The sequence below is a fragment of the Felis catus genome, chromosome A3 (genome assembly GCF_018350175.1).
Source record: "Felis catus isolate Fca126 chromosome A3, F.catus_Fca126_mat1.0, whole genome shotgun sequence".
Classification (NCBI taxonomy): Eukaryota; Metazoa; Chordata; class Mammalia; order Carnivora; family Felidae; genus Felis; species Felis catus.
The window spans coordinates 102,707,754-102,851,932 of NC_058370.1; the positions used below are offsets into that span (position 1 = coordinate 102,707,754).

The 144,179-nt window shown below is 40.7% G+C and overlaps 3 protein-coding genes and 1 pseudogene across 10 annotated transcripts in view; 1 reads left to right on the forward strand and 3 right to left on the reverse strand.

The window, feature by feature from the left end:
* Positions 1–7,299: 7,299 nt before the first annotated feature.
* TTL (tubulin tyrosine ligase) lies at positions 7,300–46,879 on the reverse strand. Of its 2 annotated transcripts, XM_011281173.3 has the most exons (7): positions 46,544–46,876; positions 43,521–43,599; positions 32,283–32,515; positions 23,955–24,090; positions 22,759–23,028; positions 13,706–13,849; positions 7,300–10,776 (listed from the first exon to the last, which is right to left on the reverse strand). In XM_011281173.3, the coding sequence occupies exons 1-7, from the start codon at positions 46,698–46,700 to the stop codon at positions 10,662–10,664; spliced, it is 1,134 nt and encodes a 377-aa protein (XP_011279475.1). In that variant the 5' UTR covers positions 46,701–46,876; the 3' UTR covers positions 7,300–10,661. The 2 variants fall into 2 exon arrangements, with proteins under 2 accessions (XP_011279475.1, XP_019683140.1); XM_019827581.3 differs by lacking the exon at positions 13,706–13,849 and having other exon boundaries at positions 46,544–46,879.
* A 102-nt stretch (positions 46,880–46,981) lies between these two features.
* Positions 46,982–83,249, forward strand: LOC102901615. 6 transcript variants are annotated; one of them, XM_045054569.1, is made up of 11 exons: positions 46,982–47,377; positions 50,617–50,761; positions 51,943–52,031; positions 53,860–55,977; positions 56,573–56,896; positions 67,833–68,016; positions 69,514–72,801; positions 75,108–75,293; positions 77,855–78,027; positions 80,817–80,934; positions 82,508–83,249. In XM_045054569.1, exons 5-11 carry the CDS (start codon positions 56,691–56,693, stop codon positions 82,694–82,696), a joined length of 4,344 nt encoding a protein of 1,447 aa, XP_044910504.1. In that variant the 5' UTR covers positions 46,982–47,377; positions 50,617–50,761; positions 51,943–52,031; positions 53,860–55,977; positions 56,573–56,690; the 3' UTR covers positions 82,697–83,249. The 6 variants fall into 6 exon arrangements, with proteins under 6 accessions (XP_044910504.1, XP_044910502.1, XP_023107645.2 ...); XM_045054567.1 differs by having other exon boundaries at positions 56,591–56,896; XM_023251877.2 differs by lacking the exon at positions 53,860–55,977 and having other exon boundaries at positions 56,591–56,896.
* On the reverse strand, positions 51,343–52,046 carry LOC123384533 (annotated as a pseudogene).
* A 10,516-nt stretch (positions 83,250–93,765) lies between the features above and the next one.
* Positions 93,766–144,179, reverse strand: part of ZC3H6 (zinc finger CCCH-type containing 6) — a 69,724-nt gene continuing 19,310 nt past the window's right edge. The window contains exons 2-12 of one of the 2 annotated variants that reach the window (XM_003984258.6): positions 138,717–138,897; positions 131,105–131,227; positions 116,859–117,105; positions 114,404–114,537; positions 109,057–109,173; positions 108,109–108,220; positions 104,050–104,159; positions 102,913–103,166; positions 101,127–101,623; positions 100,333–100,566; positions 93,766–96,241 (exon numbers count right to left, since the gene is read on the reverse strand). In XM_003984258.6, the coding sequence (XP_003984307.2) occupies positions 94,773–96,241; positions 100,333–100,566; positions 101,127–101,623; positions 102,913–103,166; positions 104,050–104,159; positions 108,109–108,220; positions 109,057–109,173; positions 114,404–114,537; positions 116,859–117,105; positions 131,105–131,227; positions 138,717–138,897 (3,478 nt within the window). In that variant the 3' untranslated portion in view covers positions 93,766–94,772. Of the gene's footprint in view, positions 96,242–100,323; positions 100,567–101,126; positions 101,624–102,912; positions 103,167–104,049; positions 104,160–108,108; positions 108,221–109,056; positions 109,174–114,403; positions 114,538–116,858; positions 117,106–131,104; positions 131,228–138,716; positions 138,898–144,179 lie in introns of both variants that reach the window. The other variant, XM_019827582.3, reaches the window with a different exon arrangement.

Consider the following 144,179-nt stretch of genomic DNA (forward strand, 5'->3'; position numbering starts at 1 on the left):
AATCTGAGAAGGAACAAGAGGGAAGGGAAAGCACTCAACCGAGTGAGCCACCCAGGCACCCCTCCACCTCTTCATTCTTCAAAGTGGCAGGACAATGAATCCTGGGTATTGTGGTAAAAAATCCTGCAATACCATCACAATTAAGATAATGAATTAATCCACCTCCTAAAAATGTCCTCCTGCCCCTTGGGAATCCATCCCTCCTGTCCATTTCACCTTTACTTAGGTCAGCTGGTTGTTTTCATTCCTGTATCACTTTTAAGTTACCGTTTAGGGCACCTGCGTGGCTCAGTTGGTTGAGCATCCGACTTTGGCTTAAGTCACGATCTTGAAGTTTGTGAGTTCGAGCCCCGCATATGGCTCTGTGCTGACAGCTCAGAACCTGGAGCCTGCTTTGGATTCTGTGTCTCCCTCTCTCTCTGCCCCTTCCCCGCTCAGGCTCTGTCTCTCAAAAATGAATAAACGTTAAAAAAAAAAGTTTTGTTTTTTTTTAAGTTACCTTCTGTTTCTATGTTGACACCATTAAACCTACCAAGATGTGTGCAGCTGTAACCTAAGTTCTGTCTTCTCCCCCTTTACTATCTCTGCTCCTTTTAAGGAAAACTCTCCTTCATTTCCTCTCCCCTAGTCAAGGACTCCTAGAAGGCCAGAGAAGGAGGAGATTATTGCTGGGGCAACCATTTGCATCAGCATACAAATTTGCTGGAAAAGCTGTTACACAAAACAAAACAAAATAACTCACTGATCACTTGTCTCTCTTCAACTACCAAGTCTCTTTAGAATACAAGTTTTAAAAGGGTTGATCATCCTATCTCTCCACTGCTTTCAAGGATTATCCATGTTACAGCACTTCATTTCTTTCATGACTAAGAATCCATTGTATGGATGCATTACATTTTTAACACTTAGAATTCAACACTGAAGCTATCTGTTACTGGGCTTTTCTCTATGAAAAGATTTATTATTATTAATTCAATCTACTTGTTAGGTCTGTTCAGATTTTATCTTCTTGAGTCAGGTTCATCAGTTTTGTGTCTTTTTAGAAATGTGTGCATTTCATGTAGGTTATCTATTTGTTGGCATAAAATCATTCATAGATCCTCCTAATCCCTTTTTATCTATGCTTTAGGAATGTCTCCTTTTTGTTCCTTATTTTAGTAATCTGAGTTCATTATTTTTTTTTTTCCTCAGTCAGTCTAGCTAATGCTTTGTCAATTTTGTTGATCGTTTTGAAGGACCATCTTCAAAGTTTGTGCTTTTGGTCTCATCCATTTTCATTTGTTTTGAAAAGGTCGCATTTGTTTTTCTATTCTCTATATCATTTAATTCTACTCTCTTGGGGCGCCTGGGTGGCGCAGTCGGTTGAGCGTCCGACTTCAGCCAGGTCACGATCTCGCGGTCCGTGGGTTCGAGCCCCGCGTCAGGCTCTGGGCTGATGGCTCAGAGCCTGGAGCCTGTTTCCGATTCTGTGTCTCCCTCTCTCTCTGCCCCTCCCCCGTTCATGCTCTGTCTCTCTCTGTCCCAAAAATAAATAAACGTTGAAAAAAAAAATTTAATTCTACTCTCATCTTTATTATTGCTTTGTATTTAAACTCTTTCTAATTTCTTTTTCTTTTTCTAATTTCTTTAAAAAAAATTTTTTTTCAACGTTTATTTATTTTTGGGACAGAGAGAGACAGAGCATGAACGGGGGAGGGGCAGAGAGAGAGGGAGACACAGAATCGGAAACAGGCTCCAGGCTCTGAGCCATCAGCCCAGAGCCTGACGCGGGGCTCGAACCCACGGACCGCGAGATCGTGACCTGGCTGAAGTCGGACGCTCAACCGACTGCGCCACCCAGGCGCCCCACTTTTTCTAATTTCTTAAGGTAGAAGTTACTTTATTGAGAATTCCAAGCAGGTTCCACACCACCAGCTCAAGCCCCACTTAGGGCTCAACCTTACAAACTGTGAGATCATGACCTGAGCCGAAATCAAGAGTTGCACACCTAACCGACTGAGCCACCCAGGTCCCTAAGACATATTTTTTTTTTTTAATGTTTATTTATTTTTGATAGAGAGTGGAGTAGGGGCAGAAACAGAAGGGGACAGAGGCTCCAAATTGGGCTCTGTGTTGACAGCAGAGAGCCAGATGTGGAGCTTGAACTCACCAACTGTAAGATTATGACTTGAGCCAAAGTTGGACACTTAACGTACTGAGCCACCCAGGTGCCCCGATTTGAGATAATTTTTTTTAGTTTTATTTTTTTTTAATTTACATCCAAATTAGTTAGCATATAGTGCAACAACGATTTCAGGAGTAGATTCCTTAATGCCCCTTACCCATTTAGACCATCCCTCCTCCCACAACCCCTCCAGTAGCCTTCTGTTTGTTCTCCATGTTTAAGAGTCTCTTATGTTTTGTCCCCCTCCCTGTTTTTACATTATTTTTGCTTCCCTTCCCTATGTTCATCTGTTCTGTGTCTAAAAGTCCTCATATGAGTGAAGTCATATGATATTTGTCTTTCTCTGACAAATGCCCTCTCTAGCATAATACCCTCTAGTTCCATCCACGTAGTTGCAAATGGCAGGATTTCATTCTTTTTTATTGCCAAATAATACTCCATTGTGTATATATATATATATATATATATATATATATATATATATATACACCACCTCTTCTTTATCTATTCATCCATCGATGGACACTTGGGCTCTTTCCATACTTTGGCTATTGTTGATAGTGCTGCTATAAACATTTGGGTGCGTGTGCCCCTTCGAAACAGGATACCTGTATCCCTTGGATAAATGCCTAGTAGTACAATTGCTGGGTCATAGGGTAGTTCTATTTTTAATTTTTTGAGGAATGTCCATACTTTTTTCCAGAGTGGCTGCACCAGTTTGCATTCCCGCTAGCAATGCAGAAGAGATCCTCTTTTTCTGCATCCCGATTTGAGATATTTTTTAAATATGGTCATTAAAAAATATAAATCCCCCTTTAGGCATGACTTTAGCTGAGTTTCATAAGTATTAGTATGTTGTGTTTCCATTTTCATTTATCTCAAAGTACTTTTTAATTTTCCTTGTTACTTCTTTGATCCATGGTTACTTAGGACTGTTTTTAATTCCCACATATTTGTGATTTTTCCCAAATTTCTTTGTTAACGATTTCTAATTTTATTCCATTGTAGTCAGAGAACATATGTATTATTTCAGTAATTTTTATTTTTCTTAAAATTTTTCTTAAAAGCAATATCTACATCCAAAGTGTGACTCAAACCCATTACCCCAAGATCAAGAGTAGCACATTCCACTGACTGAGCCAGACAGGGCCCCTAATTTCAACAATTTTTTAATTTACTGAGGCTTTATGGTATACCATATGATTTATTCCAGAGAATGTTCCATGTGCACTTGAGAAGAATGTGTATTTTACTTTGTTGGGTGGAATTATCATCTATAGATATTTCTTAGATCTAGTTGGTTTACAGTGTTTTCTATTTCCTTGGTGATCTTCTGACTTGCTTTTCAGTTACTGAAAATGAGGGGCTGAAAATTCCAACTATTGTTGGAACTATTCCAACTATTCCAAATATTGTTGAACTATTTCTCTCTTCAATTCTGCCAGTTTTTGCTTCATGTTTCTTGGGGTTCTGTTGCTAGGTGCATATTTTTATAACTGTTATACCTGCTTGATGGATTGATCTCTTAACCATTATAAATGTCCTTCTTTGCCTGTAGTAACAATTTTTTTTCTTGAAGTCTATTTTGTCTAATATTACTATGGTCACTCAAGCTCTCTTTGAGCTACTATTTGCATAATTCCCATGCAAAAAACATAGTTCCCATATTTTTACTTTCACTTATTTGTATCTTTGCATCTAAACTGTGTCTCTTGTAGATAATATAAAGTTGGATTATGGTTGATTTGTTATTTATTTTGCCAGTCTCTGCTTTTTTGGTCGTAGTATTTAATCCATTTATATTTAATGAAATTACTGAGAAGGTAGGATTTATGTCTGTAATTTTGCTATTTGTTTTCTATATGCTCTATATCTACTTCCCCTATTTCTTCATTATTGCCTTTTTGTTAAATAGATATTTTCTAGGGTACGTTTTAGGTCCCTTGTCTCTTTTACTGTATATTTAAAGTTATTTTCTCAGTGGTTGATGTGTCTTGGTGTAGATCTCTTTGAGTCTGTCCCACTTAGAGTTTGTTGGACTTCTTGGATGCATTTAAAATTTTTTTTATTTATTTTTTATTTGAGAGAGAGAGAGCACATATATGAATGGGGGAGAGGGACAGAGTCTTAAGCAGGCTCCTCAGTCAGCATGGAGCCCAATGTGGGGCTTGATCCCATGACCCTGAGATCATGACCCAAGCCAAAATCAAGAGTTGGACACTTGGGGGGCACCTGGGTGGCTCAGTTGGTTAAGCATCCAACTTCAGCTCAGGTCATGATCTCATGGTTCATGAGTTTGAGCCCCATGTCAGGCCCTGTGCTGACAGCTCAGAGCCTGGATCCTATTTCAGATTCTGTGTCTCCCTCTCTCTCTGACCCTCCCCTGCCCACCTTTGTCTCTCTCTCAAAAATAAACATTTAAAAATTAAAAAAAAAAAAAAAGTTAGACACTCGGCTGACTGAGCCACCCAGGCGTTCATTCTTGGATGCATTTAATGTTTTTCATCAAAGTGGAAAGTTTTGGGCTGCAATTTCTTTCAATATGATTTCTGCCTCTTTCTCTCCTCTCTTCTAGGATTCTTGTTATATATATGTTGGTAAACATATACATATCTGGAGCACTGTTCATTTTTCTTCATTCTTTTCGTTCCTCAGACTGGATGATCTTGATTGATTTCAGAATCACTGATTCTTCCTTTTGCCAGCTCAAACCTGCCTTTGAACACCTCCACTGAATTTTTCATTTGCACTAATGTACTCTTTAATGTCAAAATTCCTACCAGGTTCTATTTAAAAAACAATTTGTATCTCTTTAATGATATTCTCTCTCTGCTGACACATCATTCTCATCATTCTTTCAGTTCTTTAAACATTTTAGATAGTCTTGTGTATAAGACCAATGCCTGGGCTTCCTCAGGGATGGTTTCTACTGATTGCCTTTTCCTTCCATGGGCCATACTTTTTTATTTCTTTGCATGCCCCATAATTCGGGTTGAATATCGGAAAATTTTAATAATATAATGGGGCAACTTTGGAAGCCAGATACTCTATCCTCTGCAGGGTTTATAGTTGCTGTTTATTCTTTAGAGTTTCCTGAAATAATTCTGTAAAGGCTATATTCTTTGATGTGTGGTCAGTGAAGTCTCTGCTGTTAGCTTAGTGGTTAACTAATGATTGACAGATTTCCTTAAACACTTGGACTAGTAACTCTCCCAGCCTTTGCCAAGGGGTTGTGTGTGTGTGTGTGTGTGTGTGTGTATTGGGCATGCCTTCATGCCCAGGAAGGCAGTTTACAGCTCTGCATTAATCCTTCCTGCTTCTGAAGATCCTCCTGGTCATATAAGCTGAGGCAATTTAGGTCTCCCCAGGCATGCACAGAGCCCTATACATGTGTGTGGCCTTCTATAGTCTTCAGAAACTTTTCACAACTTCCAATGGACATCTCATTCCTCACCTTTTCCTTCTAAGTTTTTTGGTTGGCTTGTTGTTCGTTCCAACTCGTGTAGTCTACTCAGGAAATTGAGGTGCTAAATAAACAATTGCTGCTGATTATTTTTAACAAACTCACCCAGGGAAAAGGTTGTTTACACTGGGCACACTTTGAGAAATGTCAAAGACAAGCCCTGAGATAAGGACTTAGATGGAACTGCCAGACAGGTCAAATAATGACAATTCACTGGGAAAGGGGCTTTGGAGGAGCTCCAACCCCACTCTGTACCCTCCCATGGTTGCTAAACTCCTGGGTTTCACCATGATTGTGGGGCTTTTCATTTCCAAGGCTACCATGGAGCTAGGAAAAGGGGGATGAAAATAGAGCAATTTAAAACATCACAAAACTTGCTGTTCTTACCAAAGTGCAACCATTTTTCTTTAATAAATATTTCTGGATTGTTGCAAACCTTTGGTTAACTTCCAGACAGTTTCTGCCAGTGTTCCCATTGCTTTCATGGAGAGACAATTTTCAGAGGACAGCAACACTCAATCTGCCTTTGGGGATGCTTTGGGGAAGACATCTTTAAAATATCACTGAACCTCTGGGGCTAATGGGATAACCCCATCTTCTTTAAGGAGAAGGGGCAGCTACTGACAGCAAGCAGGACCAGCCTCCAAGAGAAGTCCTCCACAAGCTTTGAACCTGTCCACTCTCAGGATCCTAAATAGTTTCCTGCTCCGGTCCATGTGTACTTGTCCCTGCACCCTGCCTGTGCAATCTACATGGTGTCTAGTGGGTATGTGTTATGTAGCATATCAGAAACTTGTTTGGAGTGCTTAACCAGCCAGGGTTTGCATTTATGGAAGGCCCTTTCTCTGTGTCAGAAGTGTGTTTATGGAGTGAAAGCAGCCATATATGGGAAAGATGTCCAGAGCATTCAGCCTCATCATGCATGAAGTCACAAGTTAACTATAGTTTACATAAATGACACTAACTGCCAGAGGTGTGCAAGACTTACCATATACCTGGCCTTAGTAAAGTCTTAGTAAAGACTTCATGGCCTTCTGGCTGATTGTAGAATCCTTTCAGAAAGCCCCTCTACCTCCTCCCTTCTCACAACCGTGGGACTCATCTGGCAATCTGCATCATGATTCAGACAATATACAAGACATGTAAGACATGGACTGGATTTGGGCTGTGGAAATTGTTCCAACGCTTCACCCTAGAAGAGCTCATTACACTTTCAAAAGACAATCTGTTGGCTTATGTATTCAGTAACACGCTGGGGTCAGCCAACAATGGCCACATCTGGCTTGTGTTTGTGTGTACTAAAAAAAAGAAATAAAAATAAAAATAATTTAAAAGTAGGCTCCATGACCAGCATGTAGCCCAATGCGGGGCTTGAACTCATGACCCCGAGATCAAGACCTGAGTTGAGATCGAGAGTCAGACACTTACCCATCTGAGCCACCCAGATGCCTCTGTTTTAAATTTTTAAAGAGTTGGTTAAAAAAAAAAAAAGAAGAAGAATATGCAACAAAGAACCTGTTTGGTTTGCAAAGCCTAGAATATTTACTAATCTGACCCTTTCCAAAAAAAGTCTGTCTACCTCTGAGTAACAAAGTCATGGATTCAAATAGCCAGTGCTCTCCTAGGACAGTCAACAACCACAATAAGATGATAGAACCCAAGGGCACAAAAATACTTGAAATATTACTTTACTTTAATGCTCTGGGAATTTTAAACATTCATAAAATCACCTTATTTTCAGAAGTCATTTCCTCTTAGGTACAGATCCTGTGTTCAGGATCAGAGACAAGTGTGTCACTGCATTTTTGCCACAGCAGCCACATGCTGCAGGAAACCTAACTCTGGCACCTTGTCTTCTCTAGTAGAGTCCCCCCCATGCCCACAACAGGGCTGGGTCCACACGTGCTGGACACAACCTTGGCTGTCAATGAAAACACCCTCTGGGAGCTTCACCGCTGCTTGCGGATTCCGTGGATCCCATACGTTTCCAGCACTGCTAAGTCTGAGATAATGATCCTGAGGCACTAGTTTGAAACATCAAGTCAGCTGGGAAGTATGCCGGCACCTGCTCCACTGTATCCTACAGACACGGAGGCACTTCAATGTTCTGGGTAAAATCGAGTTTAGGATTACGCCAGGAGTTAAGTGTGAGGGAAGGGGCTTTCCTCTCAAGCGTTAATAATCTTAACACATATTTAACAGATTTATAAATTCCTGTCTGTTTACATTTGTTGTCAGGGCTTCACAAACTGTGTGAGTAAATGAAAGCACGTTTGCGTTTACAAATGCTGGGACAGGAAGCAAAAAGAGAACGTGCTTAGACAGCAGTTGCCTGTATCAGGGCAACAACATGGTCGTTCTTAAAGGAATGCCTATCCTTCCAAAAGGAACTTTAAAAAAAAAAGTCCTAGGCCTTATCTGATTATTCTAAGGTAATAATGCATTTGTCTTTCCTTCTCAAGCAGTGGTTGAAGGCATCTCAGAGCATACTGATGCCTGACGTTTGGATTCGATTGGTCAGAGGTGGGAGAGAGGGGGAGGGTGTAGACACCAACATTTTTTAAAAGCTTCCCCAGTGAGTCCAGCATACCGTCAACACTGAGAACCTTGGTACTACAGGTTCTCGAGTCTTCCTAATTTCACCTGTCCTCACTAAACGCCCTTGAGGTAGTCCCTGGGTCAGGCAACAATTTCTTCCATGAGATAAGAAACTAAGGCACAGTGAGGTTAACGAGTTCATCTCACACTGTGCAGCTAAATGACACCACCAAGACTGGAATCATCTCCAAATAAAGAACACCTCCTCCCCCAGCAACTGGCGACATGTACTCGGACTGCACATATAAAGACTAACTGAAGAGCGAGGCATAACCATCTGTGCCAAGGATATCATGGAAGGGTATGGAACAGTTCGGAGGCAACCATCCCACTTGATTGAAAATAAATGCATAAAATAGATACTTATTTGAAACCATGTGAGGAATGAAGCAGAACCTTCTTTTTAAAGCCTTACTTCCCTCACGTATATGCTACTGATTTAAATTTCTTAGAAAATCCATCAAGATCCATGAACTTCCAACATCTATTCTTAGCTCTGTCACTGTAAGCGCTGGAAAACTCTCAAATGTCCCTTTAATTTGGGTCAAAAAGATTGTTACAAATCTGCGTTCACATGTGATAGCACTACAGAAACCTCCATGCTTTCCCCAAAACCAGTCCACAGAGACCTCCCAAGGACTCAGACACTTAGACTTTCTAGACACTAACCCAACAGTGCTGGGCCTCCAAGACTGACCTCCACCACTAACTGTTTTATTTTGCTCTGGATGCAAACCTCATTATCTGTTTCTGGGTAACCACCCGGGCTTTTGTCTTGTAATTCCAAATTCACAGAAAAGCTAAACCAGCTGGGTCCTTCTCCTTCACCCCGACATAATGCCATCACATCCTACACCCACTGCTGCATCTATGAAATATTCCTTTCTTCACTGTAAGCTCCCACATCTCATCATGTTTGAGGAGGCGTTGCTCTCTTTTCTCTTTTTAAAAGTCTCCCTGACTACAGAACTGTTGTCTGGTGACAAGTAGAAAGAATACTGGAGCACATATATACACGCAGGAAGAACACAGCATGTATTGGACAGGGGGCCTGCTGTGGTTCCCAGCACACTCTATGGAGGACCTGTTCAGTCAGCTCACACTGAACGCAAGTAGCATCTTGTTCTTCCCACTGGTAGTGATGCAGCCTCCTGAAAAATCTACAGAATATTTGATCCAGTAAATGGAAACTACACCTAATAGGACACATTTGTTGACCTATAAGATGCTCTGTGGAGCTCTGAAACCATGTCTTTCCCAGGCCAGACATACACCCGTTCGGAGCCTCACCCTGATGTCAAGAGGCAGAAGCAGAGAAAAGAACAAAACCCTGGAACAAAACCTCTTCCAGCTCCTGCAGGAGGTGCTTGGAGAGCAAGAAAATGGAGGAAAGCCACCTGGGTCTGGGGCAGTGCCACCTGGTGGCGGCGGTGGGGTGTGTGTGGAATTCTACTCTCCTGCCCCCTAGAGGGGTTTTTACAAAAGTCAAAACAGCAACAACAATAACAACAACAACAACAACAAAAAGAGAACAAAAGGGAACTTTGCAAAAGTGCATGTAGAGTTCTGGTTAAAACCAAGATAACTGAGAATCATCATATTTCAAAGATCCACCATACCCAACTATTAAGTAAAGCAAGACATCGTGTTTTTTTCTCTCTCATGCTTATTTGATGCTTATGTTGTGGCAAACTTGCTGTTTGGTTTCTAAAACATGCACAGAGCAGATCGAGAGCAGCATTTGCCGTTTTGGTGCCCAGCCCACAGCAACCCTGACAGGTGACTGACCAAACACCATCAGGAACGTGGTGAGGAAAACCCCCTTTGCCGCGAGGTGGCGCCTAGCACGGAACCAAGGACTGTTGGTGCATGCTTGTCCAGACTCCCACGGGCAGGGTGCTGTGGAGAGGGATGGGCGGGGAACACATCGGCCACCTCCCCGAAAGCTATCACATCCGATCCCTGTCCCAGACAAAAGGGTTGCAGCTGGGCATAGAGCTAAGGCACTAAGGCTGCAGCAGGTGGAAAGACACCAACCAAAGGTCCAACAGTCTCGATCCCCAGGGAGGAGAGGCGCTGCTCACAATGCTGCCTTAGGATAAAAATTGGATTTTTTTTTTTTTTTAAAGAACGAGAACATAAAATAATCAAGTCCCTGTCTTTTCCCCTTAGAAGAATATTGTACTCTCCCCTCAGAGAAGTTTGCCGCGGTTTTCACATCTCGACAGCAGTGCTGCGAGCGCCACCTGGGAACCCCTGAGCAACCACTCTTCGGGGAAGTCGCCTTTTTTCCTCATGCTCTCTCTTCGATCACGGCTTGGCCGGTTGCCTCTCTTTCTCCAGTTCTGGCTTGGGAACGAGCGATCCTGACCTTTCACCTTCCCCTGGAGCAGGAGCTCATGCTTCTTCTGAGGCAGCTCTGGGCGCCTCCCTGGGTCACAGCTTGATGAACGCGGCCGGCTGGACCTGCTGTGGCTCCACGTCTGGGGGCGGGAAGACACTGGATATGGCTATGTCCACGATGCCCTGGCACAGTTCTGCATAGAGCTTCCTGAAACGGGTTTTTAGAAATATCACTGAAGATGTTCATCAAAACGCACATGAAAAGTCATGATGTTTATCACCAGGACCTGCCCTAGATGTTCCATCTCGTGACCAAATTTATAAAACTGGTTTCCACCGTACATACGAATGCTGCACGAGGCATGGCATGAAGATAAAGCACCCCGTTAACAAACATTTCTAGAAGGTCTCAGGTGAACAAACAGCTCCTGCTCTCACCGGCAGGAAAGACGGGCAATTTTCAAGGGTAAGTCTTTCATCTGGCCTGTCTGCAGTGGGTATACTGCCCCCTCTCCGTGTGGCTGAGGAAACTCCAGGAAAGACAGCTAAGGAGTCACCCAGGAGTGACAGCTAAGCCAAGATCTGGAGAACGAGTGAAGTCAGACAAACAGTAGATGACGGGGGTGGGGGCTGAGTGGCTCAGTCAGTTAAGTGTCTGACTTCGGCTCAGGTCATGATCTTGCGGTTCACAAGCTCGAGGCCCGTGTTGAGCTCTGTGCTGACAGCTCAGAGCCCGGAGCCTGCTTTGGATTCTGTGTCTCTGCCTTACTCTCTGCCCCTTCCCTGCTCATGTTCTGTCTCTCTCTCAAAAATAAGTAAAAACATTTTTAAAAATTTAGAAAAGAGGATGGAGGAGAGGAGAGACAGACCCAAAAAGGCAGAAGGAGGCGGAAAACAGGGAAGGGGAGAGGAGAGAAAGAGAGAACATGTTGGGGGAGGGGGAAAAGAGGGGCGGCGCCCATGGAAGGAGCAGTGTGCACGGAGAGTGGGTTTTACAGGGGCAAGAGCAGAAGAGGACGTCCCTGTTGGAGGCTCTTGGCAAAAGCGTCCACGGTGATGGAGGATGACCTGTGGGAGAGCGAGGGCAGGGAAGGTGGATGGCAGGGGACTGCCAAGGCTGGAGGCCAAGCTGACAAGCCTCAAGCCAGAATCTGAGGGTAATGGAGAGAAGGAGGCCGGATCTGGGTCGGGATTCCAGCTTAGATTCTGTGCAGAGGGGAGGTGGTCATTCACGGGGACGGGAGAGCCTGGGGCAAGGGGTGCCTCTCGGACAGCCACAGACATCCTTGCAGGACGGTGGGCAGGCCGGTGCAGACACTGGTCTGGAACTTTGGCTGTGATGCAATTTGGTGGTTTTAAAATTATGAAGTTGAATAAGATCACGTTCAGAGAAAGCGTAATAGAGAAGACAAACAGCCAGGGCGATGAGGAACAGGGGGCCAATCTTGCCCACCCCTCCTCAGGCAAACCCTCCCGGTACAGAGTGTGCCTGAAGCCACAACAGAAGAGCGTCTCAGCAAGGTGTGAGCAGCTGCCTCAAACACTGCCGAGAGGCTCAGGGAAGTGCAGACAGAAAGGGGCCGCTGGACTTGGGCAACGTGGACTGGGCTGGGGACCTTAGAGCAGTTTCTATGGGATGGAGGGGACAGCATCCAGCCCAGAATGATCCACGGCATGCATGAGGGCAGAGGAAGAGGAGACGGCCTGAGCAGGCGCTGCTTTCTAGAAGTCTGGCTCTGACCCGAGTGGGGAGGAGGAGTCTCTGGAGCAGGACATGGCATCAGGGGAGGGCTCTTTTCTGACAGCTGTGGAAATCTGCTGTGCACCCACGTGCTGATGGGAACCACACCCTGAAGGGGGAGAAAGGATGATACTGTGAATGAGGAAGGCCAGGGACGTAGGACAGGAGTGGGGATAGGGCACGGAGCACGAGGGAGGACAGAACCTTTACTGCAAGGACAGGGGAAAACGGGCAGGCTGAGGTGGATCTGGTGAAGAGAAGATGTGAGCCAGCCTGCTCTCCCCCTTGCTTCAGTCTGCTCACCTCTCCTTCCTCCTTCCGACTCAGTTCCAAACACCACCCCTCAACAGCAGCCCTTTGCTCAATGATATTACCGTTCACATCCTTTACCACGGATAAAATGTCCCAGCTTGTAATCTGTATTTGTCTGGTCCTCTGTCATGCCCGCAGTCTCTCTAAGGGCAGGGTCTGCACCTCTGCTCATGACTGTGACTCAGGGCCCAGTACGGGGCCTGGCGAGTTGGGGGTACTAACGAGTACTGGTTGGCTGAAGGGAGTGCCGAACAAGACGAATCACACCCGCCATGTCACAGCCACTGAGCACGTGGCAAAGGCCTGGCTCCTAATGAAAGAGCTACTTGTGTGTTAATACTGCCCCTTGTAGGCTTGGGACTTTCTCCTAAACCTGTGGAGGAAGATCACCTCAGCTCCTCCAGGACATGGATATGGGGAACCACGGAGGGGTTTCGACCTGATGAAAGTGAATCTTTAGAAAAACCAGCAGCATATGAGGATAAGGTCCGTCTGACTTTCCCTTACATCTAAGGCCTCCATCATGCTTTTGAGGGCACATTCTGTTCATCTGTGCAACTCCCATAGCGCCTGGCATGGGGCATGGTTCCACTGGATGCTATGTCCCCCTTCTGAAGGCTCTCCCCTCCTCCCCTTGGTGCATGTGACACTCTTCTCTTGCATACCATTTCTAGCTCCACTGTGCCTACAATGCCTTCTCAGAACACTTCTTGCCCAGGGAGCCCCTCGATTTCTTGGTCATCACCGTCCCGGTCCACTCACAGGACCTGCTCCCTGAACCAGTCACACAAGAGGGTCTCCTCTGGCAGTTTTTTAGCTTTGTTGAAACTTTCATAGCAACTACTGCCCACTTGAGCACAGACTACTGCTCAACACACATGGGGGAATTAGGAAGGACTGACTCAGCAAAGCCCCCTGACCCCCGCCAGCCAGGGTCCGGCCAAAGGATATCCTCCCTGACAGCAGTTACATGGTCTACACTTGAACACTTTGGTAACGGGAACTCACTACCTTGCCAAGATAGGCTATTCCTACTGTGGAACCAACTTCCCATTTGTTAAAACGCAGTGGTGTTCAGGCTTACTGGGCACAAGCTGGGGCGCCGTTGACCTCAATGAGCCAGACCTTCAGCTCCTCGTCCACCATGAAGTCAAAGCCAAAGAGCTGGAAGCTCTGGTAAGGGAGGTGCCTGGTGCTGATGGCGGGCTCCACGCTCATGAGGCAGCTTCTGTGGGGCAGAGTGGGAGAGCTCACTGAGAACGGATTGGTTGAGGGAGAAGGAACACAGAAGACATACTTGGATGATTTTATATCAAAAGTGCTGATAAAAATCCACTTTGACTTAGTTTTTATTTTATTAAAAAATTTTTTAAATGTTTTATTTATTTTTGAGAGAGGAAGAGAAAGAGGGCGAGTGAGCAAGCAGGGCAGGGACAGAGAGAGAGGGAGACACAGAATCCAAAGCAGGCTCCAGGCTCTGAGCTATCAGCACAGAGCCTGACACAGGGCTCAAACTCACAAGCAGTGAGATCATGACCTGAGACGAAGTCGGACGCTTAACCAAATGAACCGCTCAGGTGCCGTGAGATTTTATTTTTAGGTAATCTCTACACCCAACACCCAGCTCGAACTCACAACCCAGAGATCAAGAGCTGCACACTCCACAGAGACAGTTGGGTGCCCCAATTCTCTCTTTTAAATTTGTTACCAACAGATTATTCAAGACAATACTACTTATCAAGCTATTTGTCAGAAAACTCTGCAGTCCTGTTCTTACAGGTAGGGGCTGCTTTCCTACCACAGCGCTGAGTCACCGTGGCCCGTGGATTCCTCCAACAGTAGGGCTGCTGCCATATTTGTTTGTAATAAATAAAACACTCCCACGCATTTTTGCCATATGAAAGAAATGGACTGCCATTTGGTGAAGGGCAGAATTTGCAGTGAAGCTGGCCTCATTCATTTCTTCCACTAGCTCCAGTTCTAATGCCAAATTATTACTAATTAAAAGAATTCATTTCTTTCACTGGCTCCAGTTCTAATTCTTTCACTAGCTCCAGTTCTAATGCCAAATTATTACTAATTAAAAGATTTAAATATTGAAATAGAAAATAGAATTATTATGAACACCACTACTGTTCAAAAAAATTGGGAAAAAACACAAACACAAAAAAGTTCAAAGTCAATCTCAGAAAATGAGTAAGTACATGAGATCTAAGGTCGGGGGGCTAAGGCCAAAATTTGGAACAAGTTTTTTTTTAACCTCTCTGGGCCAAGCTTTGATTTCTTTATCCATAAAGGAAGGGGTAAAAATAATACCTAGTCCTAGTGCTGGGATAGTTCAATGAAATAATTTATAAAGAACCTATGAATAATAAATCACTGTTTTCCAGAATAACCATCCCAGACAACCTATGCTATTTCTGTTTTATGAAGACCTTCCCTGATTTTTCCCTCAACTGAATGTTGGGGCAAAATATCTATTCTAGTAATAAAATATGTTATGACAACTCTAAGATTACCAGGAATGGCTTTCCTCCTACACAACTGTATGTTTAGAAGGAAAAATAAAGAAATTGGCTTCCATGTGACTGACTCCATAATGTATCTGTACAGGTAGTTTGTGACTAATGACATTAAAGAACTGGGACCTCTAAAAAAAAGAAAAGAAAAGAAAAGAAAAGAAAAGAAAAGAAAAGAAAAGAAAAGAAAGAACAAACGAACTGGGACCTCTGTGAACTTGGAGCCGGGGTCTTGCTCCCCCGACTTCCCTCCATCTCGACCCTCTCCAAGTGTCAACTTACTTTTTCTCCCCCTGAAAAGGAAAATATTTCTATGCATATATTTAAACCTTTAAATATAATTTTGGTCAGTTAGCCATTTAACAACCAACTGGAATAAAATTTTCTTCTCTCATTCATTTTTAACCTACACTGGTAAGGCACATACCACATTTTTTTCCGTATCTTTATCTCTACTATGAAAGAATACCCTTAACTTTTTTTTAAACATTTTTACACATGACATTTGTTTTATTTTTATTTTATTTTTTTCTTTCAGTTTATTTATTTATTTATTTATTTATTTATTTATTTATTTATTTTTAATTTTTTTTTTAACGTTTATTTATTTTTGAGACAGGGAGAGACAGCATGAATGGGGGAGGGTCAGAGAGAGAGGGAGACACAGAATGTGAAGCAGGCTCCAGGCTCTGAGCTGTCAGCACAGAGCCTGATGCGCGGCTCGAACTCACGGACCGCGAGATCATGACCTGAGCCGAAGTCGGATGCTTAACCGACTGAGCCACCCAGGCGCCCCGAGTTTATTTTTTTGAGAGAGAGCAAGCAGAGGAGGGACAAAGGGAGAGAGGGGGAGAGAGAATTTCAAGCAGGCTTTGTGCTGTTAGCACAGGCCAAGGTGGGGTCCAATGCCATGAACCATGAGATCATGACCTGAGCTGAAACCAAGAGTTGGACTATCAACCAACTGAGCCACCCAGGCGCCCCTTATTTTATTAAAAAAATTTTTTTAAACATTTTAATTCATTTTTGAGAGACAGGGACAGAGCGTGAGTCAGGGAAGGGCAGAGAGAGAGGGAAACACAGAATCCAAAGCAGGCTCCAGGCTCTGAGTGGTCAGCACAGAGCCTGATGCAGGGCTGGAACTCACGAATCACAAGATCATGATCTGAGCCAAAGTTGGACGCTTAACCAACTTAGCCACCCATGTACCCCAAATGTTTGTTTATTTTTGAGAGAGAAAGAGAGAGGGAAAGAGCGTGTGCACACGTGGACGCGCTTGCCCATGCGTGAGAGGGGGAGGGGTAGAGAGCAAGGGAGTCAGAAGACCCAAAGCGGACTCTGCACTGATAGCAGAGAGCCCTATGTGGGACTCACAAACCCACAAACCAAGAGATCATGACCTGAGCCAAAGCTGGACGCTTAAGTGTCTGAGCCACCCAGGCGCCCCTAACTTTTGTTTAATTAAAATATCCTTTCCAATATTATAATTAAGAAAACATTTAAATTTAATAGATGTTCATGATAGAAAGAAAGAAAGAAAGAAAGAAAGGGAAAGAAGGAAAGAAAAGAAAGAACCCCAACAAAGTGAAAGAAACATGCTCAAACAGATAAAGGAAAAACCGAGAGCCAGAAGCAAATCAAAATTAAGTATTTTTTTTAATTTGCTGGAAGCTCAAGATTAATAATTCACTTTAAAGAATTTTTTTCATCATTGGAGACTTTATACAGTACATCTTTTTTCAGCAGGAGTGGGAAGTTAGGGGGAGGCTAGCAGGGGGAAAAAAACCACACACATACATGCGTAAGAGCTGTTGGGAGCATTTATAGCACCAAAGTAGCAGCACTCTCTGAACTGTACAGAACAATGGGGGAGTGGTGATGGTGGTGGTGGTATAACAAATATCTAATAAATCTTTTGCCTAAAATAGGAAATCTTTCCTCAGCATACTTGATTTCTCTGGTGTCAGAATTCTAAGCACCTACAATCCCTGAAGGAATGGGACTCTATAATTATTCTGCCAGACTCTATAGTAGAATACATTAAGGAAAAAGTCTCAGTCATTGTGACAGGTGGTAATGACAGGACAGATAAGAGACCAACAGAACAGAATGGAGATCACACACATAAAGGATCACCTGATTTATAACAAAACCTCACCAAAATACAGTGAGGAAAGGTCAGCCTTATGCACAAATGGTCCTGGGTCAATGGGATACCCCATAGAGAAACATGACACTTGACATATAACAATTCAGGTAGATTATAGGTCTAAAATATAAAAGATAAAGACCAAGATGTCCATCGACTATAGAAGGGATAAATCATGTAATAATCACACAATGAAATATCACACAGCAGTAAAAAAGGTAAATTACTCCTATGCAACAATACAGATGAAACTCATAGGTATAATTGTGAAAAAAGTTGAACAGGAAACAGGAAATACAGTATAATTCCATTTACATAAAGTGTAAGAGTAAGCAAAAGGAGGGTAATAAAAGTCAGAAGAGTGGCTATCAGTGGCATGAAGTATATATTTTGAGGGAGTTCAAGAAAGTATTCTGAGGTGCTGTAAATATTTTATATCATGATTCGTGTAATGATTATCTGAGTATGCGTATAATTAGAAGTTCACCACACTGTACACTTAAGATGTATGGAATTTACCATACACATGTTATACCTCAACTTAAAAAAAATCTCTATTGGGGGCTCCTGGGTGGCTCAGTCGGTTAAGCATCCGACTTCGGCTCAGGTCACGATCTCGCGGTTCGTGAGTTCAAGCCCTGCGCCAGGCTCTGTGCTGATGGCTCAGAGCCTGGAGCCTGTTTCAGATTCTGTGTCTCCCTCTCTCTCTGACCCTCCCTCGTTCATGCTCTGTCTCTCTCTGTCTCAAAAATAAATAAACGTTAAAAAAATTAAAAAAAAATCTCTATTGGATTTAGTAAACTATAATAAATGAGTAATAGCACTAAAAAATTATTTGCAGGCATATCAAGAAACAGGACCGAGAGAAAAAACAGACAACAGAAGCAAACATGTAAGTCAGGGGTTGGCAAACTTTTTCTACAAAGGACCAGACAGTAACTATTTTAGATTTTGAAGGCTACAGAGAGTTTCTGCTACATATTCTTCTATTTCTAAAAAATCTTTCAAAAATGTAAAAACCACTTTTAGCTTATGGTTTATATGAAAACGGGCTTTAGGTTGGATTCGGCCCATAGGACATAGTTTGCTAACCTCTACTACAGGTAATTCAGATTTCAGACTAATCAAATGAAGATGTTAAAGAATCACTGTTAACATGTTCAAGACGATATAAGACAAGTGGGAAATTTCACAAGAGAACTATAATCTAAAAAGGGTCAAATGGAAATTCTAGAACCGGAAAGCACAATCCCTAAAATCAAGAGCTCAAGAGATGAGTTATCAACACATTGGCATTTTCCTTTTTCCTTTCTAAACAGGTTTCAATTGCTAAAGGAAGAGACCAAATGATACACAAAAACCATGGGAGAAATATGAGACAGTGAAAAGGATTGGTACCATGTAATTACAGTCCCAGAGGAAAGAAGAATGGGACAAAAGCCAAAAGGGAAAAGATGGCGGCCATGAATATTCCAAAACAAATAAAAGACCTGTAGCTGCAGATTCAAGAAGCACTATGACACGTAGGCAGCAATAAGTACAAAGACAAGTATACACAACTCACAGTAACACTTATAAAAATGGATGAAAATAAATCTTCAAAACAGAGAAATGACACAGAGCAAGCTAAAATTGTTGCTGACACCTCAAAGGAAGAGACAGAAGCCAGAAAGAGACAGAAGCCAGAGACAATGGCAAGCCATCTTCAAAGTGTTTAAAAAAAAAAAAAAAAAGATTTTGCTGATCTAGAAATCCATTTCCATAACATGTCTTTAAAAAATCTTTCCACGTCTTTTAAAAAAATAAAGAAAAAATAGATGCACCTGTGTGGCTCAGTTAAGCATCCAACTTCGGCTCAGCTCATGATCGCACAGTCCATGACTTTGAGACTGGCATCAGGCTCGGTGCTGAAAGCTCACAGCCTGGAGCCTGCTTTGCCTCTCTCTTCTGCCTCTCTCTGCCCCTCCCTCCCCCCTCTCTTTCTCTCAAAAAAATAAACAAACATTTAAACAAATCTTAAAGAAAAAAGAAATGTAGATAAATTATTAGATAAATAAAAAACCAAAATGATTCATCAGCAGCAGACTTTACTTAAAAAGGAATAAAAATGAGTTTTTTAAGAATTAGGAAACTGGGGGCGCCTGGGTGGCGCAGTCGGTTAAGCGTCCGACTTCAGCCAGGTCACGATCTCGCGGTCCGGGAGTTCGAGCCCCGCGTCAGGCTCTGGGCTGATGGCTCGGAGCCTGGAGCCTGTTTCCGATTCTGTGTCTCCCTCTCTCTCTGCCCCTCCCCCATTCATGCTCTGTCTCTCTCTGTCCCAAAAAAATAAATAAACGTTGAAAAGAAAATTAAAAAAAAAAAAAAAAAAAGAATTAGGAAACTGATGGGGCGCCTGGGTGGCTCAGTCAGTTGAGCATCCGACTTTGGCTCAGGTTATGATCTCACGGTTCGGGAGTTCGAGCCCTGCGTCGGGCTCTGTGCTGACAGCTCAGAACCTGGAGCCTGCTTCAGATTCTGTGTCCCCCTCTCTCCCCGCCCCACCCCTGCTTGTGCTCTGTCTCTCTCTGTCTTTCAAAAATGAATAAACATAAAAAAAAAAAAAAAAAGAGTTAGGAAACTGATCCTAGACAAAAGCTAGAAAATGCATGAAAGAAAAAAAAGCAACATAAAAGGTTAAAATGTATAGGAAAATCTAAATGACTATTAACTCTATAATAATAATGATGATGATAATGATGACGTCTTGTGAGTTTAAAATATAGGTGGCATTAATGACCACCACGTATCTACAATCCAATTCCTTTAGGATCCTTTCTCTGGTGCCTTCTGCTTCCCCTTCAGAGATAACCACTATTTTGAATTTTATGTTTTTCATTCCTTCAGTTCTCTATTTTAACCACACATGCACATTCCTCTAAATAACTTCAGTTTTGCTTTTCAATTTATATGAACAGAATCAACCTGTATGCATCTTGTATACACAGTTTATATTTTTTGTAATTTTTGCTTGACATTATGTTTGTGTAACAGCAGTGAAAATATCCTTCAGGAATAAGGTGAGACAAAGGCATTCTCAGATGACAGAAAATTAAAAGACGTTATTACCTACAGAACGAACTGCTCTAAAAGAAATGCTAAAGTCTAAAGGGAAATAATACCAGAGAGAAACTTAGAACTTCAGGACTGAAGGAAGAGAATAAAAAAAGGCAAATAAAAAAATATTTTTCTCTTTTTATATTTAAAGTGGGTTTCTTGTAGACAGCATACAATTTGGTCTTGTATTAAAAAAAAATCCAACCTAACAATCTGTCATACATATAATATATATATATGAATATTGGTAACAAAAATTATAACATTACGTGGTAGAGATTTTAATGTATGTAGATGTAATATATACAACAACTATAGAAGGGGAGAGTTAAGTGAACTATAAGGTTATAAGTTTTCTGCACTTTATTTGAAGTGATAAATTATTAACTCTAAGAAGGCTGTGAAATAAATATTAGGTATATAAATCATAATCCCTAGAGTAAACACTAAGAGAGAGGGAGAAAGATAGCCAAATACTCAACAGAAAAATTAAAATAATTTTTATTTAAAAATTCTAAGTAATTCTAAGTAAATTCAATAACTCTAAGTAAACTCAAATAATTTCTATTTAAAAAAAATTTTTTTAACATTTATTCAGTTTTGAGAGACAGGGAGACACAGAATCCGAAGCAGGCTTCAGGCTCTGAGCTGTCAGCACAGAGCCTGACGCAGGGTTCGAACTCACAAACCACGAGATCATGACCTGGGCCAAAAAGTCAGAGGCCCAACCAACTGAGCCACCGAGGCACTGCAGTAAATTCAAATAATTTTTTAAAAGGGAGGCAATGAGGGGCGCCTGGGTGGCGCAGTCGGTTAAGCGTCCGACTTCAGCCAGGTCACGATCTCACGGTCCGTGAGTTCGAGCCCCGCGTCGGGCTCTGGGCTGATGGCTCAGAGCCTGGAGCCTGTTTCCGATTCTGTGTCTCCCTCTCTCTCTGCCCCTCGCCCGTTCATGCTCTGTCTCTCTCTGTCCCAAAAATAAATAAACGTTGAAAAAAAATTAAAAAAAAAAAAAAGGGGGAGGCAATGGGAAAATGAAAAACAAAACCAAAAGGGGACAGATAATAAATAAAAAAATAGTACATATAAATCCAGCCAAGCCAATAATAATTAAATTCAAATGATAAAAACACACCAATTAGAAAGGTAGAGATTACCATATTGGCTATTTTGTTAAACAAAACAAAAACAAAACCTAACTATACACTGTCTACCAGAAGCCCACTTTAAATATAGAACGGAACAGAATAGGATAGAAGTAAAGGGATGGAGACATATCACTAATCAAAAAAAGCTGGAGTGGCTACATTAATTAATATCAGACAATGTACTTTAAAGTAAGAAATATTACCAGAGATAAAGACAGAAATTACATATGGATAAAGTGGTCAGTTGCCAAAAACAAAAAAGGTAACAACTCTAAATGTGTATGCACCTAAAACAGATCTTCAAAACATATAAAGCAAAACTGATAAAACTAAAGGAGACATAGATAAATCCAAAATTATACTTGGAGACTTCAATGTTTTCCCTTTCAATCATGAACAGAACAAGCAGAACAGAAATTCAGCAAGGATGTAAAAGACTTGAACAACACTAATCACTTTCACCTAATTCACATTTATAGGACACTCAGCCCAACTATAGCAGAATAAACGTTATTTTTAGTGCACATGGAACATTCACTAAAACTGGATCATATTGTGGGCCATGACACAAACTTTAACAAATTTTAAAGTATGTTCTCTGACCATGATGGAATTAAAATAAAAATCAGTAATAGAAAAATATGTGGAAAATCCCCAAATATTTGGAAGTTTAGCGAAAATTTCTAAGTAACACAAGTCAAAGATGAAATCACAAGGAAAACTAGAAAATATTTTAATAAAATGAAAATGAAAACACAACATAGCAAAACCTGGGGGATGTGTCAGTAAGTATTTAGAGGGAAAGTGACAGCATTAAATGCACTTAAAAAAGGTAATCTCTCAAATCAATGGTCTAACCTTTTGTGTTAAGGAAACTAGAAAACAAATTAAACCCCTCAAAAAAAGCAGAAGAAAGGAAACATTAAGGAGCATAAATCAAAGAAATAAAAAATAAAAACAATAGAGAAAATCAATAAAGCCAAAAGGTGACTTTTTAAAAAGATAACACTGATAGACCTCTAGCCAATAGAGGTAAAATAGAAGATACCAATATAAAGAGTGCAAACAGTGACATCATTACAGTTCCTACAGATACTGAAGGGATAATAAAGGAATATTACAAATAACTTTTGTCCTTAGAGAGCTTAAATGGAATAATTCCTTGAAAGGCACAAACTTTCCAAAGCTTCTTCAAGACACACAACCAAAAAAGATACAATTCAGTTACCTTATTATATGTTTAATTTGTAGCAAGATACTACTCTCCAGTGTAATGTTCAAAGCACTTATTAGGTACTTATTGAACTCCTCAAAGAACATTTCATTCCCTTCTTCGTACTTTCCATAGTTCTTTGAGTATTCCTTCTGAATGCAGTGATTGGTCAAATGGCAGGTTTTGTCTTGGAAATTATCAACATGATATGGTTCTGAAGCAGTCCGAAGCACACCCTCTTTGTAGAGGTAGATATTATACTGATGATCCACTAAGACCCAGCTTCTGCAAGTCAATGAGAACAATTTTATTCAAAGTTTCTCCACAGTATATATATCATCCCCATTCCTTACCTTTTTTGGAGGGATGTAGAGGAAGGAGGTAGATTCTAAAATTATATCAGGAAAGCCATAGCCAAGATAGCAGATTATGAATCTGCTATTAGCTAAGAGAGCAGATTATGACGTAAATGACAAGAAGACTTTGATCAGTTCAAAAGATACAGCATTTTAAAGAGATCCAGATGGGCTGGGTCCTAAGGTTTATCCATGAAACCTCCATTTGCCATGTTTGCTCTATTAGTAATCTTAAGAGGAAGACTGCTCACCCTGAAGCTGATCTGACACAGGACTGGTATTGAAGAAGAGCAAGTCATTACAAAGGCATCAAGAAGACAGAGTCCTCAATGAGGAAACGTCAGCAAGGCCACAGGAAGGCTGGGGACAGGGCTGTTTAAAGCACGATACAACCTCTTACTCTATGCCAGGCCCATTGCTCAGAAAGTTAAAATCCAAAAACCTAAGGTGTGTTTATGAAATTCTTAAAAAATAGGACACAAATAATGAAGTAAGAACATTATTATTTTGTTGTGTCTTAATTATGAGTTGTATGTACATCTCACAGCTTTGTCCATAAGCAAGCCCCATACATTTAGACTCTCTTCTTTGGAGCCACAAGTCATTTTGATTAAAGAAAACATACAAAAAAGAGAAATCCATAATTTTAGCAACATTTTCTACAAAGAAAAGAGAAATACTAAAGGAAAAACAGAAAATTAGGTACAGAACCTCAGTTCTATTAAGCTGTGCTCAATTTTGGCTACTTATGAAACATGGTCAAATACTTCCTTACATTCCATGTTACCCTCCTCATCACCCACCCCTGCATTTTTTTCACCTCAGTAACAAAAACTCCAGACACTGATGCATTACCGAATGTCAAATTTGCGGTGACCTGGCTCCAGAAGCAGAGGGTGCTCAAGGTATTTCTGGATCACATGCACCTGACCCTGGTTGTCAATGAAATCCAGAAGTTCTGAAGCCTCCGAGGAGATGAGGATGCCTTCACCTAACAGGGCAAAATTGTAACAGAAATCAGTCAAGTTCATCCCAAGAGTTAAAGCTCTCTACAAAGCCAGCGGGGAGATACTGGGAGAAAACTGGAAGGAGGCTTCTACTGGCCTGCTCACTCTTCCTCTTCCATCCCTTCAGGCCCCCAAGTCTCTCACACTCTCCCCTCTGCCCGTAAGGGCACCAGGGCTATCTACTTCCTTCTCCACATAGGACCATGAACACTAACTACTTTGACAGGCTCCAAGCATGAAATTTCCATTTTTACAGACATTCAAAACATCCAAGCATCCTAAATAAATGCCACTCTACTGTTGGTCACTAGCTACCATGATCAAAACTTTAATAAACCCACCTCTCACTCTACAGCTTATAGAAATATCCAGAAGGTTAGAGCATAAACACACTTGTACAAGTCAATTCCCTATAGCATTGTAATAGGAAAAATTATATACGTGTAAAGTGTCTATCAACATTAAATAAATGTCCTTTTCAACAGTTGTATTGAGATGCATATTACATACTATAAGATTTGCCCTTTTAATGTATACAATTCAATGGTTTTTCATATATCCAAGAGATTTGCAACCATCACTAACAATTTCAGAACATTTTCATCACCTCCCCCCAAAAACCTATGTCCATTAGCAGTCACTTCCCATTCCTTCCTTACCCTATTCTCTGACAACCACTAATATACTTGATGTCTCTATGGATTTGCTTAGTCTAGATGATTCATATAAATGGAATCATAAGATATGTGGCCTTTGTGTCTGGCTTCTTCACTTAGCATAATGTCTTCAAGATTCATCCATATTGTAACATGTACCAATACTTCATTCTTCCTTTCCAGGACTTGGTAATATTCCATTGTATGGATATAGCATTTTTGTTCATCCATTCATCAACTGATGGACATTTGAGTTTTTCCATTGTTGTCTGGTACTTATAAATAATGCTGTTATGAAGATCTTCATAGAAGTTTTTGTGTGGACATGGTTTCAATTCTTTCATGAATATACCTAGGAGTGAACAGTCAGGTCATATGGTAACTCTATGTTTAACTTTTTGAGAAACTGCCAAACTATTTTCCAAAACGTCCATGTCATTTTACATTCTCAATAGCAATATATGAGTATTTCAATTTTGTCACATCCTTGCCAACACTTTCTGTCTTCTTGATTATAGCCATCCTAGTGCGTATGAAGTGGTATCTCATTGCAGTTTTGATTTGCATTTCCCTAATGACTAACAACATTGAACGTGTTTTCATGCACTTATTGGCCATTTGTATATCTTCTTTGGAGAAATGTCTGTTTAGTTTCTTTGCTCTTTTGTTAATTAGGTTGTTTTTGTTTTTGTTTTTTTTTACTCTTATCCGAGTTCTTTACACATTCTGGATACGGGATATAGATCCACATTCTGGATCCATTATTGCACGGATCCCTCAGTGTTGTTACAACTACTTCCTTCCTCATAACACCCTCCTGACAACTACTAATCTGTTCTCCATTTCCATAATTTTGTCTTTTCAATAATTTTATATAAATACGATTATACAGTATGTGATCTCTGGGGATTGGTTTCTTTCATTCAGCATGATTCCCTGGAGATGCATCTAAGTTGCTGCATGTATCAATAGTTCATTCCCTTTTATTACTGAGTAATATTGCAAGGTATCAATTCACCACAGTTGGCTTAATCCTTCAGCTTTTTTTTTTTTTTTTTTTTTTTTAAATCATTCAGCTTCTGAAGGAATCTGAGTTGTTTCCAATTTGGGGCTATTACAAATAAAGCTGCTATGAACAATCATGTATAGATTTTTGCATGGATGTGAGTTTTTATTTTTCTTTCTCTTTCTCTCTCTTTCTTTCTTTCTTTAAGTAGGCTCCACACCCAATGTGGGGTTCAAACTCATGACCCTGAGATCAAGAGTCACACACTCCACCAAGTGAGCCAGGCAGGCACCCCAACTTTTAATTTTTCTGGGACAAATGCCCAAGTGTGTTCAATTGCTAGGTTATATGGTCGTTACAGGTTTAGTTTTACAAGAAATCGCCAAACTTTTTTCCATAGGGGCTGTACCATTTTACATTCCCACCAGCACTGTGTGATTGGTCTAGTTTCTCCTGACCCTTGCAGCATTTGCTGTCATTACCATTTATTTTAGTCATTTTAATAGGACTGTTGTGGTTTTAATTTGCATTTCCCTAATGGTTAATAATATTGAAAATCTTTTCATTTGTAATTTTTTATCTGCAGAGCCTTTCAACAGTATGCATTCTCATGTCTTTTGCCTAGTTTCTTTTATTTGTTTATTTTTTAAAAATTTATATCCAAATTAGTTAGCATATAGTGTATCAATGATTTCAGGAGTAGATTCCTTAGTGCCCTTCCCCATTTAGCCCATCCCCCCTCCCACAACCCCTCCAGTAACCCTCTGTTTGTTCTCCGTATTTATGAGTTTCTTCTGTTTTGTCCCCCTCCCTGTTTTTATATTATTTTTGTTTCCCTTCCCTTATGTTCATCTGTTTTGTCTCTTCAAGTCCTCATAGGAGTGAAGGCATATCATTTTTGTCTTTCTCTGACTAATTTCATTTAGCATAATACGCTCCAGTTCCATCCACGTAATCACAAATGGCAAGATTTCATTCTTTTTGATTGCTGAGTAATACTCCATTGTATATATATATACCACATCTTCTTTATCCATTCATCCATTGATAGACATTTGGGCTCTTTCCATACTTTGGCTATTGTTGATAGTGCTGCTATAAACCTGGGGGTGCATGTGTCCCTTCAAAACAGCACACCTGTATCCCATGGATAAATGTCTAGTAGTGCAATTGCTGGGTCGTAGGGTAGTCCTATTTTAGTTTTTTGAGGAATCTCCATACCGTTTTCCAGAGTGGCTGCACCAGCTTGCATTCCCACCAACAATGCAAAAGAAATCCTCTTTCTCTGCATCCTCACCAACATCTGTTGTTGCCTGAGTTGTTAATGTTAGCCATTCTGACAGGTGTAAGGTGGTATCTCATTGTGGTTTTGATTTGTATTTCCCTGATGATGAGTGATGTTGAGCATTTTTTCATGTGTCAGTTGGCCATCTGGATGTCTTCCTGGGGGAAGTGTCTATTCATGTCTTTTGCCCATTTCTTCACTGGATTCTTTGTTTTTTGGGTGTTTGATAACTTTTTTATAGATTTTGGATACTAACCCTTTATCTGATATGTCATTTGCAAATATCCTCTCCCATTCTGTCAGTTTCTTTCGCCTATTTTCTAATTGGATTCTTTTTATTTTTTTAACTGCTGAGTTTTAAAAGTCATTTATATACTCTAGATATATCCTTTGTCAGATATGTGGTTTGAAGATACCTTCTCCAAGCCTATAGCTTGTATTTTCATCCTCTTTAATAGGGCCTTCACAGAGCTAAACAACCTCAGTTTGTTGAGATTTAACTTATCAACTTTTACTTTTATGGTCATATATGTGATATCAAGATTAAGAACTCTTTGCCCAGCCCTATCTCCTATTTATTTTCCTGAAAAAAAATTTATAGTTCTATACTTTACATTTAAGTCCACAAATCCATTTTGCATTAGTTTTTGTGTAAGGTGTGAGGTTAAGGTGGAAGTTCATTGTTTTTTGTTTTAGGGATATCCATCTGCTCCAGCACCATTTGTTGAAAAGTCTATCCTTCCTCTATGGAACTGCTTTTGCACCTTTGTTAAAAATGAGGTGGGCTTGGGGCGTGGTTAAGCGTCCAACTTCAGCTCAGGTCATGATTTCATGGTTCGAGGGTTTGAGCCCCACATCAGGCTCTTTGATGACAGCTCAGAGCCTGGAGCCTGCTTTAGATTCTGTGTCTCTTCCCCTGCTCTCTGCCCCTCCTCCACTCATGCTCTGTCTCTCTGTCTCAAAAATAAATAAAACATTCCAAAAATGTTTTAAGTAAAAAATGAGGAGGGCATATATGTGGGGTTTATTTCTGAGTTCACTCTTCCACAGATTCATGTTTCTGTCCCCTCACCAATACCACAGTGTAGTGATTTCTGTAGCCATATAGTATGCTTTAATACCAGATACAATGACTCTTCCCATTCGATTCTTCTTTTTCAAAATCGTTTAAGCTACTATAAGGCTTGTGCTTTTCCATATGAATTTTAGAAGAAGCTTTATGTATACACAAAAACCTGGCTGAGGTCTTGATAGCAATCATAGTAATCATATTAAATCTACAGATCAATTTAGGGTGAACTGACATCTTACTATGTTGAACTTTGCAATCCATGAAGATGGTATATCTGTCCATTTATTTAGGTCCTTTTTGACCTCTTTCACAGTTGTTTTGTAATTTCTTTCTGTTTCATCTCCCTCAGGAACCATACTCAGATATCCTGGTTCCTCTTTATTTCCACTTGCCAGTTTTTTAGTATAGAACTTAGTCTCTTCTCTTCACTTCTTCTAAAATAGTTATCCTAAAACACCCCTTCCTACTAATGCCCTGAAACTGTATCACCTTTGATGCCTTGCTCTCCATAATCTGCTCACATTCCCTTCTATCTGTTCCAACTTTGTTTTCCTTATGTTATTCCTTATGTAAATTATTTCTTATTGAAAAAGGAATATACCTAATGCTGATAGGTGGGGAAAATAAAGGAAGAAGGTAGAAAGATACATTTTGATAACTTTAAAAACTATTATCATTGCAAAAAACATGGCATTAAAGTGAAATAGAAAAGTTACCTATAGTCTTACTTCCTAATTATTTTTATCTTTTAATATTACCTTCCTTTCCATAAGAGTAAAGACTGGCTCAATCACAGTGAACTCGCCTTAAACTGTCAATTTTTTTCACTTAATATTGTCAATACTTTCACTGTTTCTACATTAACATCACAATTACGTCAGTAGCTGAAAAAATATCCCATTGTGTGGATATAAAAAATTACACATTTATTTGCTGATTGTTGGACAGTGGGATTGTTTCTAAGTAACACTTTGCTATTACAGGTCACATAATAAATCACTCTTGTTTCTTTTAAAATATTTTCCTGAAGTTAAGTTTTCGGGAATGAGATTAGTGGGCCAAAGCCTATGCATTCTTTATGGCTCTTCCTCTGTATTATCTTATTACTTTTTCAAAAGTCTGTGTATCACCACTAAGAGGAAGCAGTTCATAACAAACTTTCAGCAACAGTATGACTGAAGGTTTTTATTTTATAGGTATAAAATGATACATAAAATCTACATTTATTTTGTAAGTGTTGGATACCAGTGTAGCATGTTTCCATGTTTCATTAACTGTATTTCTAATGTTATTTCTTTATATCCTCACTAACTAAACCTGGAGAAATTATGAAGAAACCCGGTAATTCTTTTTTTTTATTTATAAATTTTTTTTAACGTTTATTTATTTTTGAGACAGAGAGGTACAGAGCATGAACAGGGGAGGGGCAAAGAGAGAGGGAGACACAGAATTGGAAGCAGGCTCCAGGCTCCGAGCCATCAGCCCAGAGCCCGACGCGGGGCTCGAACTCACAGACCACGAGATCGTGACCTGAGCCAAAGTCGGACGCTCAACCGACTGAGCCACCCAGGCACCGATGGAATTCTTTAAAAAGTTTTAAGGTGATAGTCTTTTTTCTTCTTTGTTCTCATCTCAACTATTTATCTGGAAATAGATGCATCTCTAGCCTTCTACTACATTGGGTCCATGAGGGCAAGAGATCAGGTCTATTTTATCATCAATGTATCTCCAAACACTCATGACTTCATTCGTTTGTTCATTCATCACTCAATACAGATATTGAACTTTTGCTGGGTTCCAGGTGCTGCCTCGGCACCAGGGAGACAGCACTGAACACAGATGTGACAGGGACTGCCTGTACTTTAATAGGATCTGGGTCTGCTGTACTGTGTGTAGACTCTGGAGGGCGGCCAAGGGCAGGAGGACAGGGAGCAATGCTCCAGGTGAGTGGTGAAGGTGGCTACAATGCAAAATGTGTGATGGGGTGGTGAACAGGAGGTCTTCATACTGGATACAGTGTGAAGGTTGAGTCAACTATTCCCAGCATCTGATACATACTCAATATTTGTTTAACAAGAATATAAGACATTCATTCATCCTAATGGTTTAATTTTGTAGTTACCAAACAAAACAAATGCATACCACTTATCTCAACTTCTCAAGCAAAATTTCTTTGTTTGGCATTCTATTCTCTTTTTACCACTCTCTGATGCTGACCACGACTCCACGTCTTGTCTTGGTGAGGGTTCAGGTACCACCCAGGTAGGATCACTGCCATGACCTGACATGTCCTTCGCCAAAGGCCCTGCCTTACTCCTGGTTCTCACTCCAGCTAAGGCTCCATGATACAGGATATCCTTACAATGGCCATTATGACTCAAGCCCAAATCCACAGAAGGAGTATGGAGTACTGCAAATGTCTATTTCCTCTTCCAATTTCCCCATTTATCATTAGAACCAAGCTACTAGGATTGGTATTTGAAAAGAGGTCACAAGAGGGGAGAGAGAAGTAGGTGAGGTACCTGGCTCGTGGCAAGAGTCCAACTCTCCCACTTTCAGGAGATTCCAGGTGATGCCCTCCTGTCTCATGGTTGGTGGAAAAGAAGGTGAGGTCCACTGGACCGGGAATAGAAATGAATACCAATGGCCAGATGGTCTTCCAAGGCAATAAAAGAAGAATTAAGTTCAAAATGGAATGGTTTTAAAAGGAGCATATGATGGTAGCTACAGAGATAGACTGTGTTTATGTGTTCATTACATTGGGAACAGCCTGTATTTTGAGCCTGAGTCAATATTCTAAATCTCATTCCTTCTATGCATTCATTCAACACATATTTACTGAGTGCCTCTGGGGAGGGTACAGAGATGAACAAGACAGAATGTCTGTGTTTACATGGAGCTTATGGTAGGATAGAGGAGACGAGCAGATAAACAGATATGCAATATAGTGCTGGGGAGAGGTTAGTACAAGGATAAAAAAATAAAGCAAGGCAAAGGACAGAGAGCAATGGATATACAAGCTATTTTAGAAAAAAAAAAGGCTTCTCTGACAAGGTAACATTTGAGCTGAAAGAAATAGAAAATAATCGATAAGCACATTCAAGATACACAGACAAATTTAGAGTATTTGTAGGACTCTAGGCAGGCATGGTTATAGAACAGTGAACGAGGCAAAGAACAGAGATGGGACCAGAGATACAAGCAAATGTCAAATGGTGTCGGCTACCATCAGCAGTCTGGAGCTTATCTGAACTGCATTGGGAAGCCAGCTGGTCAGTCTTGAGCAGGGAGTAAAATGATTAGATTTGTGATTTTATTTATTTTTTTATTTTTTTTATTTTTTTTAATTTTTTTTTTAACGTTTATTTATTTTTGAGACAGAGAGAGACAGAGCATGAACGGGGGAGGGTCAGAGAGAGGGAGACACAGAATCCGAAACAGGCTCCAGGCTCTGAGCTGTCAGCACAGAGCCCGACGCGGGGCTCGAACCCATGGACCGCGAGATCATGACCTGAGCCGAAGTCGGACGCTTAACCGACTGAGCCACCCAGGCGCCCCTAGATTTGTGTTTTTAGATACCACTCTATCTTAGAGGAGAATTGGCTGGGAGCAGGCACAGCAGTTACACAGACCAGAGACAATAATAGTTTTAACTTCAAGTAAGAGCAGTAGAAATGGCAAGAAAAAGTCTAATTCAGAATGTGCTTTGAAGGTAGAGCTAACAAGACTTGCTGATGCATTAGGTATGGATTATAAAGAAAAGAGCAGTCAAGGAGGAATCCTAGGTTTGGGGCTTCGGAGACTAGGTGAGGAGTGGGATCACATACTATGTGGGAAGACTGAAAAGAGGGGCAGGCTGGGGTGGGTTCAGTTGGGCAGGAAACGAAGAGTTCTGTATCAGACATGTTACATTTGAAATGCCCTCCACACTGGATCTGGAGCGTAAAGGGAAATATTTTGGCTGGAGGTCTACGTTTAGAAGTCATCAGTACCTAGATAAATATTTAAAACTATGTAACTAGACATGGTCTCCACCCTTGAGCATTCAGATTAGAACAGTCATTCACCTAAAGATATCATTGAATTCTACTGCACAATAGAACAAAGCACATAGGAACCTACAGGAAAGAAAGAAGGGAACAGCAATGCCAACTCACCTTTGGCACCAGCTGATGACTTTGCAATCCAAACATTGCCTTCTCCCTCTTCCTTCTTTCTGTTGTAAGAAGCCAGGAAGAATTCCCTTTCATCTGTCCTTGAGCTATGGATCGGTGGGTGGATTCCATTCTGTGCTGGGGCAACTGGGGTCTTGAGATTAGTTGGGTAAATCACATAGGACTCTGGAAACCATGTGCAGGACTCAGCCAGGTCTGGGCTCGTCTTGATTAGCCTGACAGATGACAGAGGGTCAGTCTCCCTTCTTAGTACACCATGCCGCTCCATTCAGAAAAGCCAGTGCTTTCCCCCAGAGCTTGTCAGGAGGCAGGGCAACACCAGAGCCAGGAGCTGGTTTCTTTATCCCACTCTGCTCTTGGCCTCCCTGAGCAGACCCGTAAGACACTATTGGGCAGCACATAGCTACTACATAGCTATTGGGCAGGCATGTTCCAAATAGTTAAACAGGAGCTTAATGTCTAGAACTTTAGCTCCTTTTATTTGTTCACTTTAAAAGCAGTATTTAACTAGGTTATCTTTCACTTTTTTAAAGTTTATTTATTTATTTTGAGAGAGACAGAAACAGTGTGAGGGGGCGCCTGGGTGGCGCAGTCGGTTAAGCGTCCGACTTCAGCCAGGTCACGATCTCGCGGTCCGGGAGTTCGAGCCCCGCGTCGGGCTCTGGGCTGACGGCTCAGAGCCTGGAGCCTGTTTCCGGTTCTGTGTCTCCCTCTCTCTCTGCCCCTCCCCCGTTCATGCTCTGTCTCTCTCTGTCCCAAAAATAAATAAACGTTGAAAAAAAAAAAAAAAAAAAAGAAACAGTGTGAGTAGGGACGGGCAGGGAGGGAGAGAGAATCCCAAGCAGGCTCCACGCTGCCAGCACAAAGAGTGACACACGCTCAAACTCATGAAACCTCAAGATCATGACCTGAGTGGAAACCAAGAATCAGACGCTTAACTGAATGAGCCAAGAAGGCACCCTCAGAACTTCAGCTGTTTTTAAAATGCGTCTCTAGGGGTGCCTGGGTGGCGTAGTTGGTGAAGCGTCTGACTTCGGCTCAGGTCGTGATCTTACGGTCCGTGGGTTCGAGCCCCACGTCGGGCTCTGTGCTGACAGCTCAGAGCCTGGAGCCTGCTTCATTCTGTCTCCGTCTCTCTGCTCCTCCCCTGCTCACACTCTGTCTCTCTCTCAAAAATAAATAAACATACATACATACATACATACATAAATTAAAAAAACGCATCCCTAAGGAAACTGGAAGTAAGTCTGAAACCATACTTTTTCAACATTTACGTTGTGGTTAGGCTAAACTTATGCTAAAAAAACAAAGTAGAGAATTTAGGAAACTATATTCTAGTTTTTACTAGAAAAAATACTATCTTGGCCCAACTCTCTGAAGAACAAAGGCCACTGCTTAGGAATCTGAGTTATCCGGGGCACCTGGGTGGCTCAGTCAGTTAAGCATCCAACTTCAGCTCAGGTCATGATCTCACAGTTGTGTGGGTTCAAGCCCCGTGTCAGGCTCTGTGCTGACAGCTCAGAGCCTGAAGCCTGCTTTGGATTCTGTGTCTCCCCTCTCTGCCCTTCCCCTGCTCACGCTCTCTGTCTCTCAAAAATAAATAAAAATGTTAAAAAATATATTTAAAAAAGGAATCCAATTATCTATTTAGTTCATTGCTTGTTTTTAGCTCAACCTGGCTTCAATGACTATTAGAATAAAGGAGGAATCTATCTTTTTTTAATGTTTACTTATTTATTTTGAGAGAGAGAGAGAGAATAGGGGATGGGTGGGGGAGAGAGGGAAAGAGAGAGAATGAATATCCCTGACCTGGGGCTTGAACTCATGAATTGTGAGATCATGACCTGAGCCAAAATCCAAGAGTCAGACGCTTAACTGACTGAGCCACCCAGACACCCCAGAATAAAGGAGGCACAGGATAATGGGGCACAGGACTCCAGTGATCATAACTAAAAACACCTCCTGACCCCAAAACAACATACATGACAGAAGATAAAGTCAGGCCATGAGCAAGGCACTTAATAAACACAAGGGCTTACTAAGGGCCTCCCATTGCATTTACTCTCCAATCAGACCCCCAAAGGGGAAAGCACTAGCATCCCATTTCATAGATTAGGCACTGGGTCCAACCAAGAAGTAAATTTCCAAAGATCATAAAGGTAGTAAGAAATAGGTACTATGCAAGCTCCAAACTCCCAGTCCTCACTCGAAACTTACTCTTACTTCCCAGGAATCAGAGGCAGGAAGGAACCCTCACAAAGATCTGCAGGCCTTCCCTAAGGTGCACTCCCTTCACTATCTAGAACAGAACTATTAATGTTAAGCCTGTGTTAAGATCCACCGGCAAGGGGCACCTGGGTGGCTCAGTTGGTTAAGCATCCAACTTGATTTCAGCTCAGGTCATGACCTCATGGTTCGTGAGATCATGCCCCATGTCAGACTCTGTGCTGAGAGCACAGAGCATGCTTGGGATTCCCTCTCTCCTTCTCTCTCTCTCTGCCTCTCCCCTGCTCATACTGGCAGGCTCTCTCTCTCTCACTCTCTTTTAAAGAAATTAACATTAAAAAAAAAAAAGATCCACCTGCAAAATCAATCTATGAGCAAACGGCAGAAATAATGAAATTTTCAACAGAGATTTAAAGTAAAATTATTTTTTCAGAATTTTTAAATGTTTTTATTTATTTTTGAAAGAGCATGAACGGGGGAGGGAGAGAGAGAGAGAGAGAGGGAGACACAGAATCTGAAACAGGTTCCAGGCTCTGAGCTGTCAGCACAGAGCCCAACATGGTGTTCAAACTTGTGAACTGTGAGATTATGACCTGAGCTGAAGTGGGACGCTTACCTGACTCAGCCACCCAGGTGCCCCTAAAGTAAAATTATTTTTAAGCCAAAGGCAACAGAATTTGAAAGTTACTTGAATTCAAAGGAACAAAAATCAATAAATTTCTAACTCACTGAATATTCCACTCTATCTACACTGGCCAAACAGTGGCCACTAGCCACACGTGGCCTCTGAGTACTTGAAATGTGGCCAATGTGACACGGGAACTGAATTTTAAACTTTGTTTAGTTTTTTGTTTTTTTTTTTAATTTTTTTTTCAACGTTTATTTATTTTTTGGGGGACAGAGAGAGACAGAGCATGAACGGGGGAGGGGCAGAGAGAGAGGGAGACACAGAATCGGAAACAGGCTCCAGGCTCTGAGCCATCAGCCCAGAGCCTGACGCGGGGCTTGAACTCACGGACCACGAGACCGTGACCTGGCTGAAGTCGGACGCTTACCCGACTGCGCCACCCAGGCGCCCCATCTTTGTTTAGTTTTAATGTAAAAACTGAAGTGTTGTATTCTCCCATTATTCACAACTTCACTCTTTTGGTAGGATGACATTAACCATTGCACGACCTCAGATATTTCTCCGGTCCTGCAGCAGGCACGTCAGGCCATGTGTTGTTCCTAGTAGCTGACATAAACATGTCACTGTTCTACTCTGCGACAATAGATTGATTCAGTTCAAGTGACTTTATCCCCCATCCATTGATGAAGCATCATAACGTGCTTATTATGCGGACAGCACGAGTTACAATGGTAACTATGTAAATCGTAACTGGCAACTACTGTGAAATGTAACTATGTATCTAGCTAAAAAACAAGTAGAGAAAAAATTTTAAATTTAAAACAAAGGCATACTACCAATGCCAAATATTTTTTTTGTAAAGTTAATGTGATAGTTTTACTCCCTTTGAGTTTGTGTATCATCCACACCTTCATTGCTACAATTCCATCTGCTCTTAACCTGATGATTGACTTCATAAGCACAGCCTCCAGCATATTCCTGGTGTACCCCAGACAGTTATTTACCATGGCTTTGATAGAGGAAGAAATTTCTTCTCTCAGTTTTTGATTCTCACTTAAAAAATTTTTTTAATGTTTATTGAATTTTGGGAGACAGAGAGGGACAGAGCATTAGTGGGGGAGGGACAGAGAGAGAAGGAAACAATCTGAACCAGGCTCCAGGCTGCGAGCTGTCAGCACAGAGCCCTGTGCAGGGCTCGAACCCAGGAACCTGAGCCGAAGTTGGATGCTTAACCAACTGGGCCACCCAGGTGCCCCTTGATTCTTATCTTCTTAATCAAAGACTGATGCAGAATTGAGTGGGGATGCTGAAGCTAGAACTATGACCAGGACAGTAATGGGGGAAAAAAAAAAAAAAAAGAACTCGCAGAAGCTATGACAGAAATTTCACAATAAATGGCAACTGCAACTTACTATAGCAGAGTTACAAAGGAGACATTTTCAGAAAATACATAATGTAATGAATTTCATAAGCAGTTTCCACTCAACCATAAGAAAATGGGTCGGGGGAGCAAACCAAAAAACAGACTTTTGGGGCGCCTGGGTGGCTCAGTCGGTTAAGCGGCTGACTTCGGCTCAGGTCATGATCTCGCAGTCCATGAGTTCGAGCCCCGCTTCGGGCTCTGTGCTGACAGACAGCTCAGAGCCTGGAGCCTGTTTCGGATTCTGTGTCTCCCTCTCTCTGACCCTCCCCCATTCATGCTCTGTCTCTCTCTGTCTCAAAAATAAATAAACGTTAAAAAAAATTAAAAACAACAACAACAACAACAAAAAACAGACTTTTAACTATAGAGAACAAACTGGTGGTTACCAGAGGGGAGGTGGGTGGGGGATGGGGATTAAGGAATGCACTTGTCATGATGAGCACCAGGTGTTGTAATGAGGCTTGAATCACTAAATTCTACACCTGAAGCTAATATTACACTGTATGTTAGCTAACTGAAATTTAAATAAAAACTTAAAAAAAATCATTGAAATTTGTGGCTGAAATCAGAATTAAATACCTAACAAAAAATGTTTAAACATATTTTTAACAGGCTCTGAACTTGTAACTTTGGTCAGTTATAAAATGGCATGGATTCTTACACAAAAAAGAAAACCATTTCTATTTATTTGTTTGTTTGTGTATTTATTTATTTATATTTTAGAGAGAGAGAGTGAGCAGGGGAGAGGGACAGGAGAAAAAGAGTTGGAGGCTCAACTGAGCCACTGAGGCGCCCCCAAAAAACCATTTTAGACAGAAATACAGCTGGAGGAAATATTTTGAGGAAAACAGTAAAAATAAGACATTTTACAAAGAGTGAACAATCTTTAGCTAAGTCATGAATACTGCCCAAGGAATACAAAACTTTTCTAACAGTATCAAAGACTGATTCAAAAATGGAAAAATCTTAAATATTTTCCTTCAGTTTTAGTTGAATTCTGTGACATGAGATGTGGCCCAATGAATATTCTGGGAATGTTCTGCTTCCAATATTTTTTATAAGTTTACTTAGTTATTTATCTTGAGAGAGAGAGCAAAAGAGCACACACACGCACGCACAAGTGAGGGATGGGCAGAGAGAGAGGGAGAGAAACCTAAGCAGGCTCTGCACTGTCAGTTCAGAGCCCAACACAGGGCTCAAACTCACAAATTGTGAGATCATAACCTGAGCTGAAATCAAGAATCAGACGCCTAACTGACTGAGCCATCTAGGCGCCCCTCAAAGAATTTTCAAATACATGAAAAAGTATCAAATTTCAGCCTTAAAACTACCAACCTTGTGGTGTAGATATTTTTATTTTTTTTTTAATTTTTTTTTCAACGTTTATTTATTTTTGGGACAGAGAGAGACAGAGCATGAACGGGGGAGGGGCAGAGAGAGAGGGAGACACAGAATCAGAAACAGGCTCCAGGCTCCGAGCCATCAGCCCAGAGCCTGACGCGGGGCTCGAACTCACGGACCGCGAGATCGTGACCTGGCTGAAGTCGGACGCTTAACCGACTGCGCCACCCAGGCGCCCCAATATTTTTAAATCTTTTACATCTGTCAGAGAAGAATCTCACCTACATGTGAAAATTTCTATTGTGACAGTGCTTCAGCTAGGTTGGGTTGAAATCTGATTTATTGGGATTTTAATACACCGATGCTTCCTTTAGTGTTTCATTGTACTATATGGTACATATTGGAAACACTTGCACTCAGTTTTCTGAAGCCCACTCTATGAAAACTATCAGGGATACAGTTGTTGAAATGGCTTAGTATATACTTGCAAATGCTACAATGATTCCCCAGTATGGAACTGTTGAAAGAAACAGAAGACAATAGATTTAATGATACTGTGTTCTTTGCCAGTGTTCACTAATTGAGAGAAAGGAGTTCTACAAAGATTCACTATATTGTCAACTCCAAATCAGATTCTCTTGAAATAAAAGAAAATGCTTCCCACATCAATAATTATTTTATTCAGTAATCAAAGATAAAAAGTGGCAGTGTGATTTACATCTTCTCATCAATATATGCTCTAGGCGATCAAGCTAAAGTTGAAGCTCCAAGGAAGGGAAAAGAAGATCTTATTTATGACCTAACCAGACAGGTGTGAGAATTTATGCTCCAATTTCATAACACAGCCAACAATAATGATTTCACATATTTTTATAACATGACTCAGTACAGGAGAGCCTGGGTGGCTCAGCTGGTTAAGCATCTGACTCTGGATTTCAGCTGAGGTCATGATCTCAGTTAATAAGATCAAGCCCTGCTTCAGGCACAGCGCTTGACAGCATGGAGCCTGCTTGGGATTCTCTCGCTCTCTCTGCCCTTCCCCAACTTGTGCATGGGCGCATGTGCACATGCTTTCTCTCTCTGTTTCTCTCTCTCTCTCAAAATAAAGAAATAAACATTTAAAAAGAGCATGACTCAGTATGTAGAAGATTTAAATTGAAATAGACAGCATTATGCAAATTGGCTACAAAAACTAAAGAAAAGTTTTAAGAACACTTTGTTGACATTGCTACATTTAGAATTTCTTTTCACTTTATTCAATATCTCTTTTGAATTAGATATTAATAGGGGCGCCTGGGTGGCTCAGTCGGTTAAGCAGCCAACTTCGGCTCAGGTCATGATCTCACGGTTCGTGAGTTCGAGCCCCACGTCGGGCTCTGTGCTGACTGCTCAGAGCCCGGAGCCTGTTTCAGATTCTGTGTCTCCCTCTCTCTCTCTGACCCTCCCCCATTCATGCACTGTCTCTCTCTGTCTCAAAGGTAAATAAACGTTAAAAAAAAAAAAAAAAAAAAGAATGAATTAGATATTAATAATACGTGTTGACATAAGAGTTGATGAATTTATTTAACTTATAGTTCTGAAAACTCAAGTCATTCTTCTAAAAATATGAACCAGTTTTGCCAATGTGTCTGCAACTATGAAAGGAAAATGATTTTTCATTGAGTTACTGAAAAACTTTACATGGGAACAACTTGAGTATGTAAATCAACATTTCAACCATAAATGTTCATGAAATCTAAATACAGAGCAAGGGTTTTAGATGAAAATTTAGTGTCTGGATTAAGATGTTCCAAAAATGTGAACTTACACCAGAGTTTGAAGACTCAGAAAGAGAACAAAATCTATAAAATATCTCATTAATTGTTTTTATATTAATAACATATCAAACTGATTATTTTGGATTTTTCTGGTTAAATAAAATATATTGTTAAAGTAAAATATTAATCTATCACCAAAGAACTGATCACCTTGAGGAAATTAATCAAGTCAAATTTGGAATCAGCAAGGCCAGGTCTCCAAGGACTTCAGTCAGTCTAGCAAGACAGGTTTTCATTTGAAGCTTGTTGTGGCCAACCAGCCCCCTGCCATCGCCTCACCACACTCTCATTCAGTTCCGGCAGAGAACAGAATTCATTGTTCCATAAAAGCGAGAAGAAATATTCAGGATTTCCCAGGGTTGACTCAATCAACTCATAAGCTACAGTAAGAACTGCTTCAACGAGTATGAAATAATGGATTTAATCTTTAAAATTCTTCCTCTCAAATGTTTTTCGACCAGGAGGTAAAAAGAAAATTTGTCCAATGCCAACCTGTTCTCAATACTGACCTCCTTATAACAGCTAAAAATATCAAGAAAAAGGAACGAAGAGTGTTTATATTTACAAATAAAATAGCTGGAGAAGTCAGAAATACGTTGTTGTGTAATTATTATTCCATCTACCATCTGATAGAAGGAACTATGAAGGAATTAGGAAACCGACATTCCATTTTGGCTTAAAAAAGAGAAATAAACTATGATCATTTGCTGTAACATCAATTCTAAATGCAGTGATTTTTGTTGTAATGTATAAAATATTTTCAGGCTCAGCTTTCGAAACAATTGTTTAAATAGAAAAAGGTCAACACAAGCTTCTACAATGGACCAAACATTTCTTTTTTTTTTAATTTTTTTTTTTAACGTTTATTTTTGAGAGAGAGAGAGACAGAGCACGAATGGGGGAGGGTCAGAGAGAGGGAGACACAGAATCCGAAACAGGCTCCAGGCTCTGAGCTGTCAGCACAGAGCCCGATGCGGGGCTGGAACCCACGGACCGCGAGATCATGACCTGAGCCGAAATTGGCCGCTTAACCGACTGAGCCACCCAGGTGCCCCTGGACCAAACATTTCATAATGTTACCATGGTACGTATACCCAAACCCAATAAAAACAAGTTTAAAGTTAGGATTCAAGGGAGAGTAGTAGAAAACACAAATAGATTTCTGTGGATATCAAGGATTTTAAATTATTAAAGAACTTTACCAAAACGATTAATTTATAGATTTTGTAATAAAAATATTTTAACAATTAAAAAAAGTAAAATATATTGCACCTATTTCTTTGTATTTATTTTAATGCGGCTACTAGGAAATTTAAAATTACACATGTGGCTGGCATTCTGTTTCTGCTGGACAGCATCCTTTGCAATTGTTCCATTCCCTCAGAAACCCATTTAGAAGGAAATCACAAATGGAGGCTCATTTATATATATTAGGGGGAAAACTTCACAGGAGAAAAAGAAAGCCTTCAACCTAGGTCAGAGAGAAAAGCCACTCAGGGCTCTGAGACTACAGCCACAGGGTGTTGATGAATTTGTCAAAGTCCCTGAAGTAACAGGAGGAAGGCACTTGCTGCCAAGGGTCCAGTGGAGAACACTATCGAGACTCTAGGAAGCCCTGTGAGGGATGCCCAGTCACATGGCCCATAGGTTCATTTGTACAGACTGGAACTGCACAACGTGTAGCGACATTAATCGCTATGGCAATGGGCAACCCAGTTATCCTTTATGAGTTGCCATTCTGCCCTACATTAAAATGAGGAAATTACATTTTTTACTCTTTGGAGCCCTCCGAAGCCATACAAAATTATGGGGAGAGACAAAATGACAAAGGGAACCATCGCTTCCTGGAACTACTACAATCCCTTGCCAGCCACCTGAGAGAATGAAGGAAGCTTATGAGGATAATGACAACCCCCAGCCTGCATAAACCATGTCACCATTTACAAGGTGTCATCACAGACCATGTCACATGTCACAGAGGGGCAAAGAACAAGTATAATCATCCCCATCCACACTGACAGATGGGTCACTGGGATTTAGAGCGGTGTTGTCCAGGCTCACAGAGATCTAGATACCTACTCAGACCCGATCAGGACCCCAGTCACGTGGTCATGCCACTTCATTATAACTAACTATGCAAATATGTAGAATGTTACGTACATAATTTTTACAACATCCTCTGTTCATACTTCTGAAAGCTAAATTCTCCCTTTATCCTCAGATAAAAAAAAAAGTCATAGTAGAAAAAAGATTGAATAAACCTTAAAAAAATTTTTTAAATGAATGATCTGGATAAATAATCATGTCCCACTTCTACTCTTAGTTCTGGTGAAACAATCTTTTGTGTTCTAAACATGTAAATATGTAATAAGAATTCAGAAAGCTTCACTCACCTTTAGGGGTGGATGGTGAATCATGAAAATCCATCACAGACAGAACTGGATATATAAGTTACTGGGGCCAATGAGTGTGGACAAACAGGGGAAGCTAATGCCATGAACACTCAACTTAGTAAATAGATAGGGCCCAGAGTGAAATGTGAGTGGGGAAAAGAGCATTTGCGTTGAGTCATATCTTCCAGTGTCTTCCTCCCTAAAGGATTTGTTAGGCTACACACGCATGTTCACTAGTCTTCATGGAAAGAAAACTGGAGACTCATTACAACCCTGATTGGGGGTGGCACTACCCAGTTCTTTCCTACTGAAATGATAACAATAATAGCAGTGACAGGCATCGTAACAGTAGTAGTAGCTTTTACTTATGTAGTGTGAACTATGAGACAGACATTATTCAAAGCCAGCGCATAAATGAACTCAAGTAATTCTTACAATGACCCTGAGATGGTTACTATTATCCCCATTTTATTTACAGAAGGAGAAACCAAGGCACAGAGTCCAGTACTTGCTACCACTGTGCCATATACGTTACATGTGTCACCTTAGCTAATCCTCACAGCCACCTTATGAGGTACATTCTAAGGCCTGGGGGGATGAGGAAATACACCCAAGCTAATGAGAGGGAGACCTGGGATTAAAACCCAAGCTGCTAATCCTCCCCCTTAATCCCTGTATAATACTGTTTCCCCCTACCTTATGGGACCGTTCTTATGACACCTAGCCATAACCCCACTGCTTGGAGGTGGGCAGTATAGCAGATACTGTTATACCCTGCCTGGGTGTCCTTTCTGGGACCCCTGGCTGCTATGAGCTGGCTGCCAAGAGCTCACGTATGCCTCTTCTGCAGCGTCTAGCCCCTGTCCAGAAATGGAGGGGAAGCTACATTCTCCACTTCCCCTAACAGCCAGTGGCTGACTGGTATTAGAGGACAGAAGCCAGGTCCTCTCGTCTCAGTTCGGAGGTACCATTTATTCCCGAGCTCCATGGAGTCAGGCTGAGGAGAGACTTCAGCTGAAACCGTGTCTTTGCTTGGCTTCCTCCCCTGCTGTCTGGCCCCCCGCCTTGCTTCTGGATGAGTTTCTCCCAAGAGCCTTCACCTCCACCCCTCCACCCCCCTGCCATTAGTCACCCACCACATAAGAAGCCTGGGCCTCCCGTTCTGCTTCTAGGGAGCCTCACCTAAGAGACAGGATTTATCAGGCGCAAACAGCAAAGTTTTAGACTGTAATCAAAGTAGCATGGAGGATACTCCGGAACTAATATTGTTGGCTTTTTAGAAAAAAGTATTTTTGTCCAGAAAAAAAAAATTCCACATTTTTGCTAAAGGGCTTCAGGATGAAAGTTGAAAACATTTATGTAATAGACTGAAAATGAATCTTCAACACTTACTTCACTAAAGAAGCTTTGCGACACAGTTTGTCAGCCCCCCTGTAGTAATTCACCAACTGCATCAGCCCAGGCTCGTGACCTATAAAGGAAAGAGGAGGCTCAGAAGGGAAAGAGGACAGGTGGGAAACGACAATGTCAGCACCAGCACGCAGGAGAGAGAACAGCTGTGTCATGCCCAGCTTTTCCTTCTCTCATTTCAAGACTGGTTGGTGGAAATGCAACAATTCCATTGCCCTGCACCTGTACCCCCTCCCACAGCATGGAACCAGAAACCCTCCCCCTCCCCAGAGTGGATATTAAAGATACAAATATCCTAGGTCTGCCGAACACCACTGCTGCCTTTGCTTTTTCTTCTTAGGGCGGAAGGGTATTTTCTATTTCACCTCTCTTTGATCCTCCCCAAACCCCACTCTTGGCTTCACACATAGGGACTTAGTAGTCTCTGCATAGTAGGACTTTATTTTTTTTTACACTTTAGAAATATTTATCTATTTGTGGAAGAGAGACAGAGCGTGAGCTGGGGAGGGGCAGAGAGAGAGAGAGAGAAAGGAGACATAGAATCCGAACCAGGCTTCAGGCTCTGAGCTGTCAGCACAGAGCCTGACGTGGGGGTCGAACCCACGAACCGTGAGATCATGACCTGAGCTGAAGTCAGATGCTTAACTGACTGAGCCACCCAGGCACCCCAAGCACAGTAGGACTTCAACAGTGACGCCTTGGCACCCCTAACCTTGCTTTCTATAGCCACCAAAGAAGCACTAGGACTAGGATATTACTGTCTTCAAGCATGTCTAACTCTGTGAGCTTCTGGGAGAGCCACAAGAGGTGAAGGAAGATAGTAGAGAAGCCATGTCTATAAAATCAGAAGCCCTGAAGTCTTCCTTCTGTATATCTCCCACAGAGAAACTCATTTTCAATGAATCCTACCGCATGTCCCCTCCTCCATAAAACAGAGCAGAGAGGATACAACCAAGAACAAAAGCCTTAATATTTGTTTAAATTCCTAACAAAATGCATTCAATTTCCAGCAACAAAAATAAAAGTAAAACCAAACAAAGGGAGTCTGAGTAGAAGATGCCAGAGGTAAAAAGGATACATCTGAGAACAGCATATAATCAAATAAAAATATTTAGGTACTAACTTGCTCTCACTGTCTCCCTGGGACAGATGAACCTGCCTCACACCTGCGCCTACCTTCTCATCCCCACGGCAAGAGCATTCCTGAGACTTTATCTGGCTCTATAAGCCATCTCCTTGGGTTTCACACAATGCACTGAAGCAAAAACTAAACATCCCTAACAGTGAAGACATATAACCATTTTGCTTGTGTGATGCTGTTTTTTTTTCCATAAAAACCAAATGTTTTCTTACCATCTGTTGACTTTGTGGTACCTGTTTAGGATTTGGACCCTGTAAGTTTCTGGCCTTCCCCCCAGTCCTGAGCACCATAGCAATGCAAAACCACCCCTGCTTCAGCCCCAACAGAGACATTTTTGCCAGTTTTGAATATTAGGATTTCCCCCTAAGCTTCTACAGCCAGGCACTGCCCAGTCTATAGAGGAAGGTAAGTCAGGCAGGCAGGGATGTGGACAGAGCAAGAAGGAAATATATGTTCTCAACTATAAGTAGTTCTTCCTTCAGGGAGGGTATTCTCTTTGCTGAGGGCTTCCTGGAGAGACAGTTTAACAAAAGGGAATCTCCAGGCACATTCCCTGTATTCCAAGATTGCTGGGGGTTGGAATCAGTCCCTCCACGGAGTCCTCATCATACATCCTAAATTTGTATAACAGTAAAAAGTGCATTCCAAAGAAAAAATTTCGATAAGGCTATGCTACAACACCCTTCATTCCTGAAATTATTACAACTGCACACACCCCCCGCCCAAAGGCTCTATGGAAGTAGCCAGTGAGTTCCAAATGGCCTATTTTCAGTCTGCGCATTCAGCCTCTCTACCCTCTGACCACACCTCTTTTCTAAAAACTATGTCCTCTGCTGGACACAGAACACCGCTCTCTCTGGACTGCCCTTTAAGACAGAGATGACTTTTCCCCATTATCGATCCTCCTCTTCCGTCTTTGGCAAATCTGTTCGGTCCCCGCCCCGGGAGAATTTTGGCAAGGAACAGAGGCTGCATCTCCGGGATGACTGCGCAGTGAGGAGAGGCCACGAGACGGTTCAGGTCAATGGGATGTAAGTTGAAGTGATCTGCACAACTTGTGGATTACGTCATCTGGAAGGGAGCTGCCGGTCTTCTCTTTTCCCGTGCCCCTCCCTACAGGCGAGGATGTGGATATGGATGTAGACATGATGCCAAGCTGGCATCGACCATGGGAGTGAAGGTAACTCTCTCGGGGTGAGCAGGGCAGAGAAGTGGGACGCAAGGTGAAGCCAGTGTCATGCAAAATCTGCATTCAACACACAACTGTGAAAACACATACTTCGGGGAACCTCAGGAAAGGTCTAAATCAGACACCCTTCCTTCCGCCCTGGCCCGAGCTTGGCTCACTTCTGCAGCTCCTGCTTTGGGAACCCAGAGGTCTTTTCCAAAACCCCAGTTGATCTGAGCCTTCGGGTAGCTGAATCCGCAGGGTTTTCAACACACACAAGGATCCCTCCCGCGCCAACACCAGTCACGGTGAAATCCTCAGCGCAGAAAATTCGCAAGAGGACTCCAGCAGGAGGTCCGACGCCGGCTCAGCGGAGCCTTGCCCCGCCCCAGCTCTGCCCCGCGGCCCTGCGCGATTTGGGGGCGTCGGGCCGGGGCAGTGCGGGAGCGCGCGGCCGACGCCCCCCCACCCAACCCCCCGGGCTGCAGGCACCAGCCATTGTCCACAGGCAGCGGCGGCCACGAATCCGATTTCGGGAACGGGAAGGCATGCAAAGCGGTGGGTTTAGACCTTTATGGATCCATTTTTTCTCTGCCCGGGGAACGACGCAGGGGAAGATATATGACCTTAAGACAAAAGCGCTGCTGCTAACGGGCCGTGGGAGGAGCGGGAGGGCGGGGAGGGGGAAGCGCTCACCCAATCTCCCGAAGGGCAGCCGGTTCCTCTCGCCCAGCATCAGGTTGAACCTGGGGTTGTCTCGCCTGAGCCTCTTCCAGTGGCCGGTGGCGAGCAGCAGCCGCGAGACCTCGGCGTAGACGCTGCTGTTCTCGTCGCGCACCACGAAGGTATACATGGCGAAGGGCCGTGCGCCCGGGCCGCCCGGGCAGCCGCCGCAAAGACCAGCCGGCCGAGGTGGCGGCTCAGCGCGGAACCCGCCCGGGCGCCCGCCGCGTCCCGGCCCCCGCCGCCACCGCCGCCGCCGCCGCGCCGGCTCCCCGAGCCACTCGGGTCCCGGCGGCGCTGCGCCCCGGCGCCCGCGCGTCAGCCCGGAGGCCGCGCCCACCTGCCGGCGCGGCCCCGCCTCCGCCCCGTGATGCCGCGCGGCCGCCCCCGCCTGGGCCGGGGGGTGGGGGACTCGTGCGCCCCGGCTCCGCAGCGCGTCTCGGACCCGGTTGGGGGCCGCCCGGGGGCTGGCGGGGGCGAGCGCGGCCTTGGCGCAGCGTGGGGACACCGGAGACTGGGCTCGTGCCCCTGAGTCCCGGGTCCCATCCAGGGGGCGGTACCGGCGGAGGATCCCTTTCTGCGCGCGTCGCTGCGGCTCTTCCACCCACTGTTGCGAAGGGACGTTTTATGGGTAAAATTGAAAAGTTCCGAGGCACAATCCCAAGTCTGCGGAATGTAAATGGCCAAGGCAGCTCTAAAATTTATACAGAAATGCAAAGGTCCGAGAATAACTAAAGCAATCTGGAAGAAGAAAGTTGGAACACAACACTAGCAGATGTCAAGACCTATAAAAGTTACAGTATTTAAGTAAGTACAAAGCTGTAGTAATTAAGAGAGTACGGTTTGGGCACGGGAGAGACAAACAGACCAAAGGAACGCTATCTATCTATTGATACATGTAGTCTTGGTTCATAATAAAGGTTCAAAGGTTTCTTTGCAGTACAAAGGGAAAAAGGATGGACTTTTCAATAAATGAAGCTGGGTCAATGGATATACATTTGGAAAACAAAATTAATCTTGACCTCTGCCACTCACAGAGCAGTTGCAGATTCATTGTGATCTGATGCATGTAGATGTGAATGTAAAGCAAGAAAGCTTTTAAAAGAAAACGGGAGAAAATCTTAAAAAAGAGAAAATCTTATGATCTTATTCTAGGTAAAGATCTTAAAGAGAACATAAAAATCTTTAGGAGTAAAGGAAAAAAACGGATGAATTGACAACCTTAAAAATAACTTTTAGGGGCGCCTGGGTGGCGCAGTCGGTTAAGCGTCCGACTTCAGCCAGGTCACGATCTCGCGGTCCGTGAGTTCGAGCCCCGCGTCAGGCTCTGGGCTGATGGCTCGGAGCCTGGAGCCTGTTTCCGATTCTGTGTCTCCCTCTCTCTCTGCCCCTCCCCCGTCCATGCTCTGTATCTCTCTGTCCCAAAAATAAATAAACGTTGAAAAAAAAATAACTTTTATTTATCCAAAGACACCATCCAGAGAATCAAAAGGAAAGCCACAGAATAGGATATGATGTCTGGTGTGTGTGTGTGTGTGTGTGTGTGTGTGTGTGTGTGTGTGTATACATACCTATCGGACAGAGGACCCATATTTAGGATACACGAGGAATTGCAAATTAATAATTTTAAAAACTGGGAAGCTGGTTAACAAAAAACTGAACTAGCTATTTTAAGGGACAATTCAATAGGTAAACTCTCAGCAAGAGAGATTTGTAGAAGTGTCCTACAAAGACACTTTATAAATAAAGAATATGTTGGGCTAAAAAGCAAGGCCACATCTAAAGTTGTAGGACAAGAGTACAAATGGAAGCCATATGTCTACATGTCTACCATATGTCTAAATATTTTAAAGTTATAAACCATGCCAATAAGCTGCTAGATAAAATGCCCATCTTCCCACCTTACAAATATATATTGATAAGGATGACCTGAAAGGCCAAGATTTTTTAAATGCTCAGATTCATGGAAGTTCAATGCCAAAAGTAGGAAATACTGGAAGAGATGGCCCTGGCCTCTGACCATGGCCCACCCGTTTCTTACCTTCCTTGACTCCATCCTGCACCACGAAGGGCCATGCACACATGCATGGGGACGCTACATCCAGGAAATTCAGGCTCCATCCACTCACCCAGCACCTCCCACAAACAGCTACATTTTGGCCACTGCTTGGTCCTAGGGGTGCACAGCAATGCCATTGACCCTCGGGACAATAGACCCAGGGAAGAAGCCAGTGCAGGTTCAGGACAAGAGCTGGGCTATTTAGACAGTGAATTCTGGTTCTCAGGTACCTAGCATATTCTGGAAAGTGGGAGGGTAACCGTCTTTGGGTGGCCATATCCCTTTGACCTCACAAAAGTCTCATCCATAGGGAGGACATGGCTAGCCAGACTTGGAGCCTCTAAATCAAGGACTTTTCTTAGAAGGGCCTGAGGGTCATACTCCTAAGAGTATGTATAAAATCCTCAACTACACTTTCCCCTCTCCCTTCTCTTTGTGTCCTATACTTGGACACCAAACAACTCAAAATTGTTTTCCACTCATCGTCTCTAACGTTACCACACTCACTTCATGCTTTGGGTACTACACCTGTCTTCTAGCTGCTCTTCTTGCTTCAGCCCCTTTCCCTCTCCAATCTTCCCTGAACATCATCACCGAATTAATCTTTCTGAAACACAGCATTCATCACATCTCTCCATACATCACAGACTGCAATGGCTCATTGAAGACAGCATTCTCAATTTCAAAGTCACAGCCTTTTAATTAAGTCTCCCCATTGTATCTCTCTTACCACATTTACCACGCTACTTCAGCCAAAGTCTTTGAAATACCCTGATCATCATCAAGGTCAAGTGAAAGTGTGTTAGATGGAGTTTTAATGTGAAGTGTGCATTAACCCTTCCAAAGCTGATGAACCATGTACCAGATGGATCATAAAGTCCTTATTAATCAAAACCTTTAATTAGCTAGCATTTTCTGTCTCACAGTTGTGCTAAATAAAATAAGACTTACTATTTTTTTTGACTTAGGTCTTAGTTGCTCTTTAGCAAGGTAAGACTGCTTCCCTTTTCAATAGAAGCCTTTCAACACCCCTCCCTGAAGAGGCATGCCACTCATACCTTTCTGGTCTAGAAAAACTGCACTTAACACATTCTTGTTGCAGGCAATGTTCAAGGCACAAAGGACATACGACAAAGTCCCTGCCTTCACAGAGCTCTGTTCCTGGGGAACTTACATTTTTTTCTGGATGCTAGTTAGAGGAATTTAACTAGAGGAGCAAATATTCCTACAGTTTCTAGAATTCTGAGTTGGGGTGACAGTTGTGGGGACAGGAATACCTTGTAGAAACACTCACATCTCAACATGTAGGAGGAAGCTGCTCATGTCCATGTGGCACTGGAGTCATTTTCTCCTCTATTTCCTGTTCTTCCTGGATGAATGCAGTAGCTCCCACACAGAGGTAAAGGAAAATAGGAAAAATAGAAAAATAACTCAGTGAGTTGCATTCAAAGGACATTGCGAAACCTAGAGTCACAGGGTGTCAGTGACCGTGAGGTGATGCCCGTGCCTCCCATCCAGAGGCCTCTGCTGGAGCACATACTCTCTTTTTGCCTGGGTCATGTTGCTACAGCATGATGTGTGCTCAGAGTTTGCACATAGAGTAACGGGCCTGTGAATAACCAACTTAAATAAAAATAAACTTAATCAAATAAAATATCAATAAATGTAAGAAAAATTTTCCCCTCCAATAAAACTATAATAACTAATGGTGCTAAGGAGGCAGGAATACTGGAGGCATTTGAGAGAGCGGAGACGCATCAGGGAAAATTTCTTAGAAGAAATGAGTTTTGAAATGGATCCACAATGGAAGGAAACTGAGTCCCATCTGTATTGACCAGAGGAAAGGCCAAAGGCTACATCTGCCTTACCCAGTTTATCCCTAAAGCTCACGTGACCTGGGGTATCACTAAGGATAACATCAAGGTTTTGCTAGTTCATTCCCTCACTTGCATAACTCCTGAGGCTTATGAAATTCTCTTCCCCTCAGATATTCCTGGGAGGATGCTTTCCTTCTCATGCCAAGCCTCACCAAGCCTCCTCTGTGGTTCACCAGCCTGCAGTGCCCCTCAGGGTGAATCCTACCCTTCTTTGGGCTGTGATGCCTGGTGTCCTCCCAAAGCTGGAAAGACCATGTAAGTGCCCCCTGATGGCTCTACTGAAAGGGAAAGACTACCTCTTCATAGAGCTCCCAGCCCTAGAGTAGAGCAAAGGAGTGACTCTTCTGTTTTCTCAGCGACCCTACTGAAATTCTCATTTCACTTCCAAGCCTCTGCTCCAAAAACCAGGCCCCTGCTCCTCCAGGCAGATCACTTGCCAGCCTGTCTAGATTACTGGTTGCAGCCCAGCTGAAACAACCTTGGGTAGATCCAGCTTGGGTAGATTCCTAAGAAATAAATTGCTGTGTGTAAAATGGTAAATTTATGCTTAACTTCTTTTTTTTTTTTTAATTTTTTTTTCAACGTTTATTTATTTTTGGGACAGAGAGAGACAGAGCATGAACGGGGGAGGGGCAGAGAGAGAGGGAGACACAGAATTGGAAACAGGCTCCAGGCTCTGAGCCATCAGCCCAGAGCCTGACGCGGGGCTCGAACTCACGGACCGTGTGATCATGACCTGGCTGAAGTCGGACGCTTAACCGACTGCGCCACCCAGGCGCCCCATATGTTTAACTTCTTAAGACACTGCCAAACTGTTTTCCAAAGGAAGCCTACCATTTTACATTCCCACCTGCAATGCACAAGGATCTCAGTTTCTCTGCATCCTTGACAACACTTGATATTATCTTTTTTATTATAGCCATTAAGCTGTCTATGTAGCGGTGTCTCATGCCTTTAATTTGCATTTCTCTGATGATTATGTTGTTGTTGAGCATCTTTTTACTTGCCTTTTGTGTACTTTCTTTGGTGAAAAGTTTATTGAATCTATTTAAGTCTATTAAATCTGATGCCCACTTTTAACTGTGTTGTCTTCTTATTGTTGACTTGTAAGAATTCTTTTTTTTTCCCCCAAATAGAAGGTCTCACATATGTATTGTTGAACTAACCTACTGGTGCAGAAGCATGTAAGAGAGAAAAATCATTTCCCCAATAAAACATATCCATTGTTCAAGTAGTAGTGATGTTTACAGAGTGATAGGATCTGAGGGCATAACCTTCATGCAGCATAAATATGTTTGCCACCTCATGTGCGATCCTTTATAGACCCAGCTTGGTTCTTCTCCAATGCCTCCTCTTGGAGTTGTACCTGATTTTATTGCCAATTTTCATCTGAATCCATGAGGAGTGGGATGATTTTGCTTTTGTTTCTTGGCCAGGAATTGCTTGATCCTGAACATCTTGTGAGACGACATGGCAAAGGACGGTCAACCGCACACAGCACAATGGCTGAGAAAAGGAGAGAGAAGTAAGAATTCTTTTTTTTTTTTTAATGTTCATTTATTTATTTGGCGGGGGGTGGTGCAGGGAGAGAGGGAATCACAAGAAGGCTCCACACTGTCAGCACAGAACCCTATGTGGAGCATTAACCCATGAACCAAGAGATCATGACCTGAGCTGAAATCAAGAGTTGGACATGTAACCAACTGAGCCACCCAGACACCCCAAGAATTCTTTCACCAGATATATGATTGGTAAATATTTCTCTCAGTTTGTGGTTTATCTTTTCAATTTTAATGATGTCTTTTGTAGTGCAAGAGTTTTAAATTTCTATGAATTCTAATTTCCTGATTTTTTTTCCTTTTATGGATTTTAAAGCTATACATTTCCCACTAACTACTGCTTTAGCTGCATCCAGTACATTTTGATCTGTTGTGTTTTCATGTTATTTCAATTCAAACAATTTTCTAAGTTCCCTTGTGATTTCTTCTTTGATCTATAGGCCATTTATTAGTGTGTTGTTCAATTTTTAAATATTCAAGGATTTCCCAATTTTTTCCTAACGTTTATTTTATTTTTGAGAGAGAGAGAGAGAGCACATGAGCAAGGAAGGGCAGAGAGAGAGGGAGACACAGAATCTGAAGCAGGCTCCAGGCTCTGAGCTGTTAGCACAGAGTCCAACGTGTGGCCCGATCCCACAAACCGTGAGAAGATCATGACCTGAGCTGAAGTCAGACGCTTAACCAACTAAGCCATCCAGGTGCCCTTGTATTCATTCATTTCTTTCTTTTCTTTTTTCTTTTCTTTTCTTTTCTTTTCTTTTCTTTTCTTTTCTTTTCTTTTCTTTTCTTTTTTCTTTCTTTCCCTTTCTTTCCCTTTCTTTCCTTCTTTCTTTTTTATTTCTTTCTTTCTTCCATTTTTTTAGAAAGAGAGAGGGCATAAGTGAGGAAGGGGCAGAGAGAAAAAGAGAGTCCCATAAGGGGCAGAGAGAGAGAGAGAGAGAGAGAGGAGAGGGGTTCACCCAAAGTGGGGCTCGAGCTGACCCAACGTGGGGCTCAAACTTATGAACCATGAGATCATGACCTGAGCTGAAGTCCCATGCTTAACCAACTGAGCCACCCCAGCAACCCTCATTTTTTTTATAGGGCTGCTAACAAATTGGGTAGCTTAAAACAACAGAAATTGATTCTCTTACAGTTCTGAGGCTAGAAGTCTGAAATTAAGGTGTCATCAGGGCCATGCTTTCTCTCAAGGCTCTAGGGAAGAATCCTTCTCTGTCTCTTCCTAGCATCTGGTAGTTGTCAATAGTCCCTGGTGCTTCTGGCTGATAAATACATCACTGCAATCTCTGCCTCCATCATTGCATGGCATTCTGTCTCCCTGTCCAAATTTCTCTCCTCTTATAAGGAGATCAGTCATTGAATTAGGGCCTACTCAAATCTAGTATGACCTTATCTTAACTTGATTACATCCTTCAAAAACCATATTACTAAATAAAGTTGCTTTCACAGGTTCTCAGTAGAGATGAAATTTAGAAGGACACTGTTCAACCCAGCACAGCACTCTTGCTGTCTTTTGGTTCCTTTTTGCAAGGGATAGCTTGTTCCCATCACTTTATGTTCTACCTATTTGTGTTTTGAATCAAGGCTGTATCTCTTATAGATAGAATTGGGTTTTGCTTTTTTATGCAGTTTGTCGATGTCTGTGTTTTGATTAGGGTGTTTAGAGAATTCAGATTTAATATGATTATTGATTTAGTTATACATTTGTCATTTTGCTATTTGTTTTCTATTTTCTCCTTCTTGATTGCCGTCTTTTATGTTAAGTAATGTTTTCATTATTTTTTTTTTTTTAAGTAGGCTCCATGCCCAACATGGGACTTGAACTCATGGCCCTGAGATCAAGAGTCGCATGCTCTACTGACTGAGCCAGCCAGCTGCCCTTAGTATGCAATTTTAATTCATTGTTGATTACTTTTAGTATTTTTGTAAAAAGATTTTGTTAAAAGTAATCTCTGCACCCAATGTGGAGCGTGAACCTATGATCTCAAGATCAAGAGTCACATGCTCCACCGACTGAGAAGGCCAGGCACCCCTACTTTTAGTATTTTTTAAAGTTATTTTCTTGGCATTTGCTTTTGGGATTATAATGTGCATCTTAAAAAAAACTTTGCTTCAGCTCAGTACTAATTTAATCCTGGTAAAATAATGAAAATTTGCTTTAATGTAGTTCTATTCTCCATCCCCTCCTTCATGCTTTTATTCTTGTAAACCCAACAATATAGTGTTATAATTGTTATTTTACATAATCTTATATTTTTAAATCTGTTAAGAGAAAAAATGCATGTATGGTTTTGATAATTCCTTATGTAAGTAACTGTATAGAAAATTTTCACTGCTTTCTGTTGATTTGAATTACCATCCAGTGCCATTCCCCTATAGGCTGAAGGATAGTATGTCTTGTAATAGACAGACTCTCCTGCCTCTGGGAAATCACTTTCACTGACAACGATCCTGGGTGTCTTCACCCATTGCTCCAAACTGGGTGAGCCAGTTTGGCAACAGAGAAGGCAATAGAGAAGCTGCTGGTCCTCATGGACTTCCCTCCCTCGTAGAGCCCCATGTTGATGGCATAGGTGGAGTCAGCCCCATAGTAGAACTCCATAGAGCTTCACAAAGTCCAGCAAGTACTCAAGCATAAACACACCTTGGATTGTTGTATGCATTTGGTCAGTTTCCAGAGTGCTGAAATGGTTGTTTTAGGGCAGTTCCATCCCATATTTCCAGTTGCTTCTAGGGAAGAGAATTTGACAGTCTCTTCACTCAACTGTTACCAGAAATCGTGCCTCAATCACTATCCTTCCCAACATTTTTGTAATTAATTCCTTGAACCAAATTCCCTCCATTTACAAAAAATTTTTTAGAGAGAGAAAAAAATATTTTTGAGAGAGAGAGAGAGAGAGACAGAGCATGAATGGGGACGGGGGGCAGAGAGAGAGGGAGACACAGAATCTAGAACAGGTTCCAGGCTCCAGAGCTTCGAGACAGAGCCTGACGCAGGGCTCAAACTCACAAACTGTGAGATCATGACCTGAGCTGAGGTCGGACACTTAACCAATTGAGCCACTCAGGCAACCCCAGATTCCGTCCATTTTAAATACCTAGAGTCATTTCTGTTTTCTTGACCAGACACAACTCAGACACTGTAATCCTTAGAAACTTACTGAAAGTCCGGAGATGGCTAATAATCTGAATAGGAAATCGTTCTCAAAGATTTGGCACCATTCATACACCCCAGTCTTCAGCTTCCTCACTAATGAAGTGAAACTTTTCATAACAAGTTGTTCCATGAAATAAGTGAGTTGATGTGTGGAAAACATCTGAAACACAGTACACACCTAATATGAATTAAAGTCTATTTTTCCTGTAGCTGAAGCCCCATTCCTTTTATTGTTCTCAAGAAACTGCCAGAATATTCCCTCAACAAACCCTTGTGAAAACCCACATGAGGGAACTAGAAAGAAGCCAAGTTAATTAAACTGCTCAATGATTCATCGTCTGCCTTTCATTAGCCCTGGAGCCAGATTTCCTTTTCATTCCCCACAACAAAACTGCCTGAAGACTCAAAGTTGAATCTGATTTTTATGACTGGATTGATTAGAACAGTTCACTTTTCCTCATAGTTTAGTTCTTATTCTTTTGAATAAGCATGACTTTAAATACTGCAGGAACAGCAGATCTTCCATAGCTCCATGTATAAATTACGATGTTTGTCAGCAATCCTGCCTGTGACGTCAGTAGCAGAGTCAGCTAACAGTTGCTGGCCGATGCCACGGTCTTGAGCTGTCGCGTGGATGTAAATAGATTCCTGCTGCTGGTTAAAAACAAAAGACAAAAAACTGGATTCCTTACATCTAGAGTGAATTCAGTGGTCTACTGTTTGCCTTAGAGAGTGGGAAGTATCGTCTCGTAAAGGTAAGCAAAAACCTTCATCTTCCCCCCTCCCCCACCGCCTTGTTGGTTCTCTATGGGAAGCTACACTCTTGGAATTATCGATCAAACATTTCAGCATTGCAATTTTGTCCATTCACCCATACGATGCTTGAAATTTCCATATGGTATCCTCCGCTTGTCATTCAGCCTTGTATACATCCAGGGGAAGGAAGTTTATTAACCCCCAAGTAAGAGTATTCTTAGGATCTTTGAGAATTTTGATTTGAGATGCCCATTCAATCTAAGAGAGAACTTTGTCTTGCCCCCTGGCTTTCTTTCATTCCTTGTTCTGAGAAGCCCCGAAGAATAAAAGACAGTATTTCTTTCCTCTACTGTATTAGTTCTACAAATAAAGAAGACCTCAGTCATATCTTCATAGTTAGATTCACCATTGGTTAAACTATCTGTTTCATACAGTTTGTGTATGTAAGTCTGTTTTCCATCCTGTTTGCCTTCCTCTAACCCTGTCCCGTGTGCCCTTAGTTTACTTTTTTACGTGTTGCTGCTAAGCCACAATATATTCTGTACTTTGAAGGTCCTGAAAATTACCCCCATTTAGCTCTTTAATACTTTATAGATTTCTTTCCCATTGCAGGGGTAAAATTAGGTGAACATCAAGGCAGAGAAATATTTATACATGTCGGTCAGCATGGGTTAAGACCACATCACACTTCTGTTGAGAGAGACTAGAAGAGATGGAATCTTTTCTCTCAGAAGACATTGGCTCTATGATACAGAACAAGGCCATTGAGAGAATCATCTCCCCAATGACTGTTCAGCTCTGCCATCTGATCATTTCGATGGAGAAGAAAGACACGGAAAATGAAGCATTTGCCTGTTTGGAGAAGATGGCGGAAGAATTGGCCCAAGCTAGTGAAGACTTTGTGCATGTTGCCAAAAGGTAAAAAATAATTGCAAAGAACTCAAGCCCTTTACTCTGACAAGTTTGCAGAAGAAGAGGGTTAACTAGAGCCTTGCTGTAGTCTCCTTAAATGTTTTCAGAAAGAAGTCAGGTGGGAAAATAAACTGGTAAAACATAAAGTAAACCTACTTCATAGGTTGTTACTTATTAGTTGGTGTGTACTTTCAGTATACAAACACTTCAGAATTAGTTGGGTTTTCTACTAAGAAGCCAATCATATGTCCCATCAAAAGGTTTCTAGATTTTTTTCTTCTTTCACAGATTATTTTTTGTTACAGCAATAAGCATTTTCAGAGTTGTCCAAACATAGCTTGCATTATCTGTCATTCAGTGCATTGGGCCTGATCGTGAACAATCTTGCATACAAGTTATTTACATATTAAATTCAGTTCCGGGGTTCATATAAAAGGGCCTGGTTGTAACAACAAAACCAAACTCTATAAATGAAACAGAGTTGAATACTACAACAAAAGTTTTACATTTTCACTGCCCCAGACTATAAAAAAACATTTTAATGTTTATTTATTTTTGAGAGAGACAGAGACAGAGCACAGGCAGGGGAGAGGCAGAGAGAGAGGGAGACACAGAATCCGAAGCCGGCTCCAGGCTCTGAGCTGTCAGCACAGAGCCCGACGTGGAGTGTGAACTCATAAACTGTGAGATCGCTTAACAGTCGGACGCTTAACTGACTGAGCCACCCAGGCGCCCCTCACTGCCCCAAAATTAACTTAAGTGCAGCAGGTAGACTGACTTTATTTTTTTATTTTTTTTTAACGTTTATTTATTTTTGAGACAGACAGAGCATGAACGGGGGAGGGTCAGAGAGAGAGAGAGACACAGAATCGGAAGCAGGCTCCAGGCTCTGAGCCATCAGCCCAGAGCCCAATGCGGGGCTTGAACTCATGGACCGCAAGATCGTGACCTGAGCTGAAGTTGGACGCTTAACTGGCTGAGCCACCCAGGCACCCCTAGACTGACTGTTTAAAAAAATTTTTTTAACGTTTATTTTTGAGACAGAGAGAGACAGAGCATGAGTGGGGGGAGGGTCAGAGAGAGAGGGAGACACAGAATCCGAAGCAGGCTCCAGGCTCCGAGCTGTCAGCACAGAGCCCAACGCGGGGCTCGAACTCACGAACCGTGAGATCATGACCTGAGCCGAAGTCGGATGCCCAACCGACTGAGCCACCCAGGTGCCCCTAGACTGACTGTTTAAATGCCAGCCCCAACCACTTGCTGGTTGTCTGGCCACGGCTAACTTCTGAAATCTCTGGGAGACTCATCTGTGAAGGTAGAGACAATAATGAAACCTCCCTCAGACGACTGTCATCAGTGTATGAGAAATAATCCACACAAGTCACTGAGTACAGTGTCTTTATTATGGTAGTTGATAAATAATTCCTGTAGATATACCTTTAAAACAGGAAGAGGACTCATAAATATTCCTCTCTTTCATCCAACAAGTATTTATTGACCTTAGTAAAGTATCAGGTACTATTCAAAGTGCTGAAATATAGCAGTGAATAAGGTGTTCACAGTTTCTGCATTCAGGAGCAGTAGAGCACACAGAAAAGAAAAAAAAAAAAACATAAACACATAACTTCATCAATAGGAAAAAAAAAAAACAAAACAAAACCTAAATAGAAAAGTGGGAAAAGTACAGGTATTTCACTAAAGAAGAAATTATAACAAATTTAAAATTTCTTTTTACATTTATTTATTTATTTCTGAGAGACAGAGAAAGACAAAGCACAAGTGGGGGAGGGGCAGAGAGAGAGGGAGACAGAATCCGAAGCAGGCTCCAGGCTCTGAGTTGTCAGCACAGAGCCTGAGGTGGGGCTCGAACTCACAAACCGTGAGATCATGACCCGAGCCGAGGTCGGACACTTAACCGACGGAGGCACCCAGGCGCCCTAAAATGGATTTTAAATATGAAAAATATATCTAATTTTAGACTCAGTAGTTTGTTTAGCAAACAACAAAATGCAAATAAAAATGGCAAGATGCTATTTTCCTGGCCTCACAGAAATAAAAATTGTGAAAAACTAGAAATAAGCTCAATGTCCCAGTCTAGTAAAGCATGATGTAACTTTATGGTGAGACATAAAATACAAACTAGATGCTAAAAATGTTGATGAACATTTGTAATTAGGGACACCTTGTAGCGTTCCTTTACATGGAGAAATTTTTAAGCTAATGTAGAGCCTCAAACTCGTGAACCATGAGATCACGACCTGAGCTGGAGTTGGACTCTGAACCAACAGAGCCACCCAGGCGCCCCTGGCTTGTACTCTTCATAAAATGTCAGTAGTCAAGACAGAAGGTCTCAGGAACTATTCCAGAGTGAAGGGGACCGAAGGGACATGTATTAGTTTCCTGCTGCCTACTGTAATAAGTATCATCAATTTAGGGACCTAAAACAACACAAATTTGTTGTCGCACATTTTTGCAGATTAGAGGTTGGTGGCCTTGGCTGGTTCCTCTGTTTTGGGTCTCACAAACCAAAATTGAGGTGTCTGTGGGCCGGGCTCTTAGGCAGATGCTCTGGAAGAATCCACTTCCAGGCTATTAGGGTTATTGGCCCAATCCAGTTCCCTGTGGTTTATGGGACTGAGAAAGCCATTTCCTTGCTGGCTGTTAGCGGAAGGCTGGGCTTTGCTCTTCCCGGCTGCCTGCATTCCCTGTGGCCCCTCCAGCGATGGCAGGTCAAGTTCCTCTCATACTTCAAACCTTCTGACTTCTCCGTCTGCCTTCCTCTTCTATTATTTTTTTTTCTTCCTCTTCTATTTTTAAGGGCTCATGTGAGTACACTGGACCCACCTGTGTAGGTCAGGATACTCTCTCTTTTTTAATATCAGCTGATTCTTAATCTTAGTTACATCTTGGTTATATCTGCAAAGCCCCTTCATAGAAGTACCAGATTAACATTTGATTGACTAGCCAGGGGATGGGAATTTGCACTGGGACACCTTTAAACTGCCCACAACAGGACTTGACGGTTAAATTTAGTGCGTGTTCTCAGAGTGCAGACAACCAGCAAAATTTGAATATTGACTTTAGATTAGATAAGAACATTGTATGAATGTTTAATTTCCTGATTTTGATGATTGTTCTGTAGTTATGAAATTGAATGTCCTTGTTCTTTTTTTTTTTTTTCTAAGTTTATTTATTTATTTTGAGAGAGAGAGAGATAGCTCATGTGCATGTTCAAGCCAGGGAGAGACAGAGAGAGAATCCTAAGCCAACTCCGCACTGTCAGCACGGAGCCCTATCCAGGGCTTGAACCCACAAACTGTGAGATCATGATCTGAGCCAAAGTCAAGAGTTGGATACTTAACAACTGAGCCACCCACGTGCCCCTGAATGTCCTTGTTCTTAGGGAATGCACATTGAATCATTTTGGGCTAAAGGAGCATGATATCTGGAACTTTCTATACATACACGCAAACGCATACACAAAGAGAAAGAGAGAGAATGATAAGACATGACAAAATGAGAATAATTAGTGAATCTGGTTGAAGGATATATTGGAGTTCTATAATTTTTGCAACTTTTTTTTGGTGTTTGAAATTATATAATAAGTTACAAAAATATTGTTGGAAAAATACCCATGTTCAAAAGTTAAGTGAATCAGGGGTGCCTGGGTGGCTCAGTCAGTTGAGCGTCCAACTTTTGCTCAGGTCATGATCTCACAGCTGGTGAGTTCGAGCCCCACGCTGGGCTCTGTGCTGATAGCTCAGAGCCTGGAGCCTGCTTCGGATTCTGTGTCTCCCTCTCTCTTTGTCCCTCCCCTGCTCACTCTCTGTCTCTCTCTGTCTCTCTGTCTCTCTCTCTCTCTCTCTCAAAAATGAATAAACATTTAAAAATTTTAAACAAAAAGTTAAGTGAATTAGAAACAAAAAGGATTCAAAACTGTACACAAATCCTCAAAAAATTAAAATTAGAATTACCATGTGATCAGGAAATTCCAGTTCTGGGTATATATCCGAAAGAATTGAAAGCACAGACTCTACCAGATATTTGTATTCGTGTATTCATAGTGGCATTGTTTTTAAGAGCCAAAAGGTGGAAGCAACCAAAGTGTCCATCAATGGTCGAATGCATAAACAAAATGTGGTAACATATACACATATACAGTGGCCCATGACTTAGTCTTAAAAAAGAAGGAAATTCTGACAACATGGATGAACCTTGAGGACACTATGCTAGGTGAAATAAGTGAGTCATACAAATACTGTGTGATTCCACTTATCTGAGGGATGTACAGCAGTCAAATTCACAGAGATGGAAAGAATAATGGTTGCCAGGGGGATAAGCAGGGATAAGGGGAGATAGGGAGGTAGTGTTGAATGGGTACAGAGTTTCAGTTTGGGAAGATGAAAAAAGTCTTAGAGATAGATGGTGGTGATGTTTGCACAGCAACGTGAATGTACTTAATGCCACTTTAATGGTACACTTAAAATGGGTAAGCTGCTAAATTTGGTTCCGTATATTTGAACATACACATACAAAAAATATGGAGCCGGGGACGGTATATAGTGTGACTCCAATTATATAAAAAGAAAAACATTCATGGAAAGAAACTTGCCAGAATATTTATAGCAATTTACTTAGGAGTTTGAGAACAGAGTGAATTTATAGCAATTTAATACTCTTTTGTACATTCTTAAGTTTTTTAACACAGTGCATTTGTAACCACAAAAAAAAAAAGCACACAAAATTTTGAGAGAAGCTGAGTGTCTTTTTTGTCTGTTTCCATATGAATGCCTTTGTTGTATTGTATTGTCTGTTCCGGGCAAGTAAGTGATTTATAAAGAGAATTGTCCATGCTCATGACCATGAGAAATGGTCCAGCTCACCAATCAGGACAATACTGCAAATAATTCATATTCTGATTCGGGTTTGGCTCCATTGGCTTTCTGGGCAGCTCCTTGGGCACTTCTCAAGACAGGCCAAATGGAGGCCATCAGTACAAAACGTGGTAAGTGTTCTGCTGGCAAGTTTCCTTGTCTCTCTCTGCTGGGTAAGCTCTCAGGAAGCCAGAAAGAACTTGCTACATCAGCAGAATAGTGTTGGCAACAGGACAGGCTTCAGGGAAGATCCCACAAGAAAAGGTCAACACAATATATGTTTCCTTTTGCTTAAAAATGTATTGGATGATAAACATTTAGAAAATATGAATGAGATGAGGAAGAAAATAATTGCCCATAAGCCTACTGCCTAAAGATAACCACCATGAACATCTTGGTATAGATTGATTAATTTTCCCTTTCTCTCCCTCTTCCTACTCCCTCTTCCCATCCTATTTTCTTCCCCTTCTCTCCCTTTTCTTTCTTTCTTTCTTTCTTCCTTTCTTTCTTTCTTTCTTTCTTTCTTTCTTTCTTTCTTTCTTTCTTTCTTTCTTTCTTTCTTTCTTTCTTTCTTTCTTAGAGAGAGAGCAGGAGAGAGGGGCAGAGGGAGAAAGAGAATCTTAAGTGGACTCCACACTCAGTGCAGAGCCTGACGCAGGGCTTGATCTCATGACCCCTTGATCTCATGATCTCATGACCTGAGCCAAAATCAGGAGTCAGACATTTAGCCAACTGAGCCACCCAGGTGCCCCTCTCCCTTTTCCTTTTTTAAATTCATATAAAAAATATCTGTGTAAATCTATCTATCTATCTATCTATCTATCTATCTATCTATCTATCTATGTATCTATCTCGTACTGTTATCTCCAGTTCCAGTCTAATACCACAGGGTTCTTTCTTGCCTTCCCCTTTCTTTGTAGCTTCTCCAACATGAGAATCCTGGCTCTCATTATCCAAAATATGTCCACTTATCTGTTCAGCCCTAGTGTACACATTAAAAAGTTGCAAACTTAACCTGTAGCCATATGAGAAACAAATTGACTAACTAGAGGGCAGTATTTGTGTGTAATTTGTTTTGTTTTTAGTCTGACCTTATCCAGGAAAAATACTGTTCTGCAAAGTTACTTAGGTTAGTTCTTTTTCTTCCCAATCCCTTTCAGAGTTGTCATGTTATCCATTTGTAATCGTAATAGTTTTGTACTGTTGCATTGCAAATTGCCACAGCTTGAAACAGTACATATTTATTATTTCACAGTGTCTGTGGGTCAGGAGACTGGGCCTGGGGCAGCTGGTCCACTGCTTTGGGTCTCAGCAGGCTGGGTGAGCTGTGTGACTCAAGTGTCAGCGGGGGCTGCAATAGTTGTGGCTTGGGTCTCTTTTCTAAGCTAACTGGTTGTCGGTGGAATTGTTTCTTAGGGTTGCAGAACCAGGGCCCTGACACACGGCCCTCTCCAGAATGTGGCAGTTTGTTTCTTCAAGGCCAACCAAAGAGTGTCCTTGCTGCTTCAAATCTGTATCACCCACACCCTCTTTTGAAGGCTCACCTGATTTGGTCAGGCCCACTCAAGATACCCTCCTTTTGATGAACTCAAGCCAACTGATTAGAGACCTTAATTACATCTGAAAAAATTTCCTTTTCCATATAACATAACTTGATCATAGAGTGACATTCCATCCTATTCATAGGCCCTATTCACATGTAAGGAAGGAGGGGCCATTATACAGGCTGTGTGCACCAGGGGATGAGAATTTGGGGGCCATTTTAGAATTCTGACAATTTTAGTAACTAGTTAAATTTATTTGTTCCTGTTCATGTTTCATTCTGGGTGTTTCCCCACATGCTGGTTGATTTTAAAACACGTATTTTTGGGGGGTGCCTGGGTGGCTCAGTCAGTTAAATGTCCGACTTCAGCTCAGGTCATGATCTCATGGTTCGTGGGTTCAAACCCTGTGTCAAGCTCTGTGCTGACAGCTTAGAGCCTGGAGCCTGCTTCAGATTCTGTGTCCCCCTCTCTCTCTGCCCCTCCCCTGTCACACTCTGTGTGTCTCTCTCTCAAAAATAAACAAGCATTAAAAAAAAAATTTTAGGGGCACCTGGGTGGCTCAGTTGGTTAAGCGAACGACTTCGGCTCAGGTCGTGATCTCACAGTTCGTGGGTTTGAGTCCCACATCGGGCTCTGTGCTGACAGCTCGGAGCCTGGAGCCTGCTTCGGATTCTGTGCTCCTCCTATGCTCATGCTCTGTCTCTCAATAATAAATAAATGTTAAAAAAAATTTTTTTTAATTTTTAATTTTGCCCCTCCCATGCTCATGCTCTGTCTCTCTCTGTCTCTCAAAAATAAATAAACGTTAAAAAAATTAGAAAATATTTTTAAACATGTATTTTTTTAAATGTTTGTTTATTTTGGGAGAAAGAGGCAGAGAGAATGGGAGGAGCAGAGAGAGAATCCCAAGCAGGCTCCACTCTGTTAGTGCAGAGCCTGACTTGGGGCTTGATCCCACAAACCTCAGCCAAAATCAAGAGTCAGATGCTTAACCGACTGAGCCACCCAGTCACCCCTGAATTTTGAATCATAGTTACAAAGGTTTCCTGATACCAAGATTAAAGAGGCATTCACTTATGTTTTTTTCTAGTACTTGTATGTTTTTTATTTCACATTAGATTCCTTAATCCATTCAGAGTTCAATTTTGTGTATATCTTGAAATAGCAGTCTCACTATGTTTTGTCAGATGGCATTCCATTCTCCAAGCACTGTTTATTATGAAGTCTATTTTTACCCAAATAATTTGAGATGCCACCTTTATTTTCTCATGTGGGAGGTAATTTTTAAAAATTAAATGCAGTACAGAGGTGCCTTGGTGGCTTAGTTGGTTAAGTTTCTGACTGAATTTTGGTTCACAGTTCATGAGATCGAGCCCCACATCAGGCTCTGCGCTGACAGTGCAAAGCCTGCCTGGGGTTCTCTCTCCCCGTCTCCCCCTGCCCCTGCTTGGCTTGTGTGCACTCTTTCTCTCTCTCCCTCACTATCATTCAAAGTAAATTTTAAAAAATTAAATACGGTACATTATGAATGAAAAGTTTTAGTGCTTCTATATAGCATTGCCTCCTTCTAGAGAAAATTTAATATATTCTGGTGGGCATTTAATGTAGGGAAAGGTCATGCTTATCCAATTGAAGCCTTGAGATGATTCAAGATGAATTTCAGTCTTTGGGAAAAGATATCTATTTCTCGTTTGTTCTTACTCGTGGGGTGTGGCCTTTGGGGGTCACAGCTGGAATCCTGGGGTGTTCCTCAGGCTTGCTTCACATTGACGAGACCCAAACTCTAATTTTTGTCTTCTCAGCACCTTAAGATTGCTGAAGTGGTGTAGCTACTGTTTTGTGCATGGCTTTTCTGCCTCGTGGCCTGTTACTCAGGAATAAGTCCTGGCTGTCTCTGCTGCCCTCTGGGTTTAGTAAACTACTTTATCCATCTTTTAGAACTGTTCTTGGTGAGAAGTTTAGTCTGATACCCTCTTGGCTTAAAGCAGAAGGTTGAGAATGTTGGTAATTATGACTCCAAGCATGATCTGAAAGATCGTCAATAATACAATTCAAACCAGAGAGTAAAAGCAGATAGAAATCATGCATGAAAACAACAACAACAACAACAACAACAACAAGAAACAGGGGTGGCACAGTCAGTTAAGCGTCAGACTCTTGACCTCAGCTCAGGTCATGATCTCGAGGTTCATGATTTCAGGCCCTGCATTGGGCTTGGTGCTGATGGTGTGGAGGCTGCTTGGGATTCTGTCTCTCCTTCTCTTTGACCCTCCCCACTTTGTACTCTCTCTCTCATAATAAATAAATAACCTTAAAAATTTTAAAAAGAAAAAAAATAGTAGAATTGGAGGACAGATCCAGGAGACCCATTTTGCAAATAATGGGGCTTCTAGAAGGATAAAAATGAAGAAATTGAGGAGAGGACGTAATTAAACAAATAATGGAAGAAGATTTCCCTGAGCCTATTAATGACCCAAGTCTGTACACAAAAACTGCTCCCCTGTGGTTCTTGGTGAGGCTGAGGAGAAAAGATACACATAAAACATGTCAAAATTCCTGAACTCTAAGTGCTTTCAGACACAAGAAAAATGAATCACTTACAAAGGAAAATCAATTGGACTGGTATTTGGATTTCACACCTGTAACTCTGGAGGCCAGCAGGTGCTGGAATCGGGTCTGTGGGCGGCCAAGAGGAAAGTCACGTCAGATAGAATGGCCCCTCATCATTCCGTTCCCCTGAGCATAGGAAGGATGTATATAGTGCAGATGTGCAAGGATGTAGTCACTCTTACCACCATGTACCCCAACTGCAAAAACCAAGAAGATCAAGGAAAATAAGGATAAACAACACTAACTCACAAGCAGAAACCAGACCTCAAGGTAAGGGAAGATGAAGAAGAAAAGACCTTTGTACAGGACAATATCTTGGAATGCTTAATAGTCAAAATTCTAGGAAGAGAAGAATGCTCAATGCTGAGGGAAATTCCAACGGTAGCTTCAAATGAATAACATTAAATGATCTCAGCCAAATCTGAAAGCAGGGATGGGAGTGAGGGGCAAGGGGAGGACAGAAGAATGTCTCACAAGTCTCAAGGAAGAGGGAGGAGCGTGGGGAAGTCCAGCAGGTCACCGTGGGGTGTCTGCTGACATTCTCTGTATAAAGCATCTGTACTCAAGGTCCTATCAGGGCATAGTCATTTGAATCGCCTTAACACAGGACTCCACAGCCTCCTTTCACATATACAGCCCTGATCCTTGACAGTTTTCTCTCCCCTCCTTTTTTTTTTTAAGTTTATTTATTTTGAAAGAAACAGAGTGCAAGTGGGGAAGGGGCAGAGAGAGAGAGAGAGAGAGAGGGAGAGAGAGAATCCCAAGCAGGCTCCACACCGTAGCACAGAGCCTGATGCAGGGCTTGAACCTATGAACCTCAAGACCATGACCCAAGCCCAAGTCAGATGCTTAACCTACTGAGCCACCCAGGTGCCCCTCTCCCCTCCTTTTAACATTGAGAAATGAGAAAACCCAGGAAGTCCAGCTGCATGGGTGGAAGTCCCAGTTCTGCCACTGAGCAGCTGCCAGGATGTGGCAGGTCATATTTACGGGCACGTCCACTGCAGCTGGTGTGCAAATTCTCCAAGAGGAATTAAACGTAAAGTAAGGGAGGGAGGCAGCTGTCCTACATTCCTTCCCTCTTCCCTTTACCCCCGGTGTGTCAGCATTTTGCCATGCGGGGTCGTTTGGTTTGTGTGATTCCGTGTACTGGGAACTCAAGGGATATTTCACATGAGGGTAGCTGGGATGTTGGGAGCCGGCTGGGATAAGGGGCTTTGGAACTGGCTGCCACTAGATAAGGGACCAAAAGCTGAGAGGAGCTTCTCAGTGATTACTCCAGCTGGCACTCCTGTGTCTTCTCAGCCTGCAATTCCAAAGGCACAGAGCTCAGCCTCCTTTCCAAAGGATAATCATAAGGGAGCAGAGGACTTTTCTTGTTTTGTTTTGCATGACTGGGGATTACTCTTGAGAGGGAAATGTTTCCATCACATGAAGACAGTTGCTGTGGACATCTGTGTTATGCAAAATCTCTCCTCTTGATAACATGGATTGAAATGACATTCTAGATATTTCTCTCTTACAAAAAGAGGCTTTTTTTCCCTTTTGTAGTATTTATACATGTTCATTGCAGCAGAGAAAATGAGAGCAATTCAAAAAGTAATTAAACATATTTTTACATGCCAAGAAAAAAAACACAGTTTGATGATTTTCCTTCTAGAGAGAGAGTTCTCTATGTAGATCTGTGCATAACTGAAAACAAATCACATCTTGCCATGCATGCCATTCTATAATTTGGTTTTATTTACTCAACACTATGTCTTGGAGAGGCTTCTATCACCACAAATACAGACCTACGTCACCAGTTTAAGGGCTTCATAGTACTCTAGATTCTATGTATCATAACTCCCTTATGGGTATATTTTTTTGTATCACTGTATGTTGGCAATTCTGACTAGAAATGTGTCTGTCCAGGCTGGCAGGAGACTCTGAGGAGGAGTGGCTCTGGGAGGAAATGAGGCCTACTGCTGAGTCTCTGGTCCTGTCTGGGAGGAACATCGTGCTGGTGGCTCAGAAGCTCCATCTTCAGCCGGGATGTCAAAGCCACCAGGAGGAGCTAGTGACTACAGCTCAGCAGATCCTGGTGGACACCACAAAGGTGAGGCTGGTATCAGACTGGCTAGCTGGTCGGTTGGACATAGCTCATTGCTGGGAAGCATGGATGGGGCAAGTCATTCCCACAGTGGATGCCCCTGCAGAGAGAGACCTCTGCCCAAGCTTCCGGCAGGATCACAGCACAGAGTTCATTACCAATTTAATAAATGCTAAGTGTGGAAGCTGCCATAGGGAGCTACTAAATTAGGGTCTTTAAAAAAAAATTTTTTTTTAATCTTTATTTTTGAGACAGAGAGAGACAAGAGTGTGAGCTGGGAAGGAACAGAGAGAGAAGGAGACACAGAATCCAAAGCAGGCTCCAGGCTCTGTGAGCCCGATGCTAGGATCGAACTCATGAACCACAAGTTCATGAGCTGAGCCAAAGTCAAATGCTTAACTGACTGAGCCACTGAGGCGCCCCTAGGGTCTGTGGTCTTAAACCCACGTGTGGCACCTCATCCCCACACTTGGCAATCAACCCCCTAATAAGAAGGTATCACTGAGGGACTCACTTTTCACCTTGCCCTTGGCCAGGAGCTGTGGGGGAACACTTAGTGAAACCTCTGCAGGTCTCAATCTATTTGGCAAACCCGGCTCCAAAGTGAAACCTCTGCTGTTAGGATCTCCCGAGGCTAGACCAGCCTCTTGGCCTCCCAAGACTCCCCATTTTCCTAACATTCCACCATATGGCACAACTCTTTTAGGTTGGGGCATTGTTCCCTGTTAGGATCTATATAATATTATCACAGTATTATCCGCATTCATCATTAAAGCTTTCATAATGTGGATTATTGTTGTGTGGGGTGTGCGGGAGGGAGGGGATGAGGAGTGTTGGCAACTGAACAGATCCTCATTAAAGTGAAATTGGAAATGGGGACAAAGCCCATAGCGAGGCAAAGCCATAGGGCTTTGGGCACCTGCTGATGGGAGTAGCAGAGGGGAAGAAGGGAGGGTCTTGGAAGTGTTTGGGTGCCAGCTCTGTTGCAGGGGATGAATAGAGCCATCCAGGAGGGGTAGAATCAGGCTAGGAAAGATTCTCAGAGTCACTTCCTGGACAGGCCATCTTTCCAGCCTCCGTCATCCTCATCCAAATAGTAAATCCTTCCTGAACACTTTGTGGTAACACGTGGGTTCCCAAATAAGACAGTTGGTTGTACCTTTTCTGACCTGGAGGTACTCAATCCAAAACCAAGTTGGACCCCACATTAAATGTGGGTCAAATTTAGGAAGCCTCACGTTTTCAGTTAGGCCAAATATTTTCCTTAAACATCGCTCTTAGATGACTTGTTTTGTTTTGGCCCTGACATTCTATACTATTTAGCCTTGGGATGTTTGTAAAACAGGGGGTGAGGAGGTTGATGGGGTGAAGGGGGTGGCAGGGGGTGAGGGGGCTGGGGGGAGTGGAGGGGGTGAGGAGGGAAAACAGCTGCCGTTGCTTCTGCTATCGCTCCAGGAACATGCCAGCATTTTCAAGCTTCTCTTCCCCTGGCTGCCCATACAGGTCCTGCTCCTAGAAGACGCGGCGATGGCGAGGAAGATAGCGCGGGCGGCGGGTTGGTGCCTGACCTGCCTGGACGCGCTGGAGGACGCGGACGACGCGGCCTCGCTGCGCGGCCCCTTCGCCGACCTGGCCGCCGCGCTGCTACGCCTGGGCCGCCTGACTGCGCGCGGGCCCGGGGAGCGCCTGGACCACGCCGGCCGCCTGCTGCGGGGCTGTGTCCCCGCGCTGCTCGAGGCCGCCCGCGGCCACCTGCAGCGCCCTTGCGACCCGCAGCTGGCCGCTTCCCAGCGCCACACTTTGGCCCAGACCAGGAAGACCCTAGGCGAGCTGCTGGCGCAGCTGGAGCCCGGCGCCGCGGCCCCAGCGGCCAGCGCCCAGACCGGCGCGCTCACCTGGCGCCTGCGGCGGCTGCGCGAGCTTCTGTCGGCGCCCGGGCACGAGCGCATGCGCGGCGGCCCTCTAGACGCCCTGTTGGCGGCCGTAGTGTGGCACTGCATGCGTCTGGCCGCTTGCTCCGCACCGCCGGAGAGGCTGCGCCTGGTGGCCCGCTGCGGCCAGCTGCTGGAGCTGCGGAGCGCCGGGCGCCTGGGTCGGATCGACAGGCATCCGGGAGAAGGCCGGGCCTCCGGGAGCCTGGAACCCGGGCAGGAGTGTGCGGAGCTGCAGGCCGCCACTGAGGCCCTGTGCCAAGGAGTCCGCTCTGGGCTGCTGCACCAGATCCTGGACACGTTCACTGACACGCAAAGCCCTCTTCAACGACTGGTCCAGGCCGCCTTGGCCACTCGCCCAGTCAGCTCCCTGTGCGATGGCCAGGCCCTGCCAAAGAATCTCCAGCTTTTCCTTGCTGCTTTCCGTGACCAGGCCGAGCAGATGCTCAGAGTGGCTCACTTGGTCTTGGTTTGCTGCCCTCGACAACAAACTGGCAAAGACATGGAGGTCACCATGGCAGGCCTTTGGGGGCTTGTGGTCAGAGTGCAGCAACTTTTCTCACAAAGTCCCCAAGGATCTGGTCTGGACTGGAGCCCAGCTGCCTTGCAGGCCCTGCTTCAGGCATGGACCAGGGCATCGGAAGGCCTGTTGGCATGTTTTGATGACGTTCTCAATATTCCTGAGTTCCTGAGTGTGTCCATTCAAGAAATGACCAAGCACTTGGACTTCTTTAGATGGGCTTTGATAAAGGGAGATTCCAGAGACTTTCCCCAACTTGTGGCATATTTACAGGGTCGGGCCACTCACATAGTGCAGGTGATGAGCAGGTATGTGGACCAAGATCGAGATCCCATTTTCCGGAATGGCCTGAGAGTCTTGATCCAGCAGCTGGAGCAGTCTTCCCTGTTCCTGAGTGCAGCTGCTGAGTGCTGTTTGGGTGGGCACAGTGCTCAGGACACAGAGGTATTTTTAACCATGGCACAACATCTGATCTGTTCAGCCCAGAGCATCCAAGAAGGGCTGGATGGGACTAACCACCCAGATATCCTCAGCCCGCTTCGGGACCAAGTCCAAAGGTTTGACACTGCTAAGGAACAAACTTATTTTATTCTCCCCAGCCTCCAGGACTCCACAACTCCTGCACTGGAACACCAGGGAGAACCTGGGTTGGGGGAAAGCAATTCAGGCATCTCCTATCCACTGAGGAACAATCTTTCCCACCCTTTGATTCCTGACAGGTATCTACAGAGTGGGGACCCTCCACTACCAGCCATCAGCAAATTCATCATTGCTGTAGAGAGCCAGAGCCACCAGGCAGTGACCACAGCTAGCACCAACCTGCAGGAACAAAACGCCGCTGTGGATGCAGCTCAAGAGGCCTTGGCTGGGGAGGGACCACTGGGGTCAGAGGGGATGCCTGGACTCCAAGAAATCCCAACACTAGCACCTTCTATTGTTGACCTAGGAACAGAGATAGAACCTTGCACGACTGCTAGAACCGGCGGGCTTCCGGAAGTGGCTCTCCAGCTGTCTGGGAGACCCAGGGAAACCGGGCAGGGCTTGGTAGCCAGGGCTGGTGACTGGTACCCTCTGTGTCAACAGCTCTTTTGTCACAACCCAGCAGGTGATCTTCTAGGGAACATGGCAGTGTTCATGGAGCTGCAGCAGAATTTGGCCTCAATGGTTCAACTAGCAGCCAAAAGTGAGCCTGTGGATTGGGGTAAGAAGGACCCTGACTCAGCTGGGCGTCCAGAAGCACTTTTACAAATGCAAGGCAGATTGGAGGAGGTGCAGACCCATGCTAAACAGCTGTTGGACAAGGTTCTGGCTTTCGATAGCCTCCAAGCCCCTACGTCATGGGACGAAAGCTTTGAGGATGGGTGCCTTCGATGGTCAGTGGCTGTCCAAGACCTGCTCCAGTGCATGGAGAGACTCAGCAGGAGACAAGGCCTGTTCTTACTGCCCCTGCGGCGGGCCGTGAAGGACCAGCAGGGACTGCAGGAAGAGTTGGCCCAGGCAGCAGCTGTTTCTCAGAGGCTACTAGAGGCTGCCAGGCTGTCTGGCCTCCTGTGTGGGGACGCGCAGATAAAATGTGAGGTCTCATTTTTGTGCAGGGAAATCCATGTGCTCACAGATGCTCTGCTGGATGTGGCACAGATCCTGGCCTCCTCCCCCAAACCATCTCCCAGTCTGTCCACACGCTTTGAACTCCTCTGCTTGGAGCTCTCCTTTCAAGCCAAGGCCCTCACTGGCCACCTCAGCATCATCAACGCAGACTATGAACATGTCTTCCAAGATGCCTTCTATCCAAGGCTCTCTGTCTGTAAAGAACCTCAGGCCAGGCCAGAAAGCTCCCTGGAAAGAATGGTGTCTGGTATCCAAGCTGCACAGGGAATTGTGGCAGGAAGTCAAGAGCCTGGGCCCTGCCAGGAGGACCTTCTTAGGGCTCTGGAGAGCATTTTTGTCCTCACCCAGGAGGTGGCCCAGAGGGTCCCAGTGCTCCAAGAACACTCAGAGGAGTGGAGAATGCACACCCTGGACTGGCTTCAGTGGGAGTGGGCAGCCAAAGCCCATCATGCCATGGCCCAGCTCCAGGCCTGGAAAGGTGGTCACACCAAGGCCTGGGCACTCTTGGCCCAGTGCCTGAAGCCCAGTGATGAGACGGCAGTGATGAAGCCCAGGGATGAACAGGCCTCTGCCCAGCCCCAGCTCCACTGTGAGGAGGGTGCCTCAGGAGCTGTTGCAGTGGGCAGTGTGGATTCTCGGGGTGCTGCCCCAAAAGACACCCCAGGGAACTCAGGGGGGGCCTACACTGTGGACCCAGACGTCACTGGGACAATTGCAGCAGACCTGGACACGGTAGGACTGCCAGCATCTTTCCCTCTCCCCCGCCACTGCCCTCTTTCTAGTAACCAAAGGCCACTGCCAAGTTCCAGAAAAAGCTGTCTTCGTGCCCACGTGTGTAATTCACATCTGGCAGGCAGCACAGTACAACCTTTGAGAGCCTGAGATCAGGAATCAGACTGCCTGGGCTGTGCCTGCCTCTGGCATTTCCTAGCTCTGAGACCTCAGTGAAGCTTCTTAGCTACGTTGGCCTTCAAGATTCTAGTCTAGAAAATGGGAATATTGATACTCTTCTGGCAGAGAGTTAATAAAAGCTTCCATGTAAAATGCTCGCACTTGTCTGGCACATAGGAAGGGTCCTCTAAGTAGTGGCTATAATTACTGACTTATGTGAAGTTTTTCCCCGTTGGCCCAACGGGAAATGGTCCCCCTCTGCTGTGACCGACAGCACCTCTCCTGTGGGTCAGGCTGCTTCATGCCGCCTGCACCAATGTGATGTTACCTCCCTGTCCCAATCAGGGTTCTTTTGTTTGCAAATGGCGGGGATCCAGCAGGAAGCAGTGCAGGCAAAAAGAAAGATTTATTAGAAGGGCGCGGGGTCTGTTGAACACCTTCCACACATAGTCATTTCCTTCTAAGGCACCAGACAGGACAGTCAGCCATTGTGGAGCCCAAACATCTGATTTACTTATACCGGCTATCACCAAAGTAGGGTGGCAGTGCCCAAGAAATTCCCTAGCAAGCGTGCCCAGCCCAGCATTTTATTCACCACTCCATCTATCCCCTCCATGACCTCATGCTTGGCTGCATGGACCCTCCCAAACCTTTCCCTGGGCCTTCTCCCAACACAAAGCCCATCAGACCATGTGCCCCCACCCCCTTACTCTTCCTTTTTCTCCCTGAAGTGTCATTACCATGAGAGGGGACCCTCTTCCCAAAGTAGTTGGGAGGAGAGCAGACACAGTGCCTTTTTCCCTACAGCCTAAGGCCTCTTGCCTCAGATTCCCAACCCGCCTAACAGAAGGCTGATGAACAGTTTTGAAGGGGCAGGGAATTATTAAATTGAAGAAGCAACAAGAAAGGATAGCGAAGCCAGATGACGCCTCAATACGCACAAGCACAGAGGGGCGTCTGGGTGGCTCAGTCTGTTGAGCCTCTGACTTCGGCTCAAGTCAGGATCTCGCTTGTGGGGCCTGCATCAGGCTCAGAACTTGTATCTCCCAATTTCGATAGAATTTACTATCATGTTCAAGACTTCACACCTTTCCAACAGTGACACCTAACAGTTATATCCCTTCTGAGGCATTAGTATGCTGCACTGGGGGACTGGAGAAAAAGCAGGGCTGGGGGCAGGCCCGAGGTCCCTCCCACCCCGTTCCCTTCCCACTTGCACCTAGGGCACAGCCCTTGCCCTAAGGAGCTCAGGATCTGACAGGCGAGGCAGAGAGAAATCAAGGCCACTCTTGATCCTCTGCTGTTGGATTTGCCTCCAAGCCAGAACAACTTGTCTCAATTCCAGAGTCTGGAAAAGGCTTAGGGGAGGCTCCAAGAAGGGTCCAATAAAAAAATCACCTGGTCCAATAAAAAAATCACCAGGCCTAGTGCTGAATGCCCTGCCTACTTCTGGGTGCCAGCAGTAGCTCTCTTTCTCACTAGAAAATTAACAAGGAAGTCCATGGGAGAGAATTCCTAAGTATTCATATCAGCACTGTAAAGTGCTTTCATGTAGAATGATTGGTGAGAAAGTGTCTGGGTCCCAAAGTTAGAACATTCAAGGATTCCTGCATTTCCTCAAGAAGCTGTAAATTCTCCCATGTAAGGCCTAAAACTTGACAGAAGGAGAGAACAGGTGGTATTTGAACCGTACTGGGATCCCAGCATGCCAGGTTTCTGGATGAACAGAGCCTGGAGGAATAGGGATTCACTGTTTCCCTACCCACGTGGAGTAAACTGCCTGGAGCTGCCAGCATGTGGGGAATCAGCAGGGTGGGAGGGACCTCTTGACTCCCACTCTTCTTTTTTTTAATGTTTATTTATTTTTGAGAGACTGCATGAGTGGGGGAGGGGCCGAGAGATGGGGACAGAGGATCTGAAGCGGGCTCTGCGCTGACAGCAGGGAGCCCGATTTGGGTCTTGAACTCACGAACCATGGGATCATGACCTGAGCTGGAGTCTGACGTTCAACCGTTCAACCGACTGGGCCACACAGGTGCTCCGCCCACCCTTCTTCAAAAAGTGGCGAGAGGGCCCTTGATAGCAGCACAGGAGTTTCAAGACCTGAGCATCTGGAGTCTCATTAGCTGTACCCTGTCCTTTGGCAGGAGCAGCCGCACAGCCCAGCACCTGGCTCCACAGGCCCACTGGCCTGGCTGGGCCCTGAGCCGGACCAGCTGCTCCCGGAGGATGGCGGCGTGGAAGGGGGGAGCAGGATCATCCAGATTACCCGCGAGATGGCTACAGAGGTGCTCCTGATGGCTCAGAGTCTGAGGAGGAGAGGACCCGTCTTGGTACTTGGCCTTCAGCGGGCAGCCGTGGTAGCAGGGCTGGGTACCCTGGGGGAAGAGAAGCCCCCGACTGCTGCCCTGCAGGAGGTGGGCCAGGCCAGGCAGGGCAGCTCCCAGAAAAGAAAGACCACACTGTGGACTAGTGGGATTGTAGCATTCTAATGTGCTGTCTTCTTCCTCTGTCTGGGTGTGTCCTAGAGTTCACCTCTCTTTTTCCCTCTTCTTTTGTGCTCAGTCACTAAATCTTGGTCTTATGGCACCAGGGAAGGTAATTTGCCGGAAACTGCAATTCAGTAAAACCAAGGACTCATTCATATCCCCAGAAGGATGAGCTGAAGGGAGCTATTTACATTCTCAAAAATTCCCCCAAATGGAAATAACAGAGCGGCACCCTCCTGATGGATAGCCATTCAGGGCCAGCACAGCCTAGAGGGGGAGGGGGTGGCTTTCCACTGGCTTTTGGAGACCACCTGCAGTGCTGTGTGGCCGTTCTAACTCTCTTTAGTCCTCTTCCTGATTCAAACCCAGCAGCCACCACACCCAAGGCTCAGACCTTTCATTGCCCTGCCCAGTTGAAACAGTCCCTTTTTCACAGGGTCGTTACATCACAATGGGCAGTGGTTACTTCCTCCTGTCTCCCATTTTCTTTCCAAACATCTCAGGTATTCTAATTTATATAGGATTTGGGTGCTGGTAGTGCTGTGTGGCTGAGGGCCCAGGAATATACTAATCCTCTACCCCATGGAGTGTTCCCTGGGGAAATGCACACATAAGGGGAAATGCCAAAAGAAAAATCAAATGATAATTTTAAAATGTTTGTTTGTTTTGAGTGAGCATAAGTGGGGGAAGGGCAGGAAGAGAGGGAGAGAGAGAATCCCAAGCAGGCTCTGCACTGACAGTGACAGGGCTCATCTCACAAACCGTGAGATCATGACCTGAGCTGAAATCAAGAGTCGGCCACTTAACTGACTGAGCCACCTGGCACCTCAAATGATAATTTTTAACAGTGAGGCTAGTGCCTGGTAAGATGAAGTGCCTCTGCAGAATTCTCCCACAAACCTCCCAAATCTCAATGTTAATACCTCCCAGATTTTAACAACCAAAGTCAAACAGAGAAAAGAATTTAAAATAGCTGCTGAGGGGGAAACTGGCAGCACAGGGGTGCGGGACGTAAGGTTTCCTGAAGCAGAACGTCAGATCCCATGACATTATTCTAGAACCCACCATGCCAGCAGCTCTTCAGCTCAGAGCTGGAGGAGACGAGGAGGGAGGTGGGAAAATTGGAAGATGGTGTCCCTTGGAGAGACAGAAAAGGTAAACACTTCCTTTCGTGGTGGAGGTCTGCATACGCTTACTCTCATGTGGTTACTCGCACCTCTGAGACCTCTTCAGGGGAGCCCTTCCCCTTCCCACATGGAGGTGATCTCATGGTAGACTTGCCACAACATCATGGCATCTCACATCTTCGTTTGCTCAACAAATACTTGTGGAACATCTTCTGTGGGCCAGCAGAGAACAAAGGCATTCCTTAGTCATTGTCCAGCCTGGAGAACTGTAGCAGTACTGTTTACTGTATCAAATATCCCCAGGAAAAGGGGGAGGGGGGTCTCTCACCCTTCCCTACCAGATTCTTTTATTATTCTTTTTCATTCTCATCCTAAAGACCAGTGATTCTGAAATCAGGTCATCAAACCCACACTTAGCACATCGAGAGAGCGAGTGGACGCAAAGAGCTTGTCTGTGTCTGTCTTTTGTCTATATTAGTTGCCTCAACATACACCATTATGTTTAAGATTTTATTTGGATAAAAGGTGCTGTTTTCTGTCACCCATTAAGGATCATTTCCCATCTAAGAAGCTGTACGTGTAGCTGTAGTCTACACGTACCTTTGCACCTTTGTTGCAGCCAAGATCACCTTCAACCTGGATGTTCCCCATACCTGGACCTTCTTAGGGGCCTCATTTCTGCCCTGGGCCTGCTGAAAACTAACCCTGAGCCAGTGCAGGCCACAGCCCCCATGGGAAAAGGGCTAGATCACGAACAGGAGGCTGGGCTGCTTTCCCTTCAGCCGTTCCCCCACAGAAGCAAGGGCGTGGACTTCTTCATTCTGCTGGCTTTCAGGAGAGTAAGCATCTGAGTGGCTGGTCTTGAAGTCTGTGGAGGAGGTTCGAGAGCTTATGGTTTTATTAAAAATTTTTTTTTTACGTTTATTTATTTTTGAGACAGAGAGAGACAGAGCATGAATGGGGGAGGGGCAGAGAGAGAGGGAGACACAGAATCGGAAGCAGGCTCCAGGCTCCGAGCCATCAGCCCAGAGCCCGACGCGGGGCTCGAACTCACGGACCGCGAGATCGTGACCTGGCTGAAGTCGGACGCTCAACCGACTGAGCCACCCAGGCGCCCCAAGAGAGCTTATGGTTTTAGACCAAGCTAAGACACGTTCACTCTGGGGCTGAAGTACATTGTGCTAGGCAAGTTTGGGATGCTTTACGATTTGCCACTGATTTCTTCTGGAAAACCTGTGAGGGCTTTACCTACTTCTGACTTTCATCTCTTTGATACAGACCAAAGATCAGCTCATTACCTCTGCTAGGAAAATCGCGGCTTCTGGACAAAAGTTCGCCAGACTTATCCGCATCATCGCCAAGAACTGCATAGATCAAAGATGTTCCCGGGAGCTTTTGTGTGTGGTAGACCAGATTCAAACAATGAGCAACCAGCTCCGCATCATCTCCAGGTAGGAAACGGTTTTGGTTGTGACTGCTGTGCTCTGCTTTCTCAAGAGCCAGAGGGAGGGCTTAGGCAGTTCTTTTTCTTTTTCTTTTTGTATACTTTTAAAAATATTTCCTTTAGGAGCCTACATTTATGTTGAGGATACTAAACAAATGTTGAAAATATAGAGAAGTATTAGAGGACAAAAAAATACATTTTTAGCCACTGTCATTTCTCCCTTTATCTCAAAAATATTAGATCTGGTAATATACATAAGAAAGGAAAAAAAAAGATTGAACATGGAAAACTAGTTCCTGAGGAGGTGTGAACATAAAGTAACCATAAGGGATGTTTAAAACCCAAATACATCAGAACTTCTGTTCCCCTTCAAGGCTCCCCTTGCTTCACAGTGCTGTGCACCTGCTCCAGCGGTCCTATGCCCTCACATCACATCAGAGTTCCATCTGCAAACGTAAATGCCTGATCTCTACTTTATAACCACAGTTAAATTTTGACCATTAGTTCTTTTATTTGTTTTTATACTAGGCATATTTAACCAAAAAATCAGTTATCTAAAAATACATTAATGACAAAGTGAAAGCGCCATGAATGTAATCGGCCTAAGAAAAACTATACCAGTACACGGCTTACATTAAGATTTATTCATTTAATGTGCTCAGACTTTGGAGTTGAGCAGTTTTTATTAATTGTCTCCTTATAACAGCTTTTGTGTTGGTAATATAGAACATCATAATGGCAGCATGGAATGGTTTCATTTCACCCTGAGTCTCCTGATACCTGCATTGGCACATTTGTCAGTAACAAACTTGTATTCATAATATTCTTTTTTTTTAATTTTTATTTTTTAACATTTATTCATTTTGGGAGATAGTGAGTGGGGGATGGGCAGAGAGAGAGAGAGAGAGAGAGAGAGAGAGAGAGAATCTGAAGCAGGCTCCATGCTCTGAGCTGTCAGCACAGAGGCTGATATGGGACTCGAACTCATGAGCCATGAGATCATAACCTGAGCTGAAGTCGGACACTTAACCGACTGAGCCACCCAGGTGCCCCAATATTCTTTTTTTTAAGTTTATTTATTTATTTTGGGGGGAAGAGGGCAGAGAGAGAGAGAGGGAGGGAGGGAGAAAACCCCAAGCAGGCTCCATGCTGTCAACCCAGAGCCTGACACTGGGCCTGACACTCAAACCCACGAACCATGAGATCATGACCTGAGCCAAAACCAAGAGTCAGATGCTCAATTGACTGAGCCATCCAGGTACCTCCCGTATTTGTAATATTCTTATATTATGGGAAAGCTTGATAGCTAAAACTATTATCAGTCACTGTGAGGCATAAAAATAACATTGCTAAGACCAGGGTATATAAATTTTTTAAATAATTATATAAAAATAAAATGTGGCTACTCTTCTCTAGGAAATAATATTTCAGGTATATAATCATCTCAAGGATAGCTACTCAAACTTTACTGCTTAGGACACAGGAACTGCAGTTAATGTTAGCATGTCAGTTATGGGTCATGTTATAAGGGTACCTGGGATTTGTTTCAATCAGGTATGGTAACACCTGCAAATGTGGAAAGGACTTTCTTGGAGGAAGAAGATTCCTAGGAACAGGAGGCATAGCATGCCATACAGGACCACACGGCAAAGTGCCAGAGTTGGTCAAAAAGCAGAGGGAGCAAAGGGGAAACCTGACGAGAGCCTTTACTGGAGTTTTCGTGGGAAGGAATGGGCACGGCAGGGGAAGCAGGCAAACAGATTTCCGATAGACTGGATTGAATATTTTCAATGAGCCCTGGAGTATGGAGATTATCTCTAGTTGTCTGGTACCTAGCTCTGGGGCAGGGCTATGGCCCCAAGGGTAAGAGCTCCACAAAGGAGGTATTCAAGACAGGGCTTTGCACTGGCTAGTTTGCAGGTGTAAGTGCCAGGAGTCATTTACTGACTCTCTAAGAAGCAGGGGCGGTCTTTCCAATGTCAGTAAGGTCCTAAAATGTCAGTGCATCAGAAACACAGAAAATAAAAAGACATAATTAATACAGGTATATTTATCAAGCTCTCAATCCTTTAAAGGAGGTGAATTTCACAACATCTTTATTTACTTTTGTAGGAAACAACTTGTATAACTAAATCCAGTTACATTCACTATAAAACAAATATCATTGAGGTGTATAATTTAATTAGGAGGTACCGGTCTGATCTTTGAGTAGAATGGTTTTTTTTTTTTAATTTTTAATGTTTACTTATTTAGAGAGAGAGAGACAGAGACAGAGCATGAGCAGGGGAGGGGCAGAGAAAGAGGGAGACACAGAACCTGAAGGAGTCTCCAGGCTCCCAGCTGTCAGCACAGAGCCTGATGTGGGGCTCAAACTCAGGAACCATGAGACCATGACCTGAGCTGAAGTCGGACACTTAACCGACTGAGCCACCCTGGCGCCCTGAGAACTATTAAGTCCTGAGTACAATTGTATGCAAAATTTCTTGTTGCCTTCTTCATATATGGATGTTGGCATTTGTTCTGCCACGTCTCTTCAGTTATTTTCTTTAAAAACATACTTCTTGTTAATTTGTAGATACTGTCTGATTCATACTTTCTTAGTACTAAAACATAAATTTTATTTTTAAAATGTTACATTTGCCTTCGGAACATTTTTTTTTTCCCCCAGAATAGTCCCTGTAAATGCATCCCAGCGTTCTGGAAGAGTCTCATATTGTAGAACCTTCCAGCATTTATTTGAGATGGCATCTCTTCCCTGGTGTAACATTGTCTGCTCTCTTCCTGTAAACTCTCAAGTGTAAAGGCCTCTCTGGCAAGAAGCAGGTCCTCTGAAGAGCTCCTGCTGGAAAATGCCCAACAGCTCCTCCGGGCTGTGTCCAAGACGGTGAGGACCACAGAAGCTGCAAGTCTGCGAGTAAGTGCTGACCCCATCTGAAAGTGGCCACTGGCAGAGACTACACACATATGGCACCACGGCTCTGGGCCACAGGCAGAAAGAAACATTTATGAAAATGTAAACTCTGGGGCTTCTGGGTATCTCAGTCGGTTAAGTGTCCAACTCTTGATTTCGGCTCAGATCATGATCTGACAGTTTGTGGGTTCGACAGGGAGCCTGCTTGGGATTCTCTCTCTCCCTGTCTCTCTGCCACTCTTTCTCTCTCTCTCTCAAAATAAATAAATTAATTATTTAAAAGAAATTGTAAACTCCATGTGCACTTGTGTTGAGCACTGGCTGCTGCATGGAAGTGTGGAATCACTATATCATACACCTGAAAAGAATCTAACACTGTATGCTAACTATACTGGAATTCGAATTAAAAAAAAAAAAGTAAACTCCATGAAGCCACAGACCTAGAATTGTGGGCTGGTGCATGGAGGTGTGAAGTAAATAGAATGAGAATTTCCATTTCAAGTTTAAAGCAACTTTGTACCGGCTAAGCTCAAAGAGTACATTGAATAGACATGCATTTGAAAAATGGGCATAGTTTAGCTAAGGTTCCAGAGTCTCTTGAAGGCTGAGCTCTTCTGCTTAGGCCTGGCCCCGAGGGAGCCGAGTCCCTCCTTACTGGCATGGCCACAGTCCCAGCCTCCCACTCACCTTGCAGCACCACCTGAGGTGGGACAGTCCCCACAGCCCAGTCTCCTAGCTACTTGTGTGCAGGAGAACCTGAGGGCAGGGCTGTGTCCTTACCGTGGGCACCTGTGTCCGGGCTCCGCTTAGGCCACTGGCCAAAGACCCACGGATAGTTTGCATAAACCAAAATGAAGAAAGCAAGATCCAAAAGGAGGCAGAATTTGGGGTAGAGAGAGCATTTTTAATTGGCTGCATTCTCCGAACATTCGATTCTGACCAACATAAGATCCTTTGTTCTGTTGTGCTTCTTTCATGAGAGAGGGAATGAGTGGGCTTTAATTCAGAGGATCCCTTCAAACACAGTTCCTTGATCTCTGTTCAGTTAGGGCCAGTGGTGCCTGGCCTGGCTCAGTCAGAAGAGCATGTGACTCTTTTTAAATTTAATTTAAAATCTAATCTAATCAAAAATAAAATAAAATCTAATCTCATTTTAGAGAGAGCATGTGAGCAGGGGAGGGGCAGAGAGAGAGAGAGAGAGAGAGAGAGAGAGAGAGAATCCCAAGCAGGCCCCACGCTCAGCATGGAGCCCAATGCAGGGGTCAATCCCATGACCCTAGAATCGTGACCTGAGCCGAAATCCAGAGTTGGATGCTCAACTGACTGAGCCACCCAGGCGCCTCAAGAGCATGTGACTCTTGATCTCAGGGTCATGAGTTTGAGCCCCATGTTGGGTGCAGTGATTACATACATACATACATACATACAAGGAAAAAAATTAGGGCCAAAATGTCAGAAAATGAGCTCCACTGTCAGTCAGTGGAGTCTGCTAACTAAGCAAGAGCTCATGTCAGCTGACCTGGGGAAGGTGTGCACAGTGTCCCCCAGGACATGTAATTACCTCTCTCTCCTCCAGGGCTTGAGACAGCCTTCCTCAGATCCAGAAGAACTGGAAGTTGCTGCCTTCTGTGTGCAGTGGAGAAGAAAACTGCTAAGGCACAGACTCCGAGAAACTTCAAACCTGGACTATGATGAGCTGGGCCTGCGAAAAACAAGCACAGAAGGGCCCCCAACATTAGCAGCCCTGGTTCCAGAAGCATTCTAAAGACTGAGAAATACTCTCTGAGTCAGACTGTCTGTTGATGTGTGCCTTGGCCCTGAGATGGGCAGCCCAGAGTGGGGAGTGACTCTTAGGCTGAAATAGGCTCACATTGTAGAACCTTCTACATGGGGGTTGGGCAGGTGGGGGGGGGCGGGGACAGGGGCTAGGCCTTGCACAGAGCTGCCTTGGCAGTCCTCCCAGTGAGGGGGAATGTCCCTGGGCCCCTGGTGAGGCTGATCCCCTGGGAATGATACTTCAGTTTCTGGGCTTAGAAGGAACATCACATATAGACTGTAGGAGGAGGGGGAAAAACATCGACGCCCTGTTAGCTTAAGCCTTTATTAAGGTGTTGCAAAGTAAGAACAGTATCAGTTGTGCAGGAAGCCAGGTACTAAAAGATGTGTAGGTTACACTGGGGAGGTCAGTCAAGTTCAAGGTATGGGGAAACTGAAGTTTGTGTTAGCCTGGGATGAGCTCCCTATAAGGACTGGTTTGCGTGGCTACTTGAAGATTGGTTTGCATTTTCTAGGATTTTTATTAAACTGGAATCATGTAATAGTGTTCTTTCCTACCCCCCCGCCCAGCTTCTTTCCTTCAGCATGATCACTGCAAGATGATCCTTGTCAGATGCTCAGGACTTTTGGCTATACTTAGGTCCCAAGATTTCCTCCTAGGTTTTTTTCTGAAAGTGGGATGTAGAGATTTATCCATTTTATTTATCTTTTTAAATAACCAACTTTTGGTTTTATTGACTTTCTTTCCTAGATTTCTGTTTTCTACTTCATGGATTCCTTCTCTTTAATATTACTTTTTTTTTTTAATGTTTTACTTATTTTTGAGAGAGAGAGAGAGAGAGTACATGTGAGTGGGGGAAGGGCAGGGAGAGAAGGGGACAGAGGATCTGAAGTGGGCTCTGTGCTGACAGCAGTGAGCCCAATGTGGGGCTGGAGCCCATGAACCAGGAAATCATAACCTGAGACAAAACCAAGAGACACTGAATTAACTGAGCCACCCAGGTGCCCCTCTTTGATATTTGTTATCATGCCTTTGTGCTTAACTTGTTCTCCTTTTCAAGTTTCTCCATGTGCAACCAGAGATCATTATTCTGTAGCATTCTTTTCTATTACAGGCTCTTACTGCTGTGATTTCTAAGCACTACTTCAGCATTAGCCTCCAATTTTTATGGTTTTCTTTCTCATACATTCTAATTTCCTTTTTGAATTCTTTGTTGACCATGGATTATTTGCAACTGTGTTATTTAGTTTCAAAGTATTTGGGGGGAATTTCCAGGTATTTTTTTCTGTTTTGATTTCGGATTTAAAGTTTTTTTTTTCAACGTTTTTTATTTATTTTTGGGACACAGAGAGACAGAGCATGAACGGGGGAGGGGCAGAGAGAGAGGGAGACACAGAATCGGAAACAGGCTCCAGGCTCCGAGCCATCAGCCCAGAGCCTGACGCGGGGCTCCAACTCACGGACCGCGAGATCGTGACCTGGCTGAAGTCGGACGCTTAACCGACTGCGCCACCCAGGTGCCCCTTGATTTCGGATTTAATTCCTTTGTGGTCAAAAGACATTCTTTGTATTATTTGAATCCTTTTAAGTTTACCGAGCTTTGTTTTGGGGCCTGGGGTATAGTTTATCTGGATAAATGTTCCACGTGCAGTAGGGAAGAATATACATTCTGCTGTTGGTAGGTGGAGTCTTCTATGAACACCAGCTGGGGCAAGTTGATCGACTCTGTTGTTCAAGTTTTCCATGATGTTCCCTGATGTTCATTCTACTTTTTCCATCCATTTTGAGCGAAGGGTATTGAAATCTGCAACTAGAAGTGTGAATTTGCCTGTTGGGTTTAATCTCTCTTAAGAGTGACTGTCCTATGCTGCCTGGGGTCCAACTCTGAACTCTATTGTTTTGTATGTTTCATCTGGCTGTTCTGGGGATGAAGGGTGTGTGTGTGTGTGTGTGTGTGTGTGTGTGTATAACCTAGCCTCTGTTACTCCCTCTTGGCCAGCAGGGGAAGTACTTGTTTCTCTTTTCAAACTACCTTTTCTCTGCTCATGTTTGAGTCTCCTTTTTCAGAAACATTCCCTGGGTCTTCTCCTGCTATTCGGAACCAAGTTCCAAGAAATATTAGTCTATCACTGCTGTTTTGTTTCCTTACCATCCACCAATCCTTCAAAACTCTGGCTTCATTTTTCATTTTTTTTCCAATTTGTCAGATGCAATGGGCTCTTCTCCAAATTTGGTCTCCCTGAGTTCTTGACTGGTCCAACTCCAGGGACCTTTTCCTTCTTGACACTCTCTCCTCCGTGGGCCTCCTCTCTGCAGTTTTCCCCTTTGCTGACTGCAGCTTTTTATTCCCTTTGCTCCCTTCCCCCACCTCCACCTGTTCTCTCCTCCACATTGTCACCCTTTATCCTAATTTGCAATTTTGTTTAGGTCTCTTTGTGGCTTCAAATCCTTTGCCCCAAGCACAGGGGAGCCAGGAGCCAGACTGCTGCCGGCTCTTTGGCCCTTGCTGAAGAACCACTGCACCGTCAGAGCAAAGCGTTTTCAGGATAGGCTTGTCGCTTCAGGCATCCGGTCTCTACCCCAGTGCCATGGTGGGGAGGGAGAGCCCTTCCCAGTTGCTCCAGACAGTTGGGAGGGGAGGTTTTTGGAAAGGCCTGTGAGGGAGACAGGTACCAGTTTGAGGGTGGGGTGAAGCTGGGTTGAATCTTGCCACAAGGATGGGATCTGTATCGTGTGTGTCTCATCCGTTCACCCCTGACACCTAGCACGGAGCCCAAAGCGTTCAGTGTTAGAGGTGTGCGAGGGATGGGTTTGCTACTCCATCTGTGAGCGGTTATCCAACATGGCCTCCAGATGGCGATCAGACTCAGCTGTCCTGCCTGTAAGGGGCTGAAACACGTACAGGACCAGTTCCTCCCTGGAAGAGAGGGAGCATTGCAGCATTGGGTCCTTCTCCAAGCACCCTGTGGCTCAGCGGCCAGGAGAAGTGGCACCCGGCCACTGTAGTTACATGCTTCCTGCATCTCAGTCTCCTCCATTCAACTGTAAACTCCAAGCCCATCTGCCCCATTTGCGTCTGAATCCCCAGAGCCTATTGTGGAGCCTGACAAAGGATAGGTGCTTAGTATTTGCTGAATGAATACATAAAGCATAGGTGGTTATTCACAACTAGCTAAAATATCTTCCTGGTAAAAATATTGCACAAAGCACAGAAAAACTAGGCAATCTCCCCATTTTTCTTGTATGTGTGTATATATATGTATACACACGCACACACACAGAAATATAATTCACAGCAGTGAAGCTCCAGGTTTATAGAATAAGCCCCACTTCCTGTCTTCCAGGATATTTCTTGGTTTTAAATTCTGGATTGGAAGCAGGGCTATGTGTTGACCTCCTGATAATTTCTAAAGATCTCACTCCATGGGACACCTGAGTGGCTCAGTCAGTTAAGCAAGCATCTGACTTTGCTCAGGTCATAATCTCATGGTCCGTGGGTTCAATCCCCACGTCCGGCTCTGTGCTGACAGCTCAGTCTGGAGCCAGCTTCGGATTCTGTGACTCCCTCTCTCTCTGCCCCTCCCCTGCTCACAGTGTCTCTCTCTCTCAAAAATAAACATTAGGGGCGCCTGGGTGGCGCAGTCGGTTAAGCGTCCAACTTCAGCCAGGTCACGATCTCGCGGTCCGGGAGTTCAAGCCCCACGTCAGGTTCTGGGCTGATGGCTCGGAGCCTGGAGCCTGTTTCCGATTCTGTGTCTCCCTCTCTCTCTGCCCCTCCCCCGTTCATGCTCTGTCTCTCTCTGTCCCAAAAATAAACGTTGAAAAAAAAAATTAAAAAAAAAAATAAATAAACATTAAAAAAAAAATAAAGATCTCACTCTAGTGTAGTAAAGGCACCCAATCTTCCACACTGTGTATGTACACATATATTTATGCATGTGTTTCTATGCATGTGTAAAATATAAAGTTATGTAATTATTCATTATACACATTATGACAGTATTTAATAATGTTGCTTTCAAAATAAACATTTCACCTTTACAATCTCTTGCAATATTTTGAAACCAAAATTCAAGTCTCGAACTTTTTTGTAGACTTTTGACAAGGCTGTGGGAGCTGGAAGCGTGCCACCCGTGTGGATAAAGGCCTCTGATCTGCAATTCCAGTCTGTCACGTCCTAGAGATTATTGAGGGAGCTCCTGCTGAGGAACAGAAACCCAGAAACCACGCGAGGTCCTGGGGAAATAGAGGCAAATAGAATAAGAGCTCACAGTGCAACAGAGGACAAATTCTCAGCTCATTCTCAGATAGCACAATTAGTTCTCTGCTGATCCAGGGGTGTGACAACCAGAGTGGGGAAGGCACTGGAAAAGAATCCTGGAATGCAAAGCCACAGAGTTTGGACTTTTTGTGCAGATAAGGGAAACCCTGGAGGGCTTTTAAGGCAATGAGTGAAAGGATGATAGCTGCATTGTACGATGAACTAACTGGTTGCTTGCGGCGTGGAGGATTCAGATGTGGGCTCTCGCACTCCGTTCGCGTTCCTTTGAGGTGATTCAGCTGTGGGATCTGGCACCCCACCCCAACGTCAGCCAGAATGTCTCCACTTTCATCCAGTTTGCACACTGGGGTTTCGCATACGTTTTTCATTCGGGAAACGTAGGATATAAAAGCAGTCTATCCTATCCATCTCTGTAACCCAACACCTACTAGCATATGCTGACTGTTCAAACAATCTTTCTCAAATGAGTGATGGATTCCAATTTTGTCTATGAGGAAGGTGATGCTCTGGGAAGTCCCGACTCGCCCAGTGTTGCACTGCTCAGGAGAGTATGCCCCAGGACGAGATTGCTAGCTCTCAAAGAAGACTTTTCCACAGAGTTGCTCAATAAGTAAGTCCAGGAATCTACAAGTCCCCCTTATTCAAGACAGTGTGTCCTTGGCCACTGAACATATTAGAACAGAAACCAGAAAACATCTTTTAATGAAGCTTCCGGGCCTTTGAGGCAGTCATGATCAGTCACTTCTTTGTTGCTCCTATCTCAAAGGGAAGTGCATACCCCATTGTTCTGAGCCCTCCCTCTGTGATGAGGTCCCACTCTGGTCCTGAGGGGTCCTGTTCTGCTCTAAGCAGTCCATTTGCTAGCAACCTCTTGGATTCGATCCTTTAATAGAAAATTGTGAGCTAGGGGCGCCTGGGTGGCTCAGTCGATTTAAGCGTCTGACTTCGGCTCAGGTCGTGATCTCACAGTCCGTGAGTTCGAGCCCCGCGTCGGGCTCTGTGCTGACAGCTCATCAGAGCCTGGAAACTGTTTCGGATTCTGTGTCTCCCTCTCTCTCTGACCCTCCGCCATTCATGCTCTGTCTCTCTCTGTCTCAGAAATAAATAAACATTAGAAAATTAATGTGAGCTCATCTAAGAGATACTTACATGTCCAGAATGCCAGCAGTCTCAGGAAATAGAGGACTTCAGATGCTACTAACCTGTGTGGCTAAGTGAAGCACAATCTCTGTGCCTCCGATACACTGAAGGACTACCATCTCTTTCTTTCAGGAAGGCCTGGGATGGGGTCCATTTGTAAGTTCTCATACGAGTACATGCTCCCCTGTATTCTGTCTTTAAAGGAAGAAGATGTATTAAAGAAAAGCAACACAGTGCTAGACAGATAGTATTAGAAACATTTTTATTTAAAGTCAGACAATAGAAAGGTATGACAGGAAAAAATTACAGAAACTTGCAACAACAGAAGGTAACTTGGAAAGTTATTAGTAAATGAAAAGAAATAATATTCCTGATTTTACCAAATGATTTGTTAGTCTTTAAGTAGAATAATTTATCAGTTTAGCAAAATACACCCTGCTGGTATCTTTTGAACAGACAGTATAGTTAATTTACTAAATTGGTATCTACTAAAACCTTGCAAAGTAAAACAGTCAAGGCAGCATTTCCCCAACATTTGAGATACAACTGGGGGAAATTAAATAATAACATTAGAAATTTTTGTTTTGTTTTAAAATCCCACCTCATTCTGAATAGGTTGAACCTGCGTTTTGGCCCACAGATGGTACTTGGATACCTGATAAAAAATGGATGATCATAAGTCTGAACACAGACCGCTTCTCCCCCACCCCAATCCCAAACCCCGCCTCCAAACACAGACACACACTGAATCCTAGGACACAAGTGCCATCAATGCCTTACTCATGTGCAAGCATTGAAGCCCTGGACTAAAAACAAAAGGACCTGGGCCGCGGAAACCTGGATCTACACTGAGCCCTTTCTGAATCCTGGGTGGGGGAGCCGTGGATTTAGGGTCAGGAATGTAAAATTCTTTTTAAAACTTTGGCAAATATACAAATGACTATTTCTTGATTGTCACTTTTATAAGGAAATATCATTCTACCTTCTGAAAAGATATTCTCCTATCTTATTTGACTTCCCTCTCAAACAAATGGAAGGCAAACTTCTGTAAAACAGAGGTGGACGAAAACCTCTAGTAACAATGATTAGTTCATTATTTTTCACTTTCTCTATTTAAAAAGCATATAAAACGTATAGTCTATCGCTGACAACTAATATGAAAATATTGCTCATAATGGAGGTCTGGGAATAACATGGCTAGTTGTTTTTGGGGGGAGGCTCTATATAATTAATTGTTTTACAATAAACTATGTATCAGACCTCTGACAAAATAGTATTAGCTAATGCAAATTTTACTGCTCCTCTTAACCTTAATACCCTCACAGAGGTATTAAAATCAGTAATGAGCAAGGAAGTGTGGGGTCTGATAATTCGGAGCTAATATTTTTCTAAAATGCTATATTAGCTATATATTAACTTCTCCTGACAAATTTAAAGTTTTAAAGACAAGAGATTCAAGGAAAAACAAGGCTATAAAATACATAGAGAAATAGATTTTCTCTATGCCCACAATGATTTTGCCCACTGCAACACACGATTGTTCTATTCCAAAGGGTAATGAAGGGTATTAAGCAACATGCAGGACCCAATATAGAGTCCAATTCATGACATTAAAGGATAAATCGCCTTTCAAGGTGTTGGGATAAAGAAAAATTTTAACGTTATTGGAATTTCACCAGGTGGGGTATAACTTCATAATTGTGGTTGATATTTTAAGAACAGGAAGAGAGAAATTAGACAAATACATTGTAAAATAAAAAGAGGTCTCTGATTCTGCAGTTCTTTCTGGTTACAGAAAGAATCCTTCATAGATTTACAGGAATAAATTATTGACCAATTCAAATTTCTACCATGAAGTAGTAAAGTTAACTTATAAAACTGGAGGGCTCTTGGAGTTATGAATTATTGTAGAAACGTTAAGCTGCCATAACCCTACCTTTACATTGTTTGGTTGGGAGATGGGGAGGGGAAACAAAAAAGAGAAGGTAGGTACCTTGTGTCCACTGGAGGAGGTATACTTTATGAATTGTACTCTTGGACACAATCATGGAGTGGCTCTGCCACATGAAAATCTAAACTTGGATGGATATTGGGAAGCAATTAACAAAGCACCCACCTGTGTGCCTAGAACTAGGCTTGTTGCTGTGGGGAAACAGCAAAGTAGGGAGGCACATACCGGTCTTGCCTCCAAAAGCATAAAATACAATTTAAAATGTGCTTTTTATTTCTTATTTAAAAATTAGAAATTCTAAATATTATGTTGATGTTAACCTAAAGTCCTTTCTTAGGTCTGTATCCTTTCCAAGAAAAGAAGGTTAATACAGGCTTTGTTACAACTGGCAGATACTGCTGATAAATAGCATACTCAAAACAAAACCCCAGCAAAAACAAACAAAACAAAACAAAAGCCCAGCAATTTGGTGATTGGTAGCTACTGAAACTGGTTCTGTAAATCACATTAAACACTTTGGGTAAAGACATTCCATAAATGCTAAACAATAAACACACACGTGAGGAAAACAGCTCTAGACACTCAAGCCCTGTTTGGTTACATTTTGTTAAAGCTTACATTTCCTAAACTAAGCCTTATTTAAACTAAGTTTACTAACGACTTACATACCCTACTAGACTTAATTTTGACCATTATGTGATCAAACACTGCCAACCCATTTCTGAAAAGATAATTACAGCTCTTCATTTTGGATATTCACAAAAAGCCCAATTACTGAAATGTGCAGGGGCCCTATCAGCCGACCCCGTGACTGCACACAACCCCTCCAAGTTACAGCCTTGAGCGCAGACCACCCCTCTGAGACACAGCCCTTGCGCCCAGAAGGGTGAACTCGGGGAGAACATCTCCACCTTAAGACTCTGTGTTGTGCAACTGGAAGGATTTTGACAAGACCTCACATTTAGGTCCCCAGGAAGTGCCAAACTTTAAATTGCCGTGAACAAAGGAAAATGACACCTTTATCAAGCAAGTGGGCACTCAGAAATACCTCTGTGTCATGTGCTTGCAGAAATACATACTAAGAAATGGGAGTAAACATCTCTGTTGTTTCTAAGGCCAATGGCTTTTATAATGAATAAATGGGCCACTTTGCCCACAGCACACATGCTATAATTGAAGCAAATACACCATGCAATACGGACTGTCAGCATTTTTAACCCTCTATCAATATCCAACTTGTACAAAATGGGCAGAGCGGTCAGATCTTGAATAGACACTACAAGTCCATAAAGCTCTAAAATACGAAAGTCCTATGTCTTACTAACACACAAAATGTTAAGGGGGAATTGCTAACTTCACGGGTTAATATTCTGCAAAATAACTTCTTACACAATTCTATTGTGTCTTTAATGTATATCATCTGAGATTTCATAAAACTGGTGAACCACACAAACCGTGTTACTTTAGAATTTGTACAGCTAAATGCACCCTAGTGGAAGTATAATGATTATGTTTGCAAAAGTTATAAACCAATTTTACATTTTAAAATGCTTTAAAATAATAATTCATTCACTATATCAAATCTATGAGCAGTCAAAATTATACCCATTTCACAGATAAGGAACTGGACATTGAGAAAAAAAATCCATATATCAATTTAGAACAATATGAATTCATGGTCCTGAAACCCCCTAGCCCTCTTAAGTTCTCCTTTCCTTCTCTCTCTTCTAATTAATTCAGCAAAGCGGCTTATATGTAAGCTTATGCAGGATTTCTTTACTAATCAACTATTCTTCCACTCTTAAAATAAGTAGGACTAGCAAGGAAAACTACTATTTAAAATCCTTATGGCAAGTTAAAAAGACAAATAGAACCCTAAGCAAATCTAATCTACTTAGGCTGTTTTGCTTGCACCCTAATTCTGGGGTTTGGTACATAGAGCTGGGTAACAGAGGGTCCCTACAGAAGCAGACCTAATTGATGAAGCAGAATTTGAAATCACTCCAATATTTGGTTTTCTTTCAGGGTTCAGAATAAGGTCCTAACTGGGAGAGCTCCAGAGACAGGAGTTTTGGGCAAAGACTAAACAAGATATGGGAAAGTAGTTGCCCAATCTAAATTATGGTCACCTGGGTATTCCAATGTAACGCCCTGATATATCCCATTCCATTCAACATCACAGTAAATAGGGATAAACCTTCTGCCACAAACCAGTATGAATAGTTAAGTTACATCTCAGTCAGTGAGTCTCATCCAGACTCTTTTAGGACACAAGTTACCTCTGTTATCTGTAAATGTTTGGCTTATAAGAATAGGGACATAAAGTACTTTCCAGTGTGCTGGTGTAAATCAACTTACATGGATTCTAACAAACACCGATTCATCTTAAAGGAGGTTATTCATCAGTGGAAATGGGTTACTTATTAGATTTTGGTGAGAAAAAGGAAAAAATAAGATTAAGATAATCTAAGTTGACAGGATACGATAGGATATCCCTTAAGCTAAAGTTATCTCAATTAAAAAAGACCACAAATTAAAATCATTATTTTAAACATAAATATAAAATTTTCATATAAAATATATTGTTAAATTTTAAACTAAGTCCACACTTTCTTATAAAATAGCCTCTAGGACACTAGCTGAGATAATAGGGGCTCAAAAATACTGAGCAAGTGAACATTTTAACTTGCATTAATGATATTTAAACCTTACTTTTTAATTAATAGTTCAACATCTCTTGGTAAAAAGGATCTTCTGCTAAGAATTTGGATTCCATTTTGATCCTTAACAAGCCAAATTATCTTTTTTGTATGATATTTAAAATATAAATAGCATTACTTAATATAATTATAAAATACACAAGGGAATTAGAGATTTGCTAAAATTATCCATTTAATTACTAAAATTCAGCAATTTTACTGATTTTTTCCCTGAAAAAGGAGTATTACATAGATGTATGTGTGTATAATAAAGTTCATGTGGATAGGAAACCAGAAAATACTTTCTATGGTGGCTTTAAAGTACATTTTTAACCAAAAATGTTATCCAGAGCCATGTTAGGCAACAATGTAACCAAAGTATAAATAGTAGAAATTCACATCCCCTCAAACAACTGTCCTTCCACTTAGAACACAATGAACTTCTTCAGTAAGCAGAGTTGTTGTTCACTTAGCTGCAACTCCATTTAAGCATGGAATCAAAGCAAAACAAAACAAAAACAAAAAAGTGAAGAAGTGAATAGAAAAAATATGCATTAATAGTTAACATATGCTATCTAAGTGTTAGGTTCCTACAGAAATATTTTGCTATGTTTTTAAAATCACTTTTCAAGGGTAGCTGTTTTCATCCAAGGATCGATTTCCCCCACTTTCATTATCTTTTATAATGAAATGCTCTGTTTTCAAGTTACTTATTGGAGTTGTTACCAACAAACACTGTCACACACATCCAGTTCAAGATATGAATATTAGTGTAATACTTAGTTTCTGTTATAAATAATATATGTATAAAACAAATAGGGCTGCCATTACTTATATACTGCAATAAATACACAAGAATGAATACAAATTAGTTTTCATAAAAATACAATTTCTAGCCAACTTAGGAGATTTCCAATCTATGAGGACATTAAATACTGTAAATACCAGGCAGTCTCCTCTGTTACAGAATGCCAGTCAGGAGAGATCTGAAAGAGATTCTTTATTGGTAGCCATATACAGTTGATTATACCATCTCTGTGTTTTCTTGCTATTTAAGAAAAAATATAGAACCTGGACATTTAAAACATTATCAATGCAATAATCACTACAGACTGTCACTGGATCTATTAAAATTTTGTTAAAAATTACCAAAGTCATGATGAATACAATTATTGCAGCTACATCATTTGAAAAAGTAATATAAATTATGCTGCTAAAGACAAAAAACATTGAAACACATAAACATCACAATGTAACACAGCAATAACTCATAACTATTTAATATGAAAAACTAAATTTAAAAAGTTATGTTAGAGAACTTGGGAATTTTCCACTTTAGCAAAAACAATCTATGTATCTCCAACTTCTATGATACAGTATACAATAAAATACTTTTAAAAGATAGGACATTCAAATGCTTCATTTACACAAATAATATTGCCAATACTAATAAAAGTGATGCCCTTAAACATGAACTGCTCTGCTAATTGTGATTTTAAAAATGTTTTCTTTACTTAATTTTACATTTTAGTTAGCAGTTAGCATTACATATTAATCAGTTCTGGGTTGACAAATAGAGAAGATCCTAGTCAAAATACTGTTGCTCAAAAGTAATGTACATCATATTGCTTGAAACTAACAACCATATAAAAGTGGTAATCGTTTATCTAAACATTGATTATGAAAGACAACTGGCATATATTTGGGCAGAGTGTTGAGTTCATGATGGTTTATTTACGATAAAATTACTTCTACCGAAGCTAACATGATAGATAAGTTTCTATGTCAATTACTACAGTCTCTTAAAGTTATAAAAATATTATATAAAATACCACAGGCTTTAGAGGATATAACTTCATGTGGTTCTGATACTAGCAGCTGAAAAGTATTTATAATTTAAAAATAAATAAACTATAGAGGTAAACCAGTTACAAAACAGCAGAGGACTGCAATAGTCACAAGAGTGAAAAGAACTGCTTAATTACACAATAGCTAACAAAATGGTGAAGCAGTTGGATCAAAAGTTTTAAAAACCTCTTTCAGAGATTTGTCATCTGGTTCTTTACCGGGATCATTTTCTGGGGTGGGACTCATCTGTCCTGGCTGTCTTGACTGCCTTGGATCGCTGTACTGGGGTCTAATTAAGCCTGTTAATGCCTGAATAGGAAGACTGTGCACTGCTGGGACCTGAACCACACCAGAACTCCTGAGATTATCTGCCTGTGGGTCAACTGGCCCATCAACAGTGACTTCCACGTTCGGACTGGTCTTCTGTGGCGGGACTGCCTCTCCGGGAGAAGGCTCATTTTTGTCACTACTTTTTAAACTACCACTTTTTTTCTGGTTCTCTGCATTTTCTGTTGCTAGCTCTGATGTAGATGATGAACCATGCTCCCTAGGGTCATACAAACTAATGCCACTAAGAACTGAACTTGGAGTTCCCAGTGGAAGGCCAGCTGAAGAGGAGAGTTTAGGGGCATATGGAGGCAAGGCCCCGGGACTAGAATTGCTAGTTATTGCCCCTGAGGGCTGTGATGAACCAGGGTTTGATCTGGTTAAGTGAGGGGCACTCTTTAATGTATGTGAATCCTTTGTAACTGCCTGATGAGACTCTGTACCATGCTGTCTATGAAGTCTAGGATCAAAATTTTTTTGTAGCCTAGGATCTCCTAACTTACTTCCTGAACTATGTAAGTCCCCAAATTGTTCTAGGTAGCCTTCTCTGTTTGTTGTGTTAATTTTGGCTTTGGCTGCTAATTTTGAATCAATGGGCATGGTGTTTTGATGAAGATCGCTTTTTGTATTCCATAACCTATTGAGCCTCTGGTCAGCTATAAGAGGGGGTAGAGGTAAATTGATTGAAGATACTGGGTCAGGTTTAGGTAAGGGGACTGGAAGTAAGTCTTCTGGAGCCCACACGATGTGTTTTGCAAAGTTGGGTTTGGTTAGGATAATATCCATTTTAATGTGACTGAACTGTCTCAGTTGTGACCTTGGATCCTGGAGCATTATACCAGGGGAAGAATCCAAAGGTATTAAGAAAGCTTTTTCTCTCAATTCTCTTTCTGTATCTTCATCATCATCATCTCCTCTTTTGTGTTTGACAGAGCCAGCATTTGCATGGTGTGAATCAAACTTTGTTCCACCAACGGAAGATCCTGTGTGACTACTTCCATTCCCTCTTAATTTTCTGGGATCCCATGCAAGTCTAAGATCCAGCGGGGCAGACTCAGAAGCTTTTCTCATGTCTTGCCTTGGGATAGTACGAAGTCTAGGGTCAACAACTTGGTTTCCTTTACTTTTCTCTTTAGCAAGTCTTGGATCAGTAGGAGTGCTGAGCTCTGTGGAAGGTTGTTGCTGATTCCTTAAAGTTTCTGTTTGTTTCTGTAATGTTTTCAGTATTGACTTGACACTGCTTCCTTCTTCCTCTTCACTACTGGAATACCAGTTAACAGTATCATCTAAATGTAGACAAAAACTTATTGTAAAGAATGAAACATTCATATTTGGCCTTAATTGAGATAATTTAAAAAACACATGCTATTTCTGAAATAAGTGTAGTCTAACTTCAAGAAAATGCATCATAGAAATGCCAGAGTTTCAACACTGGAACAAAATTAGATGTGGGATGACAATGATCAATTTAGTCGTTATTCTCCATAAAGAAAGAAGTGTGATACTAGAATATGTGTAATGTCCTTCCAGCCAGGAGAAAGTCAGAACCTTTCATTCCGACTGGCCAAAGTGTGTGTGGTATGACAGAGTTGGGTAAGAAGAGAAATACTCTTGGAAAAGAACACCAAATGTTTTGGATCTCGTTAATTCAAGTAATACTCAGGTTTCATAGCTCTGGATTTATCTTTTTTTTTTTTTTTTTTTTTTTAGCTCTGGATTTATCAAGATAACAAGGGAGAAATACTTTTTAAAAATCTGGAAAGAAAACAAAAACACTAATAGTACTGGCTAAGGAAGCAATGGGAACTGACCAAATGAGGGATGACGTAGAGATTTTTCATTTATAGCTTATTATATTTTTAGATGCTTGACATATGTGAATATATTAGCTATTTAAACATTTAAAATTAAAAGTAACAAAACTAACATCCTGAAATCTATACACTTTATGGGAACACTTCAGACCTCACTCCCAGTCTATTTAACCTTAGTGTGTTAGATACACTGTTAAGAAGCTTAACTATCAGAGGTATTCTCTCTAGTAGTACAGAAGGCATTATAAACTGATGCTGCAGAAGGGGAGTCTCCTTCCTTTCCATTAAAACAACATACATTAACTCTGAATTGGTTACACACATACACTCATACACACACACTCATACATACATATACATACTAGAATATCTTGGATGAATAGAATATTGTAAATATTCTCATTTTACCTCATTTCATTTCATTAATGTGTTTCTATTACATGGAACTTCAGTGTTACACATTTAGTTTGAACAGAGCTTGCAAAACAAGTACTGAAATTTAGGCTGAAAAGTGTGGTTTAAAATTGTACAGACTGGGGCATGCGGGTGGCTCAGTCGGTCGAGTGACCAACTCTTGATTTCGGCTCAGGACATGATCTCACAGTTGGTGAACTCGAGTCCCGCTCAGGCTCTGCACTGACAGCACAGAACCTGCTTGGAATTCTCTCTCTCTCTCCTTCCTCTCTCTCTCTCTACCCCTCCCCTGCTCTCTCTCTTTCCCTTTCAAAATAAATAAACATAAGAAAAGTCTTAAAGTAAATTTCAAAAATTGTATAGATTATATCACAATGGAAAAAAGTTTTTTTTTTAAAGATTTTTTTTTTAATTTTTTTTTTCAACGTTTATTTATTTTTGGGACAGAGAGAGACAGAGCATGAACGGGGGAGGGGCAGAGAGAGAGGGAGACACAGAATCGGAAACAGGCTCCAGGCTCTGAGCCATCAGCCCAGAGCCTGATGCGGGGCTCGAACTCCTGGACCGCGAGATTGCGACCTGGCTGAAGTCGGACGCTTAACCGACTGCGCCACCCAGGCGCCCCTAAAAGATTTTATTTTTTAAGTAATCCCCCTGCCCAATGTGGGGCTCAAACTTAACAACCCCAAGATCAAGAGTCGCATGTTCCACCGACTCAGCCAGCCAGGTGTCCCAACACAACTGAAAAAAAGTTTTACTCATATCTCAGTGTCTGAAGAAAACTACTTTTAGGGGCATCTGGGTGGCTGAGTCAGTTAAGCTTCCTGCTCTGGATTTTGGCTCAGGTCATGATCTCATGGTCATGAGATTGAGCCCCATGTTGGGCCCTGAACTGATGGTGGAGCCTGCTTAAGATTCTCTCCCTCCCTCTCCCTTGGGCCCTCCCCTGCTTGCGCTCTCTTCTCAATAGAAAAAAAAAAGTGAGCTAGCTTTCAAAACAACAACAACAACAACAACAACAACAACAACAGGCTACTTCTACACACTAGATATCTTTTCTTCTTCTCAGTGACCTCAGGAAGCCTAAAGCTTTTACTTATTGCCATTATTTTAAATACTTCTGTATAGGAATTTCACTCCTCACAGAATTTGTTACTTGATCCAAATAGATAAGATGATCCAAATCTGATCCATATAAGGAAAATGCTATTTTATTTTGACTTTCATATCTAGAAGCAATCTTAAATCCTTTTTGGAATGAGAATGAGTATATGACAGAAGGAAAGCAAACCAGTAGAGATAGCCCAATGGAAAGTAGATATTAGATAGGAAATGACAGTTATCAGCTTTTTATCAAAGGACAGATAAACTTATAAGGGCATTAAAATTTATAAAAATGAACACAAACACAAAAAGCCTAGCTGTTCAAGATTTTTTCTGGACACGGAGAAAAAACTCTCATAAAACATCACCAATTATATAATATTATAGTACAAAATTTTATATCTAGAAAATTTGTAATTTTCTTATTTATGAAAATACAAATCTTTGTAAGACTTTATAGAAAATAATGAAAATTGTTTTTTCTTAAAATTAAGTTTTAGCACTTAAAGGAGCAAACATAAATTGTACAGGAAATTAACTTATTAGGAATCCCTCGTTTCCCCATGATGTTAAATAAATGAAAAGTTAATGCTACCTTCTTTGAAAAGGCAACAAACAATGTTTATATAATAGCTTGTAGCTACCTAATGTTATCTAGTTCTACACAGTTATTTATAAATTTTATATTTAAGAGTGGGCAAATGGGCACCAGGCTGGCTCAGTTGGTGGAGAGTGTGACTCTTGGTCTGAGTCGTGTGTTTGAGCCCCACAGTGGGTGTGCAGTTAAGAAAAAGGAAATACACCTCAGGCTCTGGGCTGATGGCTCAGAGCCTGGAGCCTGTTTCCGATTCTGTGTCTCCCTCTCTCTTTGCCCCTCCCCCGTTCATGCTCTGTCTCTCTCTGTCCCAAAAATAAATAAACGTTGAAAAACAAAATTAAAAAAAAAAAAGGGGGCGCCTGGGTGGTGCAGTCGGTTAAGTGTCCGACTTCAGCCAGGTCACGATCTCGCGGTCTGTGAGTTCGAGCCCCGCGTCAGGCTCTGGGCTGATGGCTCAGAGCCTGGAGCCTGTTTCCGATTCTGTGTCTCCCTCTCTCTCTGCCCCTCCCCCGTTCATGCTCTGTCTCTCTCTGTCCCAAAAATAAATAAACGTTGAAAAAAAAAATTTAAAAAAAAAAAAAGAAAAAGGAAATACACACACACACACACACACACACACACACACACATACACACACACACACATACACACACACACACAGAGTGGGCAAACACATCAATTTTGTAATTCATAAAAATTTGATGCTTTAAGCTTTCTCTCCTTAACTGAATTAACTAATTGCTATACACTTATCAATATCAAAACCACTAGGGTAAACTTGGTGTCTCCACATAATCTATAAAAACATTTTTTTTAAATAATGTTTTATTTATTTTTTGAGACAGAGAGAGACAGAGCATAGCAGGGGAGGGGCAGAGAGAGAGAGACACACACAATCTGAAGCAGGCTCCAGGCTCTGAGCTGTCAGCACAGAGTCTGATGTGGGGCTCAAACTCATGGACTGTGAGATCATGACCTGAGCCAAAGTCGGACGTTTAACCGACCGAGCCACCCAGGCGCCCCTCCACATAATCTTTTATATTAAAAAGAATACTCCTTCATAATATAGTAGAACCTGAAATACACAGCCTGTGCCCATAAAAATTTCTCTAATAACTGAGTCATTTTAAACTTGGGCTAGAAGTCAAACTTCCTGAACTGGAAGATGTCCTGTTTCTGTTCTATTTCTTTCTTCCAAACACAGGACTTATTAGCAAGTCTGCTCAGCCAGGCCTCATACTATAGCTTCAGATCAAACCCTTTGCAATTAATTACTAAAGCATGTATGGCCCTGGAAACCACAATCAATTCCAAGCAGATAGGAGCTACAAGGTAAATTGGAAATAGAATAGTTTAGAGGAACTCCTTTTCCAACTTTTAACCTATTCAAGACCGTTTCAGGAACCAAGTAATCCAAAGTAAGATGCTATCACAGCACCTGACACACCTTCTTCCTTGCTTGGTGCCCTCTGAGGTTGGGTGCTGCTTGGTTCATCATCTTCTTGGTATTTCTGAGTAAGTCTCACAAAAAGAGCTCTCTGCACTGCAGGAAGGAGACCTGGTGCAGGCAGGGGGCCGTGGCCCGTCGTGTTGCTGCTGCCGTCAGATCCACCACCCCGGTTTGGGGAATCTTGAACAACCGGAGGCTGATGCTGGGCAAATTCAACATGCCACATGCCATCTATACACATAACACAGAAAGACACAGATGCGAATTTAGCACAGAACTCCTCTAGAGGGCACCACAGTGAGTTATAACAAATTGAAGCTCTAATACTAACTATATTTGATTACCAAATTATTATGTGATTGTAAATATTTTTTAAAACTATCTAAAGTTCTGGTGTAACCAATGTTTGGTTAAATTTAAAACATATTTTATGGTTTTGGGGGCACCTGGGTAGCTCAGTTGGTTAAGTGGCCAACCTGATTTCGGCTCAGGCCATGATCTTGTGGTTCCTGAGATCGAGCCCAGTGTGGGGCTCTGTGCTGACAAGGCAGAGCCTGCTTGGGATTCTCTCTCTCCCTCTCTCTCTGTCCAACTTCATTTGTGCTCTCATGCATGCTCTCTCTCTCTCTCTCAAAATAAACTTAAAAAAAAAAAAACATGTTTATGGTTTCAGTTTCATTACATTTTACTTAGCTTTATTTAAAACATACATTCTTATGTTTTTAATGAAAGATAGATAACTCCACAAAGATTTTAAAATAAAAATGAGTTATTTCAAAAGGAAAACTTACCACCAGAGTTATTGGGTGGCTGGAAATTATGTACAACATGCTGTGAATAGTAATTATCATAAAACTCGGCTGGGTTTTGTACGGACTCGTAACTGGTGTTAAGCTGCATTTCACCAGTACTTTGCAGGTATGACGAACTTGGAGAACAGTGATTCTCTCTAGGTACTTTCATCATGTGTTCTGGAAAGCCTGGGCAATGGTAAGCACCACTCATACTTGGTGGTGTCAAAGGTGGATCTGGTTGAACAAGTACTCCAGCTTGACTGTGAGGACCTAAAATTCCAGGTGGACCAGGTGGCAAAGGTGGGCTGTGCGGCATGGCTGCACACGGATGATGTCCGGGGGAGCCTGGGTGCATCACAGGACTATTATGTCCCTGAGATATATTGGGTCCAGGACCTGGACTTGATCCAGAACTATAGATATGTTGAGGATGTGGACTGCCTTCCTGAAATTGTGGTCCTGGTGGTGAGGCACTATTATAAAATGCTGGTGGCCTGTAGACAGAAGGAATATTTCTTAGCTCAAAGAAAGAGGCAAGTAAGAATGTTACATTTTTAAGTAAGTATTGGTTGAATGTGCTTTTCTATATCAGAACGTGTTTTTAAGAAGCAGTTTATTCCATATTATCTCCAAGTGAAAACACCAATACATGCATCTTGCTTTTATTTTCAGCTCACAGTCTTAACTGCCACTCACTATCACCTGTTCTAAAACTTACTCAGAGATATTTTGAAAAATACAGAAAAGTACAAAAATAAGTAAGAATCACCTCTAATCCCACCACCCAAAGATAAATTTTTCTTTATTAGTTCTCTCCTAGTCTAGGCATACACAGATCTTTTTTAATACATAATGAAATTAAAATTGTACTATATAAACATACAACTTTTCAATTTCTGATTGATTACTGGTGGCATATAAAAAGACCTTTAGGTTTTGACTATTGTTCTTCTTTCTGGATATCTTACTAATTTAACTACTATTTCTAATAGTTTTGGCAGTTGGTTCCTTCAGGATTACTGAGGAAAACTGCCCAAATAATGGCCTATCTCTCCAGGCCATTTTATATCTTTATATCTATTATATCTTTCTCTTTTTGCATTGACGAGGATCTGATCTACAGTATTAGCCAACAGTGCACATACCTGTCTTCTTCTTGACCTTAATAGAAATAATTTTAATGGTTCACATTAACTATGATGTTTCTTATAGAGTTCTTGTTCCTCATTTGCTGACATCTCACTGTTAGGGATCCCTGAGTGTTCAGGGTTAAAAGAACAATCAACAATAGGACTTAAGGCCCAGGTGCACAGACCCTGCGATGTGGGTAGCAAGGCTGGAATGGTGGTGTTAGAAAATGCAGATATGGATCCAGCTTATCCAAAGATTTTCCTCTACTAGCCCAAGGAAATATTTCTCTAAAAGAACTAAATATTCTTAAGCCATGCTAACGCCACTATCTGAAGGTGTTATCAGTATCCATGCAGCCTCCTAACAAATTGGGAGAAATATCAATTCATCCACCTGGCAGTGCCCTTTCGGATGGATTACTGTGTGGAGAGGTTTCTGAAGCTGTGTTAAGGATTCCATAGAGAAAAGCATGGATGGCATGCAGTGGAGGGTGGGGACAAAGAGAAAGTAGGAAGTAGCAATTGGGGTGAATGCCAGGTATCTGCTATCTCTACTTAAGTTTAATTATATGATTACCATGGAATACAAGTTAGTTTCTTACTAAGAATTTTTAGGAGCAAAAATGATATCACTAAAAAAAATTTTAACTTACTTCTTCCCAATCTTATGTGCTAAATCCACAGTAGGTTTCACAACTATTTCAAAAAGAGATGGGATTTTCTTGAAATCATCGGAGAGATCTGTCTGAAAATCATCTTCAGGATCAGAAAAGGGAAAATGCTCTGGTGGGGTTGGCAGAAGCCCAACTCCTGGAGGTGGTTTGGGAAGAGGAGTTATGCCCCGTTTTCTAAGTTCTTCTAATTCTCTTTCATCTTCATTTGTGGCTTCTTCTTCAGTGTTCAACACCTAAAAATAATTCGCAAAGATTACTATTTCAACACAAGCTTTCTTCCTTACATTTAAAATTTTTTCAATGTTTATTTTTGAAAGAGAGTCAGAGAGAGAGAAAGAAAGACAGGGACGAGCGCAAATGAGGGAGGGGCAGAGAGAGAAGGACAGAGGATCCAAAACAGGCCCTATGCTGACAGCAAGAGAGCCAACATGGGGATTGAACTCACAAACCATGAGGTCATGACCCCAGCCAAAGGTGGATGCTCAACCGACTAAGCCACCCAGGCACCCCTCTTCCTTACATTTAAAAACTGTGAACACTTCAATAAACTAGTTTTGATATTAGAAAATTATCATTTTAAAGTTAAAATGGATCAGAGAGAGAAAACTCATTTTTGATAATGAGATTCAAAATGGTAAAGGATATTTCTCCAAGTACATTAGCTTTTTAATGGCAGAACAAGAGTAAGAAAAGATTCTTAATTCCTAGCCCAATATTTCTGCTTTTCTAACACACTACATTAAAAAAATTTTTTTTTAATATTTACTTTTGAGAGAGACAGAGACACAGACAGAGCATGAGCAGAAGAGGGCAGAGAGAGAGGGAGACACAGAATCCGAAGCAGGCTCCTGGCTCTGAGTTGTCAGCACAGGGCCCGATGCGGGGCTTGAAACCACAGACCGTGAGATCATGACCTGAGCCAAAGTCGGACACTTAACTGAATGAGCCACCCAGGCACCCCTTTAACACACTACGTTAATGGATTAAAACCTAAAATAGCAAACCCTTGATTTCTCAGGAGGGTTTTATGAAATGTAATTTGTAAAACATGATTCAAGTCAAATGAATTTGTGGCGAGACCTAACAAATAACTGAAGTGCAAAAGACAGTACTTACTTTGTCCAAAAGTTTCTTTGTTTCTTTAGTCAGATCATCATGGGAAAATTTACAATTGTCTCCTTGGTAACATTTCGCTCCACTGTGATAGAACTTACATGGAAATTCATGTAAATAAAAATATTAAGGAATAAACCAAGTAAAATCAAACCCCAATATTTTTAAACCACAAAACATAACTGTGCTGAGTCAATCATATCATACTAAATTTTCTACAATCATGTCAGATTAGACTACTTAATTTTTTATTTTAAGACTAAGTATTTTAATTAGGCAGCAAGCACTCAAAAATTTTAAATCTTTCTTACTATATTAAACTAGAAATTTTTTAAAGAAAAAATACTTACAATTGTTATAGCAAATACTATAGTATTCTAGTTATGTAAGTCCTGTAATTTTCCATAATAAAAATATTATATAAAACAAATTTTGTAGCAAGAGCTTATATCTATGAAGAAAACCAAAGGACTTGATATGTCATGTTAAAGTCAAATATCCCAACATGAAAACTATAAGCAAATCATTCTCATGATTTTGGAGACAAACCTCAAACTTCTAAAGAAAATATTAAATCCGTAAGTTTATTAAAAAAATATACCATTTGTGTTTATGTTCAGGGAATTCCTGAGTGGTTTTAGCATATTTATTACTATAATCATTACACTGACAAGATCAAGAGAGAGAAATCATATGATCATCTCAGCAGATACAAAAGGCAATTGCTAAAATTCACAATCTTTTTTTGACTTAAAATAAAAATAAAAACCTCTTAGTAAAATAAGAACACAGTTACTTAACTTGATTTAAAAAATCTTAGGGACACCTCAGTTGGTTAAGTGTCCGACTTCGGCTCAAGTCATGATCTCATAGTCTGTAAGTTTGAGCCTGCATCAGGCTCTGTGATGACAGCTCAGAGCCTGGAGCCTGCTTTGGATTCTGTGCCTTCCTCTCTCTGCCCCTCCCCTGCTCTCTGTCTCTCTCTCTCAAAAATAAATAAACATAAAAAAATGTATCTTAGAACTATAGTCACAAGGGGTGCCTGGCTGACTCAGTCGATGGAGTATGGGTACCTCAATCTCAGGGTTCTATTGTTGAGCCCCACATTAGGTGTTAGAATTCACTTAAAAATAAAATCTTAAAAACAAAAACAAACAACTAAAAACCTACAGCCACAAGCCAAAGCAAAAAAGCACTATCATTAAAACATGTATTATGTCTGTCACAACCACTACTGTTGAACATCATGCTGGAAGTGTAGCCAATATAATGAAAATTAAGAAGCTTAAATGTGATAAAAGAAGTAATTATTATTATTTACAGATGACATAACCCTATGGGGAAAATGTAAGAATAGGCTGAAAGCTTTTATTTCAATAAGGTGTTTGGTTTCTAAAGAAATATGCCAAATCTTAAAAAGATTTCCTTTTCTTGAGTAAGTCAAATTTATTATAACATTTTGATAGAGAAAGGAGGATTATTTGTCCTACTACATATCAAATATACTATTATAGAGGGGAAAAATCAAACAGCACAATGTGTAATAGTAGTATAGAAGTAGATCTGGTCAAGATGCCATTTTAAATCAGTGAAGAATAGACAATAAGTGTAACCATGTGGGAAAAAAATAAGGTCCTTACAGCACATCACACATTAAAAAATAATCCATATCAACTAAAGGTATAAATATTAAATTAAAAAAAAATACAACCTTAACAACCATAGCTGGATAACGTTTTTGTAAAAAATTATGTGTAAAAATATATACATATATACATCCAGTCATACATACATACCTCAGCATGGAAAAAAAATCTTAAAGGCTTCACACCATATTGTTAGCATGGTTATCCATGAAGAGTGAGATTACTTAGGATTAAAAAAAGTCAACTTGAAAATTATCAAACATGTACCAAAGTAGAGAGAAAATGAGCTCCCTCCTGTTGGACATGTAGGTTCAACAATTTTCATCATTTGGAATTCTGTGAGATCTTTATCACTCCTATACTCTCTTCTCGACTCTCCCCACAAACACTGGAGTATATGAAACACAGCACATTCCAAATACATTACATCAGAAAATGTTTCCAAATTTATTTCAAATGGATAAGGAATATTTTTCTTAGCAATCACAACCTTACCATCATTCTAAAAAAATTAACGCATTAATTTCATCTGATACTGTCAACACACAAATTTTCCAGACTGTTTCCAAAAAATGTCTTTTTATAACTGCTTTATTCACATCAGGATCCAAACATGATCTGTAAATTGCATCCAATTAATAGACCTCTCAAATTTCCTTTATTGATCTCTAGAAGTCCTCCTTGATTTTTGCATCATTTGTTAATTTTACTATTTGTCAATAGATGGTGTTTAAACACTCCGTACTGCATCGTATTAGGAGGCATTTTAACGTATAGTTGGCTTTTTTTAGTGAGGTTAAGACCAAGCAGTCAGCCCCAGTGCTGTCAGCCCAATCTACCAATTATAAAGTTGCTCACCAACATTTCACCTAATGAGTTTAGCAGCCATCAGTAATCACTGCCCACACCAATTAGAAAAGGGTGAATTCACATGTAATTTTGCCAGAGCCTGCCAAGCTCCCATCTATAGGCGTGAACAATTTTGCATTCTTACCACAAAGTTGGAATGTCATCTGTTTTTTCACAGCCTTGCTAACAAACCTTGCTCTCACTTTTAATTTTTGCAAATCTGGAAGCTACAAATGGTATCTCGACATACATTATATTATGAACAGGATGGAGTGTCTTTTTATAACATTTTGGGAACATCTGCATTTCTCTATGAATTGTATGTCTTGCTCATTTTTCTTTTCAATTTTTAGAAACTCATGTATTAAGGTTGTTATCTCTCTGTAAGTGATGTAAGTTGCAAATAATTTTTCTCATTTTATTATTTATCTTTGGCTACATAGGTCATATTTTTGTCATGCAAGTTTAAAAATTTTTGTGCAAGTTTTCAATCTTTTATTGCTTCTGGATTTTAAGTCAGACTTGGGAAAGTTTTCTACTCTTCTGGATTATGAAGGAATCCATTCATAAAAATCATTTGATTTGTATGGTTTCATTTTTTATATTTAGCTCTATGATAAAAAGGGATTTTTTACTTAATTTGTTAATATTATTTTTTGACCTACACAAGACTATTTTAAATTTTAGGTGGGAGAAGTAAATGTGAGGATCAGTGAAATATCAGTTTGCTGGCAAGACAGAAATAATCACAGCAAAGCAACACAGCATTAGGGCAAACAGATCCATGGAGCCCAACAGAAAGTCCAGAACAAAACCAAAAACATACATGTAAACACTTCATCTACGATGAAGATGGAGTTTCAAATCAGGGAGGAAAGGCTCCATTAGTTATAACTGGTAATGAATAACCAGCAACATAATGGGGGGCAGTTAACATGGAAAGATTCATGAGATTTAGATATAGATAGACACAAAGATATAGATATATATAAATTTTTTTAAAAGAAGAATTATGTATAATGAAATACCAATTTGAGACAGGAGTTACAATTTAAATGTATAGATATCCAAAGAGAAATAGGGAAGAATGTACTGTGTTTGTCACTGTGTGATAAGATTTGATGAGACTTCGGTTTTATAATGTTCAACAATAATTTAATACTTATATTCATAAGTAAAATAATTAAGTCATAGAATAAACAGTTTGCCAACTACTCCTTTAGGAAGTACAGTTGCTTGAAATACTTATAAGCTGAGTATATTAAATATCAAGTACCTTTAGTTCACAGATTTTCTTTTCCAAAGGGAAGTTATTTTATTTTCCTAAAGAATACCTCAGTTTGCCCTTTCGAAGCACAAAGGCTACCTAGACTTGGTTTCTGTAATGTGCTATTTTAAATTTACAACCAAAGTAGCCTGTAGAGGTTGTACCTAGGATTTTTAAAAACCTCAGTAATGTAAATAAATAAATAAATAAATAAATAAATAAATAAATAAATAAAATAAAAACCTCAGTAATGTTTTACAACCTCAATATTTTGGTTAACATATTTTTAATAAAGGATATTATGCATATAAATGCAGTTCTCTCCTTTGGTACAATATCCTTGTAAATAAAATTTGCAGATCTCTTTTCTCTTCTCCAACTCTGCATCATGATCAAATTTACATTGATCTCCCTGTCACAAAAAAGAAAAACAAAAAAAAGAGAGAAAAAGAGAAACATTGAATTTTCTCTATGGTATTTCATGGTAGAAGTATGGACACATCTTCAGTCTTTAAATAAAGAGCTAATAATAATTCAAACAATCCCTTGGAATTCTTGCCCAAGACAGTGGATGTGGCCATGTACAGAGGCAGCACAGTGAGCGTGGCCTCAGAGGCTACTGCCTGGCTCTACCAGCACTCACCATTTCTAGCTGAGCTACTGTGGTCACTTAATTAATCTCCTGGTTTGGCCACGTTTAAAGTGGGGAAAATATGAGGTGCCTGGGTGGCTCAGTCAGTTAAGACTCTTGGTTCCAGCTCAGGCCATGATCTCATGGTTTGTGAGACTGAACCTGCTTCAGGCTCCGCGCTGACAGCACAGAACCTGCTTGGGATTCTCTGTCTCCCTCTCTCTTTCTGCCCCTCCCCTACTCTCTCTTTCTCTCAAAAGAAATAAACATTAAAAAAATAATAATAAAATAAAGTGGGGAGAATAACAGTAACTACTTCATAGGTTTGCCGTAAAGATTAAAACGTTTAATATTAGTGATCCACTTTGAACAGTACTTGCCACATAGTCAGCATTATGTGTTTGTTAAATAAAACCTGATTTAACAAAGTATATTACTGTCCCAGAATATAATTAAATGAGCTCTGTGGTACAGTATTTCCATGCAAGACACATTTCAAAGAAATAGCTTTATTACAACTATATGAGAAATGAAAAACCTAACCACCCCCAAAAGACTACATTTTAAAGATTATTTTGGAAGTTAAAATGACTCATGAGATATCACTATAAATTTACCTTAATACATCTCCCTTCCAGAAAGTATTTACAGATTTGTTTTCCTTTGTGTTCCACTGTGTGCTGATTAATGAATTCCTGAGTCATAACCTTCCATTTCTTCGCTGGTTTATTATACTGTGAGAAAAAAACAATTCATTTGAATACAACATACGAAATATTAAAGGTATTAAAATGGATAGTCAAATGGATTGAGAAAGCAGTATAATTACAACCTAAAGTGGCCAAGACTGGACATTCAGATGCTATCATTTATTTGGAGTTATGTTTCTAATACACTGCTTATTGCTACTAGTGGTTCAAATAACCCTATTTCTATTTTAATGAGGATGTACAACTACTTTTTAAAGATAAAAAGCTTGAGGGGCGCCTGGGTGGCGCAGTCGGTTGAGCGTCCGACTTCAGCCAGGTCACGATCTCGCGGTCCGTGAGTTCGAGCCCCGCGTCAGGCTCTGGGCTGATGGCTCGGAGCCTGGAGCCTGTTTCCGATTCTGTGTCTCCCTCTCTCTCTGCCCCTTCCCCGTTCATGCTCTGTCTCTCTCTGTCCCAAAAATAAATAAAAAACGTTGAAAAAAAAAGATAAAAAGCTTGAAAATTAACAAGAATACTCAGTGTTGGCAAAGGTATGATAAAGTGTGCACTCTCATATTATTCTTGATAGTTATGTTATAAAAGACTTATAATATCCATATTGTTAGACACAGAATTTGTACTTTTCAGGAGTATTCTGAGGGAATCATCAGGGAGGCACACATATATTTATTCACAAAAATAACTACTGCAGAATTACTTACATGATAAAACAACAAACAAAAATCTAGAAATACTATACACATCCCAGATAAGAAAACCAGTTAAATACCTATCACTGGTAGACTACTATGTAATCATTAAAAACTGATGAGATGGAGAGGCGCCTGTGTGGCTCAGTTGGTTAAGTGTCCGACATCAGCTCAGGTCATGGTCTCACAGTCTGAGAGTTCGAGCCTCACGTCAGGCTCTGTGCTGACAGCTCAGAGCCTGGAGCCTGCTTCAGATTCTGTGTCTCCCTCTCTCTCTGCCCCTCCCCTGCTCATGCTCTGTATCTCTCTGTCTCAAAAAATAAATAAAAACATTAAAAAAATTTTAAAAAACTGATGAGATGGAGAGACAATTTGGGGACATAAGAAATGTTCATAGGGGTGTCTGGGTGGCTCAGTCGGTTAAGCGTCCCACTCTTAATGTCAGCTTGCATCATGGTATTGCTGTACATGGGATAGAGCCCTGCATTCTCTCTGCACTGGCAGCATGGAGCCTGCTTGAGATTCTCTCTCTCCCTCTTTCTCTCCCTCTTTCTCTGCCCCTTGTGCACTCTCGCTCTCTCTCTCAAAATTGATAGACATTTAAAAAAAGAAAGAAAGAAAATGCACATAATACTTTACTAAGTGAAAAATTGATCCCAATTTTATAATAAAAAAAGACTGAAGAATAAAAAAAAAACTAAAAGAATATACCCCCACATTTAAGAGTGTATGTCTCTAGGTGTACTCCTAAAAAAATTAGAAATTTTTAAAATTATTTTTGTACTTCCTTTAAGAAAAAGAGGAAAGATATATTTCCTTTAGCTTTTAAATTAAAAAACAAAACAAAACAGAAAGAAATGTATTGTAGAAAATCTCACAGCCCTACATGTTTCCTTAGTTCTCCTTTAACCCCTATTCAACTTTTTTTTTTTTTTTCCCTATTCAACTTTCGCTAGGAGTACAAGAAGATTGATTTGTTAACAAGAGTATGATGCTTAGCCATGCTAAGGACTTAAGATTCATGAGCTCTATAAAACAACGCTATTTTTCAAACACCCGGTATGCACCATGCTTGGCATACAGTAGGAGCTCAATAGCTACTTGCTCTTATAATTTGATTTGTTTCCCTTTCCCTCAGTTTGCTGGAGATGGAGAACAAAACACAACCTACTAGAAATAGGAAATTTCCAGCAAACACTTGAGGCAAGAGATGGCTAGACTGAAATCTGATCCTCAGCACTTGCATTTGAAATATGCTTTACTGTAGGAATTCTTGGGGGAAAAAAGTACAAAAATACCAAGAAAACAGACAATCCTATAGGTTCTTTTAAAAAATATAAGCATAATCAAATTGCCCCAGGGAAACGCAATGAAATTGCTTATAATATACTATGATAGAACCATTTAAACTGTCTTAAATTTATGTAGATTTGACTCACAAACATTTTCTATTTCTAGGTTCACTTAGAACAAGTAGATATAAATGACCAGCTCATATATGCCTTCTCTACAAAGAATGGTGGCTATAATAAAATAGGAAGCCAAGGAGAATGCATTACACAAAATCAATGGGCCAGCTTGAAGAATTAACTCTGAAATTAAAAAGCAAAAAATTAGGTAATCACCAAAAAAAACCCATCCAAACACCCTGAAAAACACACCAAGTTGCACCTATATTTCATTAATAACTCATTCTATGTTACTTTCTAATGATATGCCTCATTGTTGTAATAGAAGATAGTGGTTTTTTCCGTTTTGTTCTTTAGTTTGGTAAAAAAGTAGAAAGTATCTCAGTATCCATAACTGTGAGAAATCTAATTATAATCATGATATTCCAGAAAATCTAACTTTAACAATAAAATTTTAGGACAAAATAAAGTGCCTAGAAGATCTGATCTTTTACGTCTGAATCTACAGAAGCAACATGAATGTCCTCTACCCTTAAAGATCACTTATAATGTAAGAGCTGGAAGAATCAGTCATCTAGTTCGGCACTCTCACTGGACAAGTATAGAAACTGAAGATTAGAGAAATTAGTGACTTGCCAAGGGTCATATGGTGAGTGAGCAGGCAGGTTAGATAGAACTCTCTGCACTGTATCACATTACCTCTAAGAAAACACAATTCAAGAAAAGAGGAAGAGAAAGGAAAAATGGAGGGAGAGAGAGAAAACTAAACTATCTACTTGGTTATTTTAAAATTTACTCTAGAAGATGTATTACACTGGTATAAGGAAAACAAACATAAAATATTTTTTAAATATACAAAGAAGAGGAAATGAAAGGATCTACCAGTAAAATAATATGTTTACAGAAAATTTAACAGCTGTTATAAAGACAAAAAAATTTAGATGCTTTATGGCTAACAGAATAAATAAGTCTTTCAAATCCATCAAAAATTTGCTTGTTCTGTGACTACCCTTGAGTTTTCAAGACTGTGTGAACATACAAGTATCTGTGAGTTTATCTGGCTTTAGGAAGATCTTACACTCCTTGGAAAGGATGGATCTATATTGGCCACTTTACCATGTTCACTCTATCCTGAATAGGTCTCCCCTAGACTACTCCCAAACATGAGCTACATGCTTGGGCTCTGGCACTCTCCTGGCTGTTTCTGGAATAAGAAGAAATCTCTCTTGACAGCCAATAAACTGAAACAGTTGATAACATTTTAACCTTAATAAACAAAAGGAAAAATATTCTAAATCTGATGAATGTAAAAGAAAGAATTTATTCTGATTTTCTATACCATGATAAAGAATCTTTTAGTTGCAGTCCAGATCAGTAAACACCAAAATGTCAGTGCTTGGTGTGCCTGGGTGGCTCAGTCAGTTAAGCGTCTAACAATGGCTCAGGTCATCTCAAGGTTTGTGAGTTCAAGCCCTGGGTCAGGCTCTGTGCTCACAGCTCAGGCAGAGCCTGGGGCCTACGTCATATTCTGTGTCTCCCCTCTCTCTGCCCCTCCCCGCTCACGCTCTGTCTCTCTCTCAAAAATAAACAAACACTGAAAAACAAAAAACATAAAAAAAATAATATGTCAGTGCTTGAAGGGCTCCTTAGAGTTAATTTAATTCCATACTTTCATTTTACAGATTAAGCAAATTGAAACTCAGAGACAGGTAGTAACTTGTTCAAAGCCACACTTTCTTGGAAGCTAATTTTTTTTTTTTCCAGGTATAGCGTGTAGGTATTGGTTATAGGAGAAAACTTACTTTAGAAAGTATTCGCATTAATTTAGTCTAGGGAAAGCAGCACATTCTAGGGGAGTCTAGGAAGATGGATAGACAGGTTATAATTACTGAGAAATTCCAAGCTTGTTTCCAAAGCTGCTATTCCATGGAACAGTGAGTAGTTCAATGAATGTTAATAAATGTAGGTGGGGTGAAGGAGTGAGTTCAGGGTTAAGTAAAATTTGAAAACAGTGGATTGAACAAAGTAAAAAAGGATTTTTTATATCTAACTTGCAAGGAGCCTTTAATACATTAAAAAAAGTTTTTTTTAACATTTATTTATTTTTGAGACAGAGAGACAGAGCATGAATGGGGGAGGGGCAGAGAGAGAGGGAGACACAGAATCCAAAGCAGGCTCCAGGCTCTGAGCTGTCAGCACAGAGCCTGATGCGGGGTTAGAACCCATGGACCATGAGATCATGACCTGAGCCGAAGTCGGACGCTCAACCGACTGAGCCACCCAGGTGCCCCAAGGAGCCTTTAATACATTAATGTTAACTGAGAACATTAGTGGTAGAGTGGCATGTGTTGGGTTTCACTAATTTACCTGGGCCTGAACTTCTTTTTTTTTTTTTTTTAGCTCATACTTATTAACATCTCCCTAAATAGTGTACTAACGAATACATATTAAGAAATCTGTGCCCATTATCTTTAAACCCAGACATCAGAAAACCAAGCATTTTCAAATTACAATACATTGCTATCACTTTGTTCCCACTCAAGGTTGCAGCTTTTAATAATCTACCCTTGCTCTGTATAATTCAATCAATCTTACTGGAACAGTGACAGAATACTGAAATTGGGCCACTTTAATCCAGAGTTGCCAAAAGGCTGAAATGTACATGTTCAGAGTTCAATTCAACACATATTTATTCAATATCTACCAAACACAAGGTACACAAATTCATCTTTCCAACCATTTATATCTTTTTCCTCTCTTTCAATGCTTTCAGTTTTACTAAGTTAATTTACCACTACAGTATCTCCCTTCTTATCAGCCCTGCTACATATTAAGCTATTAGCATTTTAGTTCCATTTGCATCTGGGGAAAATGACTCCTAGGAAAGGAAAATACAGCAGAGAACTAATAGACCATACATTTTTGTTTTCTGACATACCAATTTTATTTTAAGGTGCTTTCAAACACATCCATTTTATTTCAAGGTGACCTAAATTTGCATCTCTATACTTGTATCATGACTATTAAAACAATTCTTTATTTTTTTAAGAATCTATTTATACTCATTTGATCTTAGCTAGAGAATTTTCATTTACTAGGAAAGTAGCATTACAATCACAGTGATTTCTCTGCAGCCAAATAGGTTAAAACTAGTACCTCTTGAAAGTCATCCATTCCTGAAAAAATATTAGGCCCTTTATTGGTTCTTCCCCCACGGTCTTTGCGTTTGATTTTCTTCGGCAAACCACGTCCACGACCAACATTAAAACTTTTAACCCTCTGTTCAATACCTAAAAGAGTTAAAATGTACTTCAAATATTACAGAAAAACAACGCAACTGTCAATCTATTAGCTTATAAGGAACAGCATATTTTAAATAGTATATAATATACAGTGCATTCTTTTTCTTTCTCTCTAGATTCAATGAAAAATATTAATTAAGTTTTTCCATTTTACTTTCTGGGTATTGCTTTTCATTTTTTTCTTTTTAAGGGATGTTAATGATAATAAGAAAGCAAGGCACAAGAATACACATGACTAGAGAAGTTAAATCTAGTTTTGTTCTTTTTAATTTTCCTTAGAATAAGAAAACAGTTTTTCAGAGAATTAAACATTATATTCATCCCTAAGGAAGACATTATAGATATTAGCGATTAACTTGACCAAATTGAGTTTCTAGTGATAATTTTGAATAGATATCACATATGTTTCCAAGTAAAATTTATACTTATCTTACTTTTTAAAAACTTGGTATTAAAAGTATGTAAAATTACCAAAATTAAATATTAGGATAGAATACAGAGTATTTCTCATTTTACCAAAGTCCCATAGAACTGATATATTTTCTTACGTATTACGTGATCTTAAACCTACAAAACAGCAAATAAATATAGGAAAAAAAAATGTTTTTATCAAAAAGAGTCAAAGAAATTAAAAATTTTAAATAACATCAATTTTCACCTTTTCAAAGAATAGGGTTGGTAGGGATTTGGAGAAATTGGCATTTTCACACACTGGCATGCTGTTAAAAAATTGGTCTATCAACTTTTTGTAAATCAACCTTGGTATGTGGATTAAAATTCTTCAAATGTGTGGCTATATCTTTTGACTCAATTCTGCATTTCAGAATTTATTCTTAAAAAGTATTTGTGAAGATGTTTTCTGAGACATGTATAAATATGCATCGTTAATCACAGAATTAAAAAAAAAACCTGGGTGCAACTTAAATGTTAAGTAGCACTTAAATCTCAAGTGGTTACTGTTACACAAACCTAAGACTCTGTTAAACAAATTATCGTATATCTATTTAATTGAATAGAATGCAGACATTAAAAGCTACTTGTTAGCAGAAGAATGAGATATACTTCATAGTTAAGGGAAAAAACAAGTTAAACAGCATGCATAATTTTTTGTTAAAAATAACTGTCAGAAAAAAAAACTGTCAGAAAGATTCTGGAAGAATGTACACCAAATATACTAATAGTCACTGGTTTTGGGTGTAGGGATTCAAATTGCTTTTGTTTTATGTTTGATCTTTGTTGCGTTATTGTTTCCACACACAGAAAAGGTTTTCTGCATTTGGCCATGTATTACTTTCATATTTCAGGGGGAGGAAATGAATGTCAAAAATAAAAGAATACTCAATTCTTTAACAGAGCAAACAGGAAGAACTTGAAAGGGAAAACCCCAGGTGGGAATGGATGAGCGAAACCTCTCTATGTTCCCTTATTCCCCAAGTGGAATGATTCCTGACACCACTATGTCTAGACTTCAGGAACAAACTTACTAATTACAATAGCATATGCACAGGCAAATTCTTTTCCTTTTTAGGTCAGCAAAGCCTGGATACATATTTTTCAAAGGAATTTTGCTAGGAAATCAAGAAAAAGTAAAGTCATAAAAATTACCACATTTACTCTTAACTAATTCCTTTTTTCAACAATAATTAAAGTATAGTAACATAGGGTTTGGGTGCTCACTGCTTGACTTCAGACTCATCTTACTCCAGTTTTCATGAAGCAGATATTGAGTGGACAGTTCTTAAGGTTGATTTGACCCTTATGTGACCCACAGTTTATATGGCAACTTGCCATGCTCTCTCCAGGCACCATGTGCCTCAATACAGCAGATGAATTGATGATCACTCCAGAAATTTCTTTAGTTTATGTTCTTACTTCCAATCTTGAAGAATATCCATAATCCTAAGTATAAGTACATTTGCACAGCAAAGATGATCACCATCTTTTAAAGTCTAATAAAAGAATAGCTTCCTAGAATTCTCTCCTTACAGGTCTAAAATATAAAGCAATGCATAGAGTAACAGAAACAACTGAAAAAGGTAGGGTATTTTTTCAGTAAACTGGTATTATACAAGGAAAGGGAAAAATATTAAATACTCAAATATTAAATACTCAAATATTAAAATACTATGCAGATTAAAATATTTGTAGATGTTTGTCCTCAAAATCTAAAAATAAAGAAAAAAGAATTCGGGAACCACAGGAATAAGCCGATCTTGAGAAGGGACTAAGAAATTTAAGTTTTTACTCCATTGCTACCTGCTGAAATAAGGTTCCCATATTAAAACACAGCCCGACAATTTCACACTTACCTTGCTGAACTTTCATTCTTTGTTTTTTCCCTGGTTCTTTAGAAAATGATCCTAAAGCAGTCGTTGAGGTTTCTTTAGCTTGTCTGTATTGTTTCAGCTGACTGGCAAAATCTTCCTCTGTATCCTGACTGTAGGTACCAAAGTTGTCATCACTGTAGGTACTGTACTCATCATATTCTTTACTTCTAAATTTTTTGTTATGTTGACTCTTCTTTGATGTTATGTAGCTTCCTGATAAATGTCCATGCTAAGTGAAAATAGACAATAGTTATCAGGATTTTTCAGCTATATAAATGAATTGATAGTAACACAGGACATCTTTTTTCCCCCCAGAAATCTGGAGAAAAAAAGGGGAAAGACAATTACAGTTCTGACTCTTGGCTAGTACTTATCTATGACAGTATTTAAAACTAAGTTCAAAAAGCCAAGTGCTACTCTGGTATTATCAAACATTATAATTAATGTTCATAGATCCTTGCTGATGAGTGTGTTTTGTTCCCTTTTTGTTTTCCATGTCTGGCGTCTCCATATTTGTACACAAAAGTATACTTAAAAATCCACACCATTATACATGAATTCCTTCTCTAAAAAGCTGAAAACATCTTTTGGAAAATATATGGGTACCTAGATGGCTCAATAGGTTGGGTGTCTGACTCTTGATTTTCGGTCAGATCATCATCTCACGGTTCGGGGGATAGAGTCCTGTGTCAGGCTCTGCACTGGCAGTGTGGAGCCTGCTTGGGATTCTATCTCTCCCTCTCTCTCTCTGCCCCTCCCCTGCTCACATGTGTCCTCCTCTCTCTTTCAGAATAAATGAACTCAAAAAAAAAAAAAAAAGAAAATAAGGAAAATATAGTAAAATAGCTTGAGGTGGGAGAAAATATATATTCTCCTAACACTGTCCCAAATGACAAGTTTAAGTATCTTATACTTAAAAAAAAAACTGTATGTGTGGAAATTTTAGAAAAAGAATATTCTTATTTCTGAGGTCTAACAAGGATTTCTCTAAAACTTAAAAACATCTAGTGAATAAACTGCTGTTGGAAACTATTTACTATACTATACATGATTAATTTTATTAGTAATTTATTTTACTAAAAGCATATGAAAAATAAGAATACATTTTAGTCCTATAGTTTTATTTAATGGTAGTATTCAATTCTACCTCTATTCACTAAAATACTTTTTATTAGTTCTATCATATCTTCTGTCAATCTTTTAAAAGAAAGGAAGAAAAGATGCATGTAATTGCAATTTGAGGATCTAGCAAAAACTGAGGCCACGATTCATTTCCAGCTTAGCACATTTAAAATATAATGCAAAAATACTGCCTACCCTGGCAGATTACCAACATGAGAATATGTGTTTTTAATAAAACATAGAGAAATATTAAGATCTCTTCAGTAATTATAAAATAGAAAAAAAATAGTTAACTAAAAATATCAAATCAATTAGCTCATCAATTATAAATTTTGAAGACATTGTATTAGATTTCTGATTTGTTTTAAGTAGTATTTTTAAAATTTATAAGAAATTTAAAAACTGGTCTCATTTAGCACTTCAGAAATTCAGAAGGGTTGATTAAGAATTGCAGCCAAGGGGCGCCTGGGTGGCTCAGTCGGTTAAGCGTCCGACTTCGGCTCAGGTCATGATCTCACGGTCCGTGAGTTCGAGCCCTGAGTGGGGCTCTGTGCTGACAGCTCAGAGCCTGAAGCCTGTTTCAGATTCTGTGTCTCCCTCTCTCTCTGCCCCTCCCCCGTTCATGCTCTGTCTCTCTCTGTCTCAAAAATAAATAAATGTTAAAAAAAAAAAAAAATTAAATGGGGCGCCTGGGTGGCACAGTCGGTTAAGCGCCCGACTTCAGCCAGGTCACGATCTCGCGGTCCGTGAGTTCGAGCCCCGCGTTGGGCTCTGGGCTGATGGCTCAGAGCTTGGAGCCTGTTTCCGATTCTGTGTCTCCCTCTCTCTCTGCCCCTCCCCCGTTCATGCTCTGTCTCTCTCTGTCCCAAAAATAAATAAACGTTGAAAAAAAAAAAAAAAAAAAAAAAAAAAAAAAAAAAGAATTGCAGCCAAAGGGCAGTGTTTCTCAAATTTTTTATAAAAGTACTATGAAAATAATTGTTTAGATTAAGTTGAAGATTAATTTTTAGTTGAGTAGTGCTTATTTTTCCTTTTATTAAAAAATGTGATTCTATGACATACCAGACCAAATGGATTTCATAGATATATTCAGAACATTTTATCCTGAAACAGAATATGCATTCTTTTTAAGTGCACACAGAGCACTCTCCAGAATAGATCACATATAAGCCACAAAACATATCTCAACAAATTAAAAAAGATCAATGTGTCTTTTCTGACCACAAGACAATGAAACTAGAAATCAATCACAAGAAAACCTCTGGAAAGATCACAAATACCTAGAGGTTAAATAACATGCTACTAAACAACGAACAGGTTAACCAAGAAATCAAAGAAATAATAATAAAAAAAAAACATAGAGACAATTGAAAATGAAAACACAATAGTCCAAAATATTTGGGAGGCAGCAAAAGTGGTTCTAAGAGGGAAGTTTACAGCAATACAGGCTTACCTCAAGAAGCAAGAAAAATCTCAATAACCTAACCTTATGCCTCAAGAAGTTAGAAAAGGAAGAACAAATAAAATCTAAAACCAGCAGAAAGAAGGAAATAATAAAGATAAGGGAATAAGTGATATAGAAACTAAAAAACAACATATCAATGAAACCAGGAGCTGGTTCTTTGAAAAGCTAACAAAATTGATTAAATCTCTGGTCACTCGTTTAAAAAAAAAAAAGAGGACTCTCATAAACAAAATCAGAAACAGAAGAGGAGAAATAACAACCAACACCACAGAAACACAAACAACTGTAAGAGAATATTGTGAAAAACACATCAACAAACTAGACAACCTAGAAGAAATGGATAAATTCCTGGAAACATAGAACCTAACAAAACAATCAGGAGGAAACAGAAAATTGGAACAGATTCTTAGCAATGAAACTGATTCAGTAATCAAAAAACTCCCAATAAACAAAAGTCCAGGGCCCAGATGGATTCACAGGTGAATTCTACCAAACATTTAAGGAAGAGTTAACACAACAGCCAAAGTATGGAAAGAGCCCAAATGTCCATCGATGGATGAATGGCTAAAGAAGATGTGGTATATATATACAATGGAGTATTACTCGGCAGTCAGAAAAAATGAAATCTTGCCATTTGCAACTATGTGGATGGAACTAGAGGGTATTATGCTAAGCGAAATTAGTCAGGCAGAGAAAGACAATTATCATATGACTTCACTCATATGAGGACTTTAAGACACAGAACGGGGGCCCCTGGGTGGCTCAGTCGACTGGGCCTCCAACTTCGGCTCAGGTCATGATCTCGTGGTTTATGGGTTTGAGCCGCGCGTCGGGCTCTGGGCTGACAGCTCAGAGCCTGGAGCCTGCTTCAGATTCTGTGTCTCCCTCTCTCTCTGCCCCTCCCCCCTCACGCTCTGTCTCTGTCTCCTTCAAAAATAAATAAACATAAAAAAAAAATTTAAGACACAGAACAGATAAACACAAGGGAAGGGAAGCAAAAATAATTTAAAAACAGGGAGGGGGACAAAACATAAGAGACTCTTAAATATGGAGAACAAACAGAGGGTTACTGTTTGTGGGAGGTGGGATGGGCTAAATGGGTAAGGGGCATTAAGGAATCTACTCCTGAAATCATTGTTGCACTATATGCTAACTAACTTGGATATAAATTTAAAAAATAAAATTAAAATTAAAAAAATAAAATAAATTAATTAATACCTACTCCTCTCAAACATCTCCAAAAAACAAAAGAGGAAAGAAAACTTCCAAATTCATTGTATGAGGCCAGCATTAATTACCCTGCTTCTAAAACCAGATAAAGACACAACCAAAAGAGAACCACAGGTATCTCTGATAAACACAGATGCAAAATCCTCAATAAAATCTTAGCAAACTGAATTCAACAATATGTTAAAAAAATCATTCATCACATTCAAGAGGGATTTATTCTTAGGATGCAAGGGTAGTTCAATATTCATAAATCAATCAACATGATACATCACATCAGTAAGAGAAAGGAAAAAAATATGATCATTTCAATAGATGCAGGAAAAGCATTTGACATAAATACAATATCCATTCACGAAAAAATTCCTCAACAAAGCAGGTTTACAAGGAACATACCTCAACATAATAAAGTACTTATATGAAAACCCCACAGCGAACATATTCAATGGGGAAAAACAGAGCTTTTCTGCTAAGGTCAGGAACAAGACAAGGATATCCACTCTCATCTCTTTTATTCAACATAGCACTGGAAGTCCTAGCCACAGCAATCAGACAAGAGAAAGGAATAAAAGGTATCTAAATTCGTAGGGAAGGAGTAAAACATTCACTATTTGCAGATGACACAATACTATATAGAAAACCCTAAAGATCACTAAAAAACTACTAGAACTGATAAGTGAATTCAGTAAGGTCATGGATACAAAATCAATGTACAAAAAGCGTTGCATTTCTATACACTAATGAAGCAGCAGAAAGAGAAATTAAGAAAACAATCCCATTTACAGTTGCACCAAAAATAATAAAATATCTAGGAATAAACTTAACCAAAGGGGTGAAAGATCTGTACTCTGAAAATTATAAAACACTGATAAAAGAAACTGAAGATGACACAAGCAAATGGAAAGACATTCCATGCTCATGGACTAGAAGAACAAATATTGTTAAAATGTCTATATTACCCAAGGCAACCTACACATTTAATACAATCCCTATCAAAATACCAACAGCATTTTTTTACAGAACTAGAACAAACAATCCTAAAATCTGTATGGAACCACAAAGAACTCAAATAGGCCAAAGAAATCTTGAAAAAGAAAAACCAAAACTGGAGGGGTGCCTGGGCGGCTCAGTCAGTTGAGTGAGCAACTCTTTGGCTCTGGTCATGATCCCAGGGTCGTGGGATCAAGCCCAGTGTCAGGCTCCGCACTGAGGATGGAGCCTGTTTGAAATTCTCTCCCTCCTCCTCTGTCCCTCTCCCACTCTTTCTCTCTCTCTCTCTGAAAAATAATTTTAAAAAAAGAAAAACAAAACTGGAGGGATCACAATTCTAGACTTCAGCTTATATTACTAAGAAAGCTGTAGTAATCAAAACAGTATGGAACAAGCACAAAGGTAGACACATAGATCAATAAACAAAACAGAAAGCCCAGAAATAACCCCACAATTATATGATCAATTAATCTTCGACAAAGGAGGCAAGAATATTCAATAGGAAAAAGTCTCTTCAACAAATGGTGTTGGGAAAACCAGAGAGCTACATGCCAAAGAATGAAATTGGACCACTTTCTTACACCATACACAAAAACAAACTCAAAATGGATTAAAGACCTAAATGTGAAACCTAAAACCATAAAAATCCTAGAAGAGAGCATAGGCAGTAATTTCTCTGACATTAGCCATAACATCTTTCTAGATCTGTCTCCTGAGGCAAGGGAAACAAAAGCAAAAATAAACTACTGGGACTACATCAAAGTACAAAGTTTCTACACAGCAAACAACCAACAAAACTGTTGAGTATTTTTTTTTTTAATGTTTATTTATTTTTGAGAGAGACAGAGACACAGAGCATAAGCGGGGGATGGGCAGAGACAGAGGGACACAGAAGCTGAAGCAGGCTCCAGGCTTTGAGCTGTCAGCACAGAGCCTGACGTGGGATTCAAACTCACAAACTGTGAGACCAAGACCTGAGCTGAAGTTGGACGCTTAACCAACTGAGCTACCCAGGCGCCCCAACTGTTGAATATTTCCAAAAAATAAATGTAACTGCAAATGATGAAATTTAGGTATCACATCAGTGTTTGATATATTAAATGGATTTAAAACCTTTGTCATTAGGCACAAAAATAATTCTAGCTATTAAAATATTCTGAGAAATGGCAGCTCCATTTACTCCAAAATCAATAGACACACTGAATATACAGATATATTGACCTAACTAGATAAAATTATTAACTAGAGTATAATCCTTTTTAAATTTTAAAAGATATTATAATAAACATCATTTATTCAATAGTTATTGAGCAACCTCAACTACAAAGAAGGCAACAGAATAATGAAAGGCAATAGAAAGAACTCTAACACAGTATTTTTTTTTCTAAGCTTATAAGAAATTAGGAACACCAAATTAGGAAAAAGAATACAGCTCTGTCTACAGAGCTCTGTCTACAGAGCTGTATTCTTTTTCCTAATTTGGTGTTCCTAATTTCTTGTAACAGACCAGCAGAAACCAGAACTCAGAAAGTCTAGGGTTTTTCAGATAGGTGCACAATGATCTGAATACTCCCCAGTGTTCCTGAGAGCATCGTGATTTTTCTAGCATAAAATACGATTTATACTGAAGACTTTGTTCAGATAACACAACATGCCTAAGAAAAATATAAAGTATATCCTATTGTTTAAATTTTTTTCTATTTAAAACACTTCAAATAATTTTTGCACTTAAAGAGGTAGATGTCACAAAATTTGTAAGTGAAAGCTCTAACCCCCAATACCTCAGAATGTGAGTGTATTTGAAGACAGGGCATTGAAAGAGGTGTTGAAGTTAAAATGAAGTTGCTAGGGTGGCCCTGATCCAATCTTACTGGTGTCCTTAGAAGAGGAAATTTGGACACACAGAGACAACAGGGGTGTACATGCACAGCAGAATGACCATGCATGGCAGCAAGAAGGTGGCCATCAATAAGCAAGGAAGAGAGGCTAAACTGATCTATCTCTTATGGTCCTCAGAGAAAACCAACCCTGCTGACACCTTGCTCTGGCACTTCTAGCCTCCAGATTACTAGAAAATAAACTTCTGCAATTTTTTTTAAATTTTTTTTTCAACGTTTATTTATTTTTGGGACAGAGAGAGACAGAGCATGAACGGGGGAGGGGCAGAGAGAGAGGGAGACACAGAATCGGAAACAGGCTCCAGGCTCTGAGCCATCAGCCCAGAGCCCGACGCAGGGCTCGAACTCACGGACCGCCAGATCGTGACCTGGCTGAAGTCGGACGCTTAACTGACTGCGCCACCCAGGTGCCCCAAACTTCTGCTATTTAAACCACTAGTCTGGGATATTTTCTTATGACAGTTGTGGCAAACAAATATATGCTGTATGATTTTCAAAGACTTGAAATTTGTGGCATAGGCCTACAAGAGGTTCACTTTAGACCCAAAGACATCTGCAGATTGAAAGTAAGGGGATAGAGAACCATCTATCATGCTAATGGACTTCAAAAGAAAGCTGGAGTAGCCGTACTTCTATCAGATACCTAGACTTTATTTATTTATTTATTTATTTATTTATTTATTTTTTAATTAAAAAAAATTTTTTTTAATGTTGATTTATTTTTGAGAGAGAGAGAGACAGAGCACAAGCAGGGGAGGGGCAGAGAGAGAGAGGGAGACACAGAATCTGGAACAGGCTCCAGGATCCGAGCTGTCAGCACAGAGCCCGATGCAGGGCTTGAACCCACAAATCACAAGATCATGACCTGAGCCAAAGTCCGACGCTCAACCAACTGAGCTACCCAGGCACCATAACAACCTAGACTTTAAAACAAAAACTGTAACAAGAGATGAAGAAGGGCACTATATTGTAATTAAGGGGTTTATTCACCAAGAAAATCTAACAATTGTAAATACTTATGCCCCCAACTCGAACAACCCAATATACTAATCAATTAGTCACAAACATAAAGAAACACACTGATAATAATACCATTATGGTAGAGGACTTTAACACCCCACTTACAACAATGGACAGATCATCTAAGCAGAAAATCAACATGGAAACTATAGCTTTGAATGATACACTGGACCAGGTGGACTTAACAGATACATTCAGAACATTTCATCCTAAAGCAGCAGAACACACATTCTTCTTGAGTGCACATGGAACATTCTCCAACAGATCACATACTGGGTCACAAATCAGCCCTCAACAAGTACAAAAAGATTAATACTGTGCCATGCATATTTTCAGACTACAACACTGTGAAACTTGAAATCAACCACAAGAAAACATTTGGAAATACCACAAATACTTGGAAACTAAAGAACATCCTACTAAGGAATGAGTGGGTTAACCAAGAAATTAAAGAGGAAATTAAAGAGTACATAGAAGTCAATGAAAATGAATACATGACAGTCCAAAACCTCTGGGATGCAGCAAAGGAGGTCATAAGAAGGAAGTATATAGCAATCCAGGCCTTCCTAAAGAAGGATGAAATGTCTCCAATACACAACGTAACCTTACACCTAAAGGAGGTGGAAAAATAATAGGAAATAAAGCCCCAAACCAGCAAAAGAAGGGAAGTAATAAAGGTTAGAGCAGAAAACAATGATACTGAAATTAAAAAAAAAAAAAACAGTAGAACAGATAAATGAAATCAGGAGCTGGTTCTCTGAAAGAATTAACAAAAATTGATAAACCCCTAGCCAGATATATCTAAAAGAAAAAGGAAAGGACCCAAATACATAAAATCAAGAATGAAAAAGGAGAGATCAAAACCAACACTGCAGAAATACAAATAAAAATAAGAGAATATTATAACCAATTATATGCCAATGAATTGGGCAATCTGGAAGAAATGGACAAATTTCTAGAAACATATAAACTACGAAAACTGAAACAGGAAGAAACAGAAAACTTAAACAGACTCATAACCAGTAAAGAAATTGAATCGGTAATCAACATTCTCCCAAGAAACAAGAGTTCAAGGCCATGGCTTTCCAGGGAAATTCTACCAAACATCTGAGAGTTAATATCTATTCTTTTGTAGTTGTTCCAAAAAAAGAAATGGAAGGAAAACTTGCAAACTCATCCTATGGAATCTATTTGATTCCAAAACCAGACAAAGACCCCACTAAAAAGAAGAACTACAGACCAATTTCCCTGATGAACATGTATGTAAAAATTCTCAACAAGATACTAGCAAACCTAATCCAACAATACACTAAAAGAATTATTTACCACAATTAAGTGGGATTTATTCCTGGGATGCAGGGCTGGTTTAATACCTGCAAATCAATGTGATAAATCACATTAATAAAAGAAAGAATAAGAACCACATGATCCTCTCAGTAGATGCAGAAAAAGCATTTGACAAAATACAGCATCCTTTCTTCATAAAAACCCTCAAGAAAGTAGGGACAGAGGGAACACACCTCTAGATCATAAAGGCCATATCCAAAAGACCCACAGCTAATATCATCCTCAATGGGGAAAAACAGAGCTTTCCTCCTTAAGTCAGGAACACGACAGGGATGTCCACTCTCACCACTGTTATACAAGATAGTGTTGTCCTAGCCTCAGCAATCAGACAACAAACAGAAATAAAAGACATCCAAATTGGCAAGTAAGAAATCAAACTTTCACTCTTTGACACAACATGATACTGTATGTGGAAAACCTAAAAGACTCCACCAAAAACTGCTAGAACTGATACGTGAATTCAGCAAAGTCGCAGGAAATAAAGTCAGCGTACAGAAATTGGTTGCATTTCTATACACAAAGAATGAATCAGCAGAAAGAGAAATCAAGGAACCTATCCCATTTACAATTGCACCAAAACCCATAAAATACCTAGGAATAAACCTAACTGAAGAGGTAAAAGACCTGTTTATGGAAAACTATAAAAAGCTTATGAAAGAAATTGAAGACAGAAAAACAGAAAAACATTCTATGCTCATGGATTAGAAGAACAAATACTGTTACAATGTCAATACTACCCAAACCAATCTACATATTCAATACAATCCCTATCAAAATAACACCAACGTTCTTCACAGAGCTAGAACAAACAATTCTAAAACTTGTATGGAACCAGAAAAGACCCTGAACAGCCAAAGTAATGTTGAAAAAGAAAACCAAAGCTGGAGGCATCACATTCTGAACTTTAAGCTATATTACAAAGTTGTAATCATCAAAAAACAGTATGGTACTGGCACAAAAACAGACACATAGATCAACAGAATAGACAATCCAGAAGTGGACCCATTAATGTATGGCCAACTAATCTTTGACAAAGCAGGAAAGAATATCCAGTGAAAAACAGGCTCTTCAGCAAATGGTGCTGGGAAAACTGGACAGCGACATGCAGAAGAATGAACCTGGACCGCTTTCTTATACACAAAAATAAACTCAAAATGGACGAAAGACCTAAATGTAGACAGGAAACCATCAAAACCCTAGAAGACAAAATAGGCAGCGACCTCTTTGATCTTGGCCGCAGCAATTTCTTACTTGACATGTCTCTGGAGGCAAGGTAAACAAAAGCAAAAATGAACTATTGGGACTTCATTAAGATAAAAAATCTGCAGAGTGAAGGAAACAACCAACAAAACTAAAAGGCAACTGACAGAATGGGAGAAGGTATTTGCAAATGACATATACAATAAAGGCTTAGTATCCAAAATCTATAAAGAACTTATCAAACTCAAAACCCAAAAAACAAATAATCCAGGGAAGAAATGGACAAAAGACTTGAACAGACACTTTTCAAAAGAAGACATCCAGATGGCTAATAGACACATAAAAAGATGCTCAACATCACTCACCATCAAGGAAATACAAATCAAAACGATAATGAAATACCACCTCATACCTGTCAGAATGGCTAAAATGAACAACTCAGGAAACAACAGATGTTGGCAAGGATGTGGAGAAAGAGGATCTCTTTTGCACTGCTGGTGGGAATGTAAACTGGTGCAGCCACTCTGGAGAACAGTATGGAGGTTAGTCAAAAAATTTAAAATAGGGCTTCCCTACGACCCAACAATTGCACTACTAGGTATTTATCCAAAGGATACAAAAATGCTGATTCCAAAGGGCACATGCACCCCAATGTTTATAGCAGTGCTACTGACAATCGCCAAATTATGAAAAGAGCCCAAATATCCATTGAATGATAAATGGATAAAGAAGATGTGGTATATACATACAATGGAATATTACTCAGCCATCAAAAAGAATGAAATCTTGCTATTTGCAACAATGCAGATGGAACTAGAGTATATTATGCTACGCAAAATAAGTCAGAGAAAGATAAATATATGATTTCATTCATATAAGGAATTTAAAAAACAAAACAGATGAACATAGGGGAAGGGAAGAAAAAATAAAAACAGAGAAGGAGGCAAACCATAAGGGACTCTTAAATACAGAGAACTGACGGTTGCTGGAGGGGTGTTGGGTGGGGGGATAGGCTAAATGAGTGATGGACATCAAGGAGGGCATTTGTTGGGATGACCACTGGGTGTTACGTGTAAGTAATAAGCCACTAAATTCTACTCCTGAAACCATTACTACACTATATGTTAGTTAACTAGCTTGGATTTAAATATAATTAGAAAATAAAATAAAATAATATCTGCAGCATGTATATACATGTCTCTTTTTCCATACTGAAAATATAAAATATTTTTTCAAAATATCAGAAATCAAAGAATAAAACTGAAAATTGCACTTCTCTCCTTAAAGGCAATACCTCAAAACCACAATAAGAATGCCACTTCAAGGAAGAACAAAGATTGTTAAAATGTCGATACTACCCAAAGCCATCTACATATTCAATGCAATCGCTATCAAAATAACACCAGCATTCTTCACAGAGCTACAACAAATAATCCTAAAATTTGTATGGAACCAGAAAAGACCCTGAATAGCCAAAGCAATCTTGAAAAAGAAAACCAAAGCAGGAGGCATCACAATCCCAAACTTGAAGCTATACTACAAAGCTGTAATCATCAAGACAGTATGGTACAGGCACAAGAACAGACAACTGAGATCAATGGAACAGAAGAGAGAACCCAGAAATGGACCCACAAACATATGGTCAACTAATCTTTGACAAAGCAGGAAAGAATATCCAATGGAATAAAGACAGTCTCTTCAGCAAGTGGTGCTGGGAAAACTGGACAGCGACATGCAGAAGAATGAACCTGAACAACTTTCTTACACCATACGCAAAAATAAACTCAAAATGGATGAAAGACCTCAATGTAAGACAGGAAGCCATCAAAATCCTCTAAGAGAACACAGGTAAAAACCTCTTTGATCTTGACTGCAGCAACTTCTTACTCAACACGTCTCTGGAGGCAAGGGAAACAAAAGCAAAAATGAACTACTGGGACCTCATCAAAATAAAAACTTCCACACAGAGAAGGAAACAATCAGCAAAACTAAAAGGCAACCGATGGAATGGGAGAAGATATTTGCAAATGACATATCAGATAAAGGGTTAGTATCTGGTTCTGTAAAGAACTTATCAAACTCAACACCCAAAAAACAAAGAATCCAGTGAAGAAATGGGCAAAAGACATGAATAGACACTTCTCCAAAGAAGACATCCAGATGGCCAACTGACACATGAAAAAATGCTCAACATCACTCATCATCAGGGAAATGCAAATCAAAACCACAATGAGATACCACCTCACACCTGTCAGAATGGCTCACATTAACAACTCAGGCAACAACAAATGTTGGCAAGGATGCGGACAAAGAAGATCTCTTTTGCACTACTGGTAGGAATGTAAACTGGTGCAGCCACTCTGGAAAACAGTATGGAGGGTCCTCAAGAAATTAAAAATAGAACTACCCTACAACCCAGCAACTGTATAAATTGGATAAAGCAATTGGATAAATACTAGGTATTTATCCACGGGATACAGGTGTGCTGTTTCAAAGGGACATATGCACCCCAATGTTTATAGCAGCACTATCAACAATAGCCAAAGTATGGAAAGAGCCCAAATGTCCATCGATGGATGAATGGATAAAGAAAATGTGCTATATATATATATATATATATATATATATATATATATATATATATATAATGGAGTATTACTCAGCAATGAAAAAGAATGAAATCTTGCCATTTGCAACTACGTGGATGGAACTGGAGGGCATTATGCTAAGTGAAATTAGTCAGAGAAAGACAAATATCATATGACTTCACTCATATGAGGACTTTAAGAGACAAAAAAGATGAACATAAGGGAAGGGAAACAAAAAGAACATAAAAACAGGGAGGGGGACAAAACAGAAGAGACTTACTGGAGGGGCTGTGGGAGGGGCGATGGGCTGGGTAAGGGGCACTAAGGAATCTACTCCTGAAATCATTGTTGCACTATATGTTAATTTGGATGTAAATTTAAAAAAAAAAGAAGTAAAAAGTAAGTACTAACAACAACAAAAAGAATGCCACTTCACATGTGTTAAGATGGCTATTATAAAACAAACAACAACAAAAAAAAAAAAAAAAAGAAGAGGAGAAGAAAACCTAAAGCAAAACAAAATAAAACAGAAAACCCAGAAAATAATGAGTTTGGCAAGGATGTGGAGAAACTGGAAAATCCCATGCATTGTGGTGGAAATGTTAAACAGTGCAGCCATTCTGGGAAACAGTTTGGTGGTTCCTCAGCAAATTAAACATAGAATTACTATATGATCTAGTAATCCCACTCTTAGGTATATAGTCCAACAGTCAACAGTCAAAAGGTGGGAGAAATTCATGTGTCATCAACAGAGGAACAAACAAGATATGGTATATCCATACAATCGTATATTATCCAGCCTTAAAAAATGAAATTCTGATACATGCTAGATGAACCTTTAAAAAATTATGATGGGGTGCCTGGGTGGCTCAGTCGGTTGGGCGTCCGACTTCGGCTTAGGCCATGTTCTCACAGTTCGAGGTTTGAACCCCACATCGGGCTCTGTACTGACAGCTCAGAGCCTGGAGCTTGCTTCTGATTCTGTGTCTCCCTCTCTCTGGCCCTCCCCCACTCCTGCTCTGTCTCACTCTCTCAAAAATAAAGAAACATTAAAAAAAATTTTTTTTTAATTATGATAAATGAAGTAAGTTGGACACAAAAAGACACATACAGTATGACTGCACCTATATGCCTACAGAGTAGGCATATTCATAAAGACAGAAAGTAGAGGAAAGGGGGAAGTGAGATGTTCTCATTTAATGGGTACACAGCTTCTGTTTGGGATGATGAAAAAGTTCTGGAAATGGATAGTGGTGATGGTTGTACAACATTGTGAATATACTTAATGCTACTGATTGTATACTGAAAAATGGTTAAAATGGTAAATTTTTATGTTATGTATATTTGACCACATTTTTAAAAAGGCAATACCTGAGAAAATGGAATGTCATAATCCCTGTAGAAACCAGCTCTTTTTTTGTGGGAACTTTCTGTATGTTCAACATCTGAATCGAGGCTGTAGTCTGAACTATCATCACTAGACGGAGAATTATGCTGAAAGGGAAAACACAATTATGTTACATTTGCAAAAGGAAGAACATTTAACTAGTAACTAGATAGACTTGTTTCAGCCAGAAGTGCCAACCAATAGACAGTATTAGCCTAGTAGGTTCTGAAGTATTAACTGAAAAATCCTTGCTCTACTACAGGCCACCACCACCCCAACTTTTCTAAAATTTTCTGAGGAAAAGTATATCTTCCCCTCTTCTTAGGGACTTAAGAGCAACATTATCATCATCATCCCTGTGATCCAAGGACCTGTGCTCCACTATGCTTAAAGTGATCTTAAAGTTAATCTCTAAAGAATAAAACTAGACCCTCAAAGAGGAACACAGAACATGAGTAGAGTATGAATTGATTTATTTTTACCTAAAATGGCTTTAGAATTCTTACTCTTTTGTATAAGCACCCTAAAACTAAAAGATACCAAAACATTCCAAACTATGAATATGAAATAAATCCAACCCCAAAAATTGAACAAAAGTGAAATGGAAACCAGAAGGAACTGATAATGATGAGCAGATATCAAGAGTCAGCTTTTTAAAATATGTGTGCATTTCTTTAAAAAAAGTCACCAAATCTCGATGTAGTCAAAGTAATCTTCTCAGGTTAAGCATTCTTTTTAAATAATTCTTTTTTTTTTTTTTAATTAATTTTTTTTTCAACGTTTATTTATTTTTGGGACAGAGAGAGACAGAGCATGAACGGGGGAGGGGCAGAGAGAGAGGGAGACACAGAATCGGAAACAGGCTCCAGGCTCTGAGCCATCAGCCCAGAGCCCGACGCGGGGCTCGAACTCACGGACCGCGAGATTGTGACCTGGCTGAAGTCGGACGCTTAACCGACTGCGCCACCCAGGCGCCCCTCTTTTTAAAGAATTCTTAAAAGTTCTTATCAGTGAAGATACTCAGTAAAAATTAGGTGAACTAAATTGAACTCGGATGCTTTTACAATAGAAGGATCTGTTTTCCTCTACCCCATTCTTTTTTTTTTTTTTTTTTTTTTTTAATGTTTGTTTTTGAGAGATCGAGACAGAGCATGAGCAGGGGAGGAGCAGAAAGAGACCAAGACACATAATCCGAAGCAGGCTTCAGGCTCTCAGCTGTCAGCACAGAACCCCATGCAGGGCTCGAACTCACAAGCCATGAGATCATGACCTGAACCAAAGTCGGACATTAGACCAACTGAGCCACCCGGGTGCCCTCCTTTACCCTTTAATTCTTAAAGGTTCTTTTAAGAAAAACAAACTTTTCCTCCACTTTGTTCTTAAATGTTTTCAGGTTTTGTTTTGTGGTAGTGCTATTTCTGTTTTTGCTGATTTGATAGGTGATACGAAGCAATCTTTTCATAATTATGCTATGAAATCCTTCAAACTTAACTATCTACTATTTGTTAATTAGGGCTTGAAATAATTATTGCCCATTTAAATTTTTTTTTAATGTTTATTTATTTTTGAGACAGAACATGAGCAGGGAAGGGGCAGAGAGAGAGGGAGACACAGAATGTGAAGCAGGCTCCAAGCTCCGAGCTGTCAGCACAGAGCCCGACGCAGGGCTTGAACTCGCGAACCACGAGATCATGACCTGAGCCGAAGTCGGACGCTTAACCGACTGAGCCACCCAGGTGCCCCAATTATTGTCCATTTAAAAGCCAAGTTTGCTAAGTCACTAGCAGAAGTCAGCTCCAGTTCCAAGGAAAACCTTTCAGTTGAAGATCACAGAAGGGATAAAACTTGATTAAGAAGAAACTCAGGGGCACCTGGCTGGCTCAGTTGGTGGAGCATGTGACTCTCAATCTCAGGGTTGTGAGTTCAAGCTCCACGTTAAATATAGAAAATACTTAAACATAAAATCTTAAAAAAAAAAACAAAAACAGAAACAGCTCAGACGAAGACAGTGCTTCAGGAAAAACCACCAGGGAAAAGAAGGTTCTGCTTAAGGGAGAAGTTTCTTCAGGCTACTCCAAAAAAGTGAGGCTAAAAAACATATTGACTTTAAGAAGACTATTATCAAAAAATATATACATGTGGCTCATATATAGTAATAAGTAATTATTACCTGAAATTAGCAATTTGACTACATTAAAAATAGGTAGTAAGTAGAATATATCAGAAAAGATGGTGTATCACTTCTGAGATTATGTCATAAAAAAGACTATAATTTTCATCTTGGATGCTTTCTCTTGTTCTCTCTCACTCTTGGGTCACCTGCCTTGGGGGAAGCCAGCTGACATCAATGAGGACACTGAGGCAGCCTGTAGAGAAGTCCACATGGTGAGGAACTGATGAGGCCCACCAAGAGCCAAGTGAGTGACCACGGAACAGGATCCTACCTCTGTCGAGCCAGCCATGAGATGACTGAAACCTCATGAGAAAAGGTGAGCCAGAATCACCTGGTTTAACTGCATCCAGTTTCCTGACTGACAAAAACTGGGAGATAAATCTGGGAGATTAAACTTCTAAGTTTGGGGTAATATGCTGTTCAGCAATAGTTAACTAATAAGATACTGGGGTCTGGAAATGCTGTGCTTCCATAACAAGTATCTAAAAGGCAGGAGGGATTTTGCAACCAGACAGTGGATGGATATTGGAACGACTTTAAGGAGAGCCTTAGTGAAAGTCTAAATTGACTTGAATGAGCGGTGCCTGGCTGGCTCAGTTGGAGTAGGCAACTCTTGACCTCTGTGTCATGAGTTTGAGCCCCACGTAGGGGATAGAGATTACAAAATAATAATAATGATAATGATAACAATAACAATACATAAACTGCCTTGAATGACTGTTAGCAAAATTTTGGACTTTGAGGCAACTTAAAGGCAAGTGAGAGATAGCTTATTAAAACTGGAAGAAGGGACATTCTTGTTATGCAGTGGCAGAAAGTTGAACAACACAGCTGCATTCAATAACATGCAAAGTAGAAAATGTTATCTAATGAACTAAGTGATCTGGTTATGATTTTTGAGCACAATGTTGAGGGGTTCCTGGGTAGTTCAGTTGGGTAAGAGTCCAACTCTTTTTGGGTCAGGTCATGATCTCACAGCTTGTGAGATGGAGCTCTGCGCTGGCAGTGCAGAGCCTGCTTGGGATTCTGTCTCTTCTTTCTCTCCCTCTCTCTGCCCCCTAACTCGTCCTTGCTCTTTCTCACAAAATAAACTTTTTAAAAAAAGTTTATTTTTTGAAATAAAAACGATTTTAAAGCAAAATATTGAAAGTAACTATCTGTCAAAGAAAATAGATAAATGAAAGGCTGTTAAAAAGGAGATGAAACTTGTTAGTTTTTTTATTTTTTTTTTTTTATTTTTTATTTTTTCAACGTTTATTTATTTTTGGGACAGAGAGAGACAGAGCATGAACGGGGGAGGGGCAGAGAGAGAGGGAGACACAGAATCGGAAACAGGCTCCAGGCTCCGAGCCATCAGCCCAGAGCCCGACGCGGGGCTCGAACTCACGGACCGCGAGATCGTGACCTGGCTGAAGTCGGACGCTTAACCGACTGCGCCACCCAGGCGCCCCGAAACTTGTTAGTTTTGAAAGTTCTTAGCTTCAACAGAGTGAGTTTTAGTTTTGCTTTTCCCTTTTTTCTTTTCATTCTCTTTTTTCTTAGGAAGGCTCTATGCACAATGTGAGGCTTGAACTCAGATTCTGAGATCAAGAGTTGCATGCTCCACGACTGAGCCAGCCAGGCAATCCCCCCTTTTTTCTAGATTAGTCTGGCCGAAGATTTATACATATATTGTTGATCTTTTTTTCGTAACTACTGACTTTTCATTCTAATTCATTAAGTTCTGCTTGTAACTTTATCAAAAGTCCTTCTTTTTGTTTCTTTTGTTTTGATTTGCCACTTTTCTAGCCTTTAATACTATAATACTATAATTTTCTCCTGATAACTGCTTTAGACATATTCCACTAGTACTTACATATCAAGAGTTCTCATTATTTTCATGAAATTCCGCAGTTTTAATCTGTTTTCCCTATATTCCACAAGCTATTTATAGTAGGTATTTGAATTATAAAGTAAAAAGGCATTTGTTTTGACTTTATTAGTAATGTCTAGTTTTATTGTATTGTGGTTTGATGTTGCTCTTTGTAACATTTCCACTCTATCAAAGTAATTGGAGCTTATAAGGCATACTATGTGGCCATATAATGAGAGAATGATGTGTTCTCAGGATTCAGAGCTTACAACTTATTTATAATCTCTCTTTAACATCCTTACCACCTTTTCACCCACTTGATTGATCTAAGAAAAGCATATTGGTGTATCTCCTGTTATTACTATATTCCTATTTCTTCTTGTAGCTCCCATAGTTCCTGCTTTTCAGAAGTTGCTTTTTGGGGGGATATAAAATATTAATAACTTATATTTCATTATGAGTTGTAAACTTTAACATCATAAAATGTTCTTCTTTGTTTCTTTCAATTCTTTTTGACCTAAATTTGACTATCTCAGATATCAACATTATGACTTCTGCCTTCTCTTTCTTTGCATTTGCCTCGCATGTCTTTACCCATTTTTAAAATCTTTTTCTTGTACACAGAGTTGGATTTTGCATTGTTGGGGTATTTAGAAAAGTTTATATTTTTGTCTCAATTATTTTTTTCATACAGCCTTTTCCCAATAACCTTACTTCCTGTCCCTTTGCATACTGTTTCTTTTTTTTTTTTTTTAAGTTTATTTATTTATTGAGAGAGAGCGAGCACACACGCAGGGGAGGGGCAGAGAGAAGGACAGGCAGAATCCCAAGCAGACTCTGTGCCATCAGACCAGAACTCAGGAACTGTGAGATCATGACCTAAGCCGAGATGAAGAGCTGGATGCTTAACCAACTGTGCCACCCAGGTGCACATACTGTTTCTTTACCAACAGGACCAATACTGAAGTTTGGCAGTAACCTCTTCTCCTTTCTTTTATTCCCAGGATAATAATTTGAAGCAACATCCTTTTTCTCTCTGTTAATAACTATAAGGCAATCAGTAACCTTATTCTTCTTGCCATATACTCTTCTGCTTTTCCTGATATTTTTTTATAGTTGTAATGTACAGATACATAATATACTGCTCTTATGTCCATCATTTAGTCTTAATTTTATAAGGAAATATATGCATGTATATAGATCCCTCTCTTTCAACTAGTCATTTTGGTTATCTAAACTTGCTCTCTAGTAGAGTCTGTAGGAAGGCTCATGATAACAATACTTCCTAAGTTCTACCATATATAGTTCTTCTGAGGACTATATATCTGAAGGTCAGTATTTAGCTGGATATAAAATTCTTGAAACCAATTCTTATTTAAATATGGCATTCCATCATCTTTTGGCATAAAATACTGGTATCAAAAATTTCTATATAAATCTGATTTTCTTAGGGGCACCTGGGTGGCTCAGTCAGTTGAGCATGTGACTCTTGATTTCAGCTCAGGTCATGATCCCAGGGTCGTGGTATCAAGTCCCACATCGGGCTCCTCGCTGAGCATGGAGCCTGCTTAAGATTCTCTCCCTCTCCCTCTCTCTCTCTCTCTCTCTCTCTCTCTCTCTCTCTCTCTCTCTGTCCCCTCAACTGCTTGAGCTTTCTCTCTCTAAAATAAATAATTTTTTTAAATCTGATTTTCTTTTCCTAATAAGGGACTTGGTCTTTTTTGCCTAGATGACCAAAGGATGTGTCCTCCAAATTGTATTTATGCTGTTTGATCATAGCTTTATATTGCTTTCTTAATTTTTTTATCATTTTGTAAATTAGGTTAAATATTTTATATGTTTTGTGGGAATTCTTTCTCTTTTGGAAGAATATTCTGTCCATTATTCACCCTTTTTTTTTAAATAGTTACATGGAATGTGATCATGGCTTTATCTTGTTCTCTAGGGTTATTTGTTCTGTTGTTTGCATGAAGTATTAATAAATATGGCTATGTATCCCCTGAGATATGCCTCCCTTGCTTCTTTCCCTCATTTTTTTAAATCTATTTCTTTCCTTGCCTGGTCCTAATATACTTGTCCTCTTAATTTAGATTCTACTGCTAGCAGTTATGTTCTCAGTATAGGATTCTGTCCGAGAGAGGGATTTGGTTGATCAGTAATAGGAGTTCATCAGGCCCAGACCATTCAAGCATCATTGAAATTCATGTGATCACCTTACACTCACATGTGAATTGGAACTAGTAAAGCCCCCTCTCACTTTCTGCTGCTGTTCTCAGTTTGGCCTACGGACTTTTCATGTTGAGTGGCAAGGGGATCCCTCCATTTGAGATAAGATGGCAATTAGTTTTCTAGAGGTCGCATTACCTTCCCTCTGCTTCAGTATGCAGAGTTGCTGATTTAATATACTGGTCTTGTTGCTGTCTGTAGTTTGGCCTTAACCATTTGTATTTTTAAGGTTTGTAGGGTAACTTGTTTCTTTCATTTTTTTAAATGTTTATTTATTTATTTTGAGAGAGAAAGAGAGAGAGCAAGATCGCACTTGCGAGCAGGGGAGGGGCAGAGAGAGACAGAGATAGAGAGAGACAGAGACAGAGACAGAGAGAGAGACAGAGAGAATCCCAATCAGGCTCCACACTACCAGCACAGAGCCCAGTGCAGGGCTTGATCTCACAAGCCATGATAATGACCTGAGCCAAAATCAAGAGTTGGATGTTTAACCGACTGAGCCACCCAGGTGCCCCAGATTTTGCTATCGTTATTGCTCTGTTTTATGGGGGGAATTTCAAAAGCTACCCCACTACAGCTGCCAACTTTTCCCTGAGTTCTCATCAGCATAGATATCCTTTCCTTCCTATCCCAAACTACATTATTTTCTATCCAGTACCCTACTCTTTTTTCTTGATCATATTTTCACTTGTTTATTGCCTTCTCCTTCCACTTTTAATGTAATCTGTTAGAGACTGTTTCACTCATTACTGTAACTCTAACACAGAGCACAGAGATTTCCATAGCAAGCACACAATAATACATATGAATGAATAAATAAATGGATGGCAATGCCAATGCTGCTAATTTAGATCTGTAGAGAATAAAACTTTCTTAACCTTTTATCATCAATTAAAAAGATTTATTTTAACTTGCATTAAAAGTTACCTTGATTAATTTTTAAATCTTTGAGATAATTCATATAATCTTTGTGTTTAGAAAATGTATTACTCACATAAATAAAAGTATCTAATCAATAAGTTTTATAATAAAATAAGCAATGATTGGGGCACCTGGGTGGCTCAGTCGGTTAAGCATCCGACTTTGGCTCAGGTCATGATCTCATGGTTGGTGGGTTCAAGCCCCACGTCGGGCTCTGTGCTGACAGCTCAGAGCCTGGAGCCTGCTTCAAATTCTGTGTCTCCCTCTCTCTCTGCCCCTCCCCCACTCATGCTCTCTCTCAAAAATAAACATCAAAAAAAATTTTTTTAATAAAAAAATAAGCAATGATTTATACTTTCTAATTTTCAGTATTTTATATTTCATAAAAATTTACTAAAAGAATTAAAAGTAGATTTCAACTAACCTTATGTTTTTCACGTTTTCTCCTTTTGGATTTTTTCTTCTCTCTTTCTTTCTTGTGTTTTTTCCTTGATTTTCTATAGGCTTTCTCATTTTTCTGCTTTTCATCCTCTTTTGCTTCCTGTTCTTGTGTTTCTTCAAATCCTGCATCATCTATTTCACCATCTTCTAATTCACCATCTTCTCTGTAGAAGACAATTAAATTTTTATTTTTAAATGTCAATTTGAAAATGAATCTTCAACACTTCCAAAAGAAAAATAAGCACATCCAGTAATTTGAGTTATATTAGACCATGGGTGGCAAATTTTTTCTGTAAGGCCTGCAGGCCACATATGGTTTCTGTTGTGAATTCTCCCTTTCTTTTGGAACAACCTTCCAAAAATCTAAGAACCAGTTTCAGCAACAAATATTTGCCAACCTGTGATTTGGATTAAGATCACTGACTTTCACCAAATGAATGAATAAATGCATGAATGCGGTGCTGGTAGTTACCATCTACTAAACCAAAGGTTAAACTAAAATACTTTCGGAAGTAAACATTCTTACTACAGGAAGGAATTTTTAACTTAGTGGTGTGTAAACAACTATAAATAGTTTTAAAATGAAAGCAATCTATATTAATTTTCACCATCAAAGTAAACTTCAATAAGAAACAGATTTCAATAGGTAGATAAATAGCAAAACCTGAGCCACAGAAGAATCATAAATTAAATCTGAATCTGTAAAAAAATATTTGTAGTAAAACCATAAATTGAATTCTACTTTCCAAATACCAGTATCTTTGCTATCATGGAAACTGAACTAAAACAAACTTTTATATTGTTTATGACATTTTTATAGTTATACAAGCCAAAAATATTCAGTATCTTTAAAGGCAAATTAAACAATGATCCTCATAAGAAGATAAATATATAAAATAAGTTTAGGGGTGCCTGGGTGACTCAGTCAGTTGAGCATCTTGACTCTTGATTTCGGCTCAGGTTGTGATCTCATGGTTCATGGGACTGAGCCCCATGTCTGGCTCCTTGTTGACGGGAGTGGAGCCTGCTTGGAATTCCCTCTCTCCCTCTTTCTCTGCCCCTTCTCCATGAGTATGTGCAAGCTCTCTCTTTCTCTCTCAAATAAACTTAAAAAAATAAGTTTAACATTTAATCATGCTTCCATACAGTTTGAAAAAATGCAAACTGCTATAAATAGTACATGGTGGTGCAGAAAGACAAAGGTCTGTATAACGGAAGCAAATGAGAAGCAACTAACTATGGTGTACGCATTGTAAATATACTTTAAAGTTACTAGGGATATGTGATTTCTAAAATGCAAAACTGACCATGTACTATCCTGCTCGAAATCTTCAATGATGATATGATGTCTCAAATGTGCTTCAGAACTATTCACTGGGGGAGGGGAAAAGTGGTATCAACCAGATTCGTCATGAGTTGGTAATTGCTCAAATTGTGGGATGTGTAGGATTCGTTTTACTATTCTCTTTGTATGTGTTTGAAGTTTTCCATAATAAAAAAAGACAGTACCAATGATTCCCTTCTGACCTAAGAATGATGTCAAAACCTGATATTGCCAAAAACCCCTTTATAATTGAGTCCCTGCTTACCCAACTACTTTCAATTTCTTGTGTCTCTAAGCTTTAAACATTGCCTTAAAAGCTCAACGCCAACTCCCGCCCCTACACCTGGCTAAGTCCAGTTCATTCTATAGGACCCAGTTCAGATGTCATTTTCTCTGAGATGCTTCCACTCACTACCCAGGTTTAGGTGAGATGCTTCACCCTAAGTACTCCCCTAATAATTCTCATTTCTTTATCTCTGTGCTTTATACATTATGTTCAAATGACCTGAACATATTGGTTGGGGAAAGTAAACTATGACCGTGTCTTTCATAGCTGTATCTCTAACACATAGCATGGTTCCCTGCTGTTCACTGAAGGAATGAATGTATAATATCCATAACCCTTGCATTACAGAACAGGCACATGATACCACTCAAAATTGGCTATGAATTCAATGTTATTTTTCCCCAGTTTCTATTATAAAATCAAAAAGGTATATATCCATTTAGGCAGACTTGAAATTTTCTTGTGAGGCAGGCTTGGCATTCTATTTTAACAAAAAAAGTTCTAAACTTTTATAACACCATAAAACCTTAAGGCCCAAGAAAAATGAGTGCATATATTGACGAAAAGATAAGCACAGAATGTTCTGTTCTTAGCAGCCTTAATCACAATAGTAAAAAACTGTCAAAAAATTGTAAAAAAAAAAAAAAAACAAAAAAAACCCAACAGTAAATGGATAAATACACCGTGCTTTATTTATATAATGTAATACTATAAAGCAAAACAAATTCACCACTGCTATACACAATATGGATGAATCTTATAGACACAATTATGAGTAAAAGAAGCCAGATACAAGACAGTACTGTTTGATTCCATTTATATACATATTTCAAGAAAAGGCAAAACTAACCTATGGTGACAGAAGCCAAAATTATGATTACCTCTTGGAGGGTTGTAACTACCAAAAAAAAAAAGAGGGTACTAAAGAACCTTCTGGGGCGTTGAAATATTCGGTATACTGATCTGTGTGGTGATCAATGTGTAAGTCATCAAGGTGTACATTTAAAAATTGAATACTGCCTATATTTATACCATAATCAAATTTGAACAGCACCTAGAAAATCTATGGGCATTCATCCTTTCTTTTACCATCCTTCTCCTCCAAATTGAGCCCCTTAAAGCATAAATCATTTTGTATCTTAAAATCACTAATTCATGCTTAACATTTTGACTAGAGCTATTTAAGTACCTCAGTATTCAAGCTAAAAATGCTGCATACGAATTTATGATCTACTTTACATAAATTCTTTAACTGTGAAATATGGGGCATTTATATCTATCATTAGACAAAAAACACTGAAAGGTATTTTATTTTTCTTTCTTCTCCTTAGCCAGCATTCACACAATAACAAATTTAAACTTGTGAATTCCTGTATGCTTCCAAAAAATAGGATAGAAAAAGGACATAAAGAACACTGATCCCCACATCTATGACCTGTTTACAAATGTTTTACAAAAATAAGCTTTGGACACAATGGAAAGCATGTGTGGTGTAATGGGAAGAGGTAACTTCATGGGAAGACAGCCGGATTCTAATTCCAGTTCTGTCACCAAAACAAAACAAAGCTTTCTTGATTGAGCACTTACTAATGTATCAGATACTAATCTAGTTTTGTGAATCAAAAATGGAAGAGATAGTAGATATAGTTAAGAGTGCTTGGCATTCTCTAGATCTTGAATTAGCTCAACGACATTATGAAAGCTGTTTTATTTACTAAACCGAAGATACTTTTCAAAAATTAATAACTCAAAAAGAGAAACTCCTACCTAGGTCAATTCTATAATGGATGACTTTTTATTAATGTAAAATAATAGAGTGGTTATGTCCTTTTTAGGAAGAGACATGTTCATGTTTATGGATATGTAAATAATTGTTCAGTTAACAAACAAAATTATTTTTAAACGAATTTATCTCTTAGGCAAATCCACAGAGACAGAAAGTAGATTAGGGATTGCCAGGTAGTTTGGAGGAAGGAATGAGGAGTGATTGTCAGTGGTCATGGGGTTTTTCTTTTCGGAGTGATGAAAATGTTCCAGAAATTTTTTTTTAAGTTCTAAAATTAGATAGTCGTATGACTGCACAACTCTGAATATCCTAAAAACCAGTGAATCATATACTTTAAAAAGGTGAATTTGATCTCAATAAAGCTATTATTTTAAAAACAAGTTTTAAAATATTTTCTCTCTAGATTTAACTACCTAGATTGCAGACAACTAGAGAAAATCATAATACACTGGTATAAATTTAAAACCCTGAAATTGGTCAATGCCAATGATATGTTCTTATTCTGAGGTAAATTATTCACTAAATCCTTATAAATCGATTTGCTTCATAAAGGATTCTACTTTTCTCCTTTCTGATACTGTTGCTATTAAAACAACTTAATCTGAACCAGTCTTACCTCCACAGGTAGTTTCTGCTTTTTCTTTATGCTTGCCTAAAGGCTCCTGTTACAAGCTACAGATCAGAAACTGAGTCTTCTGGAAGAAACACAAAAGCCTCAATAAAAGACTATACACGTACTCCTGATGGATGATATTAAAAGATATTACTCATAAATACAAGCTTCCTGACATAAGCTGATATCATCACCAGAAAAAAGGTATTTCTCAGAAGGTACCAAGTGACTGTCAGGATGTCCAGGATGTCTTTACATTCCAGAAGCAGATGACTTTATAGAAGTAGGCTGCTTATCCCAAGACCAATAGAACATAAATTTCCAACCTACTTGAAACTATTGCTTGTAATACTTCTTTTTGTGCTTTTGTTCTAATTCACCTTGTCATTTCTCCTTCACCAAGGATAATGTAGAAGAACTGCTCTGTACTCATACCCTGGCAACCTTACATGTCTCCACATAGGCAGGCTTAACCACAGGCTGACCTAAGCTCTGGCAGAATGCCTCATGATACTCCAGACTATGGAAATATATGCAGTCGTGGCAGGTGCTGCTACAAAGCTCTCTCACCCACTGCCCTAAACTCTTCTGTCTGGCCACTGTTCCTCAGACACAGGGTATCCGACCACTCATGTTGCCTGTGATTATCTGGTTTCAGTGTTACCCAGTGAGACAATGGACAAGAGAAGCTGACACCATGGTGATCTGTTGTCTATGTAAGTAATAAACTGAATTTTACTGGCTGAATTTGTCAGCGTGATTAACAGAAAACTTGCTTGGCTATAGGCTTGCCCATGCCTACTCTGATCTTTTCCCTCAACTATATAGCTTACATATGATCCTCTTGACAAAGCCTTGACCTAACTCCCTACCTTATACTTCCCAAACTAGATATTTCTTTTCAAGGAAAATACTGTCTGGTCATACCAGGGCCACGGAAGAGTTACCTCACCTGAGTTTTTACGATTTTATGGTTATCCCCAAACTGGACCTTGAACATTTATATCCTAGATGACTCATCTTAATTGTTTCAGAAAAAAAGTTTCTCTTTACAAACTACCGTGGTAAAATCTGATGGATATCAGGGGCGCCTGGGTGGCGCAGTCGGTTAAGCGTCCGACTTCAGCCAGGTCACGATCTCGCGGTCCGTGGGTTCGAGCCCCGCATCAGGCTCTGGGCTGATGGCTCAGAGCCTGGAGCCTGTTTCCGATTCTGTGTCTCCCTCTCTCTCTGCCCCTCCCCCGTTCATGCTCTGTCTCTCTCTGTCCCAAAAATAAATAAAAGTTGAAAAAAAAAATTTTTTAAAAAATCTGATGGATATCTACAACATTTGAAGTGTTTTTATCTTTATTCTCTAACAGGTTCTTACAGCCTGTGGAATGTATTTGGTTTGCAGAAACTCAGCTTATCCCTTTTTGACTGTCGATAGCCATGGCA

Coding starts and splice junctions, on each gene's coding strand:
- TTL (XM_011281173.3), bottom strand. CDS start 46,700: ATGTATACCTTCGTGGTGCGCGACGAGAACAGCAGCGTCTACGCCGAG. Junction 32,516..43,520: donor CGCAAAGCTTCTTTAGTGAA/GTAAGTGTTGAA, acceptor GTCATCTGTCAG/GCTAATCAAGACGAGCCCAG. Junction 23,029..23,954: donor CACCGCAAATTTGACATTCG/GTAATGCATCAG, acceptor ATTGACTTGCAG/AAGCTGGGTCTTAGTGGATC.
- LOC102901615 (XM_045054569.1), top strand. CDS start 56,691: ATGGAATCTTTTCTCTCAGAAGACATTGGCTCTATGATACAGAACAAG. Junction 56,897..67,832: donor TTTGTGCATGTTGCCAAAAG/GTAAAAAATAAT, acceptor GTGTCTGTCCAG/GCTGGCAGGAGACTCTGAGG. Junction 68,017..69,513: donor TCCTGGTGGACACCACAAAG/GTGAGGCTGGTA, acceptor CTGCCCATACAG/GTCCTGCTCCTAGAAGACGC.